Genomic DNA, 144,179 nt, shown 5'->3' with positions numbered 1-144,179 from the left:
AGTGTATTCGCTCTTGGTTGGATGGTATATTCTATAAATGTCCGTTAAGTCTAAATTATTGATTGTGTTATTGAGATCTATGGTTTCTTTGTTCAATTTTTGTCTGGAAGATCTGTCCAGTGGTGAGAGAGGCATGTTAAAAGCACCTAGCATTATTGTGTTATGGTCTATTTGGTTTCTGGAATTGAGAAGGATTTGTTTGACATACATGGATGAGCCACCGTTTGATGCATAGATGTTTATGATTGTTATAACTTGCTGATTTATGCTTCCCTTAAGCAGTATGAAATGACCTTCTTTATCCCTTTTGACTAACTTTGGCTTGAAGTCCACATTATCTGAAATGAGGATGGATACTCCAGCTTTTTTGCTGAGTCCATGTGCATGGTATGTTTTTCCCCATCCTTTCACCTTTAGTCTATGGGTATCTTTTTCTATGAGGTGAGTATCTTGCAGGCAACATATTGTTGGATCTTTCTTTTTAATCCAATCTGCCAGTCTATGTCTTTTGATTGATGAATTCAGGCCATTAACATTCAGAGTTATTATTGAGATATGATTTGGTTTCCCGGTCATTTGGTTCATTTTTTAAATTTTATTTATTTATTTGTCTGACACAACTTGGTTCCTCCTTTATTTGACAAATCCTTTTGGATAATTCCTCCCTTTGCTGATTTGCTTCTTTGTTTTTCATCTCTTCCTCATGGAATATTTTGCTGAGAATGTTCTGTAATGCTGGCTTTCTTTTTGTAAATTCTTTTAGCTTTTGTTTATCATGGAAGGATTTTATTTCATCGTCAAATTTGAAGGTAAGTTTTGCTGGGTATAAGATTCTTGGTTGGCATCCATTTTCTTTCAGGGCTTGAAAAATGTTGTTCCAGGCCCTTCTAGCTTTTAGGGTCTGGATTGAAAAATCTGCTGATATCCATATTGGTTTCCCCCTGAATGTAATTTGGTTCTTTTCTCTCACAGCCTTTAAAATTCTGTCTTTATTTTGTATGTTAGGTATTTTCATTATAATGTGCCTTGGTGTGGGTTTGTTGTAATTTTGTGTATTTGGAGTCCTATAAGCCTCTTGTACTTGATTTTCCATTTCATTCTTCAGATTTGGGAAATTTTCTGATATTATTTCATTGAATAGATTGTTCATTCCTTTGGTTTGTTTCTCTAGGCCTTCCTTGATCCCAATAATTCTTAAATTTGGCCTTTTCAGGATATCCCATAGTTCTTGTAGATTCTGTTCATGATTTCTTACCATCTTTTCTGTTTGTTCAACTTTGTTTTCAAGGTTAAATATTTTGTCCTCAATGTCTGAGGTTCTGTCTTCCAGTTGTTCTATCCTACTGCATATGCTTTCTATGGAGTTCTTAATTTGGTTTATTGTTTCCTTCATGTCAAGGATTTCTGTTTGTTTTTTTTTCAATATCTCTAACTCTTTATTGAAATGATCTTTTGCTTCCTGTATTTGCTCTTTTAACTGGTGATTGGTGCGATCATTCAATGCCTGCATTTGCTCTTTCATCTCATCGTTTGCTTCCCTGATCATTTTAATTATGTACATTCTGAACTCCTTTTCTGTTATTTCTTCTGCCGTGCTGTCATTGGGTTTTATTGATGTAACATCTAGATTTGTTTGCAGCATTTTCTTTCCTTGTTTTCTCATATTGTTCAGGTATCAGTGGACCGCTGAGATATTGCAGATTTCCTCTATTGACTTACAATGTCCCTGATGATTTCTCTATATATCCCCTCTTAGCCTTCAGTAGGCTGAAGTCTTGGAGGAAGTTGATAATGCGGTGCTCCACAAGGAAGCTGCCTCTCTAAGAGTGGTGGCCTTCAGGTGGGGTGTATTCCCTGCTAGTGGGTAGAGGTGCCTCCACTTGTTGACCAATGGTCATCCAAAGGGGAACTAGGCTGCGGGCTGAGGCAAGGCCTGTTTGGGCCTGTGTCTCTGGTTTTACCATCCTTGTGGGGAAACCTCACCCGGCAGGGAAGACTTACCCAGTGGGGAGGTCTCCCTGGTCAGTTCCCTCCTAGAGGTTCCCCTCAATTTACAGTTACCGCCTGGGCTGGCCTGCCTTTCTCTACAAAGTTCCCAGGGGCCCGGCCCTACCTCCTAGGCCTGGGAGCCTCACCCTTCGCAGATGAATTTCCTTAGGCTGCCCCTCCTCAGAGAATCTGCCCGCAGTCCTGGAACCTTTGCTCCGCCCCTAAGCGTGTCTCTGTGCGGCTCTTCCACCAAGAAGCCTTCTAGATCCTGGGACCCTGCTCTGCACCTAATCGCCTGGCTACGCAGCCCCTCCTCTGAGCAGCCACCTGGGGCCCCGTACAATCGCTCTGAGTCCCAGAGACCCACTGCATGCCTCTTCCTCCAGACAGCCGCCCAGTATTCCAGTGTGGTCACTAGGAGTCCAAGCAACTCACTGCGTGTCTCCTCCTCCTACCAATCGCCCGTAGCCCTGGGCAATCTCTCCAAGTCGAAGTGACCCTCCCCATTTCTCCTCCTCCTCCAGGTAACCCACCAGGTGTTCAGGAGCGGTTGCTCTGAGTGGCTCTGAATCCACGTGACCCGCCACCCGGAGCTCTGGTGCGGCCACTCGAGACCAAGCGACCCACCGTGCTTCTCCTCCAGGCAGCCCCCCTGTGTTCAGGAGTGGTCGCTTTGAGTCCAAACAACTCACCAATCGCCTCCTCCTCTGAGCAGCCTCCTGGAGCTCTAATGCAGTCACTGAGAGTCCAAACGACCTGCCGTGCTCCTCCTCCTCCTCCTCCTACTCCTACAACTCTGGGCAGGCCCCGGTGTTCAGAAGCAGTTGCTCTGAGTCCAAACAGCTCACCACGCAGCTCCTCCTCTGGCAACCGCCTGTAGCTCTGATATAGCCACTCCAAATCCAAGAGGCCGCGCTCCTCCTCCTCCTCCTCAGGGCAGGCCCCGGTGTTCTGAGTTCACACAGCTCTCCTTGCCGCTCCTCCCCTGGGCAGCCACCGGAGCCCCAGTGGTTTGTCTGAGTCCCAGCGCTGTGCTAAGCGGCCTCCTCTACAGTGCTCCCAGTAGTCCAAGTTCACTGCTCCAGCGGGGGCAGGGGTGTCTCACCGGGCAGCTCTACTTCACAAAGTTCCCTGCGTTCCAGGACTACCGTCCCATCCGGGACACCTCTGCGACGGGAGAGACTCACCCAGCTGCTTTGAGTTGGTAGCAAGTCTCTCAATATCTCCTCTTTTGAATCCTGAGTCCTGGAGCAACATGAAATGCAGCCACCCTCTAGTCTGCCATCTTGAAACGCCTATTTTGATTTCTAATAATGTATTTACTCTATACTCTAGGAGACTAATATAACAGCATAAATATTCATTTCCAGACAAATTTTTTAAAGGCCAACATATCATCAGTAATTTTCATCTTTGCCATCAGTGTATGGAATGGACAATATGTACACAGAGACACATTACACATTTAGAAATAAAAGGAAATTGAATTTTACCATGGAATAGTGCATGCATTTGTGAATAATAGACAAGTGTGATAATAGAAGGATTTTATTGGTGTAAACTATATGATTACAACAATTACTCATTTTCATTGCAAAAAGCATTGACATATATGACATTCTTGGGATTGCAGTCTCTAGCTAAGGAGGCAACACCAAAAAATTAAAACTTTCATAATTTTTACTCTATTAATTGGGATGACTCTGGGGAATAAATTGTTCCTTTCTGGTACTAAGTACTAAGCAGGGAAAGCATGCATTTGTTGCCACTTGACCTATTGTAAAAACCACAGAATGCAAGTTTTCCCACTTCAAAATGGTATTTGTTCAGGAATTTTCAGTAGAACTTGTACTGAATATTTTATGAGAATGTTAAGAAGGTTACAGTCCAACTATTCACAAAAAAACACAAATGATTCAGGCAAAATGCATTCTTTATTGCTTAAACAATTAGATTTGCAGGCAAATATTTCTTCAAATTTCTAAACAATTTTCACTTGTTTTTCCAAAAGTTCTCTGCATTTACATCTGTCCATCAACTCACTGTATCAGTTAATCATGAAAACATTCTATGATTAATTCAAAACATAGAAATGCATGATTTAAAAAACATTTTAGACACATGGTCTTCAGACTCACTCCTCCATTAAAATTTAGTCATAAAGATATTTGAGCATTTCAAGTACATATTTTAGATAACTATTTAGGTCTGTCAACCTATAAAAGTAAGTAAATGAAGTCGATTTGTACAGTGAAGAGTCCTATAGATAAAACCATTTGAAATAATAATTCTTATAACAATACCAGCCTTTTCTACAACTTGATGCAATAGTATGTATTCATTTCTTAGTATTGTGATTATCATTATTCATATGAGTAGCTGAAAAGAAATCATAGGTGGACTCCCTGAAGGGCTTCGATGTGGATATGAGTTCTACCTACTCAGCATTCAAGGTTTCTTCAACAGTGTCAGGAAGTGGCATTGAGGGGTACACTCAGGCCCTGAGATACATTCCTGTGAGCAAATTAAGTGTTATTTCAGTTTCTCTCCAGTCCTGTTTTCTCACACAACTCATTCCCCATGGCACATCTCTTGTCAAGACCAGAGAATTTCTGCTCATATGGTCCCATTAAGCTCTGGTTTATAGCCCCTGGTTTCAATACAGTGGAACAAAATGTCCTCCAGCTCTCTGATTTCCTTGGAGGAAAAGTAGCATACACAAATAGTTATCAAGAGAATAGCAACTAAAAACACCTCAAACACTCTGAACTTTTTGTATTGATTTCTGAACCTTCCAATCCAAGTAAACTTTAGCATTGTTAAACTAGTGAAAATAACTTTATCTTATTTGCTTCTTCCTAGGGTCTGATTAATTTTAGGAACTAATTAACACATTTTGGCTACTTATTTCTTGCCAGTACTATATAGGGGATAAGACATACCATGAAAATTTGATATGGTCTTACAAATTTCACCTGAAATAAATGCAGTTTTTATTAAATTCAAGTTTTTCCAATTCAGAATAATTATGCACTGATCTTTGATTATCTTATTTCACATTCTACCTTTACTTGTACTATTATACATGCCTTTTGTATTCTAATATTTAAAAGGTATTTCATACCCTTTAAAAGATACTAACTACTTTTGCAGGGCTAGTAGCTAAGTGGTAGAGGGATTTGGGATTGTAGCTCAGTGTAAAGGGATTGCTTAGCAAGTGTGAGGCACAAGCTTCTATCCTCAGCATCATATAAAAATAAATAAATAAAATAAAGGTATCGTGTCCATGTACAACTAAAAAAATTTTTTTAAAAGATACTAAGCAGTTTTTAGACACCTGTTTAGACAAGTGTGTATCATTTCACCTGGAAAAATCTTCTCTTCAAATATAGAAAGTCACCTTTTTCAAAATGTGCTTGCTTGTTTTTATACTGATTAGATTATGAAGAAACCTATCAATAGTATATAAGAAAAAATAAATGTGCATCAAAATTCTGACAGGATATTTCAATTTATGACATGCATTAAATTTCAGTATCAACCCTACACCTTTAGAATGACATAACACAGGATTAAGATTTTTGAATTAAAAAATGTACTTTCAAATGTCATGAGGACAAAAATAAAATAGATAAGGAATTATTTCAAACTGTCTTTTAAAGTAGGAGTATGTAAGTAGTCTCTTTTATAAAAGGAACAGATTAATTTTGAGGGAAATTTTACAACTTTTGAAATACTTTCAGAATATTTTCCACATATAACATAATGAAAGAAGTAAAAAAAATAGTTGAAATAAAAAAGAATAGATAGTATTTTTTAATAAAAAAGAATAGATAGCTTATTTGTATTTTAATAAATACAAATAAATTGCAATTTTTAATTAGAATGTGTGGGTGCTTTTAAAATCTTGATTTCAAAGAAGTAAAGTAATTAAAGCTGCAAATACCCGTATGCAGAATTAGAATTTTCTTCTGAAATCTTTTCCTGGCATGGTAATAGTGGCTAATAGCATTTTACTCATTCAGTACTAATTTCAACCATTTTTATAGAGACTGTCCTATATTGCAGATAATGTTCCAAAGTCTTGGAACAAAACAGTGGTTAAACCAATCCCTTTGAGCTGTGCAGTCTAGGTTCTTGTGCCCTTAGATATACCAGTGATTCCTTAACACATGTATCCATGCATGTATTCTAAAATAATGTTTTAATTTTCAAAGACTGATATAATCCTGATGGTACTAATGTTGCAAATGCCAGTTTGGATTTATTCTCCCATTTCTCTTACTGTAATACTTTGTATGTACCAACACATTCAGATCCCCTAGATGAGACACAGATAAGACACCGCGTTGAGTGAGGCATTTATTTCATCATGGCAATACCAGAGAATTTATTTGATGTGACGAGATTGTCCCCAATGTCTCGCAAATGCAGGACTTACCTAAAAATCACACATTCATGAGGATGGCACCACCATTCTGCTGCGATTGTCATTGACCCTCCATGATCTGAATACTTCAGCCATGTTTCTATCCTGTAATTTGTTCCCAACCTAAAATCCAAAAACATTTTAAAATACAAATTATAGCATGTTCCTCTTGTGTTTAAACTCTTGCATGGGCACCCAGTTTTATACAAAATTATAGTAACCCAGTTTCATATTACAGAATTTAAGGACAATAATCCTTAGGAGTACCTAAGAGAGCCTACGGGACCTGTGAACAACTCACCAAAAATAGTTACACTCTTGGCTGAACCTGCAGCCTCCTCACCAGGCACCCAGGCCCTCGCCCTGCCCTCCAGCCAAACTGGCCTCCAGTCCTTTCCTGAATGCAGTACTAGTATCTCCCTCCAGTGCTAACGCCACCCTTCCCTGTGATTGGGATGCTTTCCCCAGTTACAACTGGCTGGGTTCTAAACTCTTCAAATCGTTGATAAAATCTTTCTTCTCAAAATTCCAATACTGGCCATTCTCTTGAACAGTGCAGATCCCCTTCCACCTATAACTGTCTCCAAATATCCCTTTTTTCCATTGAACAGATTAAAATAATTTACTTATATGTTAGTGTTAATCATTTTATTATTTTGTGTCTGTTCCACAAGAATATAAGTTTCCTGGTGCCCATATTATTTAGTAATATATTCAAGTGCCTGACACATGCCTAGTTCCTATTAACTGATCAGTGCGTAGGTTTGAAATAATGAATGCAAGTGATATGCTTCAGTCCTGTTCGATTTTCACATTTTGTAAGCATATTTGATTAGTCTGAGAAGATTCACATTCTTCAGATTCATTAACTCTATTAATCAACCTAGAGTTTCATTTTAGTATTTTGTTATTTGATTTTCTATGGTTATGCATCTTTTGTCTTTGTGAATTTTCAAAGTTGCAGTATTGATATGGCCATTTTTAAATTTTTTTTTCTGTTTTCTTTTAGATATACATGACAATATAGTGTATTTTGACATTTTTATTTTTTATTTGTTCTTTTTACTTACACATGACAGGAGAATGTATTTTCACATATGTACATGGAATATAACTTCCTATTCTTGTGGTCATACATGATGTGGATGTTATACCGATTTTGTATTCATATATGAACATAGGAAAGTTAATGTCAATTCATTCTACTATCTTGCCTATTCCTATTCCTGCTCCCATTCCTTCATTCTCTTCTGTCTTATCCAACATACGTGTATTCTTCCCTACCCACCCCTTATTTTGTGTTAGCATCCACATATCAGTGAGTACATTTGGCCTTTGGATTTTGGGAATTTGCTTATTTTACTTAGTATGGTAGTCTCCAGTTCCAAATGCCAAGATTTTATTTTTCTTTATGGCCAAGTAATATTCCATTGTGCATATATACCACATTTTCTTCATACACTCATATGTTGAAGGGCACCTAGGTGGCTTTCACAGTTTAGTTAATGTGAATTGAGCTGCTACAAACATTGATAGGTGGAGGTTTGTGTCTTCTAAACATAGGATCATGTTTGGCAAATAGGGATAGTTTGAGTTATTCTTTTCCTATTCATATCTCTTTAATTTCTTTCTTCTAATTGTTCTGGCTTGAGTTTCAGGGGCAATGTCAAATAGAAGTGGAGAAAGAGGGCATCCTTGTCTCCTTCCAGTTTTTAGAGGGAATGCTTTCAATTTTTCCCCATTTAGAATGATGGGGCCTTGATGATGTTTAGAATGATGTTGGCCTTGATCTCAGCATAGATAGCTTTTATAATGTTGAGGTATGTTCCTACTATCCCTAGTTTTATTTTTATTGTTTTGTACATAAATGGATCCTGTATTTTGTCAGATGTTTTTTTTACATCTATCGAGATAATCATGTGATTCTTGTCTTTAAGTCTACTGATGTGATGAATAACTTGTATCGATTTCCAAATGTTGAATCAACCTTGCATCCCTGGGATAAACACCACTTGATCATGGTAATACTATTTTTAATATATTTTTGTATGAAATTTGCCAGTATGTTATTAAGAATGTGTGCATCCTAAAGTTTTCTTTCCGTGATGTATCACTGTTTGGTCTTAGTATCAGGGCGATACTAGTTTCATAGAATGAGTTGGTAAGGGTTACTTCCTTTTATCTTTCATGGTATAATTTGATGAGTATTGATGTTAATTCTTACTTGAAGGCCCAGTAGAACTCTGCTGATAATTCATCTGGTCCTTGGCTTTTCTTCATTTGTAGGCTTTTGATGGTGTCTTCAACTTCATTGCTCAAAATTTATCTGTTTAAATTCTGTATGTTCTCCTGATTCAATTTGGGTAGGTTATATATCTCTAGAAATTTGTTGATGTCTTCAAGATTTGATATATTTTCAATATTTTCAACATTGAGACATTTTTCATAGTTTAGTGGAAGCCATATGATATAGTAGAAAAGAGTATAGGGCTTTGGAATCAGAACCACAGTTTAAATCCTGATTTTGATCCTTATTGTTTTGTGTGACCTCCAAATGGTTGTTTAAATACCTTTACAATTAGTTCCTCTACTGTAAAAGACCATGTTCAAATCACTTGTTGAGTATAAAAATCAGAAATAATATGTATGATAATTTAAAGACAGGATCACTGTTATATCAAGTGCTAATTATAGATTAGGGTTTATAAATTTGGATTTCCTGAGAGTATCACATTCTGCTAGATGCTTGAGTTTGGATAAACTGTTCATAGGCGGTTAAGGCTAGTTTGACTTTCATTTCACAGTCTGAATGCTTCGTTTCCTCAAGACACAATTGTCTGAGTCAAAGAAATTCAAACCCTCTACTTATGGGTTTCCTTATAAACTTAAAGAGGATTCCTTCGTGGCAGTTGCCGACCACAAGGAGGAGCTCCAGTTTCCTCCATCCTTCTTGTGTCTTCTAGGATGGGTGAAGTAGCAGAACAGGGCAAGGCCAGGGTCCAGCACCAAGTTTGTACTTCTTATGCCTCTCATTCTCTTCTGTGGCAGACTCTCTTGGGATTCATGCCACTAGAGCCTTGGGCTCCCAAGGAATTACTGCAAAATGAGGACCTACTCAAGTAAGAAGGAGCACATCTCTGAGAAGACCTAGAAGATTGGATTCATCTACTTCTACTATTTTTTCAAAAGAAAGATATAAACATTTTTTGCTTTACTTTATTATCCTTACATTTTTGCTCTGGTCTTCTCACTGGAGTGATAATGTTTTCAAGGTTGTGATCTGAAAATAAGTTTAGGGAAAAAGGACGTAAGTGGCTATCTTGCCTTATTTAGTTGCTAGAATTTGTCTGCCTAGTTTCAGTGAAATAAGTCTTTGCTGCCATGCAGAGATCAGTCTGCTACACAAGGAAATTGCATTAATTTTTAAACACAGAATTGAGAAGACACCTGTATTCGTATAAATTGTCTTGTAACTTGTTGCTACTGGAGGTCAATTATTGCACATTTGAGTTTTCAGGTTCCAAGGTCCTTGCCACAAAATATTTCTGAGCATCAATTTCTTTTTATAGGCAGCTGTAGTATATGGAACAGTTAAAGAATCTATCTATACTATTCATACATACATCTACATATGTATTTCTCTATCATCTATCATCTATCTTTCCATCTATCTATATCTATCGTCATCATCTATATTTGAGATGCCTTCACAGAGAAACTGATGTATCCTTTACTACCTCACAGTAACTAAGTATCCTGCAAGTGAAATCAAAAAAATATAAGAGTTTGGGACCAATAGTATGTTCTGAAGGGTACATCTAGATTATTCTATTGAGGAGTTATGGGATGCATATTCTTTACTGGCATATATGGAATATATTAAAACCTCACCACATGGTAATCAAACAGATTTCTACAAATTGGGAGGAAAAGATTATATAAAATATTTTCTTGGTCACAAACAAAAGTAGAAGGCATTTATAAAAAGTAATTTCTGTTTTTATTTTTGTTTATAATAGTGGGGATTGAACCTGGGGTGATTACCATTGGGCAACACACTAGTACTTTTATTTATTTATTCTTTTATTTTTACAATATTGCCTAGCTAATTTGCCAAGTCTGCCCTCAAAGTGGAAATTACCACCCTCCAGCCTCAGTCTCCCAAGTGTCTGGGATAACAGGCATTTACCACTATGGCTGGCCTTTAAGAATGGCTTTGAAGAGTTAATGTATTTGGGCTTCTGGAGCGGCGGCGGCAGCAGCAGGAAGCAGCGGCAACTTGAGGCTGCACCCTGTGAATCCCCCAGGGCTGCCCCTCTGAGAGCCGAGGCAGCGAGAGTATGCTTGTGACTGGCATCAGTCAGGGGCAGAGAGAGCAGCGGGAACCGAGACCCGGCACCACCTCCTGGTCCTGCCCCCAGGGGAAACAGGAAAACAAGAACCAGTAAGAGTTGAATGACCAACACCCCAAATCAGATTGGAAGACTGTTCATCTGCCTGTTCATTCCTGTAAGCATCACTGGAACTGTCTAATTAAGTTTATGCACCAGGAAGTGTTCTTCAACACATACCAGGAAGGCACTGCATTACCACAGTCAACTCAACATGGACCAGTTCTGAGTGCTATGAACATTTCTCTTAACGAGTTTGTGTCCTCTTAAAATGAAAAGGGCTGACAAAACCAAGCTTCAATTCCCTGAACCAGGGCGGCGAGTTCCTACCTGCAGGTTGCTTCAGGGACCAGGACAGGGCAACCAGGGACTTCCCCAAGCAGCCTGCAGCCCGGCCCCCTCCAGCAGGAAGCACCTTCCAGGCTAGCTTCTCGGAGCAGACCTCCCAGTGAGAGCCTTTCCACACAGAGCCAGCTACAAGTCCCCAAGCCAGCGGTGACCTCCAGCCCACAAGCAGCCTCTGGGAACAGGGCAAGGCAGGCAGGTACCTCTCCAGGCGGACCTCCCCCGCACCCCCCCACACAGGCTTTTTCCACGGGGTGATCCAAGATGGTGGACTAGAGGGTGACTTTATCTCCAGTCGCTCCAGAACCCAGGATTCAAGAAGGGGAGGCATTGAGAGACTCGGACTAAAATAGAGCCTCGGGGTGAGTCTCCCCCACCCGGTGAAGCGCTGCCCCAGCGGCAGGCCCAGATTCGGGTGGCTTATTAGAGTAAGGCAGAACAGCTACAGTCCTCCCCAGGTGGCCCTGCGCACTCCGGCAGTGGACTCCTCCCACAGGGCCAGATTCTCCAGCATCTCGGAGCAGGTCGCTCAGTGAGAGCCTTTCTGCACAGAACCAAGCTTCAAGCCCCTGAACCAGGTCGGCAAGTTCCTGCCCGCAGGTTGCTTCAGGGACCAGGACAGGGCAGCCAGGGACTTCCCCAAGCAGCCCACAGCCCGGCCCCCTCCGGGGGGAAGCACCTTTCCAGGCTAGCTTCTTGGAGCAGGCCTCCCAGTGAGCGCCTTTCCACACAGAGCCAGCTCCAAGCCCTGGAACCAGTAGCGGGCTAGGGGCAGCTTTCCTTGGAAGCACTGCATTATCAAGTTACTCCAAGACTTCAGGCTACTGAAGGCAGGAAGGTGATACACTGGAAATCTACAGGGACACTATAAGCCAATAGAAGAATTCTGCACTATCACAAAGTCCCACTGACATCTGACCAATATGAGAAAACAAGGGACGAAGATGTCCCAAACAAACCTAGATACTATATCAATAATACCCAATGACAGCACAGCAGAAGAAATGTCAGAAAGGGAGTTCAAATGTACATAATTAAAACAATCAGGGAAGCAAAGGAGGAGATGAAAGAGCAAATGCAGACATTGAAGGAGGAGATGAAAGAGCAAATGCAGGCATTAAATGATCGCACCAATCAACAGTTAAAGGAGCAAATACGGGAAGCAAGAGATCATTTCAATAAAGAGTTAGAGATATTGGAAAAAAAACAAACAGAAATCCTTGGAATGAAGGAAACAATAAACCATGTTAAAAACTCCATAGAAAGCATAACCAATAGGATAGAACACCTGGGAGATAGAACCTCAGATATTGAAGACAAAATAATTAATCTTGAAAACAAAGTTGACCAAACAGAAAAGATGGTAAGAAATCATGACACAATCTACAAGATTTATGGGATATCATGAAAAGGCCAAATTTAAGAATTATTGGGATTGAGGAAGGCCTAGAGAAACAAACCAAAGGAATGAACAATCTATTCAATGAAATAATATCAGAAAATTTCCCAAATCTGAAGAATGAAATGGAAAACCAAGTACAAGAAGCTTATAGGACTCCAAATATACAAAATTACAACAGACCCACACCAAGGCACATTATTATGAAAATACTTAACATACAAAATAAACACAAAATTTTAAAGACCACGAGAGAAAAGGATCAAATCACATTGAGGGGGAAACCAATAAGAATATCAGCAGATTTTTCAATCCAGACCCTAAAAGCTAGATGGACCTGGAACAACATTTACCAAGACCTCAAAGAAAACGGATGCCAACCAAAAATCTTATACCCAGCAAAACTTACTTTTAGATTTGATGATGAAATAAGATCCTTCCATGATAAACAAAAGCTAAAGGAATTTACAAAAAGAAAGCCAGCATTGCAGAACATTCTCACCAAAATATTGCATGAGGAAGAGATGAAAAACAACGATGCAAATCAGCAACGGGAGGAATTAGGCTGAAGGAATAGCCAAATAAAGGAGAAACCAAATCATGTCAAAAAAACAAAAATGAATCAAATGACTGGGAATATAAATCATATCACAATAATAACCCTGAATGTTAATGGCCTGAACTCATCAATCAAAAGACATAGACTGGCAGAATGGATTAAAAAGAAAAATCCAACAATTTGCTGCCTGCAAGAGACTCATCTCATAGAAAGAGATACCCATAGACTAAAGGTGAAAGGATGGGAAAAAACATAACATGCACATGGACACAACAAAAAAGCTGGAGTATCCATCCTCATTTCAGATAATGTGGACTTCAAGCCAAAACTAGTCAGAAGGGATAAAGAAGGACATTACATACTGCTTAAGGGAAGCATAAATCAGCAAGTCATAACAATCATAAATATCTATGCCGCAAACATTGGCTCATCCATGTATGTCAAACAAATCCTTCTCAATTCCAGAAATCAAATAGACCACAACACAATAATACTAGGTGATTTTAACACACCTCTCTCACCGCTGGATAGATCGTCCAAAAAAAATTGAATAAAGAAACCATAGATCTCAATAACACAATCAACAATTTAGACTTAACCGAATTTTATAGAATACACCATCCAACAAAGAACGAATACACTTTCTTCTCAGCAGCACATGGATCCTTCTCGAAAATAGACCATGTCTTATGCCACAAAACTAATGTTAGCAAATACAAGAAGATAGAGATACTACCTTGTACTCTATCAGATCATAATGGATTGAAATTAGAAATAAATGACAGAATAAAAAACAGAAACTTCTCCAATACCTGGAGATTAAATAATACACTATTATATGATGAATGGATAACAGAATACATCAGGAGGGATATAAAAAAATTCTTAGAAGTAAACGAGAACAAAGACACATCATATCAAAATCTCTGGGACACTATGAAAGCAGTACTTAGAGGAAGATTTATTTCATGGGGCGCATTCAACAAAAGAAGTAGAAATCAACAAATAAACGACTTAACACTGCAGCTCAAAGCCCTAGAAAAAGAAGAGCAGACCAACACCAAAAGTAGTAGAAGATAGGAAGTAGTTAATTCAGAGCTGAAATCAAAGAAATTGGAACAAAAGAAAGAATCGGAAAAATTAACAAAATAAATAGTTGGTTCTTTTAAAAAATAAACAAAATTGATAAACCCTTAGCCACACTAACAAAGAGAAAGAGGGAGAAAACTCAAATTACTAAAATTCGGAATGAACAAGGAAATATCACAACAGACAGGATTGAAATACAAAATATAATTAGAAGCTATTTTGAAAATCTATACTCCAACAAAGCAGAAAACCTCGAAGACATCAACAAGTTTCTAGAGACATATGAATTACCTAAACTGAACGAGGAGGACATACACAACTTAAATAAATCAATTTCAAGCAATGAAATACAAGAGGTCATCAAAAGCCTACCAAATAGAAAAGTCCAGGACCAGATGGGTTCTCAGCCGAGTTCTACAAAACCTTTAAAGAAGAGCTCATTCCAATACTTCTCAAAGTATTCCATAAAATAAAAGAGGAGGGAGCCCTCCCAAACTCATTCTATGAAGCCAATATCACCCTGATACCTAAACCAGACAGAGACACATCAAGGAAAGAAAATTTCAGACCAATATCCTTAATGAACATCGATGCAAAAATTCTCAACAAAATTTTAGCAAATCTCATACAAAAATATATTAAAAGATAGTGCACCACGATCAAGTGGGTTTAATCCCAGGGATGCAAGGTTGGTTCAACATCCGGAAATCAATAAATGACATTCACCATATCAACAGACTAAGAGTTAAGAATCACATGATTATTTCAATAGATGCAGAAAAAGCATTTGATAAAATACAGCATCCCTTCATGCTCAAAACACTAGAGAAAATTGGGGTACTGGGAACATTCCTTAACATTGTAAAGGCCATCTATGCTAAGCCCATGGCCAATATCATTCTAAATGGTGAAAAACTGAAAGCATTCCCCCTAAAAACTGGAACACGACAGGGATGCCCTCTTTCACCACTTCTATTCAATATCATTCTTGAGACTCTAGCCAGGGCGATTAGACAAACCAAAGAAATGAAAGGGCTACGAATTGGAAAAGAGGAACTCAAACTATCCCTGTTCGCTGATGACATGATTATATATTTAGAGGAACCTGGAAATTCCACCAGAAAAATCTTAGAACTCATAAGGGAATTCAGTAAAGTAGCAGGTTACAAGATCAATGCTCATAAATCCAATACATTTTTATACATCAGTGATGAATCTTCAGAAAGAGAAAACTACCTCATTCACAATAGCATCAAAAAAAATCAAATACTTGGGAATCAATCTCACAAAACAGGTGAAAGACCTCTACAATGAGAACTACAGAACACTAAAGAAAGAAATTAAAGAAAACCTTAGAAGATGGAAAGATCTCCCATCTTATTGGATAGGCAGAATTAATATTGTCAAAATGGCCATACTACCAAAAGTGCTATACAGATTCAATGCAATTCCAATTAAAATCCCAATGGTGTACCTTACAGAAATAGAGCAAGCAATTATGAAATTCATCTGGAAGAATAAAAAACCCAGAATAGCTAAAGCAATCCTCAGTAGAAAGAGCTAAGCAGGGGGTATCACAATACCAGATCTTCAACTCTATTACAAAGCAATAGTAACAAAAACGGCATGGTAGTGGTAGCAAAATAGACAGGTAGATCAATGGTACAGAATAGAGGACACGGACACAAACCCAAATAAATACGATTTTCTCATACCAGACAAAGGGGCCAAAAATATGCAATGGAGAAAAGATAGCCTCTTCAACAAATGGTGCTGGGAAAACTGGAAATCCATATGCAACAGAATGAAACTAAATCCCTATCTCTCACCCTGCACAAAACTCAACTCAAAATGGATCAAGGACCTCAAAATCAGACCAGAGACCCTGCATCTTAGAGAAGAAAATGTAGGTCCAAACCTTCAACTTGTTGGCTTAGGATCAGACTTCCTTAACAGGACTCCCATAGCACAAGAAATAAAAGCAAGAATCAACAACAGGGATAGATTCAAACTAAAAAGCTTTCTCTCAGCAAAGGAAACTATCAGTAATGTGAAAAGAGAGCCTACAGAGTGGGAGAATATCTTTGCCACTCATACTTCAGATAGAGCACTAATTTCCAGAATCTATAAAGAACTCAAAAAACTCTACACCAAGAATACAAAGAATCCAATCAACAAATGGGCTAAAGAAATGAACAGACACTTCACAGAAGAGATGTACAAGCAATCAACAGATATATGAAAAAATGTTCAACATCTCTAGTAATAAGAGAAATGCAAATCAAAACTACCCGAAGATTCCATCTCACCCCAATTAGAATGGCAATTATCAAGAACACAAGCAACAATAGGTGTTGGCGAGGATGTGGGGAAAAAGGTACACTCATACATTGCTGGTGGGGTTTCAAATTAGTGCAGCCACTCTGGAAAGCAGTATGGAGATTCCTCAGAAAGCTTGGAATGGAACCACCATTTGACCCAGCTGTCCCACTCCTTGGCCTATACCCAAAGGACTTAAAATCATCATACTACAGAGATACAGCCACATCAATGTTCATAGCTGCTCAATTCACTATAGCCAGATTGTGGAACCAACCTAGATGCCCTTCAGTTGATGAATGGATAAAGAAACTCTGATATATATATAAATATACAATGGAAATTTACTCCACCATGAAGAATGATAAAATTATGGCATTTGCAGGCAAATGGATGAAATTGGAGGATATCATGCTAAGTGAGATAAGCCAATCTCAAAAAACCAAAAAACGAATGATCTCACAGATAAGCAGATGAGGACATATAAGGGGGGGTAGGAGGGGTTAGCGTTAGGGTTAGGGTTAGGTTTAGGATTAGGGATAAGGAGGGTGGTAAGAATGGAGGAAGGAAGGACTGTATAGAGGGAAAAGAAGGGTGGGAGGGGAGGGGGGGAAGGGAAAATAATAACAGAATGAATCAAGCAACATTGCCCTTTGTAAATTTATGATTTTTAATTAAAATTTTAAAAAAATGAAAAAAAAGAGTTAATGTATTTGGTAATATAAAAGTGTATGCTTAAAGTAGTGGTGTTATATGTCTGTTCCAGATTTTGGAACCATGTGGTAATTCTAAGAAGAAAGATATTTTGAGACAAGTTCAAATCTGGCTAGGATCATGGTTTTTTTTTATTGGGGAGGCTGACGTGGGAAAATTTCACACTAAATGTTGAGGTTGTGGTCACATCACTGCTCCTACTCTAATTGCCATTGCCTTCATCTGCTTCCTCCCCACCTGTGGTGAGCTGTTCCTACACCCCATGCCATTTCTTCCTCTGCATCATAAACAGAATGGCAACAAGAAGTGCAAACAAGTGGTCTTTACGAAAGTTATCATGAAGAGAGATTAGTGCATGTCCTTAACAGCACATCTGAATATACAGCTAGAGGGTTGTGTCTAGCCAGTACAACCCTAAAACACTCCTACGAAAGCTATCAAAATGAAGTTTATAATTACTGTGTGTTTTGTGAGATTTGGTGCATAATCCGGGAGATCAATTTATTGTTATGGCAATTTTCAAGCTCTGGGTCACTTTTAAACTTACCATAACTTTCTCCTCCCTCCATACTGTGCATGTGTGTGTGTGTGCGCATACACACGTGTGTTTGCACGTGTGTGCGTTGCTGCAAACAGATGAAAAAATACAGCGCTTCCAAAGACATTTACCTCATATGACAAATAAAATGGAGGACTATTAGAAGTGTTCACCATAAATCTAATGCTGGTTGGAACTCTAGGAGAATTTATGGTTCAGAAACTGTGTTAGTAATTGTCCAGAGAAAAAATATCTACTTATCTGAAGAAATTCAATAATCAAATTGATTTTCTGCTCTGTGTAACTGATATCAATGTCCTATTGAAGTTACTATTATGAATATCTAAATACAATGGGCCTGAGAATTATAGGCCATTATTTCCTCAAAGTTTTATTAAAAGTATTTTTTCATCCTGGAAGATAAAATGAACACAAGTTGTTGTTTTTTAATTTTGATTTTTCATTTTATTTTTACCTATGCTTAGTTAAGCCAGTGTAGAAACTCTCAAGATAAGAAGTTGCACAGATGAAACATATTCCAATGATTCCAATGAACTCCTGAAAACTTAGGGATAATTCTTGAATGTGGTTTTCTCTTTCAAAGAAAGCATCCCTAGTCTTTGTGGAATACTGAAAACTTAAGAGGTAAAAGAATTGTATTATTATATTTCCTATTATATCAAGTCTTCACATAACCTACCTATAAGGATTTTCATTTATCCAGCTGAAAGAAAGCTCCTTCTAATAATTATCTAAGTAAGGTAGATAATAAAAGCAAACTTTGTCAGGGGTCCACTATCAAAAAATTATAAACTCATTAAATATTTTCTGTATTATAAATTCATACTTTCCCTACTTGTGCATATATATTATGTTTTCAGATTAATATTTTTAAACAAAGAACAGCATGAATATTTCTTAACAAACATTATTCATAACAGATCAATATTAAAATGTAATAAATGTACAGGAAGAATAAAGAAAAAATTGTTATGTAAAATTTTAATCAGAAAAGCTGTTACATTGACCTAATTTATATATATTTAAATACACACACACACACACACACACACACACACACACATATTCCAATTTCATGTCATTTCTACCAGGAATTAGAAATAGGGAAATTAAAACTCAACTCACCTTATGAGGATAATCAGATCATTTAATTTTAATACCTATGCCATATGAAATAGTAAAATAGGGATTCAAAGCTAATCTCAATGATTAATAGAGTTGCAAAAATCTGAACAACATATTAGCAAAATACACCCAAGAGCATTTGTCATTATAAGCGATTCAAGTTATACATACTAAGAGAGTTCACCATACTTTCCTAGAGTCTACTTATTTTGCTGAATGTAGCAGGATTCAAGTCTTTTCTAATTATTGACGGTGAGAAATGGTTCTATCCTGACACAAAGACAGTAAGAAGGTCAAGGAAATTGCAGCCTGGCCACCATGTGAATTTTTCTTCTATGGGGGCAGGAGTGGCTTGTATTCTACTTACCATCAGCTTTGCTCCTTTACCAAAAAGGACTGGGCCCTCTCTCTGCTTTTAAATTTGTGACACAAACCTTTTGCATAGTTAGAATTATCTGGAGCTCTCATATTACTTGTGGGACTTGGGAGCAAGTGAGATTAGTGCAAATACACTAATTTTTCATAATGGTTTTCATAGGCTTGCTGTACCCTTAGGATGGTCTTTGACCATCACCTCTGCATCAGTAACAAGTAAGTAGGGCAAAAATCTGAGACCTTTCAAAAATCTGATCAACAAAAATCCAATATTATCTAACTAAATAACTATACACATACACAAATACACACATACACTCATACATACAAACACACACACGCACATGTCATTTCAGTAGTGACCAAAAAATTGGTAATATTCAAAGATTGTCCACAGATCAACAATTCTTAGCAACAAAAGGAATTTTCTTAATCTAAAAAATCCTATCTGGATAATTTGTAACTATATTTTAGGAGAAATATTCCCACTGAATTAAAAAATAAGATGCATACCAGCTATCAGAAATTCTAGTCAGCATTACAACAGAAGTTGTAATCAGTGTCGGTAAGAAAAAAAATGAGGTGGACTGTGTAACATCCAAGAAGATAAAATATTTTTTTAAATGAAATAATTATTGGAATAAATATCCAAATTTTGTCATCAACTGCTGCAAAAATAACAATATATGAAAATTTTTCATTCAGGAAATTAAAAAGTATTGAAATGTCTAAATGAATGAAGATTTATATTATGGTCATGGATAAGAAGAAATAATAATGTAAAATATCAATGCACTTAAAATGTATCTCCAAATTCAATGACATTTACCAAAATTTCAATGTTCTTAGAATAAATTTTTGATATGATTCTGAAAAATTATGACGTGTGAGAATCATACATATAAACACTCCTGAAGAAGTAGGAAAGTTTGGAGACTTTCCATTTAATATCAAGATTGATTATTAAAATGTCATGAATAATTCTAGTATGTGGTTAGAAGATGATTTCATCAGTGGACAAAGGAACAGCACATAAATGTTCATTTGTAAGTTGCTTAAATATGATGAAGATGACAATTTTAAAATAATTGGTAAAGATGAACCATCAATATTTTTCTAATATATTTGAATAAACATGAAGGTCAAGTTAGATCTTTAACTGATGCTATGCACAAAAATCAATTTGAAGATTATATTAATCATAATAATTCCAGAATCTGTAGACCTACATATTATAGGTAAAACTAAAACATTCAAAAAAAAAAAAAGACAATGATGTAAGAATCTCTTGAAGGCAAAAAAATATTTCTAAATCTTAAAAGAAAAATTTGTTGTGTCTAATGATACAACAGTAAAATAAAATACATTTAAAATGTTTGAAGAAACGGTAAACCTGTGGGTAGATATATTTTTCCTATTTAAGTTCTATTTTTCCTATTTAAGTTCTTTAACATATGTGTAATTATTGAAAGGAAAAGAATAACGGAAACATTGTCTGATGCACTTTTAGCAAACATGGACATATATCTTCAACAATGACCACTGATAGAGGGAAGGAAAAAGGGACTAATATGTGGTAAGGTTTTCACATTCACTTCAAGAGCTTAATTATGAATTACAATTAATTTCACAGTTTGTGACTGGATAGCCACAGATTTCAACACAAAGAGACAGACAAATAATTTTTGCAAATCTAAAAGTTTCTTTTCCAACTGTCTGCAATGAATAGAATACTCAACACCAAATGAGCATGATACATGCTCTTTTCAAGTGCACATGGTATTTTTCCCTAAAGTAGAACACATCTGACAGTTAAATGTCAAACAATTGAAATTATGTAAAATACGTTCTATATCATAGAATCTGACCAGAAATCAATAACATGAAGAATGTTTTACTCTTCTCTTTTATTATTGCATTACAGTTCTACATAAAATTAGAGTTCATTCTGACATAATTATACATGCATGGAATATAATTTGTTCACCTCTATCACCTGAACTTGCCCTTGCCCTTCCTTCCTCCCTCTCCCATTCCCCTTTCTTTACTCTACTGGTCTTCCTTCTATTTATTTTTAGGGTTTTTTTATTAGTGCATTTTAGAAATACATAGAGGTGAACGTCCCTTTTGGATATTCATATATGTACACAGCATAATTTGGTCAATTCTTTCTATAGTTCCTCTCCTTTCCCATCCCTCTTCCCTCTTCATTTATCTCCTTCCTTTGCTCCACTGATTTCCTTTCTATTTTCATGAAATCCACCTCCCCACCCACTGCTATCTTTCCCCCCTTATTTTGTCCTAGCTTTCACATATGAGAGAAAACATGTGACTCTAGACATTAAGAATATTTTACTTTTCTTTAGAGAATTATTTGGAAACAATGAAATAACAAACCTTTTCCCCAAGCAACATCATTTCTTGGCACATACTTTAGAGACATTACTCAAAATGCAACATTTATAAAAATTCTTCGACTGTTTTGTCACAGTAAAAAAACTGAGACCAGATCGGTAGCACAGACCTGTAATCACAGTGGCTCAGGAGGCCAAGGTAGGAGGATCTCGAGTTCAAAGCCAGCGTCAACAACAGCCAGGTGCTAAGCAACTCAGTGAGACCATGTCTCTAAATAAATGACAAGATAGGGCAGGGGCCCCCGTGGCCGGAGCCGGGCTGCATCCCGGTGCTCTGGAGCCTGTGAGTGAGTGATGGGCAGCTGCGGACTCCCCTAAGCCTAGCGACAGGCTGTCCTGCCCCACTGACTTTGGCCCTGTGCTCCACCACGCCCGCCGCAGGGATGCAGCATGGCCACGCTGGCTTGCCGCATGCAGTGCAGTTCTTGGACGACACGGACCCTTCAACAGCACCAACTTCCCTGAGCCCAGCCAGCCGCTGCTGTTCACGTTCCATGAGAACCTCGAGCTCGGCACCCAGCCGGCTGGGGTCCATGGGCTGCTTCGGGTGCCGACTAGTTGAACGACTGTACGCGGCAGCTCTCCCACAAGGGCACCTACCTGGACCTGGAGGTCACACTGGCTGAGCAGCGGGGATGCGTTGGAAGGCTTCCAGGATGAAGCTGGGCAGGGCAAGAAGCACTGCGTCATCTCGAGGACACAGCTGTCCCGAGGGTCCATGCCTGCATCGAAAAACTATACAACTCTATTGACGACATTTCAGAAGGGCCCTTTTCTCCTTGAAGCAGGTATTTCAGGATGACAAAGATATGGTGCATGAATTTGTCGTGGCTGAAGGTCTGACGTGTTTGATCAAGGTGGGAGCTGAGGCCGATTAGAACTATCAGAACTGCATCCTGAGGGCTTTGGGCCAGATTATGTTGAGTGTGGATGGGATGAACGGACTAATAAACCACAATGAAACCATTCAGTGGCTGGACACTCTTGTTGGCTCAAGGTTCTACCTGGTGGTGAGGACGGCCCCGAAGCTGCTCCTGGTCTTTGTGGAGTACACGAGTCCAATGCACCTCTTCTCGCTGGGGCTGTCTCTGCTGTTGACACAAAAAGAGGCATTAAGCCCTGGTCAAATATCATGGAAATCCTGGAGGAAAATGATAGACAAAGCTATTTGCAAAATCATTCTCTGTCCACTTATTTAATTCCAGCATGCATGAAAAATGCTTTCAGAATTAACTGGTACTTTCATGGGAACCAATTTTATCTTTTATAGTACAGACCACTTATACAGTTTATTTTGTTTTCATTCTGAAAGACTCACTTCCAAAGCACTTGGGCTAGCACCTTTCATCATTTTCCCCCTCAGAATGATGAGTTAACAAAAGAATAACACCTCCAAATTTTTCTCAACTTTCTTAATTCAACAGAAGTATAAAGATTTATAATGGAAGCAAGAATATACTAAAGCTTTTGTAATTATTTTATTTGAATACAGTTGTTACTTGTGCCAAGAAATCAAGAAGCTAGACAGATTGGCTTTCTGAAATCATGACTGATGCTATTTGTCTCTCTATTCAAGGGCAAATTATTCAGCATCCTCACAAAGATTAATATAAGAAGTATTTTCATCCAGTAGATTTGAAAATATTAGGTACTTTTTAAGAAATTGATATAAAGTAGTATAGCATTACACTTCATTAAATCCACATGAAGACATATATTGAACAGACACTAATTCTTCTCTGATCAAAATGTTATTTGTAATGTCAATAAACAATACAAATAAAAATGTTTAATTTATCACTTTGTTTCTTTTATTTCATCAGTCACAAATTGCAAAGTCTTATGTGGCAGAAAGATAGCTATAATAACTTTATCTTGATTATCAACTTTTACTTTTGCCTCATACAAAATAATAGATTTTACAAAGGGAAGGTATATTTATTGTATTTTACTTTAATGTTTTAATAAGGCAAATACTTTGGTGAATAAAGAGACAAATATATCCATAAATGTCTCATTATTTTAACTTTAAACCAGGTTCTAAAGGTTGTCAAGTATCAATATCTTAAAGAAAGGCTAATATTCTTGCCTTCATGAGCATTATTATTGGGGTCTTAAGCCCCCTTGCTCTCCTCGACCAGTGACAAGGGAAGGGAGCACTCCCCAACAAGGTCAGACCCAGAAAGGTAGGGCCAACTGACCCCTGCACCCAGCTCTCCAGGTGGAGGACAATCAGACCTTCAAGGAGACCAGTCACAGCAGGAACTTGTTTATTGAGGAAGTCACACAACTTTTATGTAGGTGGAGGCTAGGGGGGAACCAATCAGCTTAAAGGTCAGCAATGGGGGGGGGGTGTTCATGGAGGGGAGAGTCCCATGGGACTACATGGCAAGCAGGAGCTGATTATGTTTGCAGAACTGTTGTTAACCAATCCCTCACTCCAGTCCGATTTATCATCATTAACTTTTGAAACCGCCTTTGAGGCCTTAATCTTGCTCACTCACCAGGGAGTAAGAGGTCAGCCTGAGTTAGTTAAAGTGTCATTAGGCCCAACACATTATATAAAATATCATTATTGGAAGATATTTAGAAAATTTTTATAAAGTGCAGAGATAAAGTATAAGGTGATTTTATACTGTGTTCCCAATTATTATCAAATTTCGCCTTTCTCTCCAAATCACAATTTTAAGAGATTCATACTTGTAACTACTTATTCATAAAAACACTAGCCACCATGTAATAGTGCAGTGAATGTAAATAAATATCTGACTCTATGTTAAAAGTAACAGACACTAACCTTGAGGCACCTAACAGAAATAAACCTATGACATATAACATCCTTTCGTTGATAATTTCTTGTTTAAGTAGAACTTACTAATATTTTCTTCAAAACAGTTAAACAGTAAATTCTTTATTGCTTGCTTATTTGCATATTTTGGTTATTTAGGAGACTAGGAGGAAAAAAGATAAAATATTGGGCCTGGTAGAATTATGATATGATCATTAGTTTATAACAAATGCAATTTTTGTCTTTGTGCTCCTGAAATACCCTCCTGTTCTCAAACAATTTAGTGATAGATTCACAATAACTTAAATATACATATATATATATATATGAAAGGAAGCTTAGTTATTCATAGAAAACTGCTCAGTCATAAGATTATGAAGCACGTCTATTTGTTCAATCTTTAAATGGCTACTCTGTTTTAGCTATGGCAGATAAGGTCATTAAGAGCTGCTAGGCACAAGCACATTATCTGCTTGAGTCAGAAACAGTAACACATCCTGGGTATCACAGTCCACTAGTGCAATTTATTTAACCTTTCCCCTCAAGCAGCCCACTGGCAGCTACCACATGCAGGTTTTAGTTTGGATGCACTAATTGTCTGATCCTTCATATTGAAATTCATGGTCTTATTTGAAGAAATGATGAGAAATCATTATTTAAAGGATGTCAAAGTGATGGTAATCTTTAGAGTCCATGTTTTGATAAGCATATCCTTTTCAGGATTATTAATATCTATTTACTTCCTTGGGTTTCTTTTTCTTTGCTGGTAGACATGTTAATTTTATTCAAGAAGGAAACTATAAGTTTTATCCAAGTTTTTTTCCCAAGATAAAAATTCAGTACTCTTGATAGCCATTTTTAGCTTAACTGTGGTATTTTTTGAATGATGTGAGCAGAATGTTATATTTTTTTTTAATGATGGGAGCACAATGCTAAAGTTGACCTTTTTATATTTGCAGTTTTCAATTCTAAGTCTGTATCAGGTGTCTTATTAAAGAATGGGTGGTGTGCTGCTCGTATTCTACACAAGCAATGGCTTAAGACACAAAATAATTTCTAAAAGATCATATGAAAAGTAGGAACAATAAATTAAAAGGAAACTATAGATAAACAGAAGAAGGACCAGTAGAAGAAGAGGAAGAGAAGGGCAGAGGGATGAGAAACAGGAAGTATTGGATTTGAAGTGGGGTAAATTATATTTCATGCATTTATGCTTATGTCAAAATGCATAATATGCATAATTACAATGCACTAATAAGAACATTGGAAAGGATTGAGGTTGTGGCTCAGTGGCATGCAATAATATGCATAACTACGATGCACTAATAAGAGCAACTGAAGGGGCCAAGGTTGTGGCTCAGTGGTAGAGTTCTTGTCTTGTGAGGCACTGGGTTTGATCTCAACACCACATAAAAAAATTAATCAGTTCTTAAAAATCATTTGAAAGAGTAGGAATGATAAAACCTAAGAAAATTTAAGTCTCTGCTTATTTAGTCCTGGTTTTTCAGTATTTAAGGAAAAAAACCCTATGTGATTTATAAGAAGCAAAGAAATTGATGGGGATATAGGGAGCAATATAACATAACATAGGCATGTTAATTAAACACATGGCAAGGTATACTACACATAAGTTTAAACAACATTACTTTTCTGAATAAAATAATTTTCTTTGGTAATCGATGTGTTCCAAAATCTATTTAGGACAAGAGTAACTGAAGTTTAAATGACTAAAAAAGAAATATGCTATTTTTCTAAAACACTCTTTCCAGAATTGTAGGACATTAGAAGTATATATCCCTTCGTATTTCATGAAAACCTTTAATGTGATTGTATAAAACAATTATTGTTGGTGAAAATATAAATTAGTACAGCCACACCTGGGCATGATGGTGAATACCTGTCATGAGGCTGACGCAGTTGGGTCACAAGTTCAAGATCAGCCTTAATAAATTTGCAAGTTTCTAAGAAACTTAGTGAGAACAAGTCTCAAAATTAGGAAAAAAAAAAAAAAAAAAAAAAGGTTGTGGCTTTAACTTAGTGGTGAAGTGCCCCTGTGTTCAATCACCAGAAATAAACAAACAAATCCCTACAATCACTATGGAGAACTGCATGGGGGTGGATCTTCAAGAATCTAAAAACAGACCCACCATGTGACCCAGCTATCCCATTTCTGGGTATATATGGAAAGGAAATATCAAAGCATATCAAAGAGGCACAAGCACACCATGGCTATTACTGCTCTATTCACCATAATTAAGATATTAAGGCACCTAGACGCCCATCAGTGGATAAAGGAAACGTGCACATTCACAAGGGATCATAATTCAGCAATAATAAATTATAACCCGGCCGTTTCCCCGCGGGCTGTGGGTGAGCCCAGTGGAGCTGGCGGCTGCACTTCCCAAGGCAAAGCGCTGCAGCTTCCTGGCTGCGCGCACAGCGAAAGGGCTGTGCTGCAGGGCGGCGCCCTCCAGAGGAAGGAGCGGCAGGCGCGCTGGAGCCCCAGCAAAGAGCACCAGAGGCGCCTGGACGCCCACGCCAGGACTCCGGCCTCTGCCTGCGCCTCCGCATCTCCTTCGAGGCCCGCTGCCGTCAGCAGTGGAGAAAATATTTTGATGAAAGAAGAAACTACTTAAAATTCAAGGAATTATTTGAAGCAGGACAGTTCCAGCCTTCTGACTCAAATACAAATTCCTAGACACTCATTAACTTTTCACAAAGGATGAAATTATTCTTCCTGGACGTTAAAAGAACAGAACATATACCATCAACCAATGAATGTCAAAATTAGAAAATGCTCTGTCGATTCTGTGACAGTAGCATTTGAAGTGGCATACATTAGTACTTGTTCCCTGTGCACCATACTTCACAACGAAATCAGACAAGTAACAGATCCACTTTTCAACTATGAAGCCTTGAAGTACAGTGGTTTAAATATGCCTAGTTCTAATTTAGTAAGAAATCTAATTACGAAACAATTGAAAGCACTTACAAAAACAAAAAGTAAGTTACCTATCATTTGCAGCAACATGGATGGAAATTGAGGAAATGTCGTTAAGTGAAATAAGCCAAACACAGTAAAAAAATTAATGCTGCATGTTCCCTGTCATGTGAATGTTTGAAAAAAAAGACCTGTTGGGCCTGGTGGAGTGGCACATGCCAGCAGTCCCAGGACTTGTACTGAAGTCTAGGAGTTTGAGGCCAGCTTGTACAACATAGTGAGACACTGTCTCAAAAAAGTTTGAAATAGTATTAGTGGGAAAATAACAGCAATGTATAGAGACTAGGAATTGGAGAGGGGAGTAGTGAGAACTGGAATAACAGTACAGGTAGATGGAAGTGACAAGGTCCAGTGACGACAGAACAGTGGGGAAACAATACTTCACGATAACTTACCATATATTTATAAGTAACTAGGAAAAAGCCACTCCAAAACATAGTAATTAGAAGAAAATGGAAATCTTAATTACCCTTATTTGATTAGTACATATCATATAAATGAATTGAAATATTGCATTTCTCTAATTGCTTAAAATGTTCAGTTTATTCTTGTCCCTTATTATTGCTTCCCATCACTTCCCATCCTTAACACTTAAGATCATAGGCAACCTTCAGCCTTCAGAAGACTTGCATAGCAAACTCCGTTTTTAAAATTTTTGCCTTTTGTAATTCACACAGTTTTTTTTTCTTCCCCAAGAGGTACCTGAAAGTATAAAATATATGTATAATTAATATATAAATGTATATAATTTATATGAATGTATAGGTATTTATATATACATAAATAATTTTTATATATTACATAATATATAAGGATATATAGATTTTAATTACATATTTATTTGCCCTTGTATTAAATTTGTGATCAAATGAAATGTCTAATATTCAGAAAATTAGATTAAGTGATTATAACATAAGGGATCCAAAAACAAAGTTTGTATTTTGAACAGAGAAATCTTTTGAAATTCATTGGTTGATGCTGTATGTTCTATTTTGAAGCAAATAAATAATAATCAAATAAAATCAAATTTAAAAATTTTAATGTGCATAGGAATAAGAAGATAATCTAATTCTGTGCTCCTCTGGTATTTATAATGTGACAGGAAAATAGGTGAACTTCAATCACAGAAAAATGTAGTGGCATTGAAATAGAGATATGCACAGGTAGAATCTGTGGGTTCACAAAGGAAGACAGTTCTCCTGGGAGATAAAAATGTCTTCAAAGAGGAGACAATTGAATACAGAGCAATATTTATAATAGCTACCTGCAATGAGTACATATAATAAGATCATCAAAAAGACCCAAAAGATGCCAGAGAAGAACGTTAAAGGAGAGTTAATAAAGATACACTGCTTGATAGGTGAAAAAAGGACTGGCAAGTGTCAGGTTGGAAGAGACTTCCAGCTGCAGTTTTCCCAATTTCTTCTTAGGACACAGGTTCAGTATGTTTTTAAAGGTCTTGGTTTCGGAACAGTAGAAGAGGTTGTCTGTAGCAGGGTGTTTTATGCCCCACTCATCATTGTAAGCAAGTCAGGCTATTTATCCAATGACACCTGGTGTAAGTCATCAATAAACAAGCTGATGCTGTCACCTTTAGACTTACTAATTTTAAATAGTACATTATTAATCATTAATCATTACAGTCATTCTTACTTGGCCAAAAGTAAGTACCAGACTTTTCGGTATCCCTGGAAATAGAGTTATACCATTTTAGCTGAAAAATGAATCTTCCCACTGCTGAAAAAAATTTCATTTTCAAATATTTCTCAAAATATGCATAATGAGGCAATACAGTTATCCAAATTCTCATTTTCCTAGACCATATTAAATATGGATTTCTATGGAAATTTATTTTGTACACCATCGTTTAAATCACTCCTACTAAAACTGATTCAGGCTTTTACTAGTGAGAGGAAACAAAAGTAGAGGACAACTTTGTTCTTATGAACAATTAACACTTCAAAAATAATTTGGCTATGAATGACAAGATAGTTGGGTATTGGGAAAGTGTTCCACCACTCAGGAAAGTAGTTGGGATTTGATAGATAATATTTCCCATCCTGTTTGCTCAAGTAATTTCAATGTTGGTACTTGCCATTGATAAATTTTCAAAGTTCATCTCAAGATATTTTTGTGACCTAAGAAAATTGGAAATAAGACAAATGTCCATCAAGCACACAAAGAATATGATGGTATAACTTCATTACTATGAAAGAATTAATGTTGTACGTAGTAAGTTACTTAACAACAAAATAAAATGGATATTCAAATAATAAGTAATAGTAGTTGGTGTATAGATTGTGACGAAATATTCTAATTTGTAACTTAGTTTGTAAGTATTTAAAAAGTATGAAGACAATTTTTTTTACTAGAATTATTTGGTTCTTTTTAATCAGCTACTGATGGTATAATAAAATAAAGTGGCACCTAATTTGAACATGCAATAGTTCATTGAGGATAATCTACAATATAGTATGTTAAACCTAATTTTCAAAATAACCCTTTTTTTTCAAGAAAGGAGATATGACAGCATGTTCAAAATTATGGCCAACAGTTTGGGTTCATTTATACACTTGTAGCTGATTTTGTAAATATATTTATAGGCACAATGTTGAAAATCAATTCACTAGACTTTGAAATAATGGTAAGTGGAAAAAAAAAGGAAAGATGCATTTCAATTAATGTCTCAGACTCTAGAAAAATATTCACCAAATATCACAATATATCTTTTCATGACTACTTTTTCTTAACATTAAACTTGTTTTGGGGAAATATTTTTTTCCCTTTAACATTTAATTAGATGTTCAATGTATTAAATAATTTATAGAGAGAAATAAATTGTATTCTGTACAAATTAAAGGACCCATGAATAAGCTCTCTCCCCCAACCAAAAGCTCAACTTTGGAATGATTTCAGCAGAAAATAAACAGTTCACAACTTAAACTGAATTTATAGCATTGCGAAAGTTTATAGAAGCGTCTCTCTGCATTCTTTTATCTAAGAGCAAAGATTCCAGTGACAGTACTAAATGATCAGAATGTAAAAATATTTGTGCCAAGTTGAATTAATTGTTCTTGCCATGGTAAAACACAATGACAATAGAAGAAAAATTTCATTGAAAGTAACTATTTTAGATTTCAGACAACATGGATTTACTATTACTAAAAATTGAAAGAAATTGTGGCACCACGGACAGCAGGAGCCACAAATGAATTGGCCATTATTCCAGCTGAGGAGAGTTGACACTGGAATATGTCAAAGTCTGTCTCCACAATAGCCATCTATCCTAAAAGACTGGAAACAACTGTAGGGCTGTAAACTCACACCAATGTGTGTTCTTGAAGTTGCAGATCATAAAGAAATACTTAAGAAATTCTGTCCCCTCTCTCTCAAGGAGTGTTTTCGGAAATCCTTAATACAGTTGAGTCATGGATTCTCTGGATTTACCTACAACAATCCATTTATCTGGAATTTGAAGCTCATCTTCATTAATTCAAACATAATTTTGTGCATTACCAGGTAGTTCTTTAAATGTTCTTGCATTTGATACGCCTGTAGCCCATGGAGGGAAAGTTTTGTATTAAACTTCAACTTTATTTAAGACTTCTTGATTTGCTGGGAAATGAGGTATGATTTCACCATCTAACTTGTAAGCAACTCCAACTCTGATTTCCATAAACGTGTCCAAAATACCCAACTTGGTAAGAGCCAGTGCACTAAATCCATTGATCATTAGGAGCATATTTAAGTAAAAGAAGTTCCAACCAGACCCATCCTCTTTTCCTTCCTATAGTCACACCAAAACTCATTGTTTTGCTCTGTTGGAAAGGCACCTATACCAACTCCAGTGGTTTAAGCTTTCACAGATCTGAACACTTCACCAACATTTTGAGGTGGTATACACAAACCGGTACAAACACCTCCAACAGTACAGTTTGAAGAAGTTACAGAAGGGTAAGTCTCCAAATCAATATCTAACACTTCTGCATTTGCACCTTCTATGAAGATTTTCTTTGGTGGTCCACAGAGGCCCTCATACAGGAAATAAATTCCACCTCTCACCATTGGTTTACTCCTTTCCATATAACCCTGAGGTTCTGCAATTCACCTTCAATGTCTATTTCCAAAGTAGGATATATGGATTTGTAGCTAGAACTTTGAACCTCTCAGAGAAGCCATCAAAGTCAAAAACAAGATCCCCTGGGAGGAACTTTGGAAGAATAAACTGGGCCAAGGCCCTTTTGTGTGGGACCAGAATTTTTCCCTGCTTGTTCTTGTCTCTGTTGTTCCTGGATACCATCAGCTGCTTGATGAAAATCAAATACAACATGAGCTCTGTCAGATATGAGAAGCCTCTTTTCTCACCCTTCCAGACCTTCTACTTTTTCAACATTTTTCTATGCTTCTTTAAACAATCCAAGTAAATGAATTCCCATACCATTTCCAAGGAATGCAGTAACATTTGGATCAATTATTCTACTGGGTAAAAGTTATATTTTTCTAAATTGTGAATTTTTTTTTAGGAATAAGTTCAGATTTTTTTTTATGGCATTCTTTTGATTTACTTTGTCCAAGAAGAGATGCTTAAATACATTAGTTTATTTGTGTTCTGTTTTCCCCTTTTCCTCATTATGAATATAAGTCAATAACATGTTTAAGATTATTCTGGTACATGGAGGTGAGTTCAACATATTTTGAAAACTACATCTACTTATGCATGCTTGGAAATTAACTATATGTCTATTGAATTCCTCTTTCAATAACTAATTCAAATATTACCTGTTTTAAGAAGGTTTCTGTGGTCTTCTCAGCTGGGTATTATCTTACCTCATATGCGCATGCTCTCTCAGAAACTACAACTTTAGACTTTATACCTTGCATCTATTATATCTTAGTATATTTACCACATTTTGAATAATATTATGGTCTTTATTTGAATGCTGCTTTCAGGAAATAATTTATATTTTTCTTATTTTATTTTTCAGTATCAATTTAATTGTTATTCTGAGTTCTTGAATGTGGTATGTAATAATATTGTAATTTGCTTCTCTGGAATATCTGGGTTTTTTATTGTTTGTTTACTATTTATTCTGTTGTTTACTCTTTGAGTCTGAGTGTGCGTAATATTTATACTTGAAATTCATAACCACCAAATCTGGGACAAGGGTGGAATTTACTGTTTGTTAATTTTATATGCTCCAAAAATATTTCCTCTAAAGTACCCTTTAGAGATGCATTTAATTCATAATTAATATATCCTATTGGGATTCAAGGATAGAAATCTCTCTTGAATACAAATGAAATGGTTTATTCTAAACACATTCTCTATGATTTTACAGAGAATTCACCATCTCTGCTAATATTTTCAGACTAAAAACCAGAATCACTTAAGTTAATTCTCATACAGCAGCTGCTTAAACCTTTTATTTGTAGTTCTTTTGAAATATAATGAACACAATTATATCTTTGCTAAGTCTTCAGGACCAAAATATATTCATTCTTTAGGTATAAGTTAGACATAAATAATTAGATTGTTTCTGTTTTACTGTATTTTAGGGGGCTGAAACCCTGTGAAACTTTTTGGGTAGATCAGCTCCTTACAATATGACATTATTTGAATCAAGTAAAATTTAAAAATGAATCCCTTAGCTTAGTAGCTGCATTTCAAAAAACATACATGATTATTAAATACTCCCTTGATAGTACAGATATAGAATATTCACATCATCACAAAAAACTCTGTGGGGCAACAGTAGCTTACCTCTTACCTTTCATTTTATAGCAACTTGCACAGAGACAATTTAGCTCATCCAAACATCTGAATTATAAATAAATAAACTTTTTTACTGAAAAAATATCATGTTTCCCTTGTCATTTGTAGTTTCAGCCTTTCTTTGACCCTTGTTCCCTGTTTTTCTGTCAGAATGTAAGCATTTTCCAAATGCCTCACAGCCCCAATGTTTCTCTTTATCACTGCTTTTCAGTAATTTGATTCTGATGTATCTGGTTTGGTTTTCTGTGTATTTATTCTGCTTGGGATTCAATGAGAGCCTAGGACCTGTGAGATTATAATTTTTATCATATTTAGAAGGTTTTTTGCCATTATGTTTTCAAATATTTTTTTGTTGGCTCCTCTGGAACTCCAGAAATATGTTGAATAGCTAGTTACTATTCAACTAGTCCTGAGGCTCTTCTGTTTTTCAATATTTTTTCTTTATATTACATTTTGGTTATTCTCTATTTATAGAATTTCAAATTTTTTCATCTGTTCTGCAAAGATTTATCAAAGTATTATCTATCCAGTGATTTTTTTAAAAAAAACTTCATATATATTATAATTTTCCTCTTTAAAAGTTCCATTTGATTCATGTGTGTATCTTTCATTTCTCTCTTGGTCATGGTCATATTTTTCAAATGACTAAGATCACTAGGAGGTTTTGATAGGATGCTAGAGAGGATACATTTTCATGTTGCTTTTTTAAAAAATGTATTATGATTTTTGTCTGATAGCCTTTTTCATTTCTTAAGTGGATCATCTGGTTTTTATGATTTGCTAGGATTGGCCTAGGGATCATTTATCCCCATTAATTAAGGTCCACTTCTTCTGATTTCTGAATTTGATGCTGCCAGGAATCAATCTGAATTCTGTACTTTTGCTGATAGGTCCAGTGTGGGTCTTGGAATTAAGCAGTTCACAGCTTTCCAGTAGCTTTTTAACCACACAGGTGGAGTTCAGCCCATGTCATAGAGATCAGCACTGATTCAAGGGACACCCTGAAGCAGATTTCTGGGGTTTCCTTTCTGCACAGCTCTCTTCTCATGAAAACTGCCTCATGGGGCTAGGGATAGCTCAGTTGCTAGAGTGCTTACCTAACATGCACAAGGCCCAGGGTTTAATCCTCAGTAACACATACACACACACACACACACACACACACACACACACACACACACACACACTGCCTCACAAAGTCCTGCCTTCTCAGACACTCAACTCTGGTCTCCAGCTCCTCAACTCAGGTCACTCTTTCTATCTGCAAAACTTCCCCCAGCTCCTCTTTATTTTTCATGATCTGAAATATGCTTTCCAGGCAGAAAGCTGGGGCTACCCTAGAACTTAATTTATTTTCTCTCACATGTCTTGACTTTGCACTGCTTGTGGTTTAATGTCTGAAAAACAGTTGAGTTGCTTCATCTGTGTTTGCCTGGTTTTCTAGTTGTTTGAGTCAGGTGGGCTAATTTAGTCCTTGATATTTTGTCATGACTAAAAATGGAAGTCCTTCCTCAACTAACGGAAAATGCATGTAATAGAAATGCACAAGCTAACTGATAGACTAGTAATCAAGTATTAGTATATTAGTAACCAACTGAGGCTTGATTCAAGAGAATGTTGAAGTGCTATCACAAAACTCTGCAAAAATTTTCATGAATGCTGACAGAAACTGGCAAGTGAGACTTTGTGAGATTAGATGTGTATAAATTTTAGGGTAATGGGGAGGCATTAAGTATAATTACACAATCAACACTACAGTGAGAACATAGAGTACAAATGTACCTTCCTATTAAATGTGACTGAGGACCACTGTCCAATGCAGACCACTGGAATCTCTAAACCATGGGTCTAATGTGACATTTCGTGTGTTTCTGTTTTACCAAATATATTGCTGTCCAGGAAATAAAAATGACAACCATAAAAAATATTTTCTCTAGAAAATGACTATGATATTTCTGAAAATATTTATCACATGTCAGCAAAAACAAAGTAATGTGATATCCATAGATGGTATTATTGATACTGACCTCTACTGCTAAGAAATGGAACCTAATACTAGACTACATGAAAAAGCTAACATGTTTATATACACAAACATTGTTTTTTTTGTTTCAGTTGATTCTTTGATCATTTGTCTGAAGGTACACAATAGCTCAAACTACAAGATTTAAAAAAATTATGACTTTTCCTTTCTTTAATCCTCTTTTTTATAAAAGTCATTTAAATATAACTAAGCTGAAACAGTAAAAGACCGCAGTATATTCTCTGTTTCTAATGATGTCTTACTCTTAATTTCTCTGTAAATGACTTAATATTTTTTATTAAATTGACCTTCATTTTAAAGACAAAAGCATAATGTTTTGTGTTCAGTTTGAAGTAAAGCTTTAATAACCACAGAAGTAATAATTACAGTTTTATTCAAAACATTTTAGTGTTACTTAATCACTTTTGATTTTGGAGTACCTAGTTTAAATACATAGTAGGTAAATTTTCATGCATATCCAATTTACCTGCCTTTAGGACTTCTACCACCTTAATGCTTAATTTAGAAATGTCATTTAAAATGGTTCTTAAAAATCAAATGCACTTATCTTGGTAGCTGTGATATTTTAAGAATCTTCAAACAAACATATATTTGTTGGTAAGTATATCAATTAGCTAATGTTCAACAATGATCATCAAAGTCAGAAAGTGTGTTTGTCAACATTTCAGTTTCACCATAAGAATTTCTTTCAATCAATAGGTACTATAGATGTCTGGCAGAATATATGTGCTCAATAAATATAGGAGTTAAGTGAGTTTTTAAGACCTTAAAACTAAATCTGTACGTGCTACAGTACTTAGAAATAAAAGTTTAGATGAGTTTGAGTAAACACAAATAAGCATTCTCCCAATCTCAGAGAACAAATTTTTAAAATACTAGCAGTCCTTAGGCAACATGGGGGCCTATTATCAAAGGAATAAAAAATGAGGTTGAAAATAAAGTTTCAACTGTTACCAAATCTATTAATTTGCTAGTTATTAAAAACACTGACTACGTATGCTTTTTTTAAAAAAAATTGACATATACTATTGGTTTAAATAAATAACATGTACAGAATTATTTCTAATTAAATCTCTTATTCTCAACATTATTCTTCTTCATGTTAAATTTTCTAATTGAACATCTGATTTTAATACCTTTTATTCTCTTCTATGGCCTTTAATGGAATCAACTGTTGTTTTCTGATATTAGGGTTTTGACATTAAACATGATAACTTGTATATCTGTTATAGAAAATGGAGAAATAAAAATGCATGTTCTCAAAGAATAATTGGAGGTTACATTGCTATGTTCCAAATTTCACCATTCTTTATCCTTATTGGATTTTCTTTTTTGTTCATATATAAATGCAGTTTATTCCACTAACTCTGTTTTGCAAAAAAATGGGCTTACTTAAGAAAGAAAAACTTCTACCACATATTTGGTCATTATTCAGAAATGAATTTTGGATAAATGAATCCATAATTTATTCAAAATTGTATGTTGAGTATTTTTTATTGAATTCAATCATGCCATATATACCTTGTGTATTACTAATTTTTTTCTCAAGAAAATACATTGGGATTTGAGCTTTCCTGAGTATAATATTGAAAAGCTAAAAAAAAGCCAGTGGATCTGATTGTTTATTTTATGATCATGTTATTTTATTTCTTTGTTTAAAGATTTAAAAAAGCTGAGCCAACCATGAATGGCAACACACAGACCAGCAATGTCATCAACAAGAATGATCAAGTCCATCAATTCCTGGGTTTTTATTGTCAATTTAAATACAGCCATTGTCAAGATAGTTGATGTTGAAATCATTTTTTTCAAAGGTTGGGAAAATAGTTGAATGCTCAGTTCATAAATGTTATGCATTTGTACAGTACATGAGTGAGTCGCACGTGGGAGCTGCAGTGGCTGCAGAAAACGCCAGGATCATCTCAGGTGAACTGCTCAGTAAACCATGTTCACTTTCATATTGCATGGTAGGTCCTCTCTTTACACATCTGCATATGGTTTCATCTTTGAAAAGCTAGCACCATCATAATATCTTTTACTTTTTTAACCAATCATAGAGCTTCAGTATTTATAACCATGTTGTTTCATTGTTCTTATTGTTTTGCATGAAGGTATCACATTTTCTGTACAAATTAATCAACTTGAGATCAAGTCCTCTTTGAAAAATGTGTTGCTTCTACCAATCTTAACAGAACCAGGCAAATAATAAATTTGCATCACATGTAACTTTATTTTCCTTGCAATGGTGTGTATTTTCCAGGAAATAGTAGACTAAGTCAAACAACTGTACTTACAATATTTGTTCAGAGTGGCTAAATATTTTCCTTATTTCCAATTTTTATTTTTGAGAAGAAAAAGTAAAATATAGAAAAAAGAAGCAAACTTTGTAGAACTGAAAAAGGATTATAACTCATTCATTCTTATATATTTAGAAATTTTATATATCACACCTGTTCAATCACATACAATAATCAGATATGTGCCTAATGTCCAACAAATAATATTGTATTTTCCAGAAAGAATAATAAAGTCTGAAGCAAAATTCTAGGTCAGGAGAAAATATTTTATAATCAAAGTAGAGGTAAAAAGTAAATATTAGATAATATTTAGTTATTTTCCCCATATGGAAAAATAAAATCAATATATAAATGATTCCCTAACTTACATCTCTTTCTTCCAGATTCATATCTCAAACTGATTATTACACATCTATTCCTGATATCTAACTGGCATCTCAAAACAAAGCTTTCCATTTTCCACACCCCACCCTGTTGTACCTGAATTTCTTTTTCACAGTAAATTGAATCCCTATGAATTCTCTAGTCAAATAAAAACCTAGCTTTCAATCTGGATTCTTCCTTTCCCCCTACATTCCAAATCTAATCCATTATCAAGTGTGCTTCCCAGTAGATCCCAAACCCAGTCTCCTCTAAGTCTGCAATGAAGGCCAGCTCCTGTAGGCCTCCATCTTATATAGGCGGACTACTGGGAGAATCCCTTAGCTTTTCTCTTTCCACTCTTGCCAGTACCTTTTAAAAACGTGAATTAGATTATGCCTGATTCTATCTCTAAGGCCTATGGCACAGAATAAGAAGGGTATTTTGTAGTATACCTACAATGCCCTACCATCACATCCTCACTTTCCTCTCTGCCTTCCTGTGCCATTCTGGTAAGGCTGTCCACTAGGGTGTGCCTCAAGCCTTCCAGATTGTTTCTACTTCAGTGTCTTGGACTTGCTAGTTCTCTGCTGGTTGTTTGCTACCTGATTTACCGTATGCTGTGCTCCATATTTACCTCCAAAACGAGGCTGCTCCTGACGAGCCTATCTACATAAAGTCGCCTTCTGACCCATCGCCTTCACTGTATATGCTGTGATTCAACTCCTCATCCTTTGTAGCCCTTATTTGCATATGACAATATGCTTTAATGTTTATGTGACCTCTGTCTTGTTCAAAAAAGTCAAAGGACCATATAAAACAAACAAAAGTATTGAGATATCAAGTTTGAAGAGTGTTAAAGAACATTGTGAGCAATATCCAATTTTATAAGATACTTAAGAAAAATATTTCAGAAAGCATGAACTCATGTGTATTAAGCCTTAAAAGTAGTTTTTGAGATAAAATACAAAACATTTTACATAAGTGGCTGCTGTTCTGAAACCAAAAGTAATCATTGCAATAATTTAGCATTTATTTACCTTACCTCTTGTTCAGTTTTTCATATCTTAAAGAAAGATAATGATTTTCACTAGCTAGTTTTCCATTTTCTCTGTTTTCTGTAATGTCTCCATTTTGTTTATTTACCTTGATAGTCTGATCTTTGGATTTTTAGTACCCTTTTAATTATTCACCATTCTGACTTTCTTTCTCCACTAAGGGAATGTCTAATTTCTAACCGTATGCTTTAAACATCCACTCTTACAACGGATTTTATATTATACAGACATTCAAAATAGTTAGCAAGTACAAAATGCTATATGTATGCTATATACGCCTACATAGATATATTTAAAGAAACCTATTCTTAAGGCTATGAAAGGTCTTGAGAAGTGTACACATGGGTACAAGTGCCAAGAATTTGCAAAGAGATGGTACTCAATACAATTCTCTTCGTTTCTTTATTCTGTAATTAATGTAAATATCTTGCCATTAGAAATCTCTAGTTTGTAGTAATAACGTTTTCTACTTATATGTCATTTTCCATCATCAACCATCTCAAAGAATTTTAAGGTACATTTTTTCATGTTTAACAATTTTTAATTCAAATAAAAAAGTTCAATACAAGCCATATGTGGGGTTTGGGATTTGTTCTTTTAAAAACAAGAATAGGGGAAATGCAACAAAATGATCTTTCCACTTTTTTCCAAAAACTTTCAAGGACAGGATAACTCATAGGGCCATAAAAGATTCATTAATCAAACCCATTTTTCTCCCCCTGCCAAGTCTTAACACCCATTCCATAGTCTTAATATATATTCCTGAATGAAGATCTACAGTTCAGCTTTGCTTACAAAACCACTGAAAACTACTTAACACCAGATTGTTTCCTATAATGCCAAACAAATGGACAACTACTTCAATCTGCATTTCTTTTTTTTTAAAAGGGGGCAGTTGCTGGTACAAAGCAATACTTAGCACCCACATACATTTCTCAGAAGTGGCATATGCCTGCCATTCAAAGGCGTTGACACTCTCATGCTTTCAAAGTGGAATACCTAGCCTCATATGCATAGATGCATGACGGCGAAGTTGAAGATAAATATTATAACCATTTTTTATTTATTTGAAGCACAGTAAAAAAAAAAAAAACTGGAAATTCGGTGGCACAAGGTACACTGTTGTTCACTTGTTAACTTCAGGGACGTTATAAGGTAAAGGGGGAAAAAAGGAGCGAGGAAAGGAAAAAGTAAAACGAAAAAAGTTTTCTTCAGTTTGACACACTGCATCACATAATTCTACCTGCCCAAACTGAACATTTACAAATAAACTAGAACATCCATAAAATCGTAGCTTCCTTACTAAAATGCAAGTGTTTAAAACTGGTAACTAAACAAGAAAAGAGAAAACCAAAGGGCAATGAAAGCCTAGATGGCACATCTAAAATCAGAGCTGCGGCTTGAAGTGCTCCTAAAAGCCGCTTGCCGCCTTTGCGGGGTGTGGTCCGGCCTCCAAGGCTCCGCTGCTCAGGAGGTGGTGTCCTGGGCGGGGCCGAGGGGGCGTCGGGGGGCGGGGCCTGAGGGCCGTGTGGCCGGAGCTGGTGGGCGGGGCCGAGTCTGACGCCGGCTCGCGCTGCCCATTGCGCGAGCGAGGCCGGGCTGCAGGAGGAACCTCCAGCTTGGACGAGTCTCCTGGCGGCTGCTGCTCCTGCTGCTCCTGCTGCTGTGGCGGCTTAGGGTCGCCTGACCCGGGTCCCATGCCGGGCAGCGGAGAGCGGAAAGCGTGGAGGCCTCCCCGGCCACCGCCCCCTCGCGCCGGTGGAAACCGCACCGCGGCTCCCGGACGGACCCCCAGCCGCGTCCATGTCCAGGTAGTTCGAGGCCAAAGCGACGAAGACGCTCGGGTCCTGGCGCCCACCTTGCTTCGCCCAGAATGGCGCACCACCCAGGTTAAGGTAGGTCTCACTGCGTTTTTATAAAGGGTCCTCCCGGCGGTGTCCGTGGAAGTCAGGTGGTCGATTTAATTCATCTCATTTTACAAATGAGTAAATCTAAAATACTGTGTTAAAGAGCGTGTTCCGTGAGGACAAGCCTGAGAAATCCCCGCTCCTCCTTTCAGAATCGTTCCCCTTGGCCGCTCTCTCCCGAGTGTACGTGTAATATGTGGCAATTAATGAAGACGTCTTTATCCTCGTCCTTCACTGTCGCCAGTTAATACGCATTAAAAACACTACCCCGTGGGCTGTGAAGCGCACATTTCAAGTTTTCAGGGATTAGACAGTGTCGCTTAAAGTGCACAAACAAGTGCTAAGTAGCCAACTCTAGGATGGACTGGGTTGTGGAACTGACCACCTGTCAGTTAGGGAAATGCATGACCCCACTAGGATAGGAGGCCTGGGAGATTTTTTGTTTTTCACTCAGTAACGTAATTTAGTGAAAACAGTGGCTAGAGACGGATCTCTGCAGCATCACTGGAAGCGCCTGAACATCATTTGGAAGAGTCTTTTTACGTAGCTCTGATTACTTGTTATTTAATCTCTGTTAACAGCTGAGCAAAATAAGAAGTAAAATGCAAAATCCAAAGCTGTCCTTTAATTCTGGGGATAAAATGTCTGAAAATCACTTGTGAACTGATTTCATCACAACGCTATCTTACTACACACGTTGGCTCTTTAAACACCACGTGTAGAGTCGTGTTAGCTGCTTACCAACACATGAAGCTCCACAAGGGACACGGAAACGCACTGCCCCCACCAATACAAAATATAAAGCAAAATGATGAGGACTGTTCTAATTCTGGGGTAAAAATCCTGAAAATAACAAACAGATAAAGGTCACAAAAGATGAATAAGATTTGTTTGATAAATGTGTAATGAACATCAAGTACCCTGGAAGGATGAAGGGTTTTTAGTGTACTTAAGGAAGACTTGTCAGGGCAATTCAATTGGGAATAAAATGTGTACCTGTGAAACAACGTATAATCGGAATTGTAAAGTAAACTATATGTAATACACAACATCAAGTGCTACCGGTTTAAAAAAGGGAGACAGTATTATAAAGTTGTTTGAAGAAGTTCATTTAGAAAATGTTAAATAAGTGTTACATGCGTGGAATCAAAATGATAAAGTAGTTTCTTTAAAGAAAATCTCTGTTTTTGATAAGACTTTGCCCTATAATTTTTTCTTATCTCATTCCTGGACTTGGAATTGAGAAAATGCTAGCCAGATAAAACAAACTGGAAAAGATTTCTTTTTATTTCCTCTATTCTGAGGAAGAATGTGCATATGATTGGTGTTATTTCTTTCATGGTATTTGGAGAACTCATCAATGATGTTATTTGAATCTGGAGTATTTTGTAAAAATATCTTCTATATATTCAATTTTTTTAATAGATATAAGCAGGATTGAGGTTTTTAAAAAGTTTTTTCTTGTGTCAGTTTTGGAGAAATAAGCTTCAAAGATTATGGTCACTGGCTACACATTTTCAAATGTATTGGCATGAAACTGTAGTATTTTCTTATATTGTATTGTCATCCTTGTCTTGAAGTGATGCCGTTCCAGTTTTTAATCTAAATTTTGATAATTTATTCCTTCTCCCTTTTCTTAGTGAGATTTGCCATGTATTCAATAATCAGATTATGATACTGTATTTTCTCTCTTGTGTGCTTGTTTTTGTTTCTAAAATTGCTATGTAATTTTATCTTTTCTTTATGTATTGACAGTTTATAATTGTATGATTTATAAGATAGAGAATAATGTTATGATTTATGCATATGGCATGGAAGAATTAAATCAAGCTAGTTAACATATCCATCCCCTCACATACTTGAAGTTTTTTGTTGTGGTGGTAGACATATTTGAAATTTTCTCTCAGGAATTTTTCAGTGTATGATATTCTTTTATTAACTATATATGCCATGCTATACTGTATGGTTTTTTTTTTTTTTAAAGAACACAAAACAGATTCTGTATCCTTTGATCATCAACCTCCACCTTCTTCCCAATTGAAGCCTCTATACTATTTCCCTGCTTTTTGTGTCACTTTCTTCCTAACTTTATGAAAGAAGCATTTGAAAAGTGAGTTTCCGCTTTTCATATTTTCTTTTTTTAAATTCATTTTTATTGTAAACAAATGGGATAGATACATCTTGTTTCTCTGTTTGTACATGAAGTAGAGGCATACCATTTATGTAATCATACATTTACCTAGGGTAATAGTTTTTGATTCATTCTGTTATTTTTTCTCCCCCCACACCCCTCCCACCCCTCTTATCCCTCTATAGAGTCTCTCCTTCCTCCATTCTTGCCCGATTCCCACCCCCTATGTGTGTCATCCGCTTATCAACGAGATCATTCGTCCTTTGGTTTTTTGAGATTGGCTTATCACACTTAGCATGATATTCTCTGACTGCATCCATTTGCAGCTGCAAATGCCATAATTTATTATTCTTTATGGCTGAGTAATAGTCCATGGTATATATATACCACAGTTTCTTCATCCATTCATCAATTGAGGGGCATCTAGGTTGTTTCCACAATCTGACTATTGTGAATTGAGCAGCTGTGAACATTGATGTGGCTGTATCTCTGTAGTATGCTGATTTTAAGTCCTCTGGGTATAGGCTGAGGAGTGGGATAGCTGGGTCAAATGGTGGTTCCATTCCAAGTTTTCTAAGGAATCTCCACGCCGCTTTCCAGAGTGGCTGCAGTAATTTGTAGCCCCACCAGCAGTGTATGAGTGTACCTTTTTCCCCACATCCTCGCCAACACCTATTGTTGCTTGTATTCTTGATAATCACCATTCTAATTGGGGTGAGATGGAATCTTCAGGTAGTTTTGATTTGCATTTCTCTTATTACTAAAGATATTGAACATTTTTTCATGTTTGTTGATTGCTTGTAGATCTTCTTCTGTGAAGTGTCTGTTCATATCCTTATCCCATTTGTTGATTGGGTTATTTGTATTCTTCATGTAGATTTTTTTGAGTTCTTTACATAAATTCTAAAAACAATTTAAGTTTGTAGCTTTGTTTGACTTCAGCTGCAGCCTCATCCCTTAAGTTCTAGTATGTTTTTGAGATCATTTCATTGGAACTGCAAATAAATCATTGCTTTAAACTCTATAGTGCTGGACGGTGAAATGCCTCTTGTGGGAATCCTTCAGTGCAAGGGCACCAAGGGGATGCCCGTTTGCAAATGGCTTCTGTTGATAGTGAGAATTCCATGCTTCTGTTGTAATTTACTAGTTCAAAAATCTTGAATTCAAATCCCAGCTGCCTTGAGGTAAAAGAGGTGGGTATAAACTGATAAGCCCCCAACTAAGCATTTTGCTCACAGTTTACTCCTGTTTACATCAAGAAACCTTTGCACAGTGAATCCCTTTGATGTTTAAAGCCTGTGAAATGAACATGCAGAGCCTCACTTACTGTTAGAACCAGAGTCCATTAGAGCTGGGTCACCTATCAGGTCCTGCTTTCACTTATAATTGAGTCTTTGTTTTTATTTCTTATAGTTTCTTATTTTCTTCATTATAATTTCTGATTTTCCTATTCGGACTCACTGCCTATGCCTGGAGAACTGTTTTGTGCTGTGCTGCGTGGGTCATACCAGATATACATTTTCTAATTCATTTTGATAGTTCTTTGACGTATTGGTTGTTTGGAAATTTGTTACTGAATTTACAAGTTTTTAAAATCGATTTTGGCTTAATAAACACTATTATAATAAACGAATTAAAATGTGGTGAGACCTTTTAATAACCTGTACTGGTCAATTTTTCTAAGTGTTCCTATAGGCAGTTGACAAACAGTGTATCTTCTGTTGTTCTGAGGGGTTTTCTTTATTTATAGCAGCCAACAATTTCTAATTGGTCCAGTCTTCTGCATCATCATCATTTATTGTTATTTGATCATTTTCAACAGTTATTAAGATAGGTGAATGATGATTATGATGATCATTTAGTTATTTAAGATTTTATTTTATATATTTGAGCAATGATTTTCATTTTCATTTTGGTGATTCTACTTGTTAATACTTAAAATGTTCTTTTTGCAACATGTAACCTTTCCAAAATGAGTTGTGGAAGGCTTTGTCTTTTATCGTGATAATCTCTTCACATTAAATTATGGATATATTTGAATTTATATCTACATGTTTGCTATTTTTCTATTTGATCTATTTTTGCACTTTTTTCTTGCCCTTTAAAGATTAATTTTCCTTTGTGATATTGCAGTTTCCAGTCTATTAGTTTGTAAGTTATACATCCTTTACTATTCTTATATGATTATCCTAAAAATGATAGCAGGTAGCATTGATTTATTAGCCTGATGTAAAATAAATTTCACACTTCTTTCCAGATGACCTTAGGTTCATAAAACCTTGAGTTTTTTCATCCTCCTCCCAACTTTTGTGTTAAAGCTATCATGAACTTAATTTTGAATATCTTTTATTTCTGACTTTTTATTCTGGAGATTTTTAGGCATACATAAAATGGAAGAGAACTGCCTAATTAAATAGTTCTACACATGTCCCTGTCTCAGCAATTATAAGGAGCCAATCCTATTTTTCTATACTTGATCCATTTCCTCCCTAGTCTCTTGATTGTCTTGAAACAAATATCAGACATTACATATTAATCATGTCAGTGTCTTCTCTTTTCATAATTCCCTCTCATAATTTTCTTTCTGTTAATTTCTTTAAAGTGGAATTCATAAGTGATAGGAATTGAGATTTATTGTTATGTCCCTAAGTCTCCCAATTTACAGGTGCTTTCAACATATTCCAACCTTCCCCTTGCATTTTATCTTGAAGATGCATTTTATCCTGCCCTATGCATTTGTCCTATGTGGTTTCATAAGGTTTGCAATTTGAAGATTGCATCCATATGGCATCATTTGAGAGACTTCTCTGTTCCTTGTATCCTCTGGAAATCATTAGTAATCCCTACAGACTTATCCACATTTAGATGGAATTTTTTAAAGATTTTTTTCACAGTGACTCTGTAAACATTCCTCAGGAGACACAGGTCTGATTTCCTTTCCTTTGTGATGCCTACAACAACTGAATATGGTGATCAAGGCCTATCATTTTCCTTTTGTATATTTGCTGGAAGTATTTATTCTAAAAAGAGAAATTTCTTTTATTCCCTATTTGGTTACCTGGAGTTAGGATTTTGTAGGGGACAAAAGATGACTTACTGATTCTTTCCCTTTATCCTCGTGTTCAAAATAGTAAAGTGCTCTGTCTTATTCTCAACCTAAAATTGAGATTTTTTAAAAAATCACTAATTTTATGAGCTCAAGGATTCAATGCAGTTTATTTCAATCGCCTATAGTTATCATAATTATGACCAAAATATTCTGGCACCATATTGATGATGGTTTCTGGGTCATTTTGCCATAACTCTATTAGTTTTTGGTAGTTGCCTGCATTTTTTTTATTGTTTGTTCCATTTAGTTATACATGACAGTGGAATCAATTTTGATTCATTATACACAAATAGATTACAAGTTTACATTTCTCCAGTTGTACATAATATAGGGTCACACCATTCGTGTAATTTTACGTGTACATGGAATAATGATGTTCGTCTCATTCCACCATCTTTCTTTCCCCCCACCTTCTCCCCTCATTGTCCCCTATACTATCCACCATTCCCAACATTCCTCCATTTTTCTCATATAGCTCCCACTCCCCCCCTCCGCCCACCTGCAATAAGGATCAGCATCCACTTACCAGAGAAACACATTCAGCCTTTGTTTTTTTGGAATTGGCTTATTTGACTTAGCATGACATTCTCCAACTCCATCCATTTACCTGAAAATGCCATAATTTTATTCTTCTTTATGTCTGAGTAATATTCTATTGTGTCTGTATATTTACCAGTTTCTTTATCTATTGATCTGTTGAAAGTGCATCTAGGTTGGTTCCACAATGTAGCTATTGTGATTTGAGCTGCTATAAACATTGATATGACTGTGTCACTGTGTAGTATGCTGATTATAAGTCCTTTGAGTATAGGCCAGGGAGTGGGATAGCTGGGTCAAATGGTGGTTCTATTCCATTTGAGGTTCCATTCTAAGGAATCTCCATACTGCTTTCCAGAGTGGCTGTACCAATATGCAATCCCACCAGGAATGTGAGTGTACCTTTTCCCCCATATCCTCGCCAACATCTATTGTTGCTTGTATTCTTGATACTAGCCATTCAAATTGGGATGAGATAAAATTGTAAAAAAGTGTAGTTTTGATTTACAGTCCTCTAATTACTAGAGGTGTTGAACATTTTTTCATATGTCTGTTGATATCTTGTATGTTGTCTTCTGTGAAGTGTTTGTTCAGTTACTTAGCCCATCTTTGATTGGGTCATTTGTAGTTTTTGGTGTTAAGTTTTTTTGAGTTCTTTATAAATTCTGGAGATTAGTGCTCTGCCTGATGTGGGTGTGGTAAAGATTTTCTCCCACTCTCTAGGCTCTCTATTCCAGTTATTGTTTTCTTTGCTGAGAAAAAGCTTTTCAGTTTTAATCCATCCCATATATTGATTCTTGCTTTGATTTCTTGCACTTTAGGAGTCTTGTTAAGGATGTCTGGTCCTAAGGCAACATGATGAATATTTGGGCTTACTTTTTCTTCTATTTGGTTCAGGGTCTGTTCTAATTCCTAGTTCCTTGATCCATTTTGAGTTGAGTTTTGTGCAGGGTGAGAAGGGTTTAATTTTATTTTGCTGCATATGGATTTCCAGTTTTTCAGCACCATTTGTTGAATAGGCTGTCTTTTTTCCAATGTAGGTTTATGGTGCTTTTGTCTAGTATGAGATAACTGTTATTTATGTGTGTTTGTCTCTGTGTCTTCTATTGTGTACTGTTGATCTTTGTGTCTGTTTTGGTGCCAATACCATACCTATTTGTTACTATGGCTCTGTGGTATAGTTTTAGGTCTGGTATTGTTATTCCTCCTGCTTCACTTTTGTTACTAAGGATTGCTTTAGCTCTTCTGTCTCTTATTTTTCTAAATGAATTTTATGATCGCTTTTTCTATTTCTATGATGAATGTCATAGAATTGGCATTAAATGTGTATAATTCTTTTGGTAGTATGGACATTTTGACAATATTAATTCTCCCTGTCAAAGAACATGGGAGATCTTTCAGTCTTCTAAGGTCTTATTCAGTATCTTTGTTTAATATTCTGTAGTTTTCATTGTAGAGGTCTTTAATCTGTTGTTACATTGTTTCCCAAGGTTTTTTTTTTTTTTTTTTTTTTTTTTTTTGAGACTATTTTTAATGGGGTAGTTTTCCTAATTTCTCTTTCATTTCACTGATATATAGGGACACGTTTGATTTGTGGGTGGTTATATCCTGCTACTTTGCTGAATTCATTTATTAGTTGAAGCAGTTTTCTGGTGGAATTTTTGGGCTCTTCTAAATATCGAATCATATCATCGGCATATAGTGATAGCTTGAGTTCTTTACCTATTTTTATACCTTTAATTTCTTTCTTCTAATTGCTCTGGCTAGAGTTGCAAGGACATTGTCGAATAAAAGTGGTGAAAGAGGGCATCCTTGTCTTGTTGCAGTTTTTAGAGGGAATGCTTTCAGTTTTTCTGTTTAGAAATATGTTGACCTTGGGTTTAGTATAGATAGCTTTTACGATGTTGAGGTGTGTTCTTACCATTCCTGGTTTTTCTAGGGTTTTGAATATGAAGGGGTGCTGTATTTTGTCACGTGTTTTCTCTGCATGTATTGAGACAATCATACCATTCTTGTCTTCAATCTATTGATGTGGTAAATGACATTTATTGATTTCCATATGTTGAACCATCCTTGCAACCCTGGGATGAACCCCATTTAATAATGGTGTATTCTCTTTTGAATCTGTTTTTATACGCAGTTTGCCAGAATTTTATTGAGAGTTTTTGCATCTATGTTCATCAGTGATATATTGGTCTGAAGTTTTCTTTCCTTGATGTGTCTTTGTCTGGTTTTGGTATCAGGGTGAATCATAGAATGAGTTTGGAAGGGTTCCCTCCTTTTCTGTTTCATAGAATAATTTGAGGAGTATTGGTGTTAATTCTTCTTTGAAGGTCTTGTAGAGGTGGGCAGAGAATCTGTCTGGCCTGAGCTGTTCTTGATTGGTAGGCTTTGATGGTGTCGTCTCTCTCATTGCTTGAAAATAAAAAAAACAAAAACTACTCCAACACCTGGAGACTAAATAATACACTATTGAATGTTGAATGGATAGCAGAAGAAATCAGAGATGAACTAAAATCTACAGGTAAATGAGAACACTGATACAGTGTTTCAAAATCTCTGGGACACTATGCAGGCAGTGCTAAGAGGAGAGTTCATTGCATTGAGCCCATTCATTGAAAGACTAGAAAGTCAATGAATAAATGACATCATATTACATCTCAAAACCCTCGTGTGGTTCTTTATGTAATGTTTGTTTTGAAGTTACCTTTGCCTTAGTCTTTATGAGGCAAAGGATTGCCCCCGCCCCCAGTTATCTATGCTCTTTTCTCCATACCTTGACTATTGATCTTCCTGTTACTAGGTGGCCTTCGCATGCATCTTCATGTAGGAATCCTCTTTGTTCTAGGTTTTACTCAAATGCTGCATCCTTCATAGAGGTCTCTCTAGCATTCAAGTCAAATTACTGTTTTTTCTCTGTTTTCAGATAGTATATTATAAATTTTATGTAAGTTCTTGAACATTAAAAAGTATTTTTTTATCTCACTAATCTGTTTCATATGAGGTATTTTTAAGCTTATACTTTGAACCGTGTGTGTGTGTGTGTGTGTGTGTGTGTGTATGTGTGTGAGTGTGTGTGTTTTAATCACCTGTTACTTTCCAGATACTGCTTTAAATGCTAGGGCTGTAGCAATTAAGTCAACATATTGTTAGGGATGAGAAAGTGATATGCAAACAGATTCATGATATGCCAGTGATGCTAAGTGGTATGTAGAAAAATAAAGCAAGTAAAAGGGAAAGGAGATGGGGAAGGTGGGATGGGTTGTTTCTCTTTTCTGTGGGTTAGGAAAAGCCATTCTTATTAAGGTGACATTTGATGAGACACCTGAAAGGAGTGAGGTAGAGAGTTGATTTACTGTGCACAGTTCCAAATAGAATCAGCGTAAGCAAAGTCTGTGGGGATATGAGGGTAAACAAAGGACCAAGGAGTTCAGAGGGTAAAGTGAATGAAAAGAGATGAATGAAAAATTCATAGGAGCATTGGGTAAATAGAATAAAACTAATTCCATAGGCTTAAATTGAACAGTTCATTTGCAGCTGAATTCAGGCAAAATCTATTGCATTTTAAGTATTCTTGTCCATACATTAAGTGACTCCTGTAATTTTTATTAAAATGACAGTTATAAGAATGACTTTTAAGTTGTTGTAAATTGTTCTCCACTGAAGATCTGATTTCATTCTTCTGCATGTAGATCTGTACTAGTAAACCATACTAGGCAAGGCATCCAATCATGATTGGAAAAGAATCAACCTGTGGTCATCCAAAGCCAGAAAAATATGTGTGTGTGTGCGTTAGTTTTGGTACCAGGGATCGAACACAGGGGCACTCAACTATTTAGCCTCATCCCCAGCCCTTATTTATATTTTATTTAGAGACAGGGGTCTCACTGTGCTGCTTATCACGTCCCTGTTGCTGAGGCTGGCTTTGAATTCATATCATCTCAGCCTCTGGAGTCACTGGAATTATAGGCACGTGCCAAGGGTCAGAACTGTATTATCCAATCAGGAATGGTTTCTAAAATATCTTCATATAAAATGCTTGCATTATTGATAGATCATCTATTTCCTGTACTTAAAAATCTATGATAGCAAATAAATTAGTAATTTGATAGAATTATTATAAGACTTCTTAAGGCATTGGCATTGATAAGCTGTTGTAATTCTCAATTGAAGTAGAATTATTGCCTTATTGGTCAACCTGGATAATAGATTATAATATAATCTATAATTATTAGAAAATGAGTTGTTTTAACTTTAACATATTTATTGTAACAGTGTGTTTTATACAAGTTTTTACTCTTAAGTATTTACTGAAATTGTTTATTTCAAATTGAGTGCAAGATAGAAATAGAGTATTAATGAAAACAAATCTTCATGTTGATATTGTGATGTCTGTTGAAGCAAAATAAGTCATTAATTTCCAAATTATTTCATTTCTCAATCGTTTCTAGTCTCTAGCGTATCCCCTGTTAGAAAGATATCATGTAGATTTTAAATAACTTTTTTTTTAAAGATTTTTTAAACTAACAAGTTGATTTCAGGCATATTTGATAAAGGATTTCTCCAAGGGCACTTAAATTCAGTTCTTGATTTCTCTGTTCTTAATGATTGTTGGGAATTCTGATATGACACCTGAAATACCTCCAGTCTTTTTTCTCTAAAATTCTAATACAAATTCAGATTTTTTTTGTTCTTTTTAGTTATACATGACACTAGAATGTATTTTGACCTGTTACATGGATGGACTGTACCTTCTCATTTTTGTGATTTTACATGATATGGAATTACACTGATTGTGTGCTCATATATGAACATAGAAAATTTATGTCCAATTCATTCTCCTGTCTTTGCCATTCCCATCCCCCTCCCTTTCCCCACTCTTCCCTGTCCAGTCCACAGAACCCCCACTCTTCCCTCTCTCCTGCCTGTTGTGAGTTAGCATCTGCATATCAGAGAGAACATTGGGCTTTGGGTTTTTTGGGATTGGCTCATTTCACTTAGAAGGATAGCCTTCAGTTCCTTGCATTTACTAGCACTTGCATTAATATCATTCTTCTTTGTGGCTGAGTAATATTCCGTTTTGTGTATGTACCACATTTTCTTTATCCATTCATCTGTTGAAGGGCACTTGGGTTGGTTTTATAGCTTAGCTGTTGTGAATTGAGTTGCTGCGAACACTGATATGGCAGTGTCATTAGAGTATGCTGATTTTAAGTCCTTTGGGTTTATGTGATGAATACTTTGAGTGGTTTGGATTGAGAAATTTTTGCTTTATACATTCCTCCATTGAATTATGTGTACCTGGGTAACATCAGGATGGTCTGATTGAGCATGCCTATTGTAACCATAGATGCCAGTTTGGAACAGGGATGTACAAAAGCTGTCTGATAACACCCCGATACACATTGAATTGAAATGTAAGTACATATTAGTCTGCCTCACATCTTTAAACACAGTTTTTTACAGGCTGTAGCCAATAGCGCTTTCTGCCTGCAGGAATACTCATACCCATTCTCATTTCTCTCTCTCTCTCTCTCTCTCTCTCTCTCTGTCTCTCTCTGTCTCTCTGTCTCTCTCTCTCTCTTTCTCTCTGTGTGTGTGTGTGTGTGTGTGTGATGACCTAGTCTTTGTATTCTTCTCCTTAACAGTGCTCTGCACAAAGTCCTCTTTTATAAAGGTCAAGCTTGTGTATATTTTCTTTTCTCTGTTTTCCCAAACAACTTGGCTATCATGCATCACCTGCTTCTTTAGAGTCTATCTTACAAGAATCTGTGTTACATTTATCTCTAGACTTGCATAAAAAATCATGACATTACTTCTGCCCCAGGCATTCAAGTAAATCGTCTCTGCCAAATGTCATTTTTCTATTCAAAGAATATTACCACTAAGAAAAGACATGATGTTACTTCTGCCCCAGGTGTTCAAGTAAATGGTCTCTGCTAAATGTCATTTTTCTACTCAAAGAATATTACTACTAAAAAGTGGATTTGTATTCACAAAGAAACATATTAGACATGTGAAACAACCAGGCACTTAGCAAAATAAGACTGTTAAAAGCAGAAGTCAGTCTTTTTTTTAATATGCTGTCATATCATTTAGAAATCGTTCTCTCATTCCATGTCTCTCTCTTTTGTTGATTTTGTTATCTTTTGCCATGTATAAGCATTTTAATTCAGTGAAATGCCCTCTATTTTTGCCTCTGTTACCTATATTTTTGGGGTAATTTTTAAAAAAATGTTAGCCACGACCGTTATTAAGAATCTTTTTCTTTTTCTGGTGGTTTTATCATTACAGTTCTACATATAAGTCTTTAGTTAATTTGAGTTGATTTTGTATGTGGTGAGAGGTGAAGGTCTAAATTTCATTCTTCTGCAAGTGGTCATCAGTTTTCCCAACACTATTTATTGAAGAGACTGTCTTTTTTCCCCATTGTGTGTTCTTGATACCTTTGCCAAACATCAGTTGGAGAGACATGGATTTACTTCAGGTCTCTCTACTCTGTTCCATTGGTATATATGTCTGTTTTTTGAACCATCTCTCTAATAACAGTTAATATCCAAAATGTATGAAGAACCCAAAGAGCTCAATAGCACACAAACAAATAATGTAATTGATAAAGGGACAAAGGACCTTAAAAGTCATTTCTAAAAGGAAGACATGAAAATGACAAACAGGTATATAAAAAAGTCACATATCACTAATTATCATAGAAATGCAAATTGAGATACCACCTTACATATGTTAGAATGAGAATTTCCAAAAAGGCAAAAAGTAACACATTGCTGCAAGGATAATAGAGCAAAAGGTGCCTTTTTACATTATTTGTAGGACTGTAAATTGGTGTAGCCATCGTGGAAACCACTATGGAGATTCTTCAGAAAATCAAAAAAGAACTACCAAATGATCTAGCAATTCCTCTTCTGGTTAGTTATATAATTAAAGCAAATAAAATGAGCTTTCTCAAAAAGTTCTCTTCACTTCCCTGTTGTTTGCAGAATTATTCACATTAGTTGAGATAAGGAATCAGCCTGAATGTCTATCAGCACATGAATAGAAAAAGAAAATGTGTATGTACATGATGGAATACTATGCAGTATTCATAAAGAAGGAAATTCTGTTGTTGTGACTATGTGGATGAGCCTGGAGGCTATTATTCTAAGAATCATGCACATCAGGATAAATATTGCATGATGTCATTTGTGGGATCTCCAAAAGTGGAACAGAAACAAAGAGTAGAATAGTGGCTGCCAGAAGCCGTGGGGATGTGAGAAGATGTCGTCAAGAGATAAAATTTCTGGTAGATAGGAAGAATAAATTCAGGCTATCTGCTGTGGAATATGGTGACTATAGTTCTGAGAGCACGCCGAATGCTTGAAAATTGCTGAGAGTCAGTTTTAAATATTCTCACCACAAAACCATGATGAACATGTGAGGAAACAAATACCTCAATTAGCTTGATTGAGCTATTACACAATGTATACAAATACCAGTGCATCATGGTATGCACTGTCAAGATAGACAATTTTATTTGTCAATTAAAAAGCAAAAAGAAATAAAAATAAAATCCTGTCATAAACCTAAGTTCTTTGATAGGATTAAAAAAAATATGATCATGCTTTAGCATTGATAGAAAGTGGATTAGGAAGTACTCTTTTCGCCGTCTATCATGTCCCATCTTTGGAGAGTCAGAAAGCACCTTTCTTAAAAACCACGATGTGATGTAATTGTGTTTTGGGGAAAGACTTATGTATTTGATTGATCCATATGAAGTTACCATTTTTATAAGTAAAAAACATGACAGTTTTCCATATGATCATCTAAATACCAGTGGACAAGAAAAGGAGGGACAGATGTACAGAAACTCATTAGTCCAGAACAAGTTAGCATTAAAAGTAAAAGGCATTTATAATTAACCTGAGGATGCAACTTGCTGTATAAAAAAGTATAATTAAATAGGGACTATATTTATTGTTGTTCTTTAGATTACACAATGTTGTTTCCTACAAAGAAATGGAAAGTCTTATCAACATAGATGAATTTAATTTCTTCTATGAACCACGTATCTAAGATTTGAAGGTCATCAGAACTTTTCCAGACGCTATCTACCCACCACTAAACTTAAAATATTTATTATAAAAATTTAAATTCTCATGTTATATAACTTTATCATGTGAACATCATTTTAGTCCAAATAGACAATGGGATAATTGTAAATGAATTTGTGTCATTCATTACTGACACAAATAACACTTGACATATCAAATGCTTACTATATGTCCTGTACTATTTTAAGGATTTTGTTATATATGACTGATGTGATATGTATAATACAATTAGAAAAAGTAACATAGTAATCTGTGAGACTTCATTTTCATTGCAATTTGTGACTGTAATTTGTAATTTTGAGGTCTAATCTCTAGGAAATTAAACACCCCAAATTAAACTAACGTGTGAATACTGACTAGACTGAGAAACAAGTTTTAATGTCTCCTATGAAAAATAAGAAATTAGCTTTAAAAGTCAAAATGTAATGTTGACCGATATCCCTATTATTTGAAGCCTATAAAAACAAATAAATATCCTGGTCAAAATTTTATATACTCGTATGCAAAGAAAATATGCATGAATGTATGTATTTGCTGCATGTGTGCTATTTTCTTTGCAAAATAATGAAAGGTTTCTGGGACCTTGGAAAGTGAAGAGTACTGCAATGATTTTAGCAATTCTTGGAGTTAAATTCATCTTGGTTTAGAAAGCTAATTTGTTTTGCATAAACTTTTGATTCATTTTCCTTTTTCTAGTTAACCAGTTTTCTTTTTTAACCTTTATTTATGAAATCACACTTTGATTCTGACTGTGGATCTCTGACAGCTTTACTTCTATAGGGCTAAATTCCAACAGTGTTAATATTGACTCAAGCTCTTTATAGTCTCTTATTGATATTCTCTAGTCTTTAGAACTTCATTTATATTTAAAATAAAGGTAAAATCCTTTTCAAGTTTCTTAAATTTCTTTGTGTGTGTGGCATGCATTTTTGTAATGTTCCATGCCTTAGGCTACTCATTATTGGAAAGTGTTATATTTTATATTATATGATTCTTTAAAAGCTTAGAATGTAAGAGTTGAAGAAAGCTTTTAGAATAATATTAGAGATTCTGAATTTCCAAGTAAGTACATTTTTCCCTTTCTAAGTATAATTGAGATTTCCAAGAATTTTTACTGAAGAGTAATTTGATATTCTGAATTTTGTAGTTTCAAAAAGACTAAATTGTTAGAGGAGATATAAATAATTCAATAAAGAACCGAAGGCAAAATATCATGTACTTGATAAATTTATGTAAAGGTTCCTATCTATCTGATCCAGCACTAAGCTGAAGTCATCAAGGTCAGAGGATTGCAAGCTTTGTGATACAGGTAGTTTTTCTTTTACTCTCTTCCTGACAACCATTGGATTAATCCTGCCCATACCTCCTGTATATCTCAATATAACAGTGGAGGAAAGATAGAAGACAGACCAGAGCCAGTACAGAGCCATCACAGATACAAGTGAATATGTTACTAGTGTGATATTTAGATACATATGTGTATTTGCCTAAGTATGTATATAGACACATATGCATATGTAGTAACATTCACACACACTTGTCTTTATACTACACCACTACTATACAAAATGGTGCAGATCTATGATTGTATGACAGTTTGTTCTCATTTTAATTTTTAAAGGAGGTAAAATGAGATTAACTTTTTTTTTGATCAAGCATCAAGTTCACACATTTGTAATTTCACAGGACACACAATATCTACAAAATATTTGTGTTTCATAGGGGTAGTTACTGAGGGAGCAATAGTAGTTTTGGCAGTTTCCTAAAATGGACAAAGGCTAAACCTAAACTCCTCTTAATTTTCAGGAACTTAATGACTATTCTAAATTTATAATTTAAAATCTTGATGCTGCCTCTCTTTTAGCAACAACATAAATGATAGGTTTTATATCTGAAATAAAAATAATTTACTATCATTAATTCTCCTCTTTTGACTACTAAGCATAATGCCCTGCCGAAAGCATTTATGGAAAAATGTTTGTTAAAAATATTTAGTCAGTTGTCTGTGTTAGAGGAAAAATGTCCAAGACTCTTGACCTACAGGTACCATCTTTGACATTTATTTAGTTTCTTCCCCTTGATTTCTTTTGTCTCAGAGTCACAAGCAGTGATTGAGGATGACTAAAGCAACTTGTTTGACCTCTGTTCTGGTACTTGCCAAATTATTTTGGGCCAAAAAAGTCCTGTGTATTTTATCAACATAGTAATCAAAATTCTCAGTTTGCTCATTTGATTGTGTTTCATCATTTTCCCCACATTGTGTCCTTTAAGTTGTTTTAAGATTTTATTGGCCAATCCCTCATTTTCCTGGAATTTGTACTTGGAAGTTCACCAGATAAACATCAAATCAATAATACTTAATTGAACTCTCAGTATAGATGCTGTGTTTATTTCACAATGCTTAACTAATCTCCCCCAGTAGAATAGTTCAGTGCTATTTTCATAATGTGAATAGTCTTATGAGCCCTAAAAATATTTTTTGTTGTAGTCAGTTATTAATTATGAGGCAAAGCTTCATTCTTTTTTCTCCCTTGGTGTGTAATCATACTACTTACTGTTTATCAGCGTGAATCTTGTGTATACATAAATTGGTTATGTATAACTCAATTGCATATAGTTTATGAATATTCTATCATTTTTCCACTATGTAAGATCTGTTTGAATTAATACTATTTTTTAGTTATGTGAATACCCATCTTATTCAAGCAGGCTGTCAAAAATGTCATCTTTATCTTTCATGAAGTGGCTTAAGCCCAGACTATTTCATTCTAGTTATAACGTGATTGCTAATGTCTTTAAATAATATACAAAGAATATATTTTGTATGTTTAAATAGAATACCCCCTGCGTGATACAAAGCATATTATTTTGTCCAGAGCAAAAACAAAACACAAACCCAAAAAGAACAACCAGGCACGCATACAGTTCACACTTATTTATTTTCCCATTACTATAAAAATTTGATTTGTCATAATGGTAGTTAATTAGTTGAACACTGAATCCAGTCAGTTTCCCAAGGAAAAAGGACAGGATTAAAAAAGGACTTTGGTAAGATTGGAATGGAGTACTGAAATACATTAATTAGTTTGAGGCATGTTTTAATAAAAGCAGTGCTTTATTAAATGTAATTTTATTAAATATTCATTAATTCATTATTAAATGTTATTAAATAATATGGAGTAGATAATGTGTGTTCACACATTGAACAATGTGTTATTGACAAATTTAATTTTTACTTCTTCTAAAAAACCATAATCTTTGCATTCAGTTCATTGTACTTCAGTGTGAATATCGTGTAGTATATGTCTGTGAATCCTTCAGTGTAGAAATATGAGAGATTATAAATCTGCCAGAAACCAAATATAGAAAACTTTTATGCTAAAACATACAAATTCCTATATAATCACCTTGTAAACATTAGAAAAAATGAAAGGCTTAATCTAAGCTGATAAATAACCTACATAAACATTTTTTTTTTAATGGGTGCACATAGGGATAGCCAACACAGTTAATAATGTTAAACAATCTTAGGGTAAAATCATTGGTTTCTTTTAATTTTGAAATGAGGATTATGAAAACAGTCATACTTTAGAAGCAACTAGGTTCACATTTTCATTGGATACAAAGCAATTAAATATTAACACTTCACACAAATCTTAAACTAAAGCTTTTCTTTGTTATAAAAGCAAATGCAAATACATAAAATGGTCTTAAAGCAACTTGAGTACAGTTGTTCCTTTATATCTGTGGTTTCCACATCTGTGGATTCAGTCAACCACAGATCACTCATAATGTATGTAGTTGGACCTCTTCCTGGCTGCAGCTCTACTAAACATGTACAGGCTGATTTGTCATTCTGTACACAATACAGTATAAAAACCATTTAGATACTATTTACATTGTATTAGGTATCATGTAGAGTCTGTGATGACTGATAGTACCAGGAAGTGTGTGTGTACATGATATACAGATACTATACCATGTTACTTAAGGGATTTGAGCATCAGTGTACTTCAGTACCTGAGGAAAAGTCCAGAAATCATTCTCTACAGATCAAGAGACAACCATATATCAAATGAAGAAGTTATTAAATGATTGTTTTGAATAACTCCATATGCAGACAAATCTCATTTTTAATGTCGTTGATCAAGATGAGACTTATGTAACTTCCTTTTTGTAGCTATGTTCTGTGTAATGTCTTTCTTACAGATAATGGTTGAAAAATTAAGAGAGTGTAATAGAGATGTTTTGATTTCTACCTAGCAGGTCACTTGGTGTTGGCAGATTGTAACTAAAAGATGATGTGTAAACTAATATGATTTAAATTCTCTTTGTTCTTTCAAATGAGAAACAAAAGAATACAATTCCAAGTTTAATAACAAAATTTATAAAACAATTTGACTTCATGTTTGAAAAAAGATTATACAATGTCATAAAATATAATGCCTGTATATTTGTGTGTGTATATATACACTCACATATGTATGAAGGTAAATAGGTAGGTGGGTTGATTCATTGATTCATATAGGAAAGATACCACATTGCTACTTCTACTATAAGAGCCAATTTCCAACAATTTCCTATATTTTTCCTGCACTTCTTGGTCTTACCAAGTCTTTTTTTATGGTTCCAGCCCAAGTTATTCTGAGATTTAAAGTAACACAAACACAAATTTACCCATTTATTTGATAAGCATCTCATTGGGGCAACTGTCCTATGCTGGGCTGCATGAGGGTAGAAATAATCAAGCTTCACCAGAGTTTTTAAACTCAGAATCTATCTCTGTACTCTTGTGTGGATGAATTGAGGTTGACATGTATATCTGGTTTATGTGTGGTTGATTGTACCTTATTTGCAGGGATTTCATATCTAAGAACCAGAAAATTATGATATCTATTCACAATATGGAGAAAGAATCCTAGAATGCACAAAATCTCTTGGATTCTGCAATGTCTCAAGAGCTTCAACCTCTGATATATGTAAAAATGGACACAATTTATAGAAAAGTTTGAGCCACTGTGTGTGTGTGTGTGTTTGTGTGTGTGTGTGTGTATGCATGTGTGCACTCTGTGGGTCGCTGTCTTATCACGCAGCGGGGATCCTCATCCATCATTCTCAGCTCACTTCTAGTCAGTGCATCTTCTCCCATGAAGAAACTCATGAAAGCAGCAGCACTCTGCCATTATCCTAGGTGGACCAATTTCTTTTTCTTAGAAGGTTGTACCCCTGACCTGTGACCACTCCCTTAGGTGTCTTTCAGGACCACTTGGAACTCTTGCATCTAATCCATCTTGGTTTAATGTTTAATGATACACTTTATCACACCAGGCTGAGCAAAGAAGGACAGGAGGAAAAGAAGGAAGTGGAGGAAGTCCTGAAGAACTCATTGGATGAGGGCCGTGAGACATCCTCCAGTCGCTATGAATTGCCTGACATCCACCAACCTCCCTGCTCCAGTGTTGACCTCTTGCTGAGCATGAAGTCTCTTCTCTGGATGCAGATTGGGGGTAGTTCATTAAAAGAGAACTGTACTCCTCTCAGTCATATTTCTCAGGGGTGCAATGAAACTTCAGGATGGTGAATCCAGGAATAACCAAGAGTAGGGTGGTTGAGGAGACTACAGCAGCCTCACAGGCACCACTGATGCATGTGTGTAGCAGAGGTCTGCATGCTCTCTTTCCTCCAAGCTATAACAGCTGATCTCTCCATAATATCTGTGCTAATTTTTGATCCCGAACAGTAAGTCTACTTTGAGATTAGTGACTGTATAAATAGGTTAGTACTCCTGATTTCCTCACAGGAGATAGTGTTGTCATGGTCTCTCATTAGTGTTTTAGAATATTCCAGAAGGCCTGAACTGGAGCCTGACATATTCCACTCCCTTTAATAGAAATTACCCTGTTTTCTCACTAGCACAAAAGGTCTTTTCTCATGGAAGGTCTGTAGATACACACGTCATTTCATTCCCAGTATATAATCTCAAATCTACCAAGAAACAGCAGCTTCTGGTGTAAGGTATGAGTCTTGAAGAAAGTTTTCTAGAAACCAGTCTTCAGTCTTTTCTTGATCACATGAGTAATGAATAGTTTTAACTGATCATCTAAAATGTGAAGCTATTAATTGACCAAAAAAGGGATATCTGTCTAGTGACTAAGGAAAGGACACCTTTCCATTTCTCAGAAGATACAACCCAAGACTTCCATGAATGTCCTCCTCAGAGTTTCCTTTTATCACATAAGGAATGTGCTCATCCTGTGTTTAAATTGGCCCAGGTTTGGTAATGGGGCATAAAGTTAAGTTTTTCTTGGGACTGTTTCTGTCTGTATATATTTGCAGATACACAAGGCAATCTGAAGCAAAAGAACCAGTGGACTCCAGGTAAATAAGAAAATCATAGGTCGTTCATGTAATGGTGACATCTTGAGATCGCAGGTCTGGGGAAGAGCAGAAAGTGCTGAATGTACTTATTTCACCATTCTGATAACCAGAAAGGGGATCAATCTTTTTTTCCCCCAGTGATTCTTTTCTTGGTTTCTACCTTCCATTAGTTTTTACCTGTAGTAACTTAGAGAGAGTTCTTCCAACAGTGTTAAACCAAAGTCACGTTTCCTTTACTCACAGTGAACCACTGCACTCTCTTGTGTAAGGTAGTTAGGAGATGCACATCATTTTCTGTGAGCTTGGCCTGAGTTTGTTGACTGGGATTCCATAGCAAGAAATGTGACCAAACCAAACCAAAGTCATATTAAATCAAAATATCAAAGAACAAGGCCTGAATGCCCAGCATCTTTTGGAATGAATAATGTCTTGGGAACCCTTATTTACCAGAACCCTGCAAGGAAAGTGGAACAAAGGACACTGGGGTTGTCCCATCTGTTATGACTGTCACTGTGGCATGACATGCCTGAACCACGCAGGGAAAGATGAATCTCCTTCCTGATCAGTGGTGTTACCTAACCAGTGAACTGAGCACCTGCTGCCCTCTCTCACACTCCACCTTCCTCAGACTCCCTTGAAACTCACATTCTAAGCAAAGGGGATTGATTTGTTCCTCTTTGAAGGGATAGCCACTCTGCTTTGTGAAGCTCTTCCTTAAAGGTTTTAGTGAAGACCAGGTGAGGAGGTGTGAAGTCCAATTATTGAATGTTTAGCATTCTGCTCTCCTTACATACCAGTGCTCAGCATGGCACTGCAAGAAGAGGAGGACATAAATGGAAGTGCTGATGGACTCATGAGATGGGGTGTTTTCAGCTCATTCCAGCTGTCTTGGCTTGTCTCATTCCACTGGCTTCCCAAGAGTCCAGCCTCCTGGACGAGGAGCATGTGGTTTACTCTGGATGTGGCAAGTGAGTACATCCCTTAGAAGAAGACTTCTCAGGTAACATCAGCATTCTTTAATTTCAGCCCTCTGGGAGGGTAGGGAGATCTCCTCGCATCCAGGTACTGTGTCACTCATTGGTTTGAGTAAAACACTAGGACCAGGTTTGAAGCACAGTCATTGGGTGGGTCAGGTAGCTTGCACTCTTCCTACTTACAGCCACACCTGTCCCACCTGGGCACTCACTGGCAAATGCAAGGTATGGAGCAATGCAGGCAGGGGTGAGGAGAGTGAATGTATCCAAGGAAACTCAGACAGTTCTTCAACATGCAGATGCCTCATCATCAGTCCAAATGATTGTTTTGCAGTGAATTATCTGACTTTTCCTCTACTTGTCCTGTTAAATGTAAATTCTCAACAATGTTCTTTGAACACTCATGGCTATCCAAGAAGGATGGCAAAATCACATCTATTTTTGGAAATGGTACCATGTTTTCTTGGCTCCAAGCAAGAGGCATATGTTTCTTGTATGGGTCACTTTATAGCAAAAACCAAAGAAACTCAAAAATAAAAATATCACATGCAGTCCTACCATTAAGAGTCAGAAGAACTGGGCTTCTATCAATGACTCAGGAGCATGTCTTCACTGGGCCACAGCTTATAAAATGTAATGAGAAAAGAAAATGTTGCAGTTTATAAGAAATGAGCCAGAATCACAATTGGAAGGTGTTTGAGAGAGAGAAATCCCATTTTCCCATTCTGAAAATGTCTGTATCCCACCATAGGAAATATTATTTTCTGATCCAAGTTCAGGTGTAAGGACTGCATCAATTAAGCCAGAAGATATCAGAAAAGAGATTCTGCCTTCTACTTAAGTCAGCATCTCAAAAACATTCCTCACACAGGAAGACCCTGATAGCTACCAGGGGCAGGACATTCAGAAGTAACTGGCTGAGGGCTGCAGGCTGGCAGAAAGCCTTGCCTTAGTCTCAGTGCAGGTTGGGTGGGCTTGATCACACTGAGGTGCTCTGAAGTCCCTGGTTCACGGGACAGTCCACCCCTCCACCAGTAACATTTCACCAAATGTTCTGGTTTCTCCATCACAGTCAAGGCCATGGCAGGATGAGTACAGTGTGGGTGGGAACAAAAGGACAGCTGCATTGTATCGAAGGTGATGGTATTCCAATTCTCTCTGTCCTCCTTGATGGTATGTGGCCTCTAGGGCAAGAGATAGCAATTACCAGTGCTCAGGGACAGGAGGCAGATTCTTAGAGGGCAGAGAGACTGCACTAGTAAAGTTTCCACAGCTCTTCCTGAGCTCTGGCTTTTATACCTGTAGGCACATGGTTCACTTCTGCCTTCTGGTGTTTTTGCTTTCTCTCCTGTAAAGTGAATCCAATAATGTGTTGCATTTAGCTGTGGCAATTGAATGAAGGGATTCCCATGGATTTATTTTAAGATTCCATAGTGGTGGTTCATGTTTGGGGTTGCTTCAGTTAAAAAAAAAAAGAATGTGGTGGTAGAAATGTTGGTTCATATTAGAACAGATTCCAAAGAGAAATTGCCCATAGTACACTGCAGAAGCCACTTGGAGATGAGCACCAAACTCTCAATATGGAAAGAAATGCACAACAGGGAATAGGTTCTGTTTGAGGACTGTGGAGAAATGCAGAACACTTAAGCCTGGGAATGAGCTTTGTATAAAGAATAGAGATGTAACTATAGGAATCCAGAAGAACCTGGACAAGCATTCAGTGACCATGAGACAAAAGTACATTTAGACTCTACCATTGAACTCAGAGCCTGCCATAATGATCTAGACACCTCATGAGTGCACATGAAGGATAAGCACATCAACACAGAGCATTTCTTTAAATTCAACATATGAGATCATTCAGTACAATCCTGTGTGTGCATCCTAAATTCATAAACACATAATTTATGCCAGCAGGGTCAGGTAGGCTGCTATATGGAAATGTGCAAAACAGAGCTACTTAATGACTTTGGACATTTCTCATTTGTTTTGCAGAATATGATGAGACAGATGAAGAAGAAGATGGAGAGTCACTAGATTCCGTGTAACAATGAATGATCAAGGCTAATAAGCAAAGGTCGTATAATGGGGTTTGAGTGTTCTAAAATACACATCGTGAGGTCAAAATTAGCTGTGAACGCCATAATCAAAGGTATAAATTGACTGTTTGGCATGATATTGTTCACATAACCAAAGATGACATAGTCCTCTTTCCAGGTAATTGATTTTCTTTATGATAGTTGTAGAGTGGAGCTATTCAAAGGGATCTAAGGAGTCTTGGGGACTTCTTGCCCTTAAAAAAAAAATCACTTGTTGCTTTCTATACCCTGAAGTGAGAATGATATGAATAACTTGTTTCTGGACTGTTATCCCAAGATCATGACCTGTTCTGCCATAACAGAAATACCACATACACAACAACAACAACATATCATATGATGTCAACTATTGATAGGAAGACCCTAGAAGGCACAAATTCTCTGCAACTTTCCAAATGCCGGAGGTTGTATTTGCTGGATAGGTGGGTAAAATTTAGCTTTGTTTATGCGCTTCACCGACCCCTATGGTTTTCACTCTGAACTCTTTCCTGTTCTGTTATCTCTGTAATTGCCACACTGAGGCAGAGCCAATGCAGTGTCCATCTATGATGAAAATCATCTTTTAAACAGATGGCAGTGTCTCTGAAATCCCACAGTTCCTAGGCTGTATTTCCTTTCTTCCAGCTCCCTCAACTCCGCTTCCTCTTTATTCTGGGAGGCGTGGTCTTCATCAATCTTTGCACATTTACACTTCTCTAAGGCCCATCTTTTAGAACAAGACTAAGTCATCCCTGAAGTCTTTTTTTCAGTCAACCTTTAACTTTTATACAAATGAAAAAGTTAAAACTGACCAGAGCCCTGATTACAAACCCTAAATTGCAATGTGAGTTTATAGGTGGGAAACACAAACTGCTCTGAGGACAGTTTGATCTTCAGCATCATATGCACAGTGATGTATCTGACTCTCATGGACTCATTGAAGGGGTCCTAACAAGAAGACTTTTGATGACATCGTAAAGGGACTTCATTCTAATAACAGTGGTCTGCAACCACTTTTTTGCATTCATTGAGTGGACCCTGCTTAGTGCCTCAGTGCTTGGGCTTCAACGGAAACTATGACTAGAGAGATAGATAGAACATAATCTTAGCTTTCCCAGAGCTGTCAATCTGGTGACCAGCAAATCCAAGAATTGATAATGTGCTAATTGGTGAACATAGCCAGTGCTGTGTCAAAAAATGTTTGTAGTCAAGTTGAGGCTCCTACTGGTTGCTTGTAACAGGTCTCTGCATAATAATGGGCGACTTCTCAGACTACTACCAACACCTGGTCTCTAGATTATCTCATAGAAATTCATATTCTCACTGTTTGGAGATGATTCTGATGACATCAGAAGCTACTGAGTGTGTTCTGGCCAGCTGGAGAAAGAAAAGAGGCAAGGTGCGTGAGACATATAAGTTCATGCTTGTGAAAATTGTCATGATGTTTTCTCTGGACCTCAGCATTCTCTATCCACATCAAAACAAACTGATGTTGTTCATATCCCTCCACACGTAACTCTTATTTTTTCTTAAAGTTCATTTCAAATGCAGGGAAAGAACTGAAGTAATTTTCAGGTTTGCAGTACAAAGGGAGGACAGTGTGGCTAAAATCCTGGTTTTCTTATGTTCAAGTGAATGGCAGTTGATAACTCTTGTGTTCTTAAGATCAACTAACACCCTTGCTTTGCTCCTCTGTTTACCTTATCATGTTTATAAACTGTAAAATCTCCACTTTTCTAGAGCACTTACATCTTAGGTGAGCTAAGCTCAATGAATACATTTGCTGAGCTTCTATGGGTAAAGCATTGTGCTTGTTTCATTGGGCCATGCTAGGAAGGGTATCCAGCCCTAACTGAAAGGGGCTTAAAATGTCTCCTCCAAATTCAGCCATGGTTCTCAATAGGTGAGAACATCAACAGCAGACACCAATAGACCAATCTGGTGAAGGGAAGATTGCAGTGAAGAGCAGAGTCAGCACTGGCCTCTATTTGCTGTGGATTTGGTACAAGAGGAATCTGGAAAATCTCTTCCAATGAGTGTCCCACAGTTGAGGGTTCACAAACACAGCATGGTTTCCCTTCATGTTTCCATTCTCAGATCATATTTAAATGGTAGCAAAATCAAGGGAAGCCACATAGAGATGGTCTGGAAAGCCTGAATATGTGTTTGTGTAGAAAGTGAAGTCAGAGGAATTCAATATATGAGTGGGGTTAATTGTTCTATAGTGAGAGAATATTCTCTGCACTCAGTAGCTTCTTGTGTCTTTTGGAGAAAATACATTCCTAAATGACCCAATTGGTGGCCCTATACCAAGTAGCAAAGACTTTCACTGACCCCAGAGTGGCCCCTCATGCATTAAACAAGCTGGAAAGATGGCTATGACTCTGGGGCCAAGAAAGAAAGAGAGAGAGAGAGAGAGAGAGAGAGAGAGAGAGAGAGAGAGAAAGAAAGAAAGAAAGGTTGGAGACATAGGAGGAGGAGGAGATTGTCCACTGGGCAGATAGTAGTGGAGAAAAGGACTTGAGGTTTCTGAAACAGGATGTGAGCTGGGTCAGAGTAGCGTTGTTTCTTAGAAAAGGAGTGCAGAACTTTGAACCAAGTGAACACTTAATATGTACTGTACGATCTGCAACGATTCTCTACCAAATTCATCCTGTCTTCACCTAAACCAATAGGAACTTTTCTAAGGGAAGTGAGGACTTCCTTTAGAGCCTTATACACCAACAGATGTTCCAGAGAGAGACAAGATGTCAAAATTTTAAAAGAAGATAATATTGATAACGTGCAGAAAATAATTTCAAACACTCATAGTTTACTTTTTTAGTGTTACAGAGTAATCTTTGTTCTGTATTTTTTATGGCTTTAGAAATAATGCGTGGAAATTCAGGGAAGAACATCTTAACTGTTTTCCTGTTGCCAGTTTGCATTTTTCACTTGAGAAAAAGCTTTAAGTTCCACTTTAATATTAAAGAAATAATGAGACTACTGGGTAGCCCTGTAGATAATACATCTTTTTAGGAAACCATTTGTGCTTTGAAGATTCTGAACATACACACTTAGAAGAAATGTGAAATATGGTGAGTTTGGGGAGGGATTGCAAATAGAAGTTGGTAATATTGGCATGAGGGTACACAACTACTGAGACTGGCAGATGAGTGGTGGTCCACACCTGTGGTGACCTTCTCCCTTCTCAAGAGACCAGTGAATCAGTCTGGCCACTGGAAGGGAGGGGCTCCTCACATTCCATGACACGTCCCACCTTCTAATTCTGTTAGCCTGTTACCTGGCGCACTCAGCCCTACCTCCTCAGTGCTGTCTGAGTTGTAGCTACAGACAGAGCCTTGTTTGGAGGGTGAAGGACTTTCAAGTGTTGTGGGTTGTTGATTAATCTGTTCTCAACAGTAAGTTAATCATGACTGCTACTGTCGTCCCTTAGTCCTGGTGAATACTACTTGGTTTCATTTGTTTTTAACCTATAACACGCCTGGATTTCTTCTTTGCAGGCCCTGGCTGTGAAGGTACTGCTAAAAACATCATGGCAGTACCTGTCAGTTCTTCTCCTAATGTAGGGGAAGAAATGGATCTTGAAGAAGTCGTCCTGGAATTGCATTCTCAGTTACAACAGAGCAAGCAGGCTTTCCAGGACCTCAAGGAAAAATTTCTCATTTGTACATCTACGATGTACTCCCTGGCAAAGCAGCTCCAGACGTATCGTACGTTGTAGATGAGTTTAGATAAGTTTGCAGTCACTAAAGTGAGGTGTGATGATTTGTTTCCCCTCTGAGAATAAGATTTATCTCCAAAATTTATTCTCCTTTTTTTCCTCAAAATATATCCCATTGTTAGCACATTTCTGCAAGAATAGGTATTGGTATTTTTGCCTTCCTTTTGCTGACAATGGAATAATGAGGCACAAAGGCTACAGCAATTTCTAGTTTACAGTGAAGTGTTGGGTGGGAATTGGGTTAATTCCCAGCAACTAGAGGCATGGAAATACCTTTTCATCCTCAAGAGTAGCTCACACCTTTTTTATTAGGATCCTCTCTCTACCATATCAGATCCTACAGACATATAACAACCATGTTGTTCTAAAGCTCCCGGACTAATGATCCTCCCTTCAGTTCAAGCTTCTGTTGAGTACTAATTGGACAGCACTTTCTGGTAATGCTGGGAACCAGTGTGATAGAGCCCAGACCTTCTTTAAGGGAGTTGAATATGGTCTACTGCTAACAGAAACCATGGTATCTAGGAGTGATACCACAGACCAGGAACTCTTTGGGTGAGGGGAAATCCCTGGTTCCAGGGATCCAGGCTCTTGTTGGAACTGCAGGAGAGACTTCTCCGTGCACTGCAGTGGAAGGTGTTTCTGGAACATCAGAGAATCCATAGCACACACTAGATCAAAGTGAGAATAAGGGTAGGTGGGGGAAACCACCAGCCCCAGGGAAATCCAGTCGGTGCTGCAGGGCAGGCCCTCCCCTCCCATAGTTAGCCTGGAAATGGAGCCCATTGCCCTTTTCCATAAGGTGGGCTGTTGGGACTAAAGGAATCATGGAAACAGGGACCTGTGTTAATCACTATTCTTAGAAAAAACCTTGCTGCCACTGAGCTCAAATTTTCTTCCTTCACCAGATTTGTTTTCAAAAATTAGTGGTACAATTTTTAATGTGGAAGGAATACCAAAGAAGTAAGTATAGAAGCCTGCTAAGCAATTCAAGAAATGAGGTTTGGAATAAGGCTGACCACATTTTATTAATGTCTTTTCTCAGAATCATATAATTGTAGGAAAAAATTGATGTTGAAAAATTGAATATCCCTCAAGAACCTGTTGGGTTAACTGTGTGTTGCATGCGGGCACCAGCCAGTCTCCTGGGCTCTAATCAAGGAAGGGTTTTATATTTTTTGCCCCCCAGTTTTCTACTCTGCTCTTGTGTTATACAATTCTACATCTATGGTTTGTAATGTACGAATGTCTTAATCCTCTTCAAGATCTTACATCAGTGTCTGGGAGCGAGGAAACACCCATAGTTCCTTGTTCTGTTACCTCTCATTTAAGACAAACTTACTAGTGTTGGACATATTTCTTTCAGACGCTTATAGTCTTAAGCCTTACACTTTACCCGAAAGCATCCAGGTACAATTTTTTATCTTGGAGATACTTGCTTTTTCTTGAAATTGTGAGCCCAGGGAACCTTCAGCCCTATAGTCCTTTGGGGTCTCCCTGAGTGTACAAGGAATCAATGCCTCATTACTAGCTCAGTATTTAACTTAAGGGACTTTAGTTTTGGTAATGACAGTTGTCCAGGATTCAGAGTCAGATGTGACCCTGCCTGCCAAATACGTTGAATCACTCTGATGACAGTTCCTATGTCCTTGAGCTTCTTTTCTCATCTTTAAAGTGAGGATCATCAAATACCATGTATTTGGGGAGATTTCAAGAGGTGGAGGTCCTGCATAGAGGCTGGGACTGAAGTTCCTGTTGCCCCTGGGGTGGGCCTGCCTCCTCTGAAGGCAGTACCCAGAGTAGCATGTCTAGCTGTCTGCTGAGGAAGGCACATCTGTCTCTTCTCAGAATGCCACAAGGACAACGACCTAATTGCTTCCGTGATGGGGGAGAAGATGCAGTTCCATGACGGGGCACTGGCCGAGAGACTGATTGTAGAAGAGCAGCTAAGGTGAGGGGGCTCTGCACAGTGCAGGCAGGAGGGAAGGTATGTGAGTCTGAATTAGGGCAGCTCAGCTGGGGGGAGTAAGAGCTCATTTCAGCAAGAAGAGCACAGAGTCCCATGGCAGGCACATGCCGCACAGACATTTATAAAACAACTAGGCAAGAAATAATACGGTACAATATGGTCTAAAATTGTTATGAAAAGCTTCATTTCCATTATTTCAAAATGCATCAAGATAATATACTCACCAAATCTAAAATTAGGTGAGTTAAATTGAGCAACCTAGTTGTGTGACCTTATGGTAGCCACAAGGTTGTGTAAAGGCTATCTCATTTAGTCTTAGTCCACTTCACCTCCTGACAGGGTAAGGCTCAGTAACCTTTCACTCAGCAGAGATTTCATTCCTTGAATGTGTTGATCTCTTCTACTTTCATTGTTCCCGTTAACCCAGCTGTGTTAACCCCAGGATCAGGACACATTTATGTGTGTGGCTTATCTCCCATCTAGGCACAATGCACTATGTCTCTTTCCATGAAGGAATGTCCTTGGCCACATGAGTACTAAGGGGCATTTTTATGAAGGAGATTCAGGAAGATGTGCCTTTGATGAGAGAATAGTAGATGAGGGCATGTTGCACAGTCTCAGAGCACTTTCTGATGACAGGAGTGTTCTTTGTGTACCACCACCCCACAACTTTGCTACAGTCAAGGAGAATTCTGCAAAGAGGACAACTTGGAGATGTTCTCACAGAAATCTGTGTCAGAGTCCATATAATGTATTGCTCAACTCTGTAAGCTCAAATTTTTCTCTATTCTACCTCAGGGAATCCAATATCATCGACCATCAAACCCAGGAGCTGTCTGAGCTGAGGAACAGAGTACGTCATGGGAAAAATGTTTCATTACTTATCAGAGAGCATCTGTGGGAACTCCTCACTCTGCACAGTTCTGACAGCCACAAATTGCATGAACTGCTGGTTTCCATGTATAACCTGGCTGATCGCCTCATCCTCAAACTCAGCCCAGGTAGGCTGGTCTCAGGCCCTGAATACACTGAGCTACATCATGGTTCCTGAATCACAGGAATCTCCACTCCGAAAGTGACCTTTTTTGAACAGCTTTGTTGTTTTCCATTTCATATTTAGGGCCTGGTAAAATTAGGGCTGCCTGTATGGGAACTTGGAAGGTAATTGCACCCTAAGACAGTTCTAGCAGTTCAGCTATGTCCTTGTGTCCTGATGGAATGTGACCTCTAGATGAGGCAGCATCCATTGCATATTAAAGTAGAGAAGAGGGAGATGACAGGAGGCCAGGAGTAAGGAGTTGCCCAACCTCCAGCATGACTGCTTCCCTTAGTAATTGTGGGCCAGGGATGATATTATTTCTCTTGAATTTCCATTTCTTTATGTCTAAATAAATTCAGGCAGTATTTTAGAGCTATCGTGTGGAAATGAAATATTGAAGAGCTCATTTAAAAAAGATACAGAACGTGAGACTTTGGAATTTCAGACCTTGACATAGTAGCATCTGATGATGGGAATGTTACTTTGTACTTCCAACTCCTTTCCTAGAGAGAATTCCTCCTGGGAACCCAGCGTGGGCTCGATTGCTATGATTGTCATTACTGATAAGGCAGGATTGATAAATTTCTGATTAAAGGCCAATTGACTTCTTTCGATTTACTCTAGTTGTACATTCTGTGTATTTTGGAAAATGTATAATGTCACATACCTTCAAGGTGCAGTGCCCGAGAGAATAGGTTCCCTGTGCTGCATCCCGCCTTCACAACGAACAATCCCATGGCACCCAAGGTCACCTAGGTTAGATTTTCTTCCTTGTCATCTATAGGAGATTTATAAAAATACTTGTATTTTGCACCTGTGTCTGTGAATCATAGTTATTTAATTTTTGCAAAAAGTGGAAGCTCTGTGTCCAGTTAATTTTTTTTTTAATTTTTTTTTTTTTGTATTGAACTCAAGGACACTTCTATCACTAAGTCACATTCCCAGTCCTATATTGTATTTTATTCAGAGACAGGGTCTCACTGAGTTTCCTGTTACCCCGATGAATTTCTGAGGCTGGCTTTGAACTCACGATCCTCCTGTCTCAACCTCCCCATCCACTGGGATTAGAAGTGTGCACCACTGCACCCGGCATTGAGTCTATAGTTCTTGAAGATTCAATTCTCTGCTATTATTTGAGCCCTGTGGATGAGGTGTGGATGCAGAAGCATCACACACTCCTGCGATTCAATCTCAGGTTTTAGTCTGCTTACGCATTGGTCTGTGATTTTGCCAAGTGCTTCCCTGTGTTCCTACACCTCTCCACTCCAGTTAGTCCTCTGAACATCACCATGAATTGCAGTGGGACCTGAGAAATATGGTTGGTATGAGTCAGTTCACCTTTGAATGGAGTCCTCATGAGCTGCCTCCAGAGAAAAGTTTAGGCTCACCCAGCAGGTCCTCCATTGATATTTATGTATCCATGATCAGGACCCCAATGTGTTTGTAGTGACTTATGTGGAACTACTCAATGACTAACTGGACATTTGTGAATTTGATTTCAGAGAATGGTGCAGAAGAGGAGAGTGGAAAAGAAGATGAATCACTGGCTCCCAGGTAAAATGAATTTTAAGAGCTTGGATGAGGATGGGTAAAATATGAGCAGGGTCCCAGATGAGCAAACCAAGAGGTCCAAAGTGTCCACACAGTTGACATGCAAAGGCAAACAAAAACTGCTGGAATGACTACATTCCTCAGCCAAGGAAGAAGCCTGTCTTTTAACAAGGTGTCCATTTTCTTTATGGTGCTGCTCTGTAAGTAGAGGTAATCTGCCTAATTAAAGTTTTTTTCAACTGTCAGCATCAACATCTCCTTTCTTGTATAGATTAGGATGAGATGTATGCTAGTTTCCTTATGGTTTATGGGTTTGTAGGCAGGGAAGTTATAGCCTTCAAATTTAAATATGTATATATCTATAGTTTTTTACCCCCCTCTGTATATACTATGGGTCATGGTTTTATCACACAGGGAGAGTAGAGTCTCCATCCTCCTCAGTTCATTTCTCCCAGTACATGAGCCTCTCCTCCTGTCTCCTGCCATGAAGACACCTGCACTCTGACCACATGCTAGGAGGATCATTTTCTTTCTCTTTGAAAGGAGTATCCTGGCCTTTTGTGACCACTCCCTTAGGCCTCGACTCAGGCCACATGGGACTCTTTTTTTTATTTTTTAAATTTATTTTATTATAAACAAATGGGATACATGTCATTTCTGTTTTTACATGGAGTAACAGCATACCATTTGTGTAATCATACATTTACATAGGGTAATGTTGTTTGAATCATTCTGTTATTTTTCCTTCCCCCACTCCTCCCACCCCTCTTTTCCTACTATACAGTCCCTCCTTCCTTGATTCTTTCACCCCTCCCACCCCCCATTATGTGTCATCATCTGATTATCAATGAGATCATTCGTCCTTTGGATTTTTCAGATTGGCTTATCTCACTTAGCATGATGTTCTCCAGTTTCATCCATTTACCTGCAAATGCCATAATTTTATTATTCTTTATAGCTGAGTAATAATCCATTATATATATATATATATATATATATATATATATATACACACACACACAAACACACCACAGTTTCTTTATCCATTCATCAATTGCAAGACATCTAGGTTGGTTCCACAGTCTGGCTATTGTGAATTGAGCAGCTATGAACATTGATGTGGCTGTATCTCTGTAGTATGCTGATTTTAAGTCCTCTGGATATAGGCCGAAGAGTGGGATAGCTGGGTCAAATGGTGATTCCATTCCAAGTTTTCTCAGGAATCTCCACACTGCTTTCCAGAGTGGCTGCACTAATTTGCAACCCCACCAGCAATGTATGAGTGTACCTTTCTCCCCACATCCTCTCCAACACCTGTTGTTGCTTGTATTCTTGATAATTGCCATTCTAATTGGGGTGAGATGGAATCTTAGTGTAGTTTTGATTTACATTTCTCCATATTACTAAAGATGGTGAACATTTTTTCATATGTTTGTTGATTGCTTGTAGATCTTCTTCTGTAAAGTGTCTGTTCCTATCCTTAGCCCATTTGTTGATTGGATTATTTGTATTTTTCATGTAGAGTTTTTTGAGTTCTTTATATATTGTGGAAATTAGTGATCCATCTGAAGTATGAGTGGAAAAGATATTCTCCCACTCTGTCGGTTCTCTCTTCGCATTGCTGATAGTTTCCTTTGCTGAGAGAAAGCTATTTGTTTGAATCTGTCCCAGTTATTGATTCTTGCTTTTATATCTTGTGATATGGGAGTCCTGTTAAGGAAGTCTGATTCAACAAGTTGAACATTTGGACCTACTTTTTCTTCTATAAGTTGCAGGGTCTCTGGTCTGATTTCAAGGTCCCTGATCCATTGTGAGTTGATTTTTGTGCAGGATGAGAGGTAGGGGTTTAGTTTCATTCTATTGCATATGGATTTCCAATTTTCCCAGCACCATTTGTTGAAGAGGCTCTCTTTTCTCCATTGCATATTTTTGGCCCTTTTGTCTAGTATGAGAAAATTGTATTTATTTGCATTTGTGTCCGTGTCCTCTATACTGTACCATTGATCTACCTTCCTGTTTTGGTGCCAATACCAGGCCGTTCTTGTTACTATTGCTTTGTAGTATAGTTGAAGTTCTGGTATTGCGATAACCCCTGTTTCATTCTTCCTGCTAAGGATTGCTTTAGCTATTCTGGGTTTCTTATTCTTCCAGATGAATTTTATGATTGCTTGCTCTGTTTCTGTAAGGCACGTCATTGGGATTTTAATTGGAATTGCATTGAATCTGTATAGCACTTTTGGTAGTATGGCCATTTTGACAATATTAATTCTGCCTATCCAAGAACATGGGAGATCTTTCCATCTTCTAAGGTCTTCCTCAATTTCTTTCTTCAATGTTTTGTAGTTTTCATTGTAGAGATCCTTTACCTCTTTGGTTAGAGTGATTCCCAAGTCTTTTATTTTTTTTGAGGCTATTGCAAATGGAGTTGTTTTCCTCATTGCCTTTCAGCTGTTTCATTGCTGGCATATAAAAATGCTGTAGAACTAAGTGTGTTGATTTTATAGCCTGCTGTTTTGCTGAATTCATTGATGAGGTCTAGAAGTTTCCTGGAGGAGTTTTTTGGATCCTCTAAATATAGAATCATGTCCTCAGCAAACAGTGACAGCTTAAGTTCCTCTTTTCCTATTTGTATCCCTTTAATTTCTTTAGTCTGTCTAATTTCTCTGGTTAGAGTTTTGAAGACAATGTTGAATAGAAGTGGTGAAAGAGGACATCCCTGTCTTGTTACTGTTTTAAAGGGGGGTTTCAGTTTTTCTCCATTAAGAATGATGTTGGCCATGGGCTTAGCATAAATAGCCTTTACAATGTTCAGGTATGTTCCTACTTTCCCTATTTTTTCTAGTGTTTTGAGCATGTAGGGATGTTGTATTTTGTTGAATGCTTTTTCTGCATCAATTGAAATAACCATATGATACTTATCCTTAAGTCTATTGACATGATGGATTATGTTTATTGATTTCCGGATGTTAAACCATCCTTGCATTCCAGGGATGAACCCCAGTTGATCGTGGTGCACAATCTTCTTAATGTGTTTTTGGATACGGTTTGCCAATATTTTGTTAAGGATCTTTGCATCTATATTCATCAAGGATATTGGTCTAAAATTTCCTTTCCTTGATGTGTCTTTTCCTGGTTTGGGTATGAAGGTGATATTAGCTTCATAGAATGAGTTTGGTAGGGTACCCTCCTCTTCTATTTCCTGAAATACTTTGATAAGTATTGGAATGAGTTCTTCTCCTTAGGTCTTATATAACTTGGCTGAGAATCCGTCTGGTCCTGGGCTTTTCTTGGATGGTAGGTTTTCAATGGCTTCCTCTATTTCATTGCTTGATATTGATCTGTTTAAATTGTGTATATCTTCCTGGTTCAATTTGGGAGGAGCATATGTTTCTAGCAATTTGTGAATGTCTTCGGTACTTTCTATTTTATTGGAATACAATTTTCAAAGTAGCTTCTCATTATGTTCTGTATCTCTGTGTCATGATATTTCCTTTTTCATCACGAAATTTATTAATTTGAGTTTTCTCTCCTTCTCTTTGTTAGTGTGGCTAAGGGTTTTCTGTTTTGTTTACTTTTCAAAGAACCAACTTTTTGTTTTGTCAATTTTGTGAATTGTTTCTTTTGTTTCAATCTCATTGATTTCAGGTCTGATTTTAATTATTTCCTGTCTTCTACTACTTTTGCTGTTATTCTGTTCTTCTTTTTCTAGGGCTTTGTGCTGTAATGTTAGGTCATTTAGTTATTGACTTTTCATTCTTTTGTGGAATGAGCTCCATGCAACAAATTTTCCTCTTAGTACTGCTTTCATAGTGTCCCAGAGATTTTGACATGTTGTATCGTCATTCTCATGGACCTCTAAGAATTTTTTTTATCTCCTCCCTGATGTTTTCTGTTATCCATGTTTCATTCAATAATATTATTTAGTCTCCAGGTGTTGGAGTAATTTCCCTTTTTTATTTTGTCATTGATTTCTATTCTCAGTCCATTATGATCTGATGGAACACAGGGCAATATCTCTATTTTTTTTGCATTTCCTAAGGGCTGCTTTGTGGCATAACATATAGTCTGTTTTTGAGAAGGTTCCATGTGCTGCTGAGAAGAAAGTGAATCCGCTCGATGATGGATAGAGTTTTCTATATATGTCTATTAAGTCTAGGTTATTGATTGTGTTATTGAGTTCTATGGTTTCTTTGGTTGGATTTTGTTTGGAAGATCTATCTAGTGGTGACAGCGGTGCATTAACTCACCCAGAATTATTGTGTTGTGGTCTGTGTGATTCCTGAAATTGAGAAGGATTTGTTTGATGTACAGGGATGCACCATTGTTTGGGGCATAAATATTTACTATCGTTATGTCTTTCTGATTTATGGTTCCCTTGAGCAGTATGAAATGTCCTCCTTTATCCCTTCTGACTAACTTTGGCTTGAAGTCCACTTTATCTGATATAAGGATGGAAACCCCCGCTTTTTTACTGAGTTCATGTCCGTGGTAGTTTTCTTCCCATCCTTTCACCTTTAGTCTGTGGATGTCTTTTTCTATGAGATGAGTCTCTTGCAGGCAGCATGTTGTTGGGTCTTTCTTTTGAATCCATTCTGCCAGTCTATGTCTTTTGATTGATGAGTTCATGCCATTAACATTCAGGGTTATTATTGAGATATGATTTGTATTCCCAGTCGTTTGGCTTATTTTTGGTTTTTAAGTTGGCTTGGTTTATCCTTTGAGTGGTTTTTCTCTAAGGTAGTTCCTCCCTTTGCTGGCCTCCATTGTTGTTTTACATTTCCTCCTCATGGAATATTTTGTTGAGAACATTCTGTAGTGCAGGCTTTCTATTTGTAAATTCTTCTAACTTTTCTTTATCATGGAAGGATTTTATTTCATCTTTAAATCTGAAGGTTAGTTTTGCTGAGTATAGGATTCTTGGTTGGCAACCATGTTCTTTCAGAGCTTGAAATGCATTGTTCCAGGCCCTTCTAGCTTTTAGGGTCTGGGTTGAGAAGTCTGCTGCTATCCGTATTGGTCTCCTCCTATATGTAATCTGATGCTTTTCTCTCGTGGCCTTCCTATCTATTTTGAATATTAGGCATTTTCATTATAATGTGCCTTGGTATGGACCTGCTGTGATTTGGTGTTCTGTAAGCCTCTTGTATTTGATTTTCCATTTCATTCTTCAGGTTTGGGAAATTTTCTGATATAATTTCATTGAATAGGTTGTTCATTCCTTTGGTTTGTATTTCTGTGCCTTCCTCATTCCCAATAATTCTTAAATTTGGTCTTTTCATGATGTCCTATAGTTCTTGGAGACTCTGTTCATGATTTCTTACCATCTTCTCTTTGTGGGCGACTTTATTTTCAAGATTAAATATTTTGTCTTCATTGTCTGAGGTTCTGTCTTCCAAGTGGTTAGTCTTTTGGTGATACTTTCCATTGAATTTTTTATTTGTTATATTGTTTGCTTCATTTCAAGGATTTCCATTTGTGGTTTTTTTTGTTTTTTGTTTTTTTTTTTGAGAATGTCTCTATGTTGAAATGATCTTTTGCTTCTTGCAGGTGCTCTTTCAGCTTATTGGTATTATCATTCATTGCCTGCATTTGCTCTCTTATCTCATCCTTTGCTTCATGAATCATCTTAATCATGTATAATCTGAAGTCCTTTTCTGACATTTCTTCTAACATACTGTCATTGGATTCTATTAATATAGAACTTAGATTTTTTTGGATCATTTTCTTCCCTTGTTTGTTCATGTTGTTCATGTATCTTCCCCTCTAGCAGTACAGATCTGGGGTATTGCAGATTTCCCCCTATAGGCTTATAGTGGCCCTATATGTTTCCAAAACCCTTTCTTTAAGGGGAGATCAATATTAGCAGTGCCCAAATCAGACACTATGCAATCCTAGACCAAATAGCCCCTGTGAGGACAATAACAAAATTGTCATAATAAACAGAATGAGTTCAAATATTATCTTCAGTAAAACAAACAGATTTGCAATAAGGTCTGCAGTTTCAAATGGAGGACAAAGAGGATGCAGAGGGATGTAGAATGTGGCTGTTAATGGGATAAGAAAAGATTATACAGAACTTCTAGATAATAGAAAGGGTGAGAGTGTAATCAAAAGAAATTGGATGTTAGCATGCAGAAAAGGGAGAAAGAGACTCTGAGGGAACAGGTAAACAAAAGGAAAAGAGAGCAAGAAAAGTAAAGAAATAAAAACTTAAACTTTTTCAATAAGGAGAAAAAAGAAAATCTACAGTATAACACTCACATAGTAATGAAACCTCCCAGAGTTCAGTGGCCTGATGCTTGAGAGGTACCTGACAATGAGCTTCAAGCCTCCAGCAGGCATCTCAGGATGGGTTTTGCCCCACCTAAAGATCAGAGCTACGGCCTCCAGGATTATCCAAGATGGCCACTCTGGCTTCGAATTGTGTTGGCAAATGGGGAGCTGCAGCTCAGGGTGTGGCCATGGTCCGCTGGAGGTCCTGGAGGCGGGGTGCGGTTGGTCAGGCAGGGGTCCTGGAGGCCAGGTGTGTTTGGTGTGGTTGCAGGATCCTGGAGGCCGGTTATAATTAGTCGGTCTGGGGTCCTAGTGATAGTGCGCAGTCAGTTGGTCTGGGGGTCCTGGCGGTGGAGAGCAGTCAGTCGATGTGAGGTCCCCAGAGGCAGGGAGTGATGGGTCGGGCTGAGGGATACTGGAGATGGGGCTCAGTCAGTCCGGCCAGGGGTCCTACAGGGCCTGGCTGTTGTCTCAAAATGGAGGCAGCCATGTGTAATCAAACCTGCAGGTACTGTAACAGTGAACTTCCAGGCAACAGCAGGCAGCTGGTGCTCCACTAGTGGTTGGCGATCACTATGCTAACTGTTGTCGGTCGATCTGGAGGTGAACCTCGTGTGTTGGGTGATGGATAGGTGTAAGGCAGGCGATGGACAGGCGAGAGGCAGGCAAATGGCCACATGGGACTCTTATGTTTAATCCTTTTGGTTTAATTGTATTCTATCCCACTAGGCTGAGCAAAGCAGGACAGGAGGAGGAGGAAGTGAAAGAAAATCTGCAGGACTCATTGGATGAGGGCCATAAGTCTTCCTTCAGTCACTGTAAATTGTCAGATATCCACCAGCCTCTCTGCTATGGTGCCGATCTGTTGGGTGAGCATGAAGTCTCCACTTCTCTAGACATAGCTCATCAGTATTCCATTAAAAGAAAAATGTAGCCCTAGCAGTCATACTTCTGAGGGTCCAATGGCATATTCAAGATGGTAAACCTAGGACTAACAGGAGTCAGGAAGTTGCAGAGCTATAACCTGTTCAGAGGCACTGTTGATATTTGTGCATAACAGGGGTCTGCATGACCTCATTCTTCCAGCCTGGGATACTGATCTCTTCTATAATATTTTTGCTACTGTTTGATCCTACACAGAGAGAGTACTTTGAGGATTAGTGACTGTCCAAATAGGTTACTATCTTGAATATATCACTGGAGATACTGTTGACATGATCCCTTGTGAATGTGTTTGGAATTTTTCCTGAAGGCATGACTTTGACCTTGGCACTCTTTGTCCCCTTTATTTGAAAGTATCCTGTTCTCTCTGTAGCATGAAAGATCTTTCCTCTTGGAGAGTCTGCAATTCCATTCATCAGTTTAGTCTCAGTATATAATCTCAACTCAAGCACACTTAATCACACATCTGATGGAATAAGGTCTGAGTTTTGACGAAACTTTTCCAACAGCCACTCTTTAGTGTTTCCTGATTATTTGAATAAAGAAGAGTTTTAACTGATTATGCAATTTAGCACAGAATATGATGGAACCATCTTCCCAGGAAGCCTTCCATTTCTCAGAATCTGACACAGCTGAGATATCCTCAAGTGTTTCTCACAGAGAATCCTTTTCCCATGCCAAGAATGCTCAACACACCCTGTGCATAAATTGGCAGAGAGTTGGTAATGGGGCATAAGTAGGATTTTGTTGTGAGTGTTCCTGTCTAAATGTATTTGCAGAAAGTCAACATAATCAGAAGCAAGTGGAAGAGGAAGAGGCAACAGACCACAGGTGAATCTGAAGGCAAGGGCGACATGGAGATCTCAGGTCCAGGGGAATGTAGAAAGTGCTGACTATGTCTGTTTCATCTATTCTGCTAAACAGATAGTGGGTCTGTTTTTCTTCATGATTCTTTTGGTTGCTAGAGGCAGTCTGAATAAGATGAACTCAAGTCAGGTTTTCCTACACTCAGGGTGAACCATTGCACTTTCCTGTACAGGGAAATTGGAAGGATTCCCTTCTTTTGCTTTCATGCTGGCCATGAGTTTTTTTGGCTGTGATAACCTAGTAGCCAATGTGAACAGATCCAAGAAAATTCAAGTTACATCACAGTATTGAAACAAGGTCTAGAATAGCCATGATCATTTGGAGTCAGTAACACTTCAAGAAACAATGTACTAGAAGCCTGCATGAAAGTGGAATAAAGTGCACATATGGCTGTCATTGTGGGAAAGCCGAGTCTCCTTATCAGCATATTTTCTGGCCAGTGATTGACCACTTCCTGCCCTCTCTCCAGCTCTGTACCCATCTTCTCAAAGTCCCGTGAAAGTCACATTCTGACCTCGACAGGGTTACTTTGATCCTCCAGTTTGAAGAGCTAGCCACACTTTCTTCTCATATAGGAACCCTGTCATAACCTGCTGAGCAGTTGTGAAGTCCATCCTTTTTGTTTTTTAACGTTCTTTTCTCCTTACATACCTGGACTCAGGATGGAATCACAAGAGAGTGAGGAAATGGATGAAGGGCTGCTGGACCCATTGGATGAGATGGATTTGACTCCTTCCAGTTGCCACAACTTGCCTGACTCTCACCAAACTCCCAAGAGTCCCTCCTCCCTCTCTGAAGAACACGTGGATGTGGATAGTAAGTACATCACTTCCAAGGAGAATAAGGCTCCTGATGGCTTCCCGGGAAGTCTCCCTCTTCTTTAAACTCAGCCCTCTCCTCTGTGTGGATAGAGGGATCTCCCTGCAGGCAGGTCCTGTAGTTACTTGTTGATTTCAGTCAAACGGTAGGACCAGGTTTGAAACACAGACATCAGGTGGGTCATGCTTCTTGCACTCTTCCTGTTTCTAGGCACACCCCTCCTCCTCGGCACTCACTGGCTAATGCAGGATGTGAAGCAATGCAGGCTGGGTGAGGAGAATAAAGGTGCACTGACAAGCACTGATAGTTCTGCCACATGCAGATGCCGTGACTTCTGTTTAACATTCTGTTCTACAGTGGGACCGCTCCTCCATCTGTCCTGCTAAATGTCAAGTGTGAATACTTTCTGGGTCTTTCTGACTGTCCAAGATTATGTTAATTTCACATGTATTTTGGGAGATGGTATCATGGTGCCTGGGTTCTGGACTCCAGTACCATCCTCTCATACCCTGTGTGTGGAATTTTCCCTGATGGGAATGCTACAGCCTCTGACCTGTAGAATCCATAAATGGTCAAGATATCTATGCCCTGGGGAGCACCAAGTACTCTTTGGCTTGTTAGACTTTGTATATTGTACCAAAATGTAATATGAGCATTTATTCTCATCTGAACCAAAGTGTCTAATACTCCACCCCTCCAGTAGTAACATTTCACCAGCTGTCCTGGATTCTACATCACAGTTCAGGACATCACAGAATGACTTATTGGAAGTGTTTCATTTTGCTTTCATTAAAATGCTAGAATCAGGTGGTAGAAATATTGGTTCATCCCAGAAGAGTTTGCAAAGAGGAATTTCCCTCTACTGCCAGGGTCAACACTGAGATCTTTAACAGTCCCTAATATTGAGGGAAATGAGGCTGAGGGATTTGAATCCTCTTCTTAGTGAATGGAACTGGTTCTATTTGAGAATTATGAGGGAGCACAGAGCCACTAAGGTTGTGAAAGAACGTTGTGGAAGTAAGAAAAGTTCAGCTAGTGAAATCCAGAAGAAGCTGAACACGTATGCAGGGATTAGGAGATCAAAATGCATTTTGACTTTAACCATTTAAGTGAAGGAAAAGTATGCCATGAAAATAATCAACCCATAAGAGACATTGTGTATAATGGATCAGCATAGCATAAAAACCATTTCTTTAAACTCAGCATGTGAGTTCTTTCAATATAATTCCCTTAAGTGCTCCCTGAATCTAGCATATATAAATTATGTCTTCTTCTGAGGCAGTTGTCTCTATTGGAGAGAGTGACATGGAATTATTTAATGATGTCTTCATTTCTGCATATTTTTACAGAATCCCATGAAAATGGGGTTGATAATGAAGAGGAGTCACTGGATTGCAGGTAACAATGAATGATCATGGGCTAGAAAGCATGGGTAAAATAAAGGGGGTACAGGATTCTAAAACTACAGAGCATGAGGACAAATGTAGTAACAGATTTATTTTCTTTTTCCTTGCGGTGCTGGGTATTGAACCCAGGGACTTGTGCTTGCAAGACAAGCACTCTACCAACTGAGCTATCTCCCCAGCCCGGTAACAGATTTCGTAACCAAAGGTGTAGTAGGACTCTTAAATGCAGTGAAGTTGTTGACTCAATCAAAGATGATGGAACGCATTTGCAAGGGTTTCGGTTTTCTTTATGGTATTGTAAGGTGGAGTCTGATCAAGGGGAACAGAGCAGCCTTGGGCACTACTTGCTCTTAAAGAAATGCAGTAACCTCTTGGTAAGGGCTAGTGTCAGGATGACACCCAAAAATGATTTCTCTACTGCAGGACTGAGATCAAGGGGAGGTAAGCCATGAAAAGAAAAGTAGACAAATAAATGTTATGTCATGTGATAATATTGACATTAAAAGAAGGTGGAATGTCTCTTGAAATCATAAATTCAGGACACTATTGACAAGACACCAGTATCTAAAATTCAACATCATTTACGTAGATATTGACTTGCTATGTTTCTCATTGTGTCCTCCCTTGGTGACTGTAGGTTATAGGGGGACAGGAGCCTCCTTTCCCCATCAGCTTGTTATGTGGATAGTACACTGGCAACTGGTGTTTCTCCCTTTCTGTCTCATAGTGGGGCACCTAAACTATGTCCATAGGCTGAGAATGCTTTCTTAATCATTTTTGAAGGTGGGGTCCTTGTCCTGGGCCTCCACCATTCAGCCTTGATACAGGACCAGGGTGAGGTCTTGGCTTCTTAAAATACCTCAATTTCATGTGTTATTTGTCCCTATCTTAGGAGTCTCAATGGTGAAATGCCCGAGGAGAAAGAGGATGACCTCCGGCCAGTTGAAGAGTATTTTGCATCCTCTGGTCATGTTCATTCATCTGACTCAGTACAGCTTCCCCATTCAGATGAGACTAAAGTCGGCTCTGCCCTGGATGGAGCCAGTGAGTACTCTTGTGGTATTGCAGATGAGTCTAATTCATCTCCCCAGTACAGTGATTGCCTGTCTAACAGGGCATCTGGTTTTCAAATACACACACATCTCTCTCTCTCTCTCTCTCTCTCTCTCTCTCTCTCTCTCTCTCTCTCTCTCTCTCTCACTCTCATCTGTCTGTCTCTCTCTCTCTGTCTCTCTCTCTATCTCTATCTCACGCTCTCTGTCTCTCTCTCCCCCCCTTTTGTATATTATTTCCACGTGTTACTGACCATAAAATCAATTAACGTATTTTGCACTTCTTCACATAAATACTCATAATTTTGTGTTCATCAGATGGATCCACCACATGTAAGTCATATGTAGTAGTTATTGAGTAATAATGCATATATGTAAAAGAAGTCAAGGGTTGCAGTGGGATTTAAAATTTTCCAGGGGTGATTCTTCCCTAGTTCTCTCTTTTATAAGTTTTTTTCTTCTATTTTGATTTTGCCTGAAGTTTATGATCTCTTCCCTAATAAAAGTGCTTCAAGTATCCCTAGTGGCATTACTGCCTTACGTAACTGGGAGTTACATGTGTCAACTCCTTCCGTTTCTCCTGAATGTTTTCACAAATTGGAGGTGTGCTTGCCTCCTCTAAGGATTACCAGGACTGCATATGACAGAGGCAAGTACAGAATGGAAGGATCAGTCTCTATGCCATGCACACGAGTCTTGGACATTGTTGTGCGAGGCTGCTTTCTTGATTTGGTGAATCTCTGGGGTCAGTAGGTGTGTCACATAAGGGTCATAGAAAGTAACAGTTACTGTCTGTGGTTTTATTTTCAGAGGCACATTTGGGTACTCGACTTGAAGCGAGGAACCTTCTCAAGCTCGAGGGTGATGAGCGTGAAGGCTCAGCTGTGGAGATACATGGGTCTCAGGTGCCTATCCTCGTTGATTCATCCACCATCCTGACTGAGAAGATTCTCAAGAGAAAGCCACTACTCTTGAGCAAGTGGAGCATTGCCTGCAGATTCCCTGGCCTTCAAGCTTCAGGTAGAGTGGTGATCTGTTCTTGGCTCTGGGAAGCACTTTCCCATGTTAGCTCTCTCTATAAGTTCGTAGCTCCTTCTACTCTGATTCCTCTTCACCATTGGTTGTTTCCAAATGCAGCTGGAGACTGTCTAGTCCTGCCTCTAAATTCCATGGGCTTCCACCCTGACTGGGCCCTTCCTTCTCCATCTCCATCTCCTGTTTGCTCTCTGAACTCTGTTCTGCTCCCCCACCTGCTGTACTGATATTCCATGTAAGGGCACAGGAAATTCCAGCCGGATTGGGCTCCTAATCCTTTGAGGAGCATCTCTAAGACATAAGTGGTCTTCCCTGGAATCACACAGTCTAGGCCTTTTTGCCTTCTCTTGCCAACTTCCCTTGCTCCAGTGCCTCTTTCTTCTGGAAACGTGTCTTTCCTAAGTCACTGGCATATGGCTCCTTCTTGGACCCACCTTGGGAAACAAAACTTCAGTTAATCCTGGCTTCTCATCTTGGACAGACAGAGGAGTAGCATGAACACTGATGAGAAATAGCCCTGATGAGAAATAGCCCTGGTTTCAACCACTGAATTTCATTTGGACTCTAGGTGACAGATGCCAAGTGGTCTGGAGTTTTCTTCATTCCTTGACTCCCTGCATTTTTGAAGACAGGCTTTCTGTACACATTCCTGACCTGCATGGGAAGAACTTCCAAGGTTCCCTGCAGGTTCTTATTCCTGTCTAGCCAAGGTGACCGGAGAACCCCAATGGGCTTGACTTGGATCTGGTGAAATGGCACTGTTTACTGACTAGTGGATGTTTTTGAATTGTTTGCAGAGAACCATGAAAATGAACACGATGAAGAGGAAGATTCATTGAATTCCAGGTAACGACAAATATTCTGTGGATAATAAGAAAGGGTAAAATAAAGGGTTGAGGATGATCTGAAAGTTTAGACCACAAGGTCAATAGTAGCCACGTGTTTCCTGATCAAGGGTAAAGAAAGACACTCTGTTTGCGGTGTGATGTAGTCCTGTAGCAAGGTCATCTTTTCTCTCTGTCTTAAGGATAGAGGGAGTCTCACTAAGGGGTCCTGCACAGTCAGCGTTGGGCACTTCTTTCCCTTAAAGCAATCAGTTGTTATCTTTGTAAGTTCTGGAATCAGAATTAGAGGCATACCATCTTTCTACACACATGGCCTGAGGTCACGGACAGGTATGCCTTAGCAAGATAAGTACAAAGATCAAGAAGAGATGGGATTCTATCAAAAACCGGACAGAAAGAGTTCCAGAAGTCACAAGTTCTCTGGCACTCTGCATCACAGCAGGCTGTATTCACTGGCCAGCTATGTGTTGGTGTCAACATGAGTCATGCACAAGGTTGACCCACTGCTATGTTTCTTATTCTGTGCTCCCTGTGGCCTGTGCCTTATAGGTGGAGTGCAGCCTCCATTGCCCATCAGCCTGTTATGTGGACATTACCCTGGCCACTGGTGTCTCTCCCTTTCTCTCTCATTGCATGGCACCTGAACTATGTCCATGTGCTGAAAATGCTTTCTTGATCCTTTTTGAAGGTGGGGTCCTTGTTCTGGGCCTCCACCCTTCAGCTTTGAATCAGGACCAGGGTGAGGTCCTGGCATCTTAAACCACCTCGATTTCTTGTGTCATTTGTCCCTATCTCAGCAGTCTCAATGGTGAACTGCCCGAGGAGAAAGAGGATGACCTCGTGCCAGGTGAAGGGTATTTTGCATCCTCTGTTCATGCTCATTCATCTGACTCAGTACAGCTTCCCCCATCAGATGAGACTAACGTCAGCTCTGCCCTCAATGGAGCCAGTGAGTATTCCTATGGTGTTGCAGATGAATCCAATTCATCTCCCCAGTAAAGTGATGGCCTGCTGGTGTCTAACAGGGCATCTGGTTTTATAAAACACACACACACCTCTCTCTTTCTCATCTTTCTCTCTCTGTCCCTCATCTGTCTCTCTGTCTCTCTTTCTCTCTCTCTCTGTCTCTCTTTCTCCTCCTTTGTATAATATTTCCAGTTGTTACTGACCAGAATGTCAAAGTATTTTACAGTTGTTCACATAAACATTCAGAAGTTTGTGTTCATCAGATGGATCCACCATATGCAAGTCATATGCAGTAGTTATTTAGTAATAATGAATGTATGTAAAAGAAGTCAAGTGTCGCAGTGGGATTTAAAATTTCCGACTGGTGACTTCCCTAGTTCTTCTCTTTCATAAGTTTTTTCCTTCTGTTTTGATTTTGCCTGAATTTATGATCTCTTCCCTACTAAAAGCACTGCCAATATCCTCAGTGGTATTACTACTGCCTTACGTAACCGGAGTTACACGTGTCAACTCCTTCCATTTCTCCTGAATGGTTTCACAAATTGGAAGCGTGCTTGCCTCCTCTCAGGATTACCAGTACTGCATATGTCAGAGGCATGTGCAGAATGGAAGGATTGGTCACTATAACATGCACACGAGTATTGGACTTGGTTGTGCAAGGCTGCTTTCTTGATTTAGTGACCCTCTGGGGTCAGTAGGTGTGTCATAGAAAGTAACAGTTACTGTCTGTGGTTTTATTTTCAGTGGCACATTTGGGTGCTCACCTTGAAGCGAGGAACCTTCTCAAGCTCGAGGGTGATGAGCGTGAAGGCTCAGCTGTGGAGACACCTGGGTCTCAGGTGCCTAACCTTGTTGATGCGTCCACCATCCTCACTGAGAAGATTCTCAAGAGAAAGCCACTACTCTTGAGCAAGTGGAGCATTGCCTGCAGATTCCCTGGCCTTCAAGCTTCAGGTAGAGTGGTGATCTGTTCTTGGCTCTGGGAAGCAATTTCCTATGTTAGCTCTCTCTATAAGTTTGTAGCTCCTTCTATTCTGATTCCTCTTCACCATTGGTTGTTTACAAATGCAGCTGGAGACTGTCTAGTCCTGCCTCTAAATTCCATGGGCTTCCACCCTGACTGGGCCCTTCCTTCTCCATCTCCATCTCCTGTTTGCACTCTGAACTCTGCTCTGCTCCCCCACCTGCTGTACTGATATTCCACGTAAGGGCACAGGAAATTCCAGCCGGATTGGGCTCCTAATCCTTTGAGGAGCATCTCTAAGACATAAGTGGTCTTCCCTGGAATCACACAGTCTAGGCCTTTTTGCCTTCTCTTGCCAACTTCCCTTGCTCCAGTGCCTCTTTCTTTTGGAAACGTGTCTTTCCTAAGTCACTGGCATATGGCTCCTTCTTGGACCCACCTTGGGAAACAAAACTTCAGTTAATCCTGGCTTCTCATCTTGGACAGACAGAGGAGTAGCATGAACACTGATGAGAAATAGCCCTGATGAGAAATAGCCCTGGTTTCAACCACTGAACTTCATTTGGACTCTAGGTGACAGATGCCAAGTGGTCTGGAGTTTTCTTCATTCCTTGACTCCCTGCATTTTTGAAGACAGGCTTTCTGTACACATTCCTGACCTGCATGGGAAGAACTTCCAAGGTTCCCTGCAGGTTCTTATTCCTGTCTAGCCAAGGTGACCGGAGAACCCCAATGGGCTTGACTTGGATCTGGTGAAATGGCACTGTTTACTGACTAGTGGATGTTTTTGAATTGTTTGCAGAGAACCATGAAAATGAACACGATGAAGAGGAAGATTCATTGAATTCCAGGTAACGACAAATATTCTGTGGATAATAAGAAAGGGTAAAATAAAGGGTTGAGGATGATCTGAAAGTTTAGACCACAAGGTCAATAGTAGCCACGTGTTTCCTGATCAAGGGTAAAGAAAGACACTCTGTTTGCGGTGTGATGTAGTCCTGTAGCAAGGTCATCTTTTCTCTCTGTCTTAAGGATAGAGGGAGTCTCACTAAGGGGTCCTGCACAGTCAGCGTTGGGCACTTCTTTCCCTTAAAGCAATCAGTTGTTATCTTTGTAAGTTCTGGAATCAGAATTAGAGGCATACCATCTTTCTACACACATGGCCTGAGGTCACGGACAGGTATGCCTTAGCAAGATAAGTACAAAGATCAAGAAGAGATGGGATTCTATCAAAAACCGGACAGAAAGAGTTCCAGAAGTCACAAGTTCTCTGGCACTCTGCATCACAGCAGGCTGTATTCACTGGCCAGCTATGTGTTGGTGTCAACATGAGTCATGCACAAGGTTGACCCACTGCTATGTTTCTTATTCTGTGCTCCCTGTGGCCTGTGCCTTATAGGTGGAGTGCAGCCTCCATTGCCCATCAGCCTGTTATGTGGACATTACCCTGGCCACTGGTGTCTCTCCCTTTCTCTCTCATTGCATGGCACCTGAACTATGTCCATGTGCTGAAAATGCTTTCTTGATCCTTTTTGAAGGTGGGGTCCTTGTTCTGGGCCTCCACCCTTCAGCTTTGAATCAGGACCAGGGTGAGGTCCTGGCATCTTAAACCACCTCGATTTCTTGTGTCATTTGTCCCTATCTCAGCAGTCTCAATGGTGAACTGCCCGAGGAGAAAGAGGATGACCTCGTGCCAGGTGAAGGGTATTTTGCATCCTCTGTTCATGCTCATTCATCTGACTCAGTACAGCTTCCCCCATCAGATGAGACTAACGTCAGCTCTGCCCTCAATGGAGCCAGTGAGTATTCCTATGGTGTTGCAGATGAATCCAATTCATCTCCCCAGTAAAGTGATGGCCTGCTGGTGTCTAACAGGGCATCTGGTTTTATAAAACACACACACACCTCTCTCTTTCTCATCTTTCTCTCTCTGTCCCTCATCTGTCTCTCTGTCTCTCTTTCTCTCTCTCTCTGTCTCTCTTTCTCCTCCTTTGTATAATATTTCCAGTTGTTACTGACCAGAATGTCAAAGTATTTTACAGTTGTTCACATAAACATTCAGAAGTTTGTGTTCATCAGATGGATCCACCATATGCAAGTCATATGCAGTAGTTATTTAGTAATAATGAATGTATGTAAAAGAAGTCAAGTGTCGCAGTGGGATTTAAAATTTCCGACTGGTGACTTCCCTAGTTCTTCTCTTTCATAAGTTTTTTCCTTCTGTTTTGATTTTGCCTGAATTTATGATCTCTTCCCTACTAAAAGCACTGCCAATATCCTCAGTGGTATTACTACTGCCTTACGTAACCGGAGTTACACGTGTCAACTCCTTCCATTTCTCCTGAATGGTTTCACAAATTGGAAGCGTGCTTGCCTCCTCTCAGGATTACCAGTACTGCATATGTCAGAGGCATGTGCAGAATGGAAGGATTGGTCACTATAACATGCACACGAGTATTGGACTTGGTTGTGCAAGGCTGCTTTCTTGATTTAGTGACCCTCTGGGGTCAGTAGGTGTGTCATAGAAAGTAACAGTTACTGTCTGTGGTTTTATTTTCAGTGGCACATTTGGGTGCTCACCTTGAAGCGAGGAACCTTCTCAAGCTCGAGGGTGATGAGCGTGAAGGCTCAGCTGTGGAGACACCTGGGTCTCAGGTGCCTAACCTTGTTGATGCGTCCACCATCCTCACTGAGAAGATTCTCAAGAGAAAGCCACTACTCTTGAGCAAGTGGAGCATTGCCTGCAGATTCCCTGGCCTTCAAGCTTCAGGTAGAGTGGTGATCTGTTCTTGGCTCTGGGAAGCAATTTCCTATGTTAGCTCTCTCTATAAGTTTGTAGCTCCTTCTATTCTGATTCCTCTTCACCATTGGTTGTTTACAAATGCAGCTGGAGACTGTCTAGTCCTGCCTCTAAATTCCATGGGCTTCCACCCTGACTGGGCCCTTCCTTCTCCATCTCCATCTCCTGTTTGCACTCTGAACTCTGCTCTGCTCCCCCACCTGCTGTACTGATATTCCACGTAAGGGCACAGGAAATTCCAGCCGGATTGGGCTCCTAATCCTTTGAGGAGCATCTCTAAGACATAAGTGGTCTTCCCTGGAATCACACAGTCTAGGCCTTTTTGCCTTCTCTTGCCAACTTCCCTTGCTCCAGTGCCTCTTTCTTCTGGAAACGTGTCTTTCCTAAGTCACTGGCATATGGCTCCTTCTTGGACCCACCTTGGGAAACAAAACTTCAGTTAATCCTGGCTTCTCATCTTGGACAGACAGAGGAGTAGCATGAACACTGATGAGAAATAGCCCTGATGAGAAATAGCCCTGGTTTCAACCACTGAACTTCATTTGGACTCTAGGTGACAGATGCCAAGTGGTCTGGAGTTTTCTTCATTCCTTGACTCCCTGCATTTTTGAAGACATGCTTTCTGTACACATTCCTGACCTGCATGGGAAGAACTTCCAAGGTTCCCTGCAGGTTCTTATTCCTGTCTAGCCAAGGTGACCGGAGAACCCCAATGGGCTTGACTTGGATCTGGTGAAATGGCACTGTTTACTGACTAGTGGATGTTTTTGAATTGTTTGCAGAGAACCATGAAAATGAACACGATGAAGAGGAAGATTCATTGAATTCCAGGTAACGACAAATATTCTGTGGATAATAAGAAAGGGTAAAATAAAGGGTTGAGGATGATCTGAAAGTTTAGACCACAAGGTCAATAGTAGCCACGTGTTTCCTGATCAAGGGTAAAGAAAGACACTCTGTTTGCGGTGTGATGTAGTCCTGTAGCAAGGTCATCTTTTCTCTCTGTCTTAAGGATAGAGGGAGTCTCACTAAGGGGTCCTGCACAGTCAGCGTTGGGCACTTCTTTCCCTTAAAGCAATCAGTTGTTATCTTTGTAAGTTCTGGAATCAGAATTAGAGGCATACCATCTTTCTACACACATGGCCTGAGGTCACGGACAGGTATGCCTTAGCAAGATAAGTACAAAGATCAAGAAGAGATGGGATTCTATCAAAAACCGGACAGAAAGCGTTCCAGATGACACAAATTCTCTGGCACTCTGCAACACAGCAGGCTGTATTCACTGGCCAGCTATGTGTTGGTGTCAACATGAGTCATGCACAGGTTGACCCACTGCTATGTTTCTTATTTTGTGCTCCCTGTGGCCTGTGCCTTATAGGTGGAATGGAGCCTCCATTGCCCATCAGTGGACATTACCCTGGCCACTGGTGTCTCCCCCTTTCTCTCTCATTGCATGGCACCTGAACTTTGTCCATGGGCTGAGAATGCTTTCTTGATCCTTTTTGAAGGCGGGGTCCTTTTCCTGGGCCTCCACCCTTCAGCTTTGAATCAGGACCAGGGTGAGGCCCTGGCTTCTTAAACCATCTCGATTTCTTGTGTTATTTGTCCCTATCTCAGCAGTCTCAATGGTGAACTGCCCGAGGAGAAAGAGGATGACCTCGTGCCAGGTGAAGAGTATTTTGCATCCTCTGTTCATGCTCATTCATCTGACTCAGCACAGCTTCCCCCATCAGATGAGACTAAAGTCAGCTCTGCCCTCAATAGAACCAGTGAGTATTCCTATGGTGTTGCAGATGAATCTAATTCGTCTCCCTAGTAAAGTGATTCCCTGCTGGTGTCTAAGAAGACATTCTGCTTTTCAAACCCACACACACCTCTCTCTCTCCCTCTCTCTTTTTCTCTCTCTGTCTCTGAGTTTGTGCGTGTCTCTCTCCCCTCCCTTGTATATTATTTCTAGTTGTTTCTGACCAGAATGTCAATTAATTTACAGTTGTTTACATGAACATTCATAACTTTGTGTTCATCTGATGGATCCACCATATGTAAGCCATATGTAGTAGTTATTTAGTAATAATGCATATATGTAAAAAAAGTCAAGTGTCGCAGTGGAATTTAAAATTTCCCTCGGTGACTTTCCCTAGTTGTTCTCTTTCACATGTTTTTACCTTCTGTTTTGATTTTGCCTGACTTTTATGATCTCTTCCCTACTAGAAGCACTGCCAATATCGCTAGTGGTATTACTGCCTTACGTAACGGGGAGTTACACGTGTCAACTCCTTCCATTTCTCCTGAGTGTTTTCACAAATTAGAGGTGTGCTTGCCTCCTCTCAGGATTACCAGTACTGCATAAGTCAGCGGCATGTGCAGAATGGAAGGATCAGTCAGTATAACATGCACACTTGGACTTGGTTGTGCGAGGCTGCTCTCTTGATTTGGTGACCCTCTGGGGTCAGTAGGTATGTCACATAAGGGTCATAGAAAGTAACAGTTTCTGTTTGTGGTTTTATTTTCAGAGGCACATTTGGGTACTCGACTTGAAGCTTGGAACCCTCCCAAGCTCGAGGGTGATGAGCGTGAAGGCTCAGCTGTGGAGACACCTGGGTCTCAGGTGCCTATCCTCGTTGATGCGTCCACCATACTGAGTGAGAAGATTCTTAAGAGAAAGCCACTACTCTTGAGGAAGTGGAGCATTGCCTGCAGATTCCCTGGCCTTCAAGCTTCAGGTAGAGTGGTGATCTGTTCTTGGCTCTGGGAAGCACTTTCCCATGTTAGCTCTCTCTATAAGTCCGTAGCTCCTTCTACTCTGATTCCTCTTCACCATTGGTTGTTTCCAAATGCAGCTGGAGACTGTCTAGTCCTGCCTCTAAATTCCATGGGCTTCCACCCTGACTGGGCCCTTCCTTCTCCATCTCCATCTCCTGTTTGCTCTCTGAACTCTGCTCCGCTCCCCCACCTGCTGTCCTGATATTCCATGTAAGGGCACAGGAAAGTCCAGCCGGATTGGGCTCCTAATCCTTTGAGGAGCATCTCTCAGACTAAGTTGTCTTCCCTGGAATCAAACAGTCTAGGCCTTTTTGCCTTCTCTTGCCAACTTCCCTTGCTCCAGTGCCTCTTTCTTCTGGAAACGTGTCTTTCCTAAGTCACTGGCATGTGGCTCCTTTTTGGACCCACCTTGGGAAACAGAATTTCAGTTAATCCTGGCTTCTTGTCTTGGACAGACAGAGGAGTAGCATGAACACTGATGAGAAATAGCCCTGGTTTCAACCACTGAACTTCATTTGGACTCTAGGTGGCAGATGCCAAGTGGTCTGGAGTTGTCTTCATTCCTTGGCTCCCTGCATTTTCGAAGACAGGCTTTCTGTACACATTCCTGACCTGCATGGGAAGAACGTCAAGGTTCCCTGCAGGTTCTTATTCCTGTCTAGCCAAGGTGACCAGAGAACCCCAATGGGCTTGTCTTGGATCTGGTGAAATGGCTCTGTTTAGTGACTTTTGGATGTTTTTGAATTGTTTGCAGAGAACCATGAAAATGAACACGATGAAGAGGAAGATTCACTGAATTCCAGGTAACGACAAATAATCTGTGGATAATAAGAAAGGGTAAAATAAAGGGTTGAGGATGATCTGAGAGTTTAGACCATGAGGTCAAAAGTAGCCACGTGTTTCCTGATCAAGGATAAAGAAAGACACTGCTGTTTGCGGTACGATGGAGTCCTGTAGCAAGGTCATCTTTTCTCTCTGTCTTAAGGATAGAGGGAGTCTCACTAAGGGGTCCTGCACAGTCAGCGTTGGGCACTTCTTTCCCTTAAAGCAATCAGTTGTTATCTTTGTAAGTTCTGGAATCGGAATTAGAGGCATACCATCTTTCTACACTCATGGCCTGAGGTCACGGACAGGTATGCCTTAGCAAGATAAGTACAAAGATCAAGAAGAGATGGGATTCTATCAAAAACCGGATAGAAAGAGTTCCAGAAGTCACAAGTTCTCTGGCACTCTGCAACACAGCAGGCTGTATTCACTGGCCAGCTCTGTGTTGCTGTCAACATGAGTCACGCACAAGGTTGACCCACTGCTATGTTTCTTATTTTGTGCTCCCTGTGGCCTGTGCCTTACAGGTAGAGTGGAGCCTCCATTGCCCATCAGCTTGTTATGTGGACATTACCCTGGCCACTGGTGTCTCTCCCATTGCATGGCACCTGAACTATGTCTATGTGCTGAGAATTCTTTCTTGATCCTTTTTGAAGGTGGGGTCCTTCTCCTGGGCCTCCACCCTTCAGCTTTGAATCAGGACCAGGGTGAGGTCCTGGCATTTAAACCATCTTGATTTCATGTGCTATTTGTCCCTCTCTCAGCAGTCTCAATGGTGAACTGCCCGAGGAGAAAGAAGATGACCTCGTGCCAGGTGAAGGGTATTTTTCATCCTCTGTTCATGCTCATTCATCTGACTCAGTACAGCTTCCCCCATCAGATGAGACTAACGTCAGCTCTGCCCTCAATGGAGCCAGTGAGTATTCCTATGGTGTTGCAGATGAATCCAATTCATCTCCCCAGTAAAGTGATTGCCTGCAGTGTCTAACAGGGCATCTGCTTTTCTAACACACACACACACCTCTCTCTCTCTCACCCTCTCTCTCTCTCTCTCTCTGTCTCTCTGTCTCTCTCTCTCTCTCTCTCTCTCTGTCATCTGTCTCTGTCTCTCTGTCTCTCTGTCTCTCTCTCTCTGTCTCTCTCTCTCGCTCTCTCTCTCTCTCTCTCTCTCCCCTCCTTTGTAAATTATTTCCAGTTGTTACTGACCAGAATATTAAAGTATTTTACAGTTCTTCACATGAACATTCATAATTTTGTGTTCATCAGATGGATCCACCATATGTAAGCCATATGTAGTAGTTATTTAGTAATAATGCATATATATAAAAGTAGTCAAGCGTCGCAGTTGGTTTTAAAATTTCCAGCGGTGATTCTTCCCTCGTTTTTCTCTTTCACATTTTTTTTCCTTCTGTTTTGATTTTGCCTGAATTTATGATCTCTTCCCTACTAAAAGCACTGCCAATATCCTCAGTGGTATTACTGCCTTACGTAACCGGAGTTACACGTGTCAACTCCTTCCATTTCTCCTGAATGTTTTCACAAATTGGAAGCGTGCTTGCCTCCTCTCAGGATTACCAGTACTGCATATGTCAGCGGCTGTGCAGAATGGAAGGATCGGTCACTATAACATGCACAGGATTCTTGGACTTGGTTGTGCGAGGCTGCTTTCTTGATTTGGTGAACCTCTGGGTTCAGTAGGTGTGTCATATAAGGGTCATAGAAGGTAACAGTTTCTGTTTGTGGTTTTATTTTCAGAGGCACATTTGGGTACTCTACTTGAAGTGAAGAACCCTCCTGAGCTCAACAGTGATGAGTTTGAAAGCTCAGCTGTGGAAACACCTGGGTCTCAGGTGCCTATCCTCATTGATGCCACCACTGTCTTTACTGAGAAGATTCTCAAGAGAAAGCCATTACTCCTGAGCAAGTGGAGCGTTGCCTGCAGATTCCCTGGCTTTCAAGCTTTGGGTAGAGTTGTGCTCACTTCTGTTACTCTTGGAAGCACTTACTCATTTTAGCTCTCTATGTATGTTGCTCCATCTAATTGTGTCTTTGGTTTTTCAATATTTTGCTTTTCGTCATTTTTAAGGTGAGTAACAATCATCAGGACTACAGTTGGCATTCTGAATTATTCTTAAGATTTTCTTTCATATTTAAATATTTGATTAACTGAATGTTTAATACATGTGTGTTCATTGCTATGTAGCTTCACTTACAATAAATTAGAAAAGTTTATATTTTTGTCTCATCTATTTATGTGTTCACACTTTATATTTACTTTTCAAAACTTACAGTTCAAGTAGTATGCTCACCCTTTAAAGTTATAATACCATTCGATCTGTATAATTTTAATTACATGAATTAATGACTTTTAATATATATTGGTTTAAGAACCAGAAGAAAAAATCCTTCTTCATACTTTTTTATTCACATTTTCCCAGGTGAAAGGCTTCTTAATAATTCCCATTTTTCTAAGTTTTCAAATATATAATAAAATGACCAAATTCTCTAATATGTAAGATATGTATCCCTTGTTACTGATGGTTTTTTAAATGGAAGGATGTTATTAATATTATTATTTACACTTGATATTTTGACTTTTACAATTAAGAATAAATAAATTTTTAGGTAAATAAAATTGTTTAAACTTTATTACATGAGATAATTTATTTACAATGATGGAATGCTAAAATATCCCTGTTTGGCACACCGTCTGCCAAATTTGAAAACTTTGAACCGAAATATATTTACACAGTAGATATATTTGTAATTAGGTTAATACAAAGATGGTCTAAAATTCCTTTATTCTCTATCTTCTCATTGAGTACCAAGATACTAGCACTTTAAGTATCAGGTGTGATGCATAAGCGTGTAAAAATAATTTTGTTTCACCTGATAAAATGGAAGAGTATAACATGTTGAGTAAATTAAAACAAAATTTGTACACAGTAGCTTTCAAAAGATTTATAGAATTACATCGGCTATATATAATTGGCTTTGTATGTACTAATTTGGCTATATTTAATTAACACAATCAGCTACAGTTATTGAAAATTTTTTCTTTAAATTATAGTATATTTCTTTCATAAATGCTATTTAGAAATATAATTGGACCTTCTAACTAAAGGACAGAAGAAAAAGAAAATACTTAAAATATTTATTTCTCATTCTATTAATTTCTTATGCCTTTTAAATTTGTTATTATAAAAACAAAGGGGACTAATTTCAAAGACATTATGTCTTCTACAGTTTGATTAAACAATACCTGTTATTGTAAAATACCACCTTGTATTCCAAATTTCAAACTTCTCTTTAAAGGCCAAATTTGATTAATATGAATACATCATTGGCTATATTTTATTAACCACAGTAATTAGTACTGACATATTAATCATATTATTGTTTTCCAGATATGGAAGTCTTTAACATATTTGATTTATAGGGACGTGTTATTAAGCTGATACTCCCCAAACTAACATTTTCTTTAATGATCTCTTGCAAATTTATATAACAACAAATTAATTAATAAGTTAATTATAATATTTAATATTTCAAAATTAAATAAATATAAGTTGTACACTTCTTATATTACTTTCTACACTAAGAGGTAAACTTTAGAAGACATTCAGGAGATACTGGCTCATTTAAAGTCTAACAATATGGGTTAAGGAAGTATTTTGACACCCTCCCCCAAGAGGGAATGAAAGCTCTTGGCTTGTCTGTTTCATGTTTCAGATGTGCTATTAGATTATGCTACTTAATTTATATTAATCCAAAGAAATAATAAATGGAAGTTTTACAAAATAATATTCAGATAAAGTGGCTAAAGATGGTTTCAAGATTAAGGTAGTTTCCCTAGATTTTGTCAAGAGACCTACTTAAGAAAAATTAAATATACATGAAAAGAATTTTTTTTGAGGTTCTAAGAACTGTTATTAACATTTATTAAATCCTGTAAACTGCTTTCCATACATAAGCTCAGAGATATACATACTTTGTACATACACAGTTTTATTGTTAATTTTAAAGCTTATAATGTTGTTTTAGATGACACATAATTAGTATTCTTTTACAGCATTACTTTTAATCCCAGATTTTTGTCATATAGTTCATTTATTCAAAACGCTATGTTGGACATTTGGATTAGTTTTCCTACTTTTAAAACAAGGGTTTTTTTTATTGTAAACAAATGAGATACATGTTGTTTCTCCGATTGTACATGGACTAAGGCATACCATTTGTGTAATCATAAATTTACATAGGGCAATGTTGTTTGATTCATTGTTATTTTTTCCCTCTCCTCCACCCCTCCCATCCCTCTTTTCCCTCTATACAATCCTTCCTTTCTCTATTCTTGCCCCCCTCGCACGCACCCCCCATTATGTGTCATCATCCGCTTATCATTGAGATTATTCGTCCTTTGGTTTTTTGAGATTGGCTTATCTCACTTAGCATGATATTCTCCAATTTTAAAACAAGGTTACTAAAGATATTCATAAAACTCTATCTTTATACATAGATTGTCATTCCATAAGATCCCTTAAAATATAATTGTTAAATCAGTGACATAAATTCTAAGATTTTTAAATAGTTTAATGAAATGCCGTTGTGACAGACACTACCAATTCTAATATAATATTTTAAGTTAATTTAGAATAATAAGGCCATTACCCATAAACAGGTCATGAGTCTAGTTTTCACTGTCTGTACTCACTGCATTTTATAGCTTTGTAACTCAGCTCACTATCTGTGACAAAATCAAATCCTTGGAATCCGGGCCTGTTTTCTTTTATTGTAATGCCCTTTTCACCACAACATTGACTTTAACAATAGGTAAATTTTATTAATCTAAGTGCCAAATAGAAATATTTATTAAGTCAGTTCTTATGGTTTAAATATTTGTACAAGGCTAGACCATTGTCTGCAATATAAGGTTAATCTCCAATTTATAGCAGTCTTTTCTACAAAATAAATAAAAGTAAAAAGGGGGAAACAGATTCCTTTGTAAATCCACTTAATTTCAAAAAATATTGTCTAAATTATGGTATCAGGAGTTCCACCACTGCTGAGTGACGCATGGAGCAGTAGAATGCACAATAAGGAGAGCTTAAGTCTCAACCACAACATTTATATGCTAGCCCAATTGAGCTCTCAGGTAAGTAATATAAGGGAAATCTCGTAGGCCCATTTCCCAGATCCACCTTTAATACATCTAACGATATGGACGGGAGAATCAATCCCAATATTTACTGATGACATTCATATGATGGGAGGTTTTGCCAGATAGTCACCTCAGACATCAGGAAAGATGGCTGATCTTGCTGCTGGTACTGTGATTACACTCTCAGAAATCTTCTGGAACATGCTCTCTGCTGGCTTACCACTAATTCACTTTTCAGTTAGTCAACCTCTTCCTTGTCTACCTAGGTCAATTACAATTCAGAAGGATGCTTAGTCAGTGGACTATTAATTTAGTTCAACGATTAAATGGATTATAAAGAAAAGCCTTTTGTGTTCATTCTTAAAGTTTTATGAATCCATATTTTGCCTCAGGAAATAGTCTCCCTGCATAATTTTTATGGAGCCCTGAAAACGAAGAAAACAATTCATTATCTCTCAGTCTAGACGATGTTTCTCAAACTTTATTCTGCAAAATAGCCACTTAAAGCTCTTGTTTTTGAGATCCCTAGGCCCTACTGCATAAATTGTGATGGGTGGAACCCAACAGCCATATTTTAAAACTTTAGATTTTGAGAAATTCTCTTCTTGAGACAACTATAATATTTTACTCTACAATAGCACTGATTCTGGAAGTCTATGAAATTGAAATAACTATGTTCTTCCTCCAGGACTGGACTTTGAAACAATTTTTGTTAAAACCTGAGGTTCAATGCTTAACTAAAGAGCCTGTGCCAATTAGGAGGTATATTTTGAATTGATAGGGAATATTTAAATTGCCTCTAATTCTACAAACATTTCTTTATGTTGCCAGCAGTTCTTTGCTTGAATTCTTCTAACAGCTACAGGAGTGGATTTGGAAGGGCCCTGAGACCTTCCTGCTGCAGACCACTCATATTTACCCCTTGACTCTCAGTGACAGCTACATACACCAAGCACTCCCTCTACACCCCAGAAAGCACATCTGATACCTCCTGGCACATGATGTAGTCCCATAGGAAACTAAGTGCTCCTAAACCCAACTCTCATTCAAGTTCCTTGCAGGTCTGTTATAACAAGAATAAGAGCAAGGACCACAGTAGCACTTCCATTCTAAAGGTGTCCATGCAGCTGCTGGTAAATCAAATTTCTTTCCAGCAAATCTCATATCTGGGGAGCAGCCCTGGATCAAAGTGCTTTCAGGTTTCAAACAGTCTCTTTGACGACTTATCTAAATATGGGGAGAGGCAGGTCTTCCCAGCTCCAAAGATATGGGATGTATTTATTTTGTTCAGGTAAGTCAGAAAAGAGTGTTTTCAAAATTGGCATATGTGAGACAAGACTGAAGACAAGATTGAAGAAATGAAGTTGGACATAACAGCAGCTAACCATGACCCTACCTCTACCCACTACATAGACCATTTTCCTTAAGTCTAGGATGATTTCTCAATAAATCCCCCTGATATTGGCAGTTTCTCTTCTAATAAAGGCATACACTGGCTATTCTTCCACTGATAGTTTCCTTTGCTCTGAGACATGAAACCTATGGAACGTGCTCTTAGAGAAAACAACTCCAAATCCCACCCAGAAGGAGCAGCAGGCCCTCCCTCTACCAGGCAGCCTTCAACCAGGGTCAGGGAAGAGCACTTGATTCTGGAGACAGGCAGCATGTCTGCCGATTCTTCATAATTACTGTGATATGTAACAAAGTGGCTCTTCTCTCAAGAGTCCTCCCACTACCTGAGGATCTAGCAGACACCAGCAGCAAAAGAAAACCACAGCAGAAATCAGCAAGAAGACTCCAAACTTCTCAGCCAGAGCTATTGCCTGTTGGCTATACACCTACCTCCCAAGAGCAACACCGTCTCAGCTTCCACACTGTGCATTCAGCCCTTAGACTCCTAGGTCTGTTCTAGTCACTGGCCTCAAGAGAGAGAAAGGGCAGATGCAGAGATGTCCTAGTGACGAACAGCATTCCATGGGAATCCTACTTTTTCTAATGAGTCAGTCAAGCCAACTGCATGCTCAGTGCGCTCCATGTCCCAGAAAGACATGGACACCAGTGGAATATCCAGGCCAGAACACTACCATGGTGGAAGAGGAGACAGGTGCTACAGAAGTGGGCCACAAGAACATTAGAAAATCTGTTGTCAGTAGCTCTCTCTTAACACAGGGCAGGCTCTGAGTGTTAGAGCAAAGCCCTTCTGTCTCTAACTCAGAGCAGCTATCAGAGGACTGTTGCCACCTTGGGCAGAGGGACCTCCCGGGGGACAAATAGTGAACAGGCACTTACCTGTGGCACACTGGCATTTGTAGCCATTTGAGTGGTTGATGCACTTGGCCCCATTCAGGCATGGAGTATTAGAACAGTGTTCCATATCAGTCTGCCATACTGACCCCATGAAACCATGAGGAGGCACAAGCGTGGCCCAAGTCAAAGTTTAGCCTGTGTCTTACTTGCTGAGTGGATGATGCCCATGGAGGGTGGGTCAGGTTACCACTAGAGCTCATGTTGGTGGGTCAACACAGTGGCATTCTTAGCAGGTGGTTCTCCCTACTCAGAGGTTCTCTTTAGCAGGTGACCAGGATACCGGGGAGGAATTCAGGGGCAGAGGCCCTCCTGTCTTCACTGTTGCTTCAGAGCAGATTTCAGTTCTAGAGGGAGCAAGAGGAAATGAAATGCTACATAAGTCCCTCAAAAGAGCAAAAAGGGACCCTCTCTCTGGAGACAAAGTCGACAGGCCGATTGCTGGAAGACAATTGCCATGTCTTCAACAAGAGCATGAAGGGAAAGAGCAGACAGGATCTTGCAACAAACTGGATGCATGTTGTCTGTCTGGCTTTGTGAGGAGAAAAGTCTCAGGCTCTCAGAGGGGCTTGAAAAGTGTGACCCACAGGGGGTGGGGGGGGAATAGTCCTGAACAACCTAAAACTCTGCTTCTATGGGAGTGAGAGCTCTGAAATATACCTGCAGAGGTCATGGACCATTCCAGAACAAACTTGGACCTCCATCCACAAATGAGTCGGAAGATAGGCTAGCTTAAACACTTCCCCATCCTTCCACACACACCTCTCACCAAGGCCTCACTTTAATGATTTTCTCATGCACAGTCCACTCACATGCCCCCTCCTTCCCATGGTCAGTCAGCTTTGTAATGTAGAAGGAAACAGGGCCAGGTGATGGACACTTACCAAGGGGACACAGACCCTAGAAGTGGTTGACTTTGTCCACACTGCCTGTTGTTCACATAAGGGTTGCTCTGACATTGGTTGATTTCCAGTTCACAATACACATCTTTGAAACCTGCACAAAATGTACCACACACAGCTCAGAAAGAGACAAAGCCATACTCCAGCTAAGAAAGGACAGTATGCAGAGGTGGCTACAACTTCCATGAGCATGGACATTTCTGCCAAGACTAAGGGACTTGGTAATGTCAAAAAAATAGTCCATGTAATTAGGACAGTGGATGATGTGAAAGATACTTGTCACTATGAAGAGTTGGCAGAGACACTGGTGAGACCTAACAAGCAAACTGACTCTACCATGCTTTTTGTGGCAATCCATACTTTCCAGACAGTGCCAGACCCAAAGTGTCATACATATGACATATGAGGTCTGGCCAGAGTGGCATAAGTGTGAAGAGAGATAATATCTCTCACTTGGATAAAATCTTTCTCTTTCACCAAGGAGGGGAAGCCTTATGAGTGGCTCCTCAAAATCCAACATGAAGATTTACAGGCAACATCTCCTTCACCTGGTCCTATCCAGGGACACACTGTAGCATCTAGGTGCTCTAGACAAACCCATGTTCCAACCATAAGCCCTCAACTAGACCTCTCCGCCAGGGCAGAGACATGTAGATGCCAGAAAATCAGAAGTGGTACTCAGGCACATGGAGATATTCTCACTGGATTGTCAGATTTAGCAAATAAATAGAAGATGTATGGTTAAATTCAAACTTCTAATAAACAGAAAACATTTGAAATGTAACTGTGTAATATATTCCAATCATCCAGATATTTTATCTGGCATCCTCATTCCCTGAAGTCTCCTTTATACTTTGAAGTGGATTATGTCCCAAATATGTCCAATTCTTATAGTGTTGTAGGCTCACTGGGAAGGAAGGGCTGTGATTCTGGTTGATGGAATTCCAGGTCCTTGTTCAAAATATCCTCCAAAAGCATTCAAGGCTAGTCCTGATACTGTGACCATGTCCAGAAGCAAACCCTTTTCTCTATTCCTCTAAACTTCTTTCAGTTTTTCCTCATTAGAAAATGTCTTTTCAGTCTACCCAGTTGTAATTGGAAACTTTGAGCACACTCTCAACTGTCTCATTTTTTCTCCATATTAATTTATCAAAAAATCTCATGAACTCTACCTCTTAGTAATCTTTTGATTGCACCTATAATGCCATCCACTTCATCTAAGTCCTGTAACTCACGACCTCTGGAGCCCTTATTGCTTCATTTGTGAAGGACAGATCTTTCAAAAATGTAAATTGAATCATGCCACCACAATTTAAAGCATTTCAGGGAGTTATCATTGTTCTTATAAGTCTAAAATTATTATTTTATATGACCAATGTATCTATAAATCATCTTGTGATGACAAAATAAGGCCCCACTGTTTTCTAAAGGCTTTTAAAATACTTTTTTTCAAAACATTTTATTTATTTTTATTTATTTGTTTATTTATTTTTATCCATGACAAGACTTGAGTCTATGTCAAACTTAGGAGTAACTTATACCCTGTAGCAAGAATTTCAGGTCTCCGAACAAAATAAAACAAAAATGAAAACATGGAACAGGATGAAGTGATTCATTTATTTTCTCTTAAGGGACATACCCAGAACAACACATTTCTCACAGTGTTCCCTCTAAAAGCAGAAAACTCCTTGTGTGCACATGGCACTGTCCCCAGATTGGTGTGACGTAACGGGGGAAACAGATGGCAGAACTTGTGATCAGTTCTGAGGTTCTGATCACTGGAGCTTTCTAAGAATGGACACATAGCTGACTTCATCATGGTAACTACACTCACTGACCTGGGACTTACTCACAGTGGAGAATAGCCAGCAGTCCTTGCCTGGGCAGAAAACTCTACCAGACTTGAACAAAGCTGGTCCATCTCTACAGGTATTACAATAAGGAGTAAACTTGCAATGTGTGAGGCAGCAGATTCCCAATCAGAGATGTGGGGTTGTATCATCTTCTTCCATACAACTATGCAGACCTTTCATGATACGTGAAGTAAGTTTGACATGTCCCAGGTGGAAACAATGGTCATAGATTTATTAGTATTCCTGTTCACATGAGTACATGAAATTGTACAACACAAGGTGCTGGGAGGTTAGGCTTAATGGATATTTTCACTGAGGACTCAAGATGAACATTATTTTCTATCAGAAATTTAAAGGCATTTAAACTCTTTATCTCTTTTTGAAATTCAGTGTGACTGGTGAAGTCAGTTTTGTTCTTTTCCCATTTTTTTCCTCTTCTTTTTGGCACATGATTCTCTTTTTTAATCTTGAAGCGTCTAGAATTTTTGATGCTTGGTGTTTTGAAATATGAGGATAATGAATCTAGTTGGAAAGAATTTAATGTTTTTCCAAAAAAAATCCAGTTATGATGACTTCATTTATTTTATAATCCATCCTTTTCCCCACATTTTTCATATTTTGCATTCCCATATGCAGTTTAATTTCATGCTGGAATGTTTATACCTTTGTCATGCCCTATTTAATATTCTTCTATCGATGTCATACTATTTTGTTTAATTTAATATATATTTAAAAGAATCTGCTATGGCACATTCTTCAATAATGTTTCTTTCCTGTGATAAAGTATTATTTCTTTAGAATTGCATTGTTTGTAAATATAACCATAGAAAGTGTAGATATTAATTAATATGTCTTCCCATAAGGTACATGACATCTTTGCATAGTATTTAAGATCACACATTAATAACATTTTCTTCTTACATGTCTTGCATACTTTTTGTTGAATTTATTCTTATTAGTTAATATTTAATGACTTGTTGATGAAAACATTTTCCATCTTTTTTGTTAGAAGTTATTGCCATATGCTGGGTTGCTGCTCATTTATTACACTTGCCATTATAAAATCTCATTTTTATAAAATCTCATTTTTATCAGTTTTTCCTTAAATTCTCAATTTCTTTATTGAAGTAATAAATGCTGAAATCATAAATTTTTCTCTTTGATAGCAATGTTTATATCATATTCTGTTTTTCTTATTGAATTCATTAAAGCTCAGCAAGACAGTAAATACATTGAATTGTAAGTCATTCTTTCCATTTTTCAAAATTTATTTGTGTTGCCTGTTAAATGTTTTGTGGTAAATACTCTTTATCCAGTTTAAGAAGTAGTTTTATATTTTGTATTTGTGTTAGTGGTCTCAATTCCCCCACTGAGGCGCACATTAGCAGAATGGATCAAAAAACAAGGTCCAGCTATGTGCTGTTTACAAGAGACTCTTAAGTGATGACACCCAAATCCAAAGTATAAAAATGGAGAAAAATTATTCCATGCATATTTCTCTTCCCGGAAAAGAAACAGGAGTAGATATTCTCATATCAAACAGGGCAGATCTCACGAAAAACTTGATCAGAAGGGACAAAGGAGGCCCCTATATTTTGCTAAAGGGACAAATCCAATAAGAATTTAATATTTAAATTCTTAAATATTAAATATTACTATTCTTACTATTAAATATTAAATATTTAATAGTAAATATTTATGCTCCAAAGTTTCATGCACACAATTACAATTACATAAAGAAATATTCTAAAATATTAAATCCCAGATGGACCCTAACACAATAATACCAGGGGATTTTAATAACCCTATCATCAATAGAAGCATCATCAAAACAGCAAATCAATAAAGACATCTCCAACCTAAATAGCAATATATATCAAAGAGATCTACAGAATATTGCACCCCAAACCAGCTGAGTTTACCTTCTTAGCAGCAGTACATTGAACTTATTCCTAATTATATCACATTCTAGACCACAATGCAAATCTTAGCAAGTACAATACCATCTCATGTATTCTATAAGATCATACTGGACTAAATCTACATATCAACAGCAAAAATAAATAAATAAATAAAAACCGCATAAACACATGGAGATTAAACAGTATTTTCTGCAATGAAGAATGGATGAAAGAAGAAATGAGGAAATTTTTAGAAATGAATGAGAACAGGGATAGAACATGTCAAATTCTTTGGGATGGTATGCAAGCAATTCTAAGGGGAATATTTATACACTGACTGTGTATATTAAAAGAATAGGGACATTCCAAATATTAAGCTCATGCTGTACTTCAATGCCTTAAAAAACCAAACTAACCCCAAAACTAGTAAAAAACAGGAAATAATTAAGATCAGAGTCTAAATCAATGAAATTAAGGCTAAGAACACAATACACAAACATTAATACAACAAAGAGTGAGTTCTTTGAAAAGATGAAGAAGATTGACAAAATTTAGCCAAACTAACTGAGTGAGAAGACCCAAATGAAAATATCAGAGGTGAAAAGGCAATATCACCACATATTTTTGAAGTGCTGAAAATTATTAGAACCTATTTTGAAAAAATATACTCAATGAAATGGAAAATACAGAAGATATTAAAAAATTTTAGACAAACATGACATGCTCAAATTGAATCAGTAAGATACAGAAAACCTAAACAGACCAATGTCAAGTAATGAAATTTGAACAGTTAGTAAAAATCATCCATAAAAGAAAAAGCCTGAACTAGATGAGTCCTCATCTGAGTAGTAAGAGACCACTAAAGGAAATAACACCATTGTTTCTCAAGTTATTTCATGAGACTGAAATGGAAGGTAAACCTGAACAATACCCTGATGAAGAGAGATGCAGAAATGCTTAATGAAATATTAGGTAACCACATTCAAAAACACATCAAAAAGATGATACCCATGATCAAGTGGGTTCTTTCCAGGAATTCAAGACTGGCTCAATGGAAGCAAAGCAAGAAATGTATTGCCCTACTTAAACAGAATTAAAGACAAGAATCACACTATCATCTCAATAGGTAAAGAAGAGGCCTTGGATAAAATCCGACACCCACTCATGTTAAAAACACTGGAGAAGCTAGGGATTAAAGAATCTTATCAACTTAGCATCATAAAGGTCATTCATGACAAATCCAAACTAACAACATGCTGAATGGAGAAAACTAAAAACAATCCCTCTAACATCAGGAACAAGACAAGACTGTGCACTCTCACCACCCCTGTTCACTATTGTCCTGGAAATAGTAGTCAGAGTGATCAGACAAGGAAGGGAAATCAAAGGAAGAGAATAGCAATAAGAAGAGAAGTCAACTATATCTGTTGATGTCATGATGCTCTATCTATAAGACCCCCTCAAAAAAACAAAAAAAAAAAAACAAAAAAAAAAACACCAGAAGACTTCTATGAGTTGAGCAAAGTAGCAGGATACAAAATCAGCATCCAAAAATCAATAGTTTTCCTATATACTCCAACCAACTGAGGAAGAAATCAGGAAAATGATTGCATTCACAATAACATTAAAATAAGTAATTTTTATCTTGCAAAAAGCCCCATAAACTCGGCATTTTGATATAAGCACATAAGGAAGGACTTACAACTTTTAGCAACACACCCCATGACTTTGACTTTTCATTTATCATTAAAATGAAGGAATTGCACTAGATGGTTTCTCTAGCTCCTGCTAAGTTCATATCATTTGGGGTTTGTCTCTGTCCCCTGATTTTCAATAGTCTGGCTCTTAGAATTTCATCCTTCTTCCTCACGGGCTTCAGTAGCACATTCTCAAGAGTTTAGCTGTTCCACTGCCTTGGGCTTTGTGAATAATTGGAGATTGTTTATCCTGAGTTCAAGGAGGACTGCTCTCCTGCACTAAATGTACAGGATGCCTTTCCTGTTTGCTGACCTCACTGGGATGCCATGAGGCTGGATTAGCTGTCTGCAAATACCTTTAATGACTAGGATTATTTGATAACTTGTCAATACTTCTTATTTCTTGGAGAAAGCTTTTAACCAGAGGTCATAGCATGTGATTTAGTTACTTTTGTTCTCATTTTTCTTTCATTTCGCTTTGAGTTCTGATGGCTTTAAATTTTCTCCCTCCTGATTGAAACCAAATTAATCAAAACAAAATATTTTTTATAGGTGATGATAAATTTTTTAAAAATTTATTTTTATTTGTACAGACTGCTTTTTGACTTATTGTACAAAAATGTCATACAAATTTTCATTTCTATGATTGTACATGATGTAGATTCACACCACTTGTGTACTGATATATGTACATAGGGTAATGATGTTTGTCTTATTCCACTATCTTTCCTTCCTCTGCCCCCTCCCCACCTCTTTTCCCTCTACACAATGCAAAGTTCCTCCACTCTTCTCTTACTCCCTGTATACCCCCTTTACGCATCATCATCCACCTACCAGTGAAAACATTTGGCCTTTGGTTTTTGGGGATTGGCTTATTTCACTCAAAGGATTTTGACAGGTCTGTACATCTGTGTAACAATTACATGGATCTATATAGAGACCAGTTCCATTTCTTTGGAACAGTCCCTCTTGCCTCTTCCCAGCTGGTACCCCCACCAAGTTTACAACCATGCCAATCTCTATCACAATGGTTTAGTTTTGCCACTTTCTGAATTTTTAGTGAATGAAATCATATAATATGCACACTTTCATGTCTGAATTATTTCACTCAACATAATGTATTTGTGATCCATCCACATTATTGCTTGCATAGACATAGTAGCTGCTCTTTTATATTGCTAAGTAGCATTTCATTCCACGAACACAGCAAAAGTAATTTTTTGTTATTTTTATTGATTCTTAGTTGACAGACATTTGAGCTATTTCCAGTTTTTGACTAAAACTGCTGTATATATTTTCATACGATTTTTTTGGTGCACATATGTTTTCATTACACATGTAGGGATGAGTTTTCTCTCATATGATATGTGCATTTTTAAATCTGTTCGACACTGACAAACTGCTTTCCAGAGAATTTTAAATATTTTATATACACACCAGCAATGGCTGAGAGTTAGAAGTGTTCCACATCCTGAGAAACACTTTGCATTGTCAATCTTTTAGTCCTTTTTTGTTTTCATTTAAAAAATAAGATATATATAGGTCTCTTGCTGCAGCAACAGGGGTAGGAGCATCTGGAGCTCGGTTTGGAGAGAATTCACATATTGTTTAAAGAAAACGGCAGACAAACCAAACATGGGGAAAATCGTCAGCTTTGATAAGGCCAAACCCAAGAAAACCAAGACGCAGGAGAAGAACACGCTGGCGACCAAAGGAACCATTGAGCAGGAAAAGCAGAGTGAAATTTCCTAAGAGGCTAGAGGATTCCCCACCCCCATTACCTCCTAGAGCCTCGTTGTGACCTGGAGGAAGGAGCCACCTGCTAGATGGACACGAGCCACAAGCTGCACTGTGAACCCAGGAACTCTGTGGTGAAGCCACCAGCCTGTTGGTCCCTCAGACTGCCAAATTCTCTGGTTTACCCTGAGATATTATAGAAAATTATTTGTATGATTAATGAAAATAAAACACCTTGTGGCATGATAAAACATACAGATATATATGTATATCTATGTATGTTTCATGTGCTATAACTAATCCCAAGGTTAAGAATCAGAAAGTGCCTATCAAAACAGTAAAAAGGCAATACAAAGAATGGGAGAAAGTATCTGTAAATCATATATCTGATAAAAAATTAATATTTATTTATATTACAAACTACTAAAACTCAACAACAAAACCCCAAAGACCCATGTTGAAGGGATATCTGCATTCCCATATTTATTGCAGTTCTGTTCACAATACACAAGATATGGAATCAGCCTAAGTGTCCATGAGTGGATGAATAGGTAAAAAAAAATGTGGTATTTACACAATGAAATATATTTGTTCATGTTGGAGATTTAGTTCCAGGGCCTCACATAAACTCTTGTAGTTTGTTGGTAAGAATATAAAAATAGACTTGTCATCTGTTATTCAGCTTTCCATTGTTGTGACAAAATACCTGAGAGAAACAACTGAAAGGTAGAAAGGTTTATTTTAACTCACAGTTTCAGAGGTTTCAGTGCACTGTCACTTGATGGTATTGCTTTGGACCTGTGGCAGCACAGTATGTCATGCTGCAGGAGCACATAATACAAGAGGTCTGCTCACCTTGTGGATTCCAGGATGCAAAAAAAGAGAGTCCCAAGATCCCCTTCAACAGTATGCCCCTCATGACCTAACTTCCTTCCCTTAGTCCCCATCTCCTAAAGGTTTCACCACCTTCTACTAGTGCTGTAGACTGTGAACCAACATTTTAGCACATGGACTTTTAGGGTGCATTAAGTTTCAAATCACAACAGTATATGATCCAGCAATTCCGCTTCTGAATGTAGGCCCAAAGAACTGAAAGCAGGGTCTTCAAAAGATTTTTGTATACTGAGGTTCATAGCACCATTATTCACAATAGCTCAAATGTGAAAATATCCCAGGTGTCCATCACAGAAGAATGGATAGGCTAATTTTATTGGTATATCCATACAATGGAATATTATTCAACTTAAAAGGAAAAGACATTCTGTCAGGCACTAGAACATGGACGAATCTTGAAGACATTATGCCAAGTGAAATGAGCTGGTCAAAAAGGACAATTACTGTATGATTCCATTCATATGAGATGTTTAGATTAGTCAAAATTTTATATAGAAAGTAGAATAGTAGTTTATAAGAGTTGAGGAGAGTGGGGGAGAGGAGTTATTATTTAAAAGATAGTTTCTGTTTTATGTGACAAAAATTTACAAAGATAGATGTTGATGTTGGTTGCACAAGATTATACATGTATGTGATACCACTGAACACTTAAAACAATTAAGATGTAAGTTTGTATGTGTATTTTTTAAAACTAGGGGAAAAACCGACTTAAAGAAAATGTCCCGCCCTTCTCAAGAAGATAATTCATATGTTGAGCAATCAATATTCCTTTCTGGACTTCCGTGTTCTCATCTTCAAAAGAAGAGGCTTGGAGTGGATGATTTCTAAAGTCATCTTCTCAGATAATGGATTTGGAGGGAAGCAGAGGAGCATAGTTGTTAGTGCCTGGACTTTGGCAACAGACGCTCAGACTTTCACTGGGTGCTTCCATTCATTAATTGGGGCATTTAGAGGTAGATACTGAACCTTCAAGTATCTACTATTTTTCACCTAATAAAATTAATTGTACATTTTCTGTGGAGAAATTGTGACTCCTGGATGAGACAGTGAATGCAAAGTATTTACACAGTGTTTGGTACATAATAAGAGCTTAACAGATATCAGATTTTTAAAAATACATACTTTCCACAGGGCCCCAGTTGTTACTGTGCCACATACAAGTTGGGAAGGAAGAGTGGAATAGCATGCACTCCCAATGGTCTATCCAAAGCACTTGCTTCATGCAGAACATGAACTACATCCCCATACACGGCTATGCTTGAAAGTACAGATGTGGCTGAACCAAGACTGGAGCCAATCTGCAAGCCTCCAAAACGTCCCTTAATTTACAAACAGACCCTTCCCCCAAAGTCCCCATGGGGGTACTAAATTTGTTATGCTTTCTAATCTCTTCAAATATATAGGAAATTGTTATAATTTACTTTCAAGCCTAAAATTTATTCATATCCTTGAATGTTTTCAAAAGATGTCTAATTTTTTGCATAATAAATAAGTTTCCTTCTACAAGGGGGAAGTGAATATTGGCAGTTTATTTTGAAGGATAGATTTCTATCATCTTCTTTTGTATGATTATAAACATTTCTAAAAATAAAAGAAATCAACATATCAGTTGACTCTACGCTTTTTGACTGAGGGAGAGTTGAAGCCCTGGTCCTGATAGGAAGGGAAGGAGTGAACCAATTTTCTTGTAGGGATCTGACGAAGTGGTAGGAAATCAGATTTCATACTACGCAGTCCTGTGTACTGAGAGGTAGGGTTTTTGGTTCATGCTTTCAAATGGCAGCAATGAACTTGGCTTGCTACCTGAGACTTTAAGAGTAGGGACTTTGGGTGATGGGTCCCAGAATACCCATGTTATTTCAGCAACCTGAGCCCTGACTAACATTTAGGAAGCCATCCTGGAAGAGCCAGAGCCAGAAATGAAAGTCTATGAAATTATTTTGTGAGTCTATAGCAGTAAGGATCAACTATGAGGTGTAAAAATTCTGATACTATGAGCTAGTCAAGAGTAGAAGCTCATTGCTTTGTTTAAGCACCTAACACACTGCCTGGAATAGAGTAAAACCATAATATATGTTTACTGAATATACTAGGGGAAGATTTTTAAGGATCCATGAGCTTATGAACTAGTCTGGCTGGAATTCACCTTGGGACTTTCTCCCCTACAGAGACACCCAAATATTTGGAGGAATGGTTGATCCAACAGTGACCAACCTGGGTCATAGCGTTGAATTCAAGTCTTCCAGTCAGGAGCCATCTTCTCAGGTAGTCAGCTCTGTGGGCCAGAGACATTTAATGTGAAAACTAACAGGAAGAAAAATTCACCTGCTCTGTTGAGAGGAGGAACAGCAACTGATGATGCTCCTCAGCTCCATCATGCTGTACAAAGACCAAGCCCAGTGGGGGTCTTTCTAGAGATAGGGCTGATTATTCCTTGATCAGCTTCAGCAGTTTTGTTTTAAACTGATCACAAAGGATGGTTTCATTCTGGATAGATTGTGGTTCTAATGAACATGGGCAGTTCTTGGTGTGGCTGACAGGTGATGTGGATAGCAGTTTTTCTCCTTGTGGGCTCTCCATTACAAACATTTTCCAACATAAAGCAAAATTGAAAGGCTTTTACAAACATGGGATTGTTTTACCTACATACCCATCATCCAGATTCCATCACTAACATTTATTGTCTTTGCTTTGTCAGTCTATTTATCTAACAATATCTCAATTCATTCATCAATCCATCTTAGATTTTCATGCATTTCCAAGTAAATTATAGACATCACTATTCTTGCCTGTAAGTACTTCAACATTCCCATCCTTTGCTAACTTTTGATATTTAGACTTCTTTCCTATGGAGGAAAAATTTACATACAATGAAATATCAAATCATTAGTATACATTAGCTGAGATTTGACAAATGCAAATACAGGTAATATGAGCCCTTTTGAAGATATTGGCCATTTCCATTGCCCTAAAAAGTTTCTCATGCCCTCTCCAGGCAATTCCTGCCCTAGGTATGCAACTATTATTCTGATTTTTTCTACTAAGATTAAAGTTGGTATTTTAAAGAACTCGTATCAATGGGATTCAAGTGTGTGTACTGTTTATTTATGACTCTTGTTACTCAATAAAATATTTTTGAGATTCATTCTAAACAAACAAATGAAAATGTTGCTGTGGTCATCAGCAGCTTGCTTCATTTTACTATCCCCTTGGAATAGTATATCAAAGCTTACTATTCCATATTTTTAATTGACAGATACTTGATTATTGCCAGTTTTGCCATCATGAATGAGGCTGCTATGAACTTTATTGTGTAAATCATTTTGTGGACTATGTTTTAATTTCTCTTGGAAAAATATTTTGGAATTCCTAAGTCATAAAGTAGGTAGTAGTTTAGTTTTACAAGAATCTGTCAGGCTTTTCATTTCCTGCCAAAGTGTTTATTCCTTAGTACATTTGCACAATGTATAGAGAGGAGAAAACTTTTGCTACTTTCATGGGGGGTTTCTACAAAAGTGTGTTTTTTTCTAATCTGGAGATACAGCTGATGCCTTCCAGGGCATGAGCATGGATTAGAAGGGCACCTCAGCACTCCATGAGCTTGGGCTTCAGAAAGGAGGCTAATTGTGTAAGGAAACCTGCGGCCAGAAGGAGCTGATGTCAGAGCACACAGGGTGTGCACGTGATTGAGGTATCAGGTCACTCTTTGGAAAGGGCCCCACTGGTCAATCATAATACCTGCACCCATGGGGCAAATACGTAAATTCTCCTGGTGGCCCTCGAAGATAAGGATGGTCAAACAAAATAATATATCCAGAGAAACTCAGGCCTTCGGAAGACTTAATAGTTGAGAACACAGCTTTTCATATCTCTTCCAATGGTGGTGTCCTCCATTCAACAATTCCTGAAACATTATTTAGATAAGAATTTTATGGACATCCTTGACTAGGTTAGGCTTAAAATTAATAAATCTTACAGTATTATTGCAAAGTCTTCCCTTCATGTACTTTTTACGATGGCATGATTCATGCTATGCATGTGTGCTCTCTGTGTGTCTCCTCCCTTTATGTACATACCAAATGAGTAAGCATTTGTCCAAGAAGCAGATGGCCTAAGAGCTGTTTGTGAGTAGAGCCATCCAGAAGCCTCTTATCTGAATGAGCCCTAAGAATGCCTGGATGTGGTAGAAAAGGTTTTTGAACAATTGCACTGGAATATGTGCTTCTGAATGTAAAGTCAGTGAAAAAGTACCAGAATTACAGAATGCTGGAGCAGGAAGAATTTGAAAGAGACCCAGAACCTGCTCCTCATCCTACCAGGAACATGTTGGAATCAAAGAAGGGATGGGTCTGACTGCTGCACTGGCAGCTCCTGGCAGGCTAAGACTTTTGTTATTATGCTGGAGAAGTATGCCATAGCAAGCTCAAATTCAAGTAAGTCTTTTGAAAAGATGATGAAGCATCTCGTGGAAACTTTTGTGCCTGACACAGTTACTGATTCTGGGGCCACATTGTCTGTGGCATTTTTTGGATATCTATTTGGCTCTTTCTTTCGTTCTCAGCACTTAGCATGCACTTGAACACAGCTGCTCTGGCCACAGTGCTACCTGACACTTCAGATCAAATTAAAAGGGCATGGTCATAAGCTGGCTCTTTGTATCTGTTGGAATAGTGGTTAAAAAATCTAGTGTTGTGACTCCTACTTTAGTACTCTATACCAAACTTTGCTGAACATGAGCATATTGTTTGGGAGAGTTGAACCTCAGTTTTCTCCCAATAAGGCAGGGATAGTGATAGTTCTACCCTGAGGTGTTTCTGTGAGGATAAAATCCATCTAGTGCATACAAAGTGAGTAGAACAGTGACTTCCTAGGGTGGTATTAGTGTCAGCTGGTGCTATTCTCCTTTCTCTCTCCTCCTCATTTCTGCCCAGGTTTGTGCCACTCCAGGCTCAATCCCTCTATACTGCACCTCCTTAGATTCCTTGCTTGTACATCTCTGGTTAAATTTGGTGAAAAAGTATTGCCCGATGAGGCCTGAAAATGAGAGAAGGGTGAGATATGTACTCTTCCCTCTTCTTCCTTGTGCAGCACTGAGTATCCAGCAGTAGCTACATTCTCCCTTCACTTCACTGAATCTTCTTCCACACCCAGTTCTCAGTGGATCCCCATAGCACTATTACACTAGTTTTTTTGGATCCCATCTAGGAAATTCCAGAACATTTCTTTACTCTGTAATTAAAAAATGCATAGGTGAGGGGAAGAGCAGCATCCATGCAAAGGTCCTGTGGTACCTTCCCTCTGCAGGCTGGAGTTAAAGATGAGCGATGCTCCTGTGGACTTGCCTTTTCTGAAGGATTCTGAAGCAGGAGAGGACAGGCCATGGCGCTTAACCATTTATACACAGTCAGAGTAATTACCCTGAGAGGCAAGAATATATTATGGTGTTTCATCATCATGGGATCCCTAGGAACGAAATAGATGGGAATCCCACTAGAAATTGATCTATGTAATCATTAGAAAAAATATTCTGAGAACAAAGCTGATTGAGTCAACAGAGTGGGATTTCGTGACCTCTCGTCCAGTTCATGGGCCTGGAGCTCCTTTTCTTTTCTTTTTTTTTTTTTTTTTTATTGTAAACAAATGGGATACATGTTGTTTCTCTGTTTGTACATGGCGTAAAGGCATACCATTTGTGTAATCATAAATTTACATAGAGCAATGTTGTTTGATTCATTCTGTTATTTTTTCCCTTCCCCCCACCCCTCCCACCCCTCTTTACCCTCTATACAGTAGTTCCTTCCTCCATACTTGCCCCCCTCCCTAACCCTAACTCTAACCCTTCCCTCCCCCCCATTATGTGTCATCCTCCACTTATCAGCGATATCATTCGTCCTTTGGCTTTTTGAGATCGGCCTATCTCACTTAGCATGATATTCTCCAATTTCATCCATTTGCCTGCAAATGTCATAATTTTATCATTCTTTATGGCTGAGTAATATTCCATTGTATATATATACCACAGTTTCTTTATCCACTCATCAATTGAAGGGCATCTAGGTTGGTTCCACAGTCTGGCTATTGTGAATTGAGCAGCTATGAACATTGATGTGGCTGTATCTCTGTAGTATGCAGATTTTAAGTCCTTTGGGTATAGGCCTGAAGGAAGATTGGATTCCTTTAGGAAGAGTGAGCCCTGCATTACTTTTACAGGTATTTGCTGTAAATCTTCCTCCAGGCCTTCCCTGTAGGGACTCAAAGCCAGTTGCTGTGGGGATGGAAACGAGAGCTTCTTGAACTTGTAAGGTCATGTCTGTGAGAGATGCTTGACTCAGGAGGTGTGTGGTAGCCATGAAAATGCACCACTGGCATCCCTGACTTCAGGAAGCCTCGCTGGCCGGCAACCCCAGCTGCTAGATCTAAATCCAGGACTTACTGGCATTATCTCAGGCTCTGTACCATTGAATGAGGAAAGCATGTACTATTCTTTCCCAATAGAACACCCAAGATGCATCATGAGGTTGTAGAAGCTGTTTTCCTGTTGAAACTCAGACTTTTCTTTCTCCACAGTGTGTTTCATTTTTGCATATTAACTTGTTTCATTCAAAAGATAAGAATAAATTTTTGAACTCATGTGAATCTCTTTTAGTGAATCTTGTAGTATGACACAAAGACCCAAATTCAAGTGGTTTTGTTTGTTTGTTAATTCTTAAGCACGCAAACCCACTTCCACAGAATTGATCCTGGTACTCATATTTGCACCAGGCTTTAGAATAAGACCTGTTCTAGACTAGCCCTCCCAAAACTTAAAACCAAACCCTGATGAATCCCACAGGGAGAGGTGTTTGTGGGCTAGTTCTGCCAAATTAAAAGACCTTTGGAAATACTGTGGATTTTCCATGAATCCATCCTAATAGAGCATAAACCAAGTCTGCAAAAGTCCTAAGTGATCACACAGTGAGTTAACCACCCACTGGAGCAAAACAAGTGACCCAATCAAGTTAGCTAAATTGACAACCACAGAGAACTAAGTAGTGTCTCTAAGGACTATGCATTCTTTTTCAAATAGACATAGAGCATTCATTAAGATAGACCATAAAATTGAGTGAGACATAAAAGAAATATAAAAGAATGTATTAGCATTTCTATGTGGACACTTGCAACATTTCTCTGTTTAGAAATGTTTACGTACTTATTCCAGGCTACAATCTCGTCTATGCGTAAGGTAACATTGGAACCACTTCCCTCCTACTGTATTCTGGTGCTCATTGTCCTCTCTCTATCCTCTCTTACCATTCCCAGCTGCTATGACCTGTATCTACTCTCTACTTCTAGATGATTGATTTTTCTACACCAACGAATGAGAATAACCAGTATATGTCTTTCTGTTCTTTGCTTATTTAACTGAATATCCTCCTGTCCCATAGATGTTACTGCATATGACACTATTTCATTCTTTTTATGGCTGAATATTTTTCTTCTGTGTATTTATACCACATGTTCGGAATCCATTCATTGATAGATGTACACTGAGTTGATTGCATATTTTGATGGTTGTCACTATTCCCCCCATAAATATGGGTCTGCTGGTATCTCTTGAATATAATGACTTCATTTCCTTTGATATATACAAAATAATGGGATTGCTGGATCATACGGTAATGCTATTTTCAGGTTGTAAAGGTATTCCGCACTATTCTCCACAATGAATATACTTATTTACATTCACTCCAACAGTTTATAAAATTCTGTTTACATCCTCACAAAAATTAATTTTTTGTCTTATTGATAATACCCATTCTAATTGGAGTGAGACTAAACCTCATTGTAATTTTGATTTGCATTTCCCTGATGATTTTTGATGCCAATTGTTTTGGCATATATTTGGTGACCATTAGTATGTCTTCTTTTGAGAAATATCAGATCTTTTACCCATTATAAATCAGGGTATTTGTTTTATTTTCTGTTGAGATTTTGAGTTTTTTATATATTATGAGTAGATACTTGAACAGTTTGAAAACATTGTCTCTGTATTTGTAGTATGTTTCCTCTGCTGTGCAGGAGCCTTTAGTTTAATATATCATTGGTCTGTTTTTGTTCTTCTTTCCTGCACTTTTTGGATGTTTCCAAACATGTTCTGGTGCAAATCAACAGTCCTGAACTGTTTTCCTTTTGTTTTCTTTCAGTAATTTAAAACTCTTAATTCTTAATTTCTAGACACTTATACAGTTTTAGTTGCTTTCTTTTTCATTTCTGGGAATAGAACCCAGTACCACACACATATTGGGTAAGAATTCTACCATTCAGCTATGACTTGAGTTCCTCAGTTGATTTTTCAATATGGTGAATAGATTAATTATTCTGCATATGTGTGTTTCCCAGCACCATTTATGAAGGATGCTCTTCTTTCTCCAAGGTATATCTTGGAATCACCAAAAATTCAAGTGGCTACAGATACATAAATTAATATCTCAATGTTCACTTCAAAATAAAAATTCAATTCTCAATTAAATTCTCAATTTTTAATAGGCATATGTGTCTGATTTTATGGTACTAGCATGCTGTTTTTCTTATTACAACTTTTTAGTGTGTTTTGAAGTCATATATTTTGTTGCTTCCTGCTTTGTCCTTTCCACCACCTCCTCAGGGCTCTTATTGCAATTCCAAATCTTTTGTGGCTCCCTGTAAGTTTTTTTTTTTTTTTCAGTTCTGTGATTGATTTCATTTATTCATTGCTAGATACTTCATTGAATCTCCATTGACATTATATAATATCAATGATTCCAATCCATGAGCATGGGATATCTTGCAAAAGTGTGTGTCTCTGTGTGTGCCCTTTATGTTTTCTTTCATCTGGGTACTATAATTTTAATTACTAGAGATCTTTCATCTCCTTAGTAAAATTTATTCTCGGGCACTCTTTGGGGATATTGTAAATGGAATTGCTTTGCAAATTTCTATTTCAGTCGGCCTGTTATTTCTGTGTGAAAGAACTCTGCTTTTTGTATGTTAATTTTGCATCTTGCAACATTACTAATTATGTTTTTCAGGCTCAAATTACTTGCTGATGTCTTTTAGTTTCTATTTTTTCTACATATACTGTATGATCCACAAGGAAACATCATTTGACTTCCTCTTTTCCAGTTTGGATGATCACTATTCTCTTCTTTGTCCTATTTTTATGATTTCCACTACTTAATTAAATAGGAGTGGCGAAAGTTGACATCCCTGTTTCGTTAGAGCTCTATGGGAAGTACTTTCAACTTTCCTCCAATTCAGTAGCATGATTTTGACAATGGATTTGTGATATATAGCCTGTGTTGAGGCATGTTTCTACAATACTTTACTGGTTGAGGTTTTTTTATTTTTATTTCTTACAAACATGAGAGGATATTGAATTTTATAGAGTCCTTCTTTGCAGCACATAGAAATTTCAGGTCCCAGAAGAAAAAGTAGAAACCCAGAATCCAAACATGCAACATGCCCATTCCCAAAACCAAGCCAAAATTGTCTACTAAAGGAAAATCATTTTCAGAAAATACTTAATATTCTCCAAGATACTCATGTATCAAGGCAGTAGACAAGGAGAATTATGCAAAACTCAGAGCATCATTATCTTATCCTGAGAATATGTTAAGGATAATTCCAGTGAAAAAGTGATGACTAAGGACACTTAATTTTAAATACCTGATGAGTATTAACATATTGAGTTCTTATGTAAATCTAAACCAAGGTGTACACAAGTTGGGAAAATAAATGTAATGGGGACATAGATGATTGGGTTGGAATAATGATACAAGGGACAGTTTGGATAGACAGGAAATAAGTGAAAAATGTCAGACTGCCATTATAGTTGAAACTGAATGATATGTAAACTCTATAAAACAAATATTAGACTTTTTTCAAGTAAAGAAGACTAAAGATATAAAAATGTTCTTAGGGTAATGTGAAACATGAGCTATATCGCCCTTCCTAAACACCAAATAATACATTCACAGACATGGAGGAAAAACTCTAGTAAATACAATCCACTACAGATGGTAAATACAGCCTAAATAATACAGGAGCCATCATAATACAAATAGGAAAATAGGTATGTTTATATCCTTAACCACTAAATTGATCACAGTACTAAAATGTTATAATATTCAAACTAAGGAATTCATGAGTCCATAGTGATAAACAAAAAAATTTTAATATTCAGATAAACTTTAACTGTGGAAAAATGTTCAAGTTCAGAGAAAGATGTGCATTATTTTAACAACACAAGATCAGTCAACACAATAATGTAGGAAGAACTGAATTACAAAAATATCCAGGGATCAAACAGGAATATAAAATTTTACACAGACAGGAACCATAAATGATGGTTAAACTTTTCAGAGAAAATCATTGGTGAATAGATTATTTATACATTGTCCAGGTACCAGTCTCCAAATTGCTTCACAGTGACAGAGAGAACAATGTATCTACTCCATAGTCTCACCCAGTGGATGCCTCTCAAATAATGAGTGATGGGCACACAGGACACTGCCTGTGGTTTTGATGTGGGAAGCACACAGCATTAACTCCACATAAAAGTTCAGGTTGAATTTAATTCGAAGGAGATTGTCATTTTAACTGCAGAATGTAGGCCATGGAGCAAAACAACTGCTCTCTCTTCAATACACAAGTCAGTCACCAAAAACTATGACAACAAAAGATGAAGAAGCCATCTCATTTCAAAAGTATATATATATTATATATACCCATATACATATATAAAGTGTATATATTTATATATGTATATATGTATTTATATATATACCATAAATATATGGGTATATAAATATAAATGCATGAATACATATATACACATGTATGTATTAATATTTATATATGAATATAAATATATATATATTTTATATATTAAAATATATATTTTACATATGTATTTATATAAATACACATATAAATATATAAATGAAAATACATGAATACATACATGTATTTATGTTTATATATGTATTTATATATGAAAGTATTTGTATATGTTACATATTATATATTTATATATATACACCCACATTTTCATATATATGTATATACATACATATATAAAATATATGTATATGCACATATATAAATATAAAGGTATGGATATATTTACATGTGTATGTACATATTTATATATGTATACATGTATGTGTATATATATATGTTTTAAAAATCTTTTTAACCCCAAAAGCCTTTTCTTTTTGTTATCTTATTCCTGGTGAAGGAGATATGCAGGCTGTCTTTTTCAGTGGTCTACATTTTGCAGTTGTCTGATAATTTCCTTGTGCTTAAATTCAGGTTCAGCATTCAGCAAAACACTGAGTCGCTAATAATGTCTGGGCCTATCTGGAGGCAGAGTGTTCGTCTTGACTGTGGTCTCCTTCCACTCGCTCAGGTCTTTGGTTTTCTGCAGGTTGAGATTGAAGACAACCAAAATTACGATTGCTCAAACACTATGTAGATCTCAGCTTTGAAATTCTTAGGCCTTTGTCAAAATGGGTGGCTGAGGGAGTGGGATGACAGTAAAACTGGACATTTGGAGAAAAATAAAGCCGTATGTATCTGTGAGATCCAGTGCTCATAAAGGATCCCTGCAGTGTTCACTTTGGCCTTTAGGTTGGTTTGCTGTCTTGTCTTTTTCATCAAGTGTTAAACTACATTTGGCAATGCAGTTTTGTTCAAATCAGCAATATGTTTTCTTACATCCAGCAATATTTGGCCTCTGAGAGAGGGAGAGAGAAATCAAGAGAGTCTTGCTCAGGTCCACCTGGCAGTGACCCAGGAGATATGGCTCAGTGTCAATAACAGTCATGGGACCCCTAAACTCCTGTAGAAAGATGAGATAAAGGGCTTGGCCACAGACAGGCTGGCTGGTGGGACTGTGACATCTACAGGGTACAGGAAACCCTGCTATACCTGCACTTTAGCTTGGGCTGCAGGACATTGAGCATGTGCACTGCTACAGCCATCAGCAGTGATTCCAACCACCTTCCTCCTATTCCTCTTTATGACCAAACTGCAGATTTTCCCCACTTCCCAGGGAAGGAGGCTCTTAGCACCAGTATTGCATGTTCAGAAATAGACTGAACATGAGGAGGAAGGAGGAAGAGGAGTATAAGCTCTTAAAACTCTGTGCCCCAGGCTCTAATGGGAGTGGGGGTGTGGGGATGGGAACAAGTCTAGGAGGGCAAGCCAGCAGGGACCACAGACAATATCCAAGGTCACTACCACATTTCCTTAATGAGAAAAAAAATGGATGACACAGAGGTTGAGATTTAAGTCAAGCCACATGACCTGTCTTAAGGAGCCTGGATCTAGAGCCCAGGCCTCAGATCCTTTCCATAAATACTGGGGAAGGAAGGGGAAAGGTGCAATCCAGAGGCCTCCCGAGGCATCATAGACTGTCGAGTCTCCTTGGCTACACAGAAAGAAGGATCCATGGGAAACATTAGCAGTTCTTCCGAAGGAGATCAGGAGTGAAGAGAAAAAGGAGTCATCCAGAGTGGCATGAGCCAAGGGAGAGCAGTGAGTTTAACCACAGCCTAAATCCCTTTCTCTAGTTCCTCGCAGGTGACTCTGCACCTAGTCAAAAGGTGAATTATTTTGACGATGTTCTCTCTGGACAGCTCAACACCTCTCTCAAGGTGAAAGGATGGCATTGTGTATTACTGTTCTCTCCTCCCTTCACCTTTTTCTTTCACCAAGTGCTCCTTTGAAAGATTTCTTTAGAGCAGTTCATACTAGTATCAAGAATGACATAATAAAGTCTAAATAACAATCATTTTCTGAGTTTCCATTGTGAAAATCAATCTATATCTCTCAAGGGAGTAGAGATGAAGAGATCTATTGGGGGATTTTACCTAATGAAAGTAATGGACCTAATGTAAAACTCTCAGTTGTGGTGCTGATCCCATTAAAAGGTTGTGAATTCTTGTGGTAGGATGTAAACTAAAGGTTTTGTTTAAAAATCAATCAGGAAATACTCAATTTGATTATTTGTAGTGGCAGGAGATTTTTTTTTAAATTTTTGCACACTGAGTTTCAGTACAGCTATTACTTCTTTTTTTACTTTGTATTCAAAACATTTTGCACATAGGTGCTTCAACAGAGAGGCTACAGGTCTAAGCCATGAATCTGCATGTTTTCCTCTGAGATTTTTTTTCTGTGATACAAAAAGAGTCCTGATGAGAGGCAAGTTGAATTTCTATCAATGGTTGATGGATGCTCAACCTTTTCTCTGCAGCAAGCCACATGTTTGGAACACTTCCATGTTGGTAATCTGAGATCATAGTGTGCCCCATGCTTCTTCTAATTTTTAAATTTTCTGAGTGCTTTTGAAAAGGCTGATGCCCAACCCAGACCATTTGCATGAGATTCTCAGGTGTGTCCTCACATTCATCTTAAAGAACATCTCCCCAGGTACCTATTGCATGGCAGCATCATTTAGATATAGTGACTAGATTCCTGACTCCCATCATCTCCTTTCATCTTCCCATTTCCCTCATGATTGGATCTTCCCCCTTGGCACTATAGCTGGAACTGTTTATCTGAAAATTGCACATAAATCACTGTCTTGTCATTTGGACTTGTCTGAGGTAACAAGGTACCTGTCCTGTGTTCTCGTCAATAATATCGGCTTTTGATAGAGCTGGTTCCCAGACTTTTATCAAGTAAGTCAATAAAAGTGCTCTCTGATATATTCAAACTGCAAGATTCAATGCAGTTGCATTTTAGACTCTTCACTGGACGCGTGGAAGTGGAAACAGGATTAAAAAGAGACAACACAGAGCCTCAGGAGCTCAGGTCTGAGCTGTTTGAAGCACTGCTCAGTGGTCCATTATTAGACTGATATCCAGGTACAGTGCCATCTAATGTCCTCTAGTTAATGTCAGCTTAAATGTGTCCATGATCTCTAGACACTGAGTCCTGGAAAACCCATGTACATTGGTACAGGGCTGTGCATGTGGTGCTGAAGACAAATGTGCCTCCAAGCCAGTATATGTCTCCTACCGAGAACCCAGTTTGCAATTTAGTGTTTGTAATCACAGCTGGCTCTTTCTCATCAATTTTAACACTTTTCATTTGCATTCCAAGAGAACAGTCCAGGGTTAACTCAGTCTTGTTTCTCAAGGCAGGCCCAAGAGACAGAACAATGTGCCAGTGACTTATGAAGGCCATGATTCCAGAAGAAAGAGACAGTGGAGTTAAGGAAGCTGGGACAGAAGGCCAAAAAAAAAAAAAAAAAAAAAAAAAACCCCAAGAAGTGTGTGATATCAGGGAAGGTAGCATGTGTTTAAATGATGCTCTTCATAGTCATAGGACCCTAGTCTGACTGAGCTTCCCTGTGCCTCTTACACAGTATATCAGGACATAAGCAGAGAGTCAAGTTCAAACAAGAGATGCAGATTAGAGGTCCTGACTGGGTGGTAACTCAAGGAAGATGGAAGTAAGACCAGACAGAAGTTCTATCAGCTGTTAGAAAAAATGGTGAAAAGAAGGCATGACATGAGGAATTACAATCATAAAGAGAAAGTTAAAAAGAATAAATGCATCCTACAGCCACAAATGTGATCGCCACTATACCTGAAGCTTGAAGGCCAGGAAATTGCATGCTGTTTACCACTTACTAAACCATAGCTTTCTTTTGATCATCTTCTGTCTTGAGATACTTGTGTCATCAATGAGAACAGGGACTTGAGACCCATGTTTGTTATCAGCTGAACCTTCAAGAGCATCACACTCCAGCTTGGGTGGGTTCTCCTTTCACCATGTTATCACATGCGTGCCAGGAAAAAAGAACCCCTGACCTCACTGAGCACTTTCAAAGGAGCAGTCATTGTGCAAGGCAGGTTCCTTCCTTATCTGGCGTGATCTTTGCCTCCTCCTCCTGCAATGAGGGTCTCCACCACCTTATGTGAACAGAAGAGGTTCCAGAAGGTGATATTAAGAGTGACAAAGAGTAAGATGAACATGATCCAGGTGAAGTGGGTTTGAAGGGCTGAAAACTTGGTCTTCACATCTGAGCAAATTGAATCTTTATAAGAAGGACATGGAGGACATGGCCATGGAGACAGATGGAGAGGATAATCTTAGTGCAGAACCATCAGGAAGACCAATTTGTGCACTTTCTGTATGAAGGTTTCAAAGAGAGGAGAAAAGGAGAAAAATGAGCTGGATATGTCAGGACGCAAGAGTCCTGGGCCCAGTATTAATATTGTTATTGAAAAATTGTTCTATATCAGATGAAAAAATACCTAGAAATCATTTTGTTTTATGTATCACCAGAAAATCCTAAGGACTTGATATTAAAAAATCAATACTTTTATTGGACAATTTGATTTACTTTACTGTCACTATGAAAATTATTTTAATTAATGATATAACAAATGTATAAATGTAGATATTATTTATCAGGTCTCTGAGATGAGGGAATTGAGATGTAAACCCTTACAAATCCACCTGGTCAAGGAGAGTTCAGGACCTGAGAGCAGGTCTGATACTGAACCCAATCCCACTCACCTCATCATATCAGAGAATCTCTGAGTTCAGTCTGACCCTGAGAGAACATGGAGAGGCTCATCATCTTTACACCAACAACACCCTGACAACCTACACCTGGATTCAGGCTTCCTATTCCCCTTTCCTACGCTACCTTGGAAAAGCATCCATTGTTTTTCAGAATCAGTATTGGCTACAAAGCTATAGTTGGTATAGGAAAGGTTCAGCCTGACTTCACTGTCACCACAGTCAAAGTGTGGACCAGCTGTGTCCCCAGACAAGTTTTCCTTTGGGCTCTTGACTGCACATGTGCATGTGCACAATGCTTGCACCTCTGGCATGGTGGGGCTCACCTCTCCACTCAAAGTTCCTTGAGGACAGACCTCCTGGTTGGGAGCTGAAAGAGGAAGAGGGCTCAGTAACAATCCCTGTTCTGCCTTTTCTAAGCACTTCCAGAACTAATTCCTCGGGCTTACCCATCATCACTTCTCTACACTCCATTAAACAAATCCTCCCCCAGAATCAGGATGACACTTTCCTGACTCCAGAAAAGACAATAATGTCTCCCAGCATCCTCTTTCTCTCTGCTTTCCAGTTTCCATAAGGTGAACAGCATTCTTCCGCCACACCCTCCCGCCTTGATATTCTGCCTCACTTTGGACCCAGAGCAATGGAGTTGGGTCATTTGTCACCATCATCTGAACCCCTGAAACCATAAGTTAAAATAAACTTTAGCTGCTCTCTATGTTGTCCTTAGGTATTTGGGTCACAGCAACAACAAGTTGAACAACAGTCATCGAGGATGCATACTAAGGTTTGGAGACAAATAGTATTGAGCTGAAGGGTAAACATCTTGAACCAATGTATCTGCTCTTTCAAAAGCTTGACAAGCTCAGATAAAAGGATCTTAGTGTTGCAAGGATTAAAATGAATCACTGTCGCAAGACTGTCTTCAAGGACTCTTGGCACACCATGCAGTTTATTCTCAAATGTCTTGTGAAGCAAGTTATTTACAACCAGTTATCATTTGACAATTCTTAAGATCAGGAAACTTCTTTGTATGTGGCCAACCCATGATGCCCTGAACTCTTTCATCACATGTTTTCCTTACGTGTACCAATGATGCCACAAAACAAATTTGTTCTCCTCTCCCCCCAGGTTCTTTAAATATTTGAAGCTGGAACCCAGCTCCCTTTCATTTCTCAACCATAAATGTTGATTTAAATTCTGTCCAAATTCCTGGCCCACTGTCATGCACTATCTATTAATAAAAGCTACCAAATCAACTAAGGTCCTGGGGTGTTTGTCCTCCAGTAAGAACTTTCTCTTTTAAATATGGCTTTAGACATTGGGCCTTACAGGCAACTTTGTCCCAAAGTTGCCATTTATTCCCTGTGGAATCACTCTCTGTGCCCTCCCATGCAAGACTACAAAGCTAGTTCTCCCCATTCATGCTCTCTGCCATGGATTTTAAAATCAATGAGAGTGCTGTGTCATCTTTTCTGTTGCTTTCTTTTGGATGCTCTTACTCCCTGCAAATATTTAATAAGACTAACCTTAGCAGATACTCCGCTTTCATGGGAGACACAGAAGACATGTGTCAAACTCCTGAAGTACTAACATGCTAAGAATTGAGCAAAGGGAAAGTCCTCAAGAAAAAGTTCAAGAGAGAACTTGGGTTGTATTTATGCTGTTTCTCCTGGTGCTTTTTGTGCAGAGAGAGGATGGGACTGAGCTGACTCTGTGGCAACACTGCTGGGGTTGTGGCTGTTGTTTGTACACACTTTTACATGTGAGTATCAGTGAACATGCATAGGGTGGATCCTCATACAATGAAGATGGTCTTTTCATGCTTCTCACCCCATCAATAACAGCAAATGTATCCTCCCCTGGTTTATTAATGTCCTGGCAAGGAAGTGTCACATCATGCACACCTTCTGAGACATGTCTTCACATTTCTAATCCTCATCGAACCCAGTCCTCCCTGTGGGTGTCTCTGAGAGACAGCACCCATGATTTTAAAAAAGATTTGAAGACAGTCAAACTCAAGCCTCACTGGGAACCTGAGATAGAGCAGAAAGCCTGGGTATAAGTGTTGAGTCAAAGTCCTTCTAGCACAGGATAGATTTTCCATAGAGACCCTCACAAATCTTCAGTTCCTACTGAAAGCATTCAATGAGGTGCTGGCTCTGTTCACAGACAAAGTGCACTCACACTTCAATGTTTTGGTGTCTGTGTCAGGGACCATAGGACCTCTTTGTATCTGGTTGGTGAAGTTAACGCTTAAGTTTAAAATTAATTTATAATAATTATTTGCAAAAAATAATGAAGAAAGGTAGTTTTGCTGCTGAGATCTGAGCTATGTCTTCCATCACCCCAAGTTCTGGGTATGTACTGGGGACTTGGGGCAACTGAGCAGAGTACTGGGTTGTTGGAGCCCATTCTTGGTGGCTCCAACCTATTCCTCTTGTTTGCAGTGAGGGAGAAGAGGTTTCAGTGCCTTTCAGTTGATAGCATTTCTCTACAAGTTCCTTCTAGTCAGATTCTTTAGAGAATACAGGGGTTCTCTGGTTTAATCTGCTGCTATCTAGAGGTGGGAATTTGCCCTGTTGTTTTAAGGTGGTGACTGGTCAACTGTGGGCTACCCAAAATGGCCACAGTGTCCAGCAGGGCTTTATATTCACAATTTGGCTTTATACTGCTTGATCTTCTTCAAGGACACTGCTGTTCCTGTCATGTTTTATTTTTCCTGGTTTTCATTCCAAATGTTGTTAAGGGGGTGAGCTCATGTGTTTTTCTGCTTCCTATTTCTCTATCTTTCTCTCTCTGTCGTCCCTCCAAACTCCCCCAACCCTGGTCTGGGTTTGGGTTTGGAAATCTCATTATTTTCTACTCTAGTTATCAACCTTCTCTCCAGGTATCAGACTTTGTATTATTGGATCTTAGCACATTTGTTTTGTCACTAACCTCTCAGATTTGTTTTTTCTTCTCTGTATTTTTTTTTTCTATCACCACCTAGCTTCTTTCTGCAATCTTCTGGGATCTTCCACCTTGTTATTAATAATTTATATTCCAAAAAAAAAAAGTGTGAGGAAGCCAGAGTCCATTATTTGGTGTCCCTGGCCTGCTCCTGGATAATGTGACTGGGGGGACTGTGCTGATTTGCTTTGTGTCATGGTGCCATGATGATATTGCTAAGATAAAGCAATTAAGTGATTCCTTAAATTGGACTCTTGGAGAGTATATTGTCAAACAGAATCATACTAAATAATGACAAAGCATGAAAATAATTTTTGAGAAATTTAATTAAAAATTTTAAGTTGTTCTTGAATGATGCTGTACTTTGACACTCACTAGTTGTGTGATCTTAGGGTATTAATTTCCTCATTTGTAAAATAAGGCTAATAACATCTAGAACTTAGAGTTTTGTGAAGATTAAAATCATTGATAGATTTTAATTTTCTTATATCGATCTGCTGTTATTACTTGATGAAATATGTATGTTATTAACAAAGTTATTAATGATTCAATATATTAAATTGAGCATTTACATGGAACCATTACCGTAAGGATAGCACCAGGCTTTGCTGCCATTTTCATTGAACCTGGGACTCCTGGAGTCAAGGTTGAAGTAACCTTAGAAAACCTGCAAGACTAAGTATAGTGAACAATATTTTAGATCTCCATATGCCAGCAGGTTGCTCATGATGTCTTTTCAAAGAAATCGTCTCTTCCATATCATTGTTAGAAAAGCAGGGCAGGATATTGGTTCAGTGAAACTTGTACTTTGATGAGGAGAGCAGGGTGGGCTTCTGGTTCAGTGAAACTTATGACCTTATAAGTAAAATGGGCAAACCTTTGAATCACCGAGGCTTTCATTCTTATATATTTATCTTCTCTCTTATTAAGAAAATTTTCATAGTGAAATATTTGAATTATCATGTTGGTTGTTTTGTTTATATCCTTTGTTGCTCCCATAGGTATTCAATTTCACAAGAGAGAAAAAAAAAACACTATAATGTGAACCTCTGGCAGTGTAGCTTCAGTAATAAAGAGAATGATGCTCCTACACATCTCCATTCCAATCTCCCTGAATTATGATGTCACAAAAACCATGTGTATGCACTGTGTGCTCAATAGGATAAACTGAAAAGAAGGCTGATGTGGCATCTAAGAATATATGTCACTCAGCGTGGTAAAACAATTTTTGGTATCCCCTCGGTCAGCAGAATGTCCCATGATCTCTCATCAGAGAAAGGCTATCTTCTGTATCGGAGACATCAGTATGTATAGTCTTCACATTGATGAGATGCCCATAAGGTATATTTCCTAGTCTGAATTTGCAAAGTACTTAGCATCCCATTAAGGGCTGCAATCCCTTTAACAAGCACACTTCCTCAGCCTCAACTTTACATGTAAATTTTCTGGCACAACAGCAAATGTTAAAAATGCTTCAACTCTAACTGTACTCCCTATTCTCACAGCAAACAAGGCTAAAAAGACTGACAGCAAAATCCATGCCAGGGATTGAAGCTGTACTATTCTAAAATTTCCTATACCAGATTAAGTAGTTCATCCCTTTCAATTCAGAATCACACAAGTCTCAGGACATTAGTAACAAGTAATTGAGTTCTCAATACCAAGATGTGTTTAGCTAATTTTTTCAGTCAACAGAACACTCCCCACATAAAAACAACAACACAGAGGAAGAAAGTATTATTGAGGGCCATGTTTTCAGAGGTTTCAGTCCAGGCATGGCCAGCTCCATTGCTCTGAGCCCAAGGTGGAGCAGCAGACCATGGAAAAAGGGCCCAGCAGGGGAGAGCTGCTCCCCGCATGACAGCAAGAAGCAGAGAGAGAAGAAGGGTTCACAGGGAAGAGGCACCCTTCCAGGGCATGACCTCATTGACCCACCTCCTCCAGTCAAGCCCTGCCTGTGTACAGTAATTACCCAGTTCATCCATTGAAACTAGGAGGATCTTAGTTGTGTTACAGCTCTAACAAGTCAATCATTTGACCTCAGAATACTCCTGTATTAACACAGAACCTTTGGAAGGGATGCCGCATATGCAAACCATAGCAGGGTGCAAGCCTACCTACTAGAAACACTGAGGAAGAACATCACACATTGAAGCCCAGCCTCAGTACATCAATGAGATCTTATCTCAGAATACAATGACTGAGGATGCAATTCAGTGGGGTAGTGCTTTCCTAAAATGTGTAAGGCCAGGGTTCAGTAGCCAGTATATTGGGTGGGAAAGAGCAGGGAATGGAGAGAATGAGTTCCACCCTTCTGGCCCTTCCATCATTTGAGGATATAGCAGTGGAATTTTTTGGCCTTGATCTTACCAGTCTACACAACTGGGAGAAGCTAATTTCTGTTAACATGTTAGCCAGTTGAAAGTCTATTACTATAGTGGCATGAGAGGACCCAGTCCCATCTATGTCTTCCACATATTGGAAAGACACTTTTGCTGGTTCCAGCATTCTTGGCTTTCATGTTTCTCCTTTGTCACTTTGAATGTATCAACCTACTGCCTTTTGAGTTGCAGGTGTTCTACTGAGATATTCAATGAATACTTTATGGGGAAAATAGAATGAACCCTCACTACATGTCATGCTCATAGGTGTTAGCACCATGCTTCACAGTGTCTTAGGGAACAAAGCATTTTGGCATAGGGTCACCATGTGAGTGAGCTGCTACTATCCTTTTGGTAACAATTATTTGGAGTTGGAAGAAAAGGGGATGGTGCACCTTGAGTATAGACATGTTGAAGTCTTCCAAAACCAAGTGCTGTTTCGGATTTTTAAACTTAAAATGAAAAGCTAATGGAAGTTGTGTACAGATTTTAATTTCTCACAAGCAAACATGGGTCTCTACTTCTCAACAAAGCAAAAAGCTTCCAGAATGCTTTCTTATTCTGTGTCTGAAAGTGGAAAAGATCCTGGGGGTCCATTAGTGAGATGACTCCTGGGGGTTATGGCCACACGTGACTGGATCACTTCTTGCTCTGACCTACCAAGGAGCCATTGTGAGGGAACCTCAAACAGGGTGTATATAAGAGGGTGAATGTTGCTGGGTTTTTGTCCATTAAGTACAGGAAGCTTTTGTGGTTGAACTATTGGACTCCCAGATAAAGTGTTTGGTGATTGGTGGTTGTGGTCTTTGGATATCGTTTTTTTTTTTTTTTTTTTTTTTTTTTTTTTTTTTTTTTTTTTAATTTGGGTTTTTTTGTTTTGTTTTGTTTTTGATTTTGGTTTGTTGTTTTGGTTTGTTAGCTAGCATCCTTAGTTGGGGTTCCAGCTCAGGACACATAGCCAAAGTAGTGAGATTAGTGTAGTGTTGCAGGGGCCCAGCTCTTGCAAAGAGATGGCCTTCCAGGAATGTTATGTGGCCCTGAGAACCACTAGGCTATGGTGGGTATGCCAAGGTGCAGGTAGCCTACCATCTCCTCACTGGGGTAGAGGTTGTAGTGAAAGTCCTGACAAAGGTAAAAGGGAAAGTGGCCCTCTCTGAACCAAGGGTGATGAAGTCGCTGGAACACCCCAATCTGATCCAGCTATTTCAGGTTATCAAAACCCATGACTACATCTACTTGGTGATGGAGCACGCAGTTGGAGGCTGGCTACTCAAACACATCCCAACCAGTGGCATGCAGCAGGAGGAGGCATGGAGAGTGTTCCAGCAGATTGTGGGTGCAGTGAACTATTGCCACAGCAAAGGCATCGTGCACCTAGACCTGAAGCTGCCCAACATTGTAGTGGATGTAAGTAGCAAATGCAAACTCATCAACTTTGGCCTCAGCCTGAAGGTCAGGTCTGGGCAGAAGCTGCACAGGTGCTGTGGCACTCTCACATATCTTGCTCCCAAAATTATCCCCTACAAAGAATACGAGGGCCCCCCAGTGGACCTGTGGAGTCTGGGTGTCATTCTGTTTTACATGTTGACGGGAAAATGCCCATTTAGGATGATCTTCAATTCGGAGATGGTGAGGAAGAACCAAAAGGGAAGGAATCACATTCCTAACCATGTTTTTCCGGGAGCCCAAAGGTTCATTCGTAACATGCTGACCATGGACCCCATGGGGTGCCCTACGGTAGAACAAATCCTTCAGCACCCATGGATGATGGAGGGTGAGGAGTCTTCACCCCATCAGAACAGTGAGCCACCCCCCAAATGGTCAGACCCTGCCATAATGGCAGCCCTGTTGTGTCGCCGCCTGCAGCGACGACACCGAGGGAAAGATTCGGAGGTGGACTGGGAATGACCAACTTCTTTATTCTACTTTTGGGGGATGGTTCCTTGCATGCTTCACTTTGCAGGTCTTGCAGGCTGAAGTGCAGGGTGAAGTGCCGGTCTCGCGTCTGCGCCCCCAGGAGCCTGGTGTTTCTGCGTCTTCCTCCTCCGAGGCCTCACGCAGGAGGTTCTCGGCCCACAGCGCAAGCGCAGCCGCTGGCCTGGCCGCTCAGGGGCACCGGGCGCGTTCTCTGCCGCCGGCCACAGCGTCCTGCTTCCCCCGGCAGCCCCATGACGGGGGTTGGGGGAGGGCCCGGTGGCTGCCACCGCCGCTGGCTGGAAAGTCCCCGCTGAGCCGCCACTGACTCGCCCCACCCGACTATTGCCGCGCCGTGCCGCATCACACGCGAGGTTCCCGGGGCTGCCGCACATATGGGGGAGGAGGCGTTGCCCACGCGCAAGGCCTCCTACACTGTTGGACATGGGTTACAACCCATACAAGACCTGGGTGTCTCTGACTAGTGGAAAGTTTGATGATGTGGTGGCCACCTACCTGATCCTTCAGCACCAGCTAACCCAGGGGGGCAAGCTGCATGTTCGAGGGGAGGCCTGTGCGACTGAAGGTTAGAACTCACTTATGCTCACAGACCCTTCTGATGTCTCTGTCCTACCAAGGAGGAGCACCAGCGAGCCTGCCTGTCACACCTTCCCTTTGCCCTGTGAACATCGGCTTCCTGAGGAGGCCCAGCAGATAGGGCAGAAGGACATCAGAAGGAGCAGCCTGCCTGGTACTGATATCCGCTTGCTGCATGCAAGGACCCCTGCGCCTGCCCCTGTGTCTCAGAAGCCCTACCATTCCTCCAAACATACCTCCACAGGGAAGCCCAAGGCCTGGAAGCAGGTTTAAGAGGACTGGAACCTGCTTCTGCCAGCTGTGTTTCTGCATGCCCTGGGGCAGGAAAGAAGGGGCTCCAATGACCCGAGAGCAGAAACTTGGAAGAGGCAGAACAAGAGTGGCTCCAGTGTGATGGAAAGCTAAGTTAGACCCAACTGACTGGCAGGCAGAGGAGGCTATGCTCTCCGGATTTTGACATCAGGGAATGGACATTGGTCAGTGGACTCATTACAGCTGCAGGAGTGATGTGTGCATACTGGCTCAGGCTTCTCTGCACTAGGCTCAGTCAGAGGTGCCTGTAGGTCCACGTGGACAATAGAAGTCTCCTTTGCCCCCACCTGAGAGAGATACCAGAGACTTTTCCCTGGGACACTTTCCCCTGCACCACTCCTCTTTGTCCTTTCTGGATAAATTTGTTTCTCACAAACTTTGGAGTAAAATTGATGTTCTGAAGACTCAAAAAAGCATGGTTAAGAAAATGGTGCTGAGGGCAGGGTCTCAGGGACTTGGATGGAGCCTACAGCACCTCTCTCCAAGACCTGGACCACTGTTCCTGTTCAGAGGCCTGATCACTGTAAGCCATCGTCAATAGGATTTCATTCACCTTAGCCAATGTACACAGGAACTCACTTTCCTTTAGCTCATGTCATTGGGGCTCACTTATTTTTATATAGAGTGGAGGGAGACTTATCTCCTTAACCTAGTTTGATAGGAGTCTCTCCCTGTGAGCCAGTGTAGACATGGTTTGCTTTTAGCTGGTGGTCTTTGCCAAAATGAATTCATCTCCCCGTCTCAGGCCCCTCCCTGAGGTAGGCAGAGAGGGTGGGTCACAACTTTTGTAGAAATCTATCAATGTAAGCATAGGTTTCTTGAGGGGCTGGGCTGAGGCTCTAGGAGCAGATGTTGGTATTCCCCTGTGAGCAGTATAATTTCCCCTTGGTAGGGAAAATGGGTGTTTCACTTAATTATTTGAATGTATGAATTCTTACCAATTTCATGCTAAGGCCCTTCTATCATATAGCACCTAAACCATTGGTTCCTTCCCTATGGCCAATGCTGTTTTCCCTTTTGGACCCAAAATGCCTGCTCTTCCTGATGCCTCATTTTTTCCACAAGGCATCCTCTTGCCTCCTTGTCACATGTGCAGTCCCATAGGGAATGATGTTTGGGTCCATGTGACTTCCCAGGTCACAGGAGGTTGTTGGCAGTGGTCCAGCAACTCAGGACCTTCATCTTCACACACTGTGAATAAGAGCAGGCCTCAGTTGCACAGTGAGAAACAAATAAACCTGTTTTTTTGGAAAGTATGACACCTCAAGTATTTCATGAGAGTAACAAAAAATGAATTATGCAACCCAACAGTTTTAAACACAAAGTCTTTACAATTTGGTGAAATAGATCAATTTGTGGGGAAGCATGTACGGTTACGAGACTGTGGACATCAGTTGGTCCAGTGACCACTAAGCAAATAAAGTTCCTATCTTGAAAATCTCCAAAAAGGTCTTCAGTTATAAATGATATCACTGGAGAGTTCTATCACACATTTAAACAAGAAGGAACACCAATTCTATAGAATCATTTCCAGAAGGTAGAAGAACAGGGAACAATTCACAATTTATTTTATGAAGTTAGAGTTACCCGATTGTTAAACTAGACAAGATGATGCCAAAATAAAAAATAAATAAATAAATAAAAGCAACCCAGAATTTACAGGTCAAACTGTATCATGAATATAGATGTGACAATCTCTACAGAATACACTTGGTGACAGGCCCAGTAGGTCATATGATCGTATGACCTGATGTACAAATATTATATGGCAAAATTCAACTTCTATGGATTAAATAAACATAGGAACAATGGCAATAGTGAGTGTTATGGGTTAAATTACATCCCCCAAAGCTTATGTTTAGGTTCTAACTCCACACCTAGGAAAAAGGGCCTTTTCCCGAGAAATGGCATTACAATGATGAAATGATGAAATGATGAAAGGTTGAGGTCACAAGGCTGTAAGGGGAGCATTGCATCCTTATAAGGAGAGAGCAGTGGGAGCTATTGGGACTGGTCTTCATGAAGAGAGCAAGGTGTTCTAGGGGTTCAATTGGGTTGCTTCTTCATTTGAACTGGTGTCTTTACATTGTAATTTTCTCTTCTATCTTGTTGCTTTTTTTCAGTGAAATATTTGAATTCCCATTCCTTTCATTTTGGGTATGCTTTGTGGTTCTCACAGGCATTCCATTTAATGTGAGAGAGAATCCACTCTGATGTGAACCTATGGCAGTGTAACTTTTAAGGGCCCTGCTGGTCCTGTCCCACTTTTATTTTTGCCTGCCTTTCCAAATGTTTCTAAGTGGATGAGCTTAACAGTTTCTCCGCTGCCTACTTCTCTCTCTGATGCGCTCCCTCCTTTCCTACTCTGGTTCTGGTTTCTGGGTTGAGGAACTCTGCACTTATTTTCTACTCGGGTAACCTACCTTCAAATGTCTCCAGGTCTCTGAATTTGTATATTGAATCTTAGAGCATTTATTTTGTCAGCTGCTTCTCAATTCTGCTTTTCCTTTGTTGTCTCCTTTTTGTGTTGTGAGGAGATTGGGACTCACTGCCTAGATCCCTTCTACCATCTTCTGAATCATTACTAAAATTTCTTTTTAATGACAGTAATGTTTTTCTCACCAATAAATTCTTTAACACTAAAGTATAAAGACTATCTTTTGTACTTTCCTGTACAAAATCTAGGTTTGTTCAGAAATAATAGAATAAGATAAATCTACTGTACATGTCTATAAACCTAAATGGTTTCTTTTTTATATCAAGAGACTTCTAATTCCTACTTATTCTGTGACTTTGAAATTCAGGTTCCAATTAATCAATAAAATATACAATTGGCATGACTTTTAATAATGCAGACTAGAACAATACTGCAAAAATCTCCAAAAGTTTTAATTTTACTGATAATTATCACCTAGTCACTCAATGTAAAATACAAATCAAAGGTTTAATGTATTGGAGATAACTCAATTATTTAGTAAAGAAACTCCATCTCTACTAGTTTATAGGAATGGGTTTAAATCCAACCTCTACAATTCTTTAAACCAATCTATAATTCAATGAGGAAGAAAATAAGTAAATAAAATTGTTTTAGTTCAATTCAAATTTTCAATATATCCACCAGGCATCTAGGCAGTGTATAACTAGAATGTACTCAAACTGGGCAAATAATTTTTAAATTATATGGTAGTAAATCTTTCCTGTTTAAATAATTTGTGTATTTTCATTGCAAGTTAAAAGTAGTGGCTTAAGTGATTCTGAAACTGCATTCAAAACAATCTATACTGAAATAGTGCAGATATGCCAGCAATTGAAACATTACTTTTTAACTTGAATTACTGCACACAAAGCAGTTCCATGTTGACAGGTAACTATTATTTATGAGAAGTTGATTTATTACTTTAAGTTCTCCTGACAGTCTTTTATGTATATTTCTTTTACCCAAGACAGTTGCAGTTTAATAGTGCATTAAAAGACCATGTGCTATGCCATTTGTCATATGCTATATTTATATAATCTCTGCTATTTCTTGCTTGAGTTCTAATTAATCTAGCAAACGCCTCATTACATTTTAAAATTTAAAATCCTGACTCTATTTTAAGGTCAGTTATTAAAGTACCATAACATTACTGACATATTAAGTACACATGCATATTTTTTCTATATCTAGAAAATTCACAGGACATTGGGGGAAACTATGGTACTACTTAAGCTGTGTTTAATTGTAGACTTTCTTCATGAGGTTGACCACCTTAAACTAGCATAGTATTAGATAATTTTAAAAAATAAGTAGTAATAGAAAAATACTAATATATTGTATGTAAATGAAGGCAGTCATGTAAGGAAAGAAACACATGTAAGATTTCCCCTGATGGCAATGACTCATGGATCATGCTGATACCAAGTTCTCACTGAAAAATGTGCACCCTCCTAGTGTCAGGATATCTTCCTAAACTTTTTGTCCCTATTTGACAATTTTATAGACTTTGTATAAGAGGTTTCTTGGTGAAAAATATCAGGTAAAACATACTCCTAGAATATTCCTAAAAATAAGACAGGAATATTGAATTTCATTTTCCTTAATATTTTATCTCAAAATTTCACAGAAATAACAAAATTTTAAAAATTAATTGAGAAATAAATAAAATCATTATGAGATGGCATAAGAAACAGTTCTAACCTTTCATTTAAGAATTGTTAAAATTTTCTGGGACTCAATTTAAGAAAACGTGATGGTGATGCAGTCCATAAATCTAGATTTTCAATACCTAAGGATGAATAGGTTCCTTGAATACATGATGAAAAGCAGTTTTATCCTGATGGTGCTAATTGTTTTTTTGCCTTCTAAGTATTCATTATATCAAATGATTGAAAATACTCTCTATTTTTATGTTTTTTAAACATACCTGATTTTGGCATAAGAACATTTTAGAAACTTCCCATTTTGCAAGTTTCAATCAATTTTAAGAATATTATTAGGAAGAAAATTCGTTCTTCCTTTTCCTTTAGAACAAATAGCTATTTTAAAACAATAGGTCAAGAATAAACCATTTATCTGTCCCACATGTACATATGATACTTTGGAAAGTATGCAGATGTACAGGAATAAATAGGGTTGAAAAGAAAGTCACAGAATAGTCAAAAGCTGAATGATTGAATATGTGGTTTTTGACAATAAAAGTCTATGAACTATGTTGTCATTTGGATAATAATTGTTTTCCTATGCATTAAGGACTAAAACCTGAAATGTCAGCAGCTTATGAATTACCATCTAGTGGTGTCCTGTGATGGGTTTTCTCATTAAACTTCAATTTTGAGTCATTAATAGGATTTTATAAAAGCACTTCTACTTGTGTTTACTTTAGACTTTCAATAAGCTCTGTATTTCAGGTAGAAAAAATATTTCTAAATGCAATATTTTAAGATCATATTAGTCCTACTTGAGACAAAGTTCTTTCTTTTATAACTATGTAAGGTAGAGGAAAATAGAAGCTTGCTGTTCTCAGTAAAGCAAAACTGAGATAAATAAAATTGGCTATGTCTTGCTATAAAGTCAATTTTACTTGGCATTTTGGGGTCTTTGTAATCTTCATGATTAGTACACACAACAATTATTTAGTAAATGCTCATTTTGTGACCAGGAATCACGTAAAGTGCTGATGTGACAAGAGTACTCAAGTCCTTGACCCATCAATGCCTTTGAAAAAGTTGAAAAAGTAAATCAGTGTTATTTTTATTGAGAATAATCAAATATAACAGATTGTCTCAGATGAATCTGAGGTTAAAATGATGAATTACGGAGACTTCTTATATATTAAAAAATAAAAAGAATTAAATTTTTATTTTAAGCACTATACAAATTAAATTTGTATGGATTCCATGTTTGCCATTAATTAAAACATGTTTAACATTAATTAAAAATAATAAATTAAGAATATACATTAAAAAGTCAGTGAAAGATTTTGCATTGAGTTGTGAAAAGATTAGGCTAGGATCACATGTAAGAGCTGATATAAAATAATGAATTCATTGAGATCAAATTAAAACATTTGATTTATAGTAGCAGTAATTAAATAATTACAATATATCTTAGTGCTTGTCAATTATGTAAGGATCATGAAAAAATATCTCAAGTACAACTTAAGAGGTGAGAATGAAATAAAACACAGGAGAAAACTGTATATCATAAGAAGCAATCAACATGAATTGAGATATGAAAAAAATGGATCGAATTATGTAAATATATAAAAATGATCATGAGAATATGACAGGCTGCATAATACTTATTAACACTTACTTTTCAATAGAATAATCTGATATTTTTCTTTCCATGTGAAGTGGTTAAGAGTTGCTTTTAATTCATTGGGAATATAAATAATACAATTTAAGTACAATTTTAAAATAATATAAATGAACTCTGAGAATGCAATTATCAAATAGGAAAGAGAGAACTTGTAGTAACAATTCTAGAGATGGGTTAGTGACTTGCCTGTGGTAACTAAAAATTGCCAGTCTCCTCCTCTCCCACCCAGGAGTCACTAGATACATAAGCTATTGTAGAAAAGGTCCTGAGTTTGTGGTAGGTGAAAGTTAAAGGAAAAAAGTATAATCATTATAAAGATTTGAAGACTTGTAAAATAGCCAATTATTGGGCAGGGACAGTAAAAGAAGCTGGTTCAAGTTGCCAGATAAATGGGGTGAATACAAAGAAAGACTACCCCATATTGAGAACTTTTTCTTGTTGCTTGTGTCTCATTTTCTAATAAAGTTGTGGATGACATACAGTGCAGGAAAGTACAAGGAGGTAGTGAAGTTGATGTAACAGGATGATAAAAATGAACCAAAAGTAGCAAAGCACTCATCTAAAGCCACTGAAGACAGGAGTACAAACTTTCCTTTCAAACCTTAGCTGCTTGACTGTTTGAGTGGAGATTATCTATTTATTAGACTACATAAATGGTTGAGGACGGATATTCACATACGTGAAACATATGCGAAAGAAAATATTGAAGGTGACATTGTCACTGGAGATGAAATTAAAAGCTGACCTGAAAAAGAAGGTAATTATGAGACTGGGTATGCAGAGAAGCAAGTGTAGAGAAAAGATAAATTCTGATGCTAGCAACAATGGTTGGATTGTGGCATGGGGTGCAGGCTGCTCATAGAATTGGAGACTGTGACCAGAAAGAGAGCTGTGTTGCTGGGGGAACACATCGGCCTATACTGAAGAATCTTTGCCTTGCTATTTAGCATTCTAATGATTTATGAAACACTAAAAAGTTAATTAGAACAGTCACAAGATAACTTAAAAGAAAAACTGTACATGTCCATTATGCCAGAGGAGTTTTAAAAAATTGACTCCAAGGCTATTAGTACATAAAATTGTTGGAAAATATATAGAAAACAGACATTTTCACATTACAATATTCCCAACATCACATTTCTCTTATTTTTATCCACTTTATAATTTCTTTTCTCTTACATTGATATGAAATAGAAATAGGAATATGAAATAATGTCATTTTAGTTAACATACACACCTCAAAATGCTGATGTGAAATTTGACTGATTTGAAAATTTGACTGAAATCTGAAATTTCTTCAATGCGTTTTATACAGATATTTCCTCTCAGGGTCAACTATTCTTTAAGAGTTTCAATACATTTTCTGGAAATTCCTTCCCTGTAAGTCAAAAGCAAAAATCAGCCTAATTGGAAATTTGTTTTCCCCCCTCGTGGAGCCGCCGACGTCAGCAGTTTAATGGCAACACTGTGGCGATGCTGAGGCGCAGAGTTTAGGCGACGATTCTACCATCAGGCCGGCTCCGCAGGGCCGGCAGGAGGAAGAGCAGGGGCGGGGAGAACGGCCGGGAGCGGCGGGGACACCCGCCGCCCGGCCCTGCAGCACCGGCTCCTCGCCTCCGGGGCGCCGCAGACGCATCTGCGCGGCCTCGTGCTGGGCGTGGCCGAGCCACCGCAAGGCTGCCGCAGCGCGGGGCTTGTGCACAGATCCGGCCGCACGTGACCTTGGAACTCCCTGCTCCCAGACGCGCATGGTCTCTCCTGCAAGCCGCGCCACAGAGGAGCTCGGCGGTCGCAGAGCCGAGGGACCGACGGAAGGGCGAGCGGGAAGAGCCGGCCGCCGCGCTAAGAGGGCTGAAGGCGCCCGACGAGGGTGAGCGGGGGCGCCGTGCAGCCAGCCGCCCAGGCCTCAGGCGGGCAGGGCCGACGGCCTCCCCCGTGGCCGGGCGCCGCAGTCCCCTTGTTGTCCGCTCTGGAGGGGACGCTCCAGTAGGACTGGGTGGCAGTATGGCCTCGTGTTGGCCTAGCGCGAGAAGCATAAGTTCGTCTTCACTGTGGCCTGGAAGGAGATCGAAGGCAAGTTTGCCATAACCTGCCTAATTGGAAAGTTAATGGGATATTAAAAATACTTTTTTAGCTTATGAAATTGAAAATATCATATTTAACCCCTTATTGATGTTTGTATTAGTATTCTTTTGAAATAAACCTTATTTTTACCTAGTGGAAAAATAGTGCTATCATTTTGATCATGTATTGATGATTCAATTTCAGGTCTAGTTTTAGGATTACATTTTAGATCATTCACTTTGGGCGAGAAAATATTTATTTGACCAATTTTGAAATAATTTTCTATCCAATGTGATGAATTTCACAGACTTACTTTCTGTGGGGAAGTCTAAAATTTTATTTTATAGTTCGTATTCTTTCTCCCTTATTAATTCTTTCTTGACTAAAACTGCTAACTATTAAAGATTAGGAAATTCAATGAAACAAGTGTAACCTTAAATTAACCTTTTCTTGATTACTGATTTTGGAATAGGAAATATACTGAAATTTGGTTATTTCCTTACTTGTATAGAATAAAACAGTGCATTCGTTTTACTTATTTTCCTGTTGAAAAATAATTAAAACTTATTCTCTATGATTCTCCAGTTATTGCATTTCACAGCTAACTACCTGTTAAAAGAATGTGCAGCAATGTAGACACTGGCATGTGAATTTCTGAACTCACCATTCTGGAGGACACTGGCAAGTGATATGGACAGCAGCTTCAGAAGATTGTCTGTGAGGTGCAGTGTCAGTGCAACCAATATTAAGAAAGACATGCCAGTGCCAGAATCCCCAAATCATATTGCTGGGTGAAATTTCATATAATATAGGTATTCTGTAGATTTTAAAAAATGTATTAGGAAGAAGACTTTAGATAAGACTGAAAGCCCTACTTGTCAAACACATGAAACCTAAGGCAAGAATATTTGAGGATTTATATGAATAAATATTACACACTGCCTTTGGCATTACTCATTGTTGCAACTGGGAGTTTTACTTATAGATGTGATTGTTAGCAGCTTACCCTAAGATTCATAGCATGAAGGTCTATAATCAGGCTTTGCATTTTCATTTCAGTAATCTATAATTTAGGGTTTTTTAAAAATATAAATGGGTGATAGTTATCCTGGTTTTCTTTACCTTTCCACCAGTCAGTAATCAATGCTACCACCATCTGCAATAATCTGTCTCCACAATTTTCCATATTTTCCATGCTGAAAGTCATTCTTCACACTATCTGTTACAGATCTTATCAGTTTGTGAACCTAGTTAATATCCAAGTATTTCTTTCTGTTCACTTTCGGATAAAATTGAAAACCCTTCGCAAATTTCACCAGCTAAGAATTGTTATTCCTCTGCTAGGAGCAATGATTGGAAACATGGTAGATTTATTAAGAAATTTGCTACATTGTTTTCTTTAAAAAATGTAATCAAATGAAATCAATTCAAAATCTGCATTAGACCCTATTGGTGGCATCACAGACTCTGTTTCTAGCTTTGTTCGACCAACATGAGCTCTTCTGTTCTCAAGGTCCAAGATCATTTACAAGAAAATCTGCCTTTAACTTCACAGAACTTGTTGGTTTTTGTGACACTGTTCCTTAGTAACTTATCACAGGAGGTCAAAATCCATCTTTGACATTGATGAAGACCCTATAGCCTACAGCCTCTCTGCTGCCTTCCCTCTCCATAAAAAAAGCCCTTCACACCCAGGGAGAGTTTGAAGGAGTTACCTACTATATCTTCTTCAGGGCCACACTCAGATAAGACTGATTCCTTCCTACTAATACTCTCGTAACAAGGTCCCCTTTAAAAAGGGCTAATTGATTCTGTGCTCTGGTCTTGTTTCCTTTTTAAATAAATTGAAGTTATGTAATCTAATATGTCATTTCAATTCAGATTCTCTGAGTCTTTTAAACTTATTCAGCGAAGATTAAAAATTGTATGCTCAAAGACAGGAGCTATTTTTATTGGTATGTTTTATAAAAACAAACTTGATATTTAGTTAACCATGACTGTACTTTTTTTTTTTTTTTTTTTTTTTTTTTGTGGTGCTGGGAATTGAACCCAGGGCCTTGTACTTACA

The 144,179-nt window shown here is 38.2% G+C and overlaps 1 protein-coding gene and 1 pseudogene across 24 annotated transcripts; one reads left to right on the top strand and one right to left on the bottom strand.

Moving 5' to 3' along the window:
- Positions 1 to 31,010: 31,010 nt before the first annotated feature.
- LOC306654106 (adenylosuccinate synthetase isozyme 2-like) lies at positions 31,011 to 32,328 on the bottom strand (annotated as a pseudogene). The gene is made up of 2 exons: positions 32,324 to 32,328; positions 31,011 to 31,972 (listed from the first exon to the last, which is right to left on the bottom strand). The product of its transcript is annotated as an adenylosuccinate synthetase isozyme 2-like (transcript).
- An 8,372-nt stretch (positions 32,329 to 40,700) lies between these two features.
- LOC306644014 (uncharacterized protein) lies at positions 40,701 to 96,661 on the top strand. 23 transcript variants are annotated; one of them, XM_079110475.1, is made up of 25 exons: positions 40,701 to 40,923; positions 60,146 to 61,195; positions 61,993 to 62,163; positions 65,489 to 65,650; positions 69,820 to 69,922; positions 70,739 to 70,941; positions 72,482 to 72,533; positions 79,533 to 79,672; positions 80,525 to 80,576; positions 81,274 to 81,428; positions 82,781 to 82,829; positions 83,730 to 83,881; positions 84,700 to 84,909; positions 85,722 to 85,770; positions 86,567 to 86,718; positions 87,480 to 87,689; positions 88,502 to 88,550; positions 89,347 to 89,498; positions 90,260 to 90,469; positions 91,282 to 91,330; positions 92,117 to 92,268; positions 93,013 to 93,222; positions 94,017 to 94,065; positions 94,852 to 95,003; positions 95,843 to 96,660. In XM_079110475.1, exons 3-25 carry the CDS (start codon positions 62,001 to 62,003, stop codon positions 96,100 to 96,102), a joined length of 3,135 nt encoding a protein of 1,044 aa, XP_078966601.1. In that variant the 5' UTR covers positions 40,701 to 40,923; positions 60,146 to 61,195; positions 61,993 to 62,000; the 3' UTR covers positions 96,103 to 96,660. The 23 variants fall into 23 exon arrangements, with proteins under 23 accessions (XP_078966601.1, XP_078966612.1, XP_078966609.1 ...); XM_079110486.1 differs by lacking the exon at positions 60,146 to 61,195; XM_079110476.1 differs by lacking the exons at positions 40,701 to 40,923; positions 60,146 to 61,195 and adding an exon at positions 94,253 to 94,395 and having other exon boundaries at positions 61,991 to 62,163; positions 94,855 to 95,003; positions 95,843 to 96,002.
- The last annotated feature ends 47,518 nt before the right edge of the window (positions 96,662 to 144,179 follow it).

Source organism: Sciurus vulgaris (genome assembly GCF_902686455.1).
Source record: "Sciurus vulgaris genome assembly, chromosome: 1".
Classification (NCBI taxonomy): domain Eukaryota; kingdom Metazoa; phylum Chordata; class Mammalia; order Rodentia; family Sciuridae; genus Sciurus; species Sciurus vulgaris.
The sequence above is the reverse complement of the archived record's forward strand: the minus strand, read 5'-3'. Positions and strand labels throughout refer to the sequence as shown.

What these genes read in the sequence shown, in the direction of transcription:
- LOC306644014 (XM_079110486.1), top strand. Translation starts at nt 62,001, where the DNA reads ATGGCACTGCAAGAAGAGGAGGACATAAATGGAAGTGCTGATGGACTC. An exon ending in CATCCTCAAACTCAGCCCAG is followed by an intron (nt 70,942 to 72,481) that starts GTAGGCTGGTCT and finishes ATTTGATTTCAG; the next exon opens with AGAATGGTGCAGAAGAGGAG. An exon ending in GAAGATTCATTGAATTCCAG is followed by an intron (nt 91,331 to 92,116) that starts GTAACGACAAAT and finishes TCCCTATCTCAG; the next exon opens with CAGTCTCAATGGTGAACTGC.